The sequence below is a fragment of the Fringilla coelebs genome, assembly GCF_963513975.1.
Source record: "Fringilla coelebs genome assembly, chromosome: 12".
Taxonomy (NCBI): Eukaryota; Metazoa; Chordata; class Aves; order Passeriformes; family Fringillidae; genus Fringilla; species Fringilla coelebs.
The window spans coordinates 3,792,438-3,912,813 of NC_140038.1; the positions used below are offsets into that span (position 1 = coordinate 3,792,438).

General features: G+C 55.8%; 12 protein-coding genes across 14 annotated transcripts; 6 read left to right on the forward strand and 6 right to left on the reverse strand.

The window, feature by feature from the left end:
- Positions 1-641: 641 nt before the first annotated feature.
- Positions 642-13,857, reverse strand: PPCDC (phosphopantothenoylcysteine decarboxylase). 2 transcript variants are annotated; one of them, XM_084213606.1, is made up of 6 exons: positions 13,701-13,857; positions 12,082-12,246; positions 8,065-8,160; positions 5,672-5,800; positions 3,815-3,983; positions 642-1,192 (listed from the first exon to the last, which is right to left on the reverse strand). In XM_084213606.1, the coding sequence occupies exons 2-6, from the start codon at positions 12,232-12,234 to the stop codon at positions 1,107-1,109; spliced, it is 633 nt and encodes a 210-aa protein (XP_084069732.1). In that variant the 5' UTR covers positions 12,235-12,246; positions 13,701-13,857; the 3' UTR covers positions 642-1,106. The 2 variants fall into 2 exon arrangements, with proteins under 2 accessions (XP_084069732.1, XP_084069731.1); XM_084213605.1 differs by having other exon boundaries at positions 13,691-13,857.
- A 2,378-nt stretch (positions 13,858-16,235) lies between these two features.
- Positions 16,236-22,291, reverse strand: SCAMP5 (secretory carrier membrane protein 5). The gene is made up of 7 exons (XM_084213603.1): positions 22,201-22,291; positions 20,595-20,671; positions 20,209-20,337; positions 18,355-18,511; positions 17,602-17,703; positions 17,324-17,441; positions 16,236-17,215 (listed from the first exon to the last, which is right to left on the reverse strand). Exons 2-7 carry the CDS (start codon positions 20,599-20,601, stop codon positions 17,021-17,023), a joined length of 708 nt encoding a protein of 235 aa, XP_084069729.1. The 5' UTR covers positions 20,602-20,671; positions 22,201-22,291; the 3' UTR covers positions 16,236-17,020.
- A 6,457-nt stretch (positions 22,292-28,748) lies between these two features.
- Positions 28,749-29,520, forward strand: RPP25 (ribonuclease P/MRP subunit p25; the record flags this gene model as incomplete). Its single annotated transcript, XM_084213636.1, has 2 exons — positions 28,749-29,312; positions 29,401-29,520. 2 exons carry the CDS (start codon positions 28,749-28,751, stop codon positions 29,518-29,520), a joined length of 684 nt encoding a protein of 227 aa, XP_084069762.1.
- Positions 29,521-31,772: 2,252 nt separating this feature from the next.
- Positions 31,773-37,269, forward strand: COX5A (cytochrome c oxidase subunit 5A). Its single transcript, XM_084213489.1, has 5 exons — positions 31,773-32,051; positions 34,737-34,853; positions 36,042-36,163; positions 36,492-36,614; positions 37,112-37,269. Exons 1-4 carry the CDS (start codon positions 31,967-31,969, stop codon positions 36,603-36,605), a joined length of 438 nt encoding a protein of 145 aa, XP_084069615.1. The 5' UTR covers positions 31,773-31,966; the 3' UTR covers positions 36,606-36,614; positions 37,112-37,269.
- Positions 37,270-38,222: 953 nt separating this feature from the next.
- On the forward strand, positions 38,223-42,321 carry FAM219B (family with sequence similarity 219 member B). Its single transcript, XM_084213542.1, has 6 exons — positions 38,223-38,316; positions 40,220-40,322; positions 40,585-40,669; positions 41,012-41,089; positions 41,360-41,408; positions 41,560-42,321. Exons 1-6 carry the CDS (start codon positions 38,227-38,229, stop codon positions 41,716-41,718), a joined length of 564 nt encoding a protein of 187 aa, XP_084069668.1. The 5' UTR covers positions 38,223-38,226; the 3' UTR covers positions 41,719-42,321.
- Positions 42,322-42,530: 209 nt separating this feature from the next.
- MPI (mannose phosphate isomerase) lies at positions 42,531-45,626 on the reverse strand. The gene is made up of 8 exons (XM_084213987.1): positions 45,588-45,626; positions 45,166-45,293; positions 44,716-44,916; positions 44,493-44,634; positions 43,938-44,120; positions 43,657-43,830; positions 43,308-43,516; positions 42,531-42,993 (listed from the first exon to the last, which is right to left on the reverse strand). The coding sequence occupies exons 1-8, from the start codon at positions 45,601-45,603 to the stop codon at positions 42,775-42,777; spliced, it is 1,272 nt and encodes a 423-aa protein (XP_084070113.1). The 5' UTR covers positions 45,604-45,626; the 3' UTR covers positions 42,531-42,774.
- A 102-nt stretch (positions 45,627-45,728) lies between these two features.
- SCAMP2 (secretory carrier membrane protein 2) lies at positions 45,729-61,422 on the forward strand. Its single transcript, XM_084213565.1, has 9 exons — positions 45,729-45,861; positions 51,780-51,860; positions 52,752-52,838; positions 53,868-53,985; positions 54,603-54,731; positions 55,144-55,303; positions 55,808-55,909; positions 58,900-59,017; positions 60,024-61,422. Exons 1-9 carry the CDS (start codon positions 45,805-45,807, stop codon positions 60,168-60,170), a joined length of 999 nt encoding a protein of 332 aa, XP_084069691.1. The 5' UTR covers positions 45,729-45,804; the 3' UTR covers positions 60,171-61,422.
- A 248-nt stretch (positions 61,423-61,670) lies between these two features.
- On the forward strand, positions 61,671-65,545 carry ULK3 (unc-51 like kinase 3). Of its 2 annotated transcripts, none has more exons than XM_084213505.1 (16): positions 61,671-61,819; positions 62,033-62,173; positions 62,352-62,472; positions 62,575-62,679; positions 62,757-62,900; positions 62,991-63,073; positions 63,148-63,303; positions 63,378-63,483; positions 63,596-63,636; positions 63,725-63,827; positions 63,937-64,001; positions 64,117-64,195; positions 64,279-64,319; positions 64,401-64,448; positions 64,523-64,577; positions 64,744-65,545. In XM_084213505.1, the coding sequence occupies exons 1-16, from the start codon at positions 61,718-61,720 to the stop codon at positions 65,316-65,318; spliced, it is 1,965 nt and encodes a 654-aa protein (XP_084069631.1). In that variant the 5' UTR covers positions 61,671-61,717; the 3' UTR covers positions 65,319-65,545. The 2 variants fall into 2 exon arrangements, with proteins under 2 accessions (XP_084069631.1, XP_084069630.1); XM_084213504.1 differs by having other exon boundaries at positions 64,730-64,881.
- Positions 65,546-71,416: 5,871 nt separating this feature from the next.
- Positions 71,417-73,467, reverse strand: CPLX3 (complexin 3; the record flags this gene model as incomplete). Its single annotated transcript, XM_084213638.1, has 3 exons — positions 71,417-71,641; positions 72,872-72,959; positions 73,307-73,467. The coding sequence occupies 3 exons, from the start codon at positions 73,465-73,467 to the stop codon at positions 71,417-71,419; spliced, it is 474 nt and encodes a 157-aa protein (XP_084069764.1).
- Positions 73,468-81,859: 8,392 nt separating this feature from the next.
- On the reverse strand, positions 81,860-92,507 carry CSK (C-terminal Src kinase). The gene is made up of 13 exons (XM_084214079.1): positions 92,420-92,507; positions 87,989-88,065; positions 87,700-87,813; positions 87,216-87,328; positions 85,649-85,868; positions 85,298-85,391; positions 85,155-85,220; positions 84,925-85,024; positions 84,709-84,799; positions 84,097-84,170; positions 83,803-83,998; positions 82,905-82,991; positions 81,860-82,817 (listed from the first exon to the last, which is right to left on the reverse strand). The coding sequence occupies exons 2-13, from the start codon at positions 88,001-88,003 to the stop codon at positions 82,635-82,637; spliced, it is 1,353 nt and encodes a 450-aa protein (XP_084070205.1). The 5' UTR covers positions 88,004-88,065; positions 92,420-92,507; the 3' UTR covers positions 81,860-82,634.
- Positions 92,508-100,464: 7,957 nt separating this feature from the next.
- Positions 100,465-105,809, reverse strand: LOC311158466 (cytochrome P450 1A5-like). The gene is made up of 7 exons (XM_084213872.1): positions 105,680-105,809; positions 103,957-104,825; positions 103,168-103,294; positions 102,024-102,113; positions 101,816-101,939; positions 101,102-101,188; positions 100,465-100,912 (listed from the first exon to the last, which is right to left on the reverse strand). The coding sequence occupies exons 2-7, from the start codon at positions 104,788-104,790 to the stop codon at positions 100,606-100,608; spliced, it is 1,569 nt and encodes a 522-aa protein (XP_084069998.1). The 5' UTR covers positions 104,791-104,825; positions 105,680-105,809; the 3' UTR covers positions 100,465-100,605.
- A 5,566-nt stretch (positions 105,810-111,375) lies between these two features.
- On the forward strand, positions 111,376-117,352 carry LOC311158188 (cytochrome P450 1A4-like; the record flags this gene model as incomplete). The annotated part of the gene is made up of 6 exons (XM_084213440.1): positions 111,376-112,209; positions 113,181-113,307; positions 113,507-113,596; positions 113,681-113,804; positions 114,217-114,303; positions 117,046-117,352. The coding sequence occupies 6 exons, from the start codon at positions 111,376-111,378 to the stop codon at positions 117,350-117,352; spliced, it is 1,569 nt and encodes a 522-aa protein (XP_084069566.1).
- Between the last annotated feature and the right edge of the window lie 3,024 nt (positions 117,353-120,376).

Consider the following 120,376-nt stretch of genomic DNA (forward strand, 5'->3'; position numbering starts at 1 on the left):
GCTAACCTAGTGACCTCTTCCCTCATACACAGCAGGTGGAGGTTTCCCTCACAGGCAGGATGCACATGCTGTACCCCAGGCCTCAAATTTGTTTGGGTTTAGTCAAAAAGGAACTCTGTAGGTCAGTCAGCAGTGCTCTGCTAGAGCAGTATGTTCCACAGCTCCCAGTCCCCTCAGAAGCAAGATCACGTTCCCAAGGAAAGGCTGGACTGGGGGGAGCCCTGCCTGGTCTGGCCCATAAGGGCACAGGATTTCCCAACTTATTCATGCCAGGCAGTAAATTTTCAAGCTGAAAAGGTCATCAAAGGTGAAGTTTCACTTCATTCCCATGGGAAATATGCAGCCTTGGCTTTCCATGAGGGCCTGGCCTGCTTGTTTCCTGACTGGGGCACCCAGATGGGCAGGAGGCACTTTGGAATGAGGTTGATACCTGCATCCCTCTCCAGACAACAGCTACAAAAGGAGCTCTGCAGTCCTTTTGCCCTTTCAGTCAATTTTTTCTCTGATAAAAAACCCTAAGGAGACACAACTTAGCAAAGATACTGGCCAAAGCAGTTACAAGAGGCAACTCATCAGGAGCAGGATTAAAAACTCTTTTTTTTATTAAGTTCCCAGAGGGAAAATCTTTTTGGACAGTGACTCCTGCTGGGAGGAACATGCAGCCAGCACAGCTATGGACCAAGCTTTGGAGAGCAGGAATGGTCCAGAAGACACTTGCTAGAAGGGGCTGCAATTACCCTGCACCAGAATTTGCAGGGCCTTTTCCTCTCTAGAACCACAGGAACTCAAACACATTCTGCAGCCTGCCCAGAACAGAGCAGGTGTGAAGCACTGGGGGCTGAGCAGCCTTGGGAACAGTTACTCCCAAAATACCACAGGGTTTTCCACACTAAAGCAGCACATTCTTGGCTCTGGTTTTTGAAAGTCTGTGGTGAGGTACCACATTTCAGTTTGGCACCAGCTGGAAGACAACGGTTGGTTCCTTCTGTTGGAGAGCAGCTAAAGGTATGCATGCCATGATACCAGGGCAGCTGAGCCCAGCTTCCTGCTGGCTTTATCTCCAAACCATCAGGGAGGCACAAAACCACCATTTGCATGCCAAAACATCAGCTCTGCCTTGGCACATCCCGTTCTTCAAGGATGCTCTTAACTCTTTCCACGATGGTCCACACTTCTGCCATGGCACCTCGGCCTGCAGGGCAAGAGCAAAACCACATGGTGAAATCCAGGGTGGGGGCAACCTAAAGAAAGTGTGTGGAGCAAAATTCCCTATCTCACCTCCTTTCTTCAAGGTATATTTCAATTCAAAATTATGCGCTTTCAGAATCTTTCTGAAGTGGTCTTTGCCTATACAAAAGACTTGAGAAATCCATACCATTCCCATGACTGCCTGGGAGAAAGGCCCTCCATTAGAGAAAGCTGTTGTGGATTCTCACCAGCCTGAATCCTGGGAGCAGCTCTTGGAGAAGGCTGAGTGCAGGACAGATCAAAATGGAAAGGCTTTTCCTCTGGGCCTGGTTATCTGCCAGATGAACATCTAATCTATGTTGTGCTGCTGCTTTCCTTTGAAGCAGTTTTTAAATTCAGGTTCAGAATTTTAAAGCCTGAGATGATTAAATCACCTTGTCTAACCTTGTGTGCTCAACTCAGCACTGGGAACTGAGGCCATTCACTCTTCTAATTTGCCTGGAGCTGAGGAGATGCTTCTCCCACAGGTATTTGTCTCTTGGAAGACTGAAAAGGAGTCTCTCTTGGTATTTTATCCTGCTGGCTAATTGATCTCATAACTTACTGCTCAGCAGAAATTAGTTCTGGGAAATGTTGTTTTCCTCTTTTTCAGACCTGTAAATCCCAGGAGGTCTGGAGCATCCTGTGGACAAGCTGCAGGCAGATTTGGACCCTTCTGCTCTCCTAAGCTCAGAGCTGTACCTGACAAGAGACACTCCTCTGCATGGTTTGGCAGAGCTACACCCCTCCAGAACACTTCCAAAGCCTGCCTTCTTCCTCCACCATCCACTACTCCAACACCTCTGGCAATTCAGTGCTGGATTTTTAGGTTTAGCAAAGCAAACTCTTAGAGCACAGCTCAGGCCTACAGGTGGAAATCTGCCAGTGTGCCAGGCTCTAGAAATCCAGCCAAGGACGATGAAGACAATGGCAGTATGGAAACCATCCAGTCAAGAAACTCAGTCTGGTATTCTTTTAGCTGGACTTTCTGTCCAAACCCACCCTTTACTAAGGGAGAAAAACTCATCTGATAAAACTTGGGGGCAGTAAGGATCTGGTGCATTTCAGGTGAGACCCAACCACATGGGGTGAGGAAGAGAAACCTCCTAGAGCAAAACAAACCACAACATCAACAGACAAAACTGGTGCAAACTGAGTCTCTCCTGCACCACATGTGTGATAGCTTTGCTAGGTGCTGCTTGTGTGGAAACCAGGGAAACCCCTGTGTGGATGGAAGCCACAAAACCAAAACGAGTGTGGAAGAGACTGTGGGGTGAAAGGCCTGAGAAAAGAGGAAGGGGTGAAAAAAAGTCAGTTGTGGAGACTAGTTTGGTCTTCAGAGAGATGGAATCCATTAGTGTCCTGCCATAATCTCCCTACAACCTGCCAGGAGAAGTGCTGGTGTTTGCCATCAGGAAGATCTTGACTCAAGAGCACAAGTGGAGTCCAGTCAGATGAGGCTGCTCCTGCCACCCCTGCATCCCTCTCCTCCAAGCTCCTTCAGGAGTTTGCTTTCACAGCTGAGACAGCTGAGCTGGATGTGAAGAGATTTGATGTAATCATGTCTAAAATTGCAGTGGAAGGCTAATCATTCAGGATATTTCAACTGATGTCTGAGTTACTTGACTACACTTACCTAACTGTAAATATTTCTTAGTTTTCAGTTCAGGAGTACAAATCCATGGAGTCATTGCACCTACCTAAGGACTCCAAAACCAAGTCAGGCCTAGAATTTAACCATGAGGGACATTTTAACAGTCTGTCTTTGTCACAGACTGTTTATTGGATTGACAGGGCGGTTAAAATCCTGCTGGAGCCAGGGCTGTTACAGAAGTAGGGCACCTACAGAAGTAGGTGCAGGCTGTGGCTGGAACCAAGGCACATTTTACAGAGATTTGCCCAATGAAATTTTAATAAAAAAACAAATCCATTCATCCAAGTGGTTTGTATCAAAACCCTTCCCAAAAGTCAAAATACCTCCATTTAAAGCAAGCTACTAAAACTCAAATGAGATGATTATTTCTTAGCACTGCAAGCTAAATGTATTCAGTCTGCACTTCCTCCACACCCCTCTTTCACTTCACAGAACTCTGGTGTCAAAACCCCAAATCAAAGCTTGTTTGGGAAGCTAGAAAGTAACCCAGGCAACAATAACAACAAATGTTAAATGCGTGTCCAGCTACACCCCCAGCCACATCTGCAAAGGGTTTTCTCACTGTCTGCACTCAGGGACAAGATTTAATCCCAGTGATGGAGCTGAGGAACTGAGGCACAATGAAAACAGCCCTCAGTCCCAGCAGAGGGCAAAGTCAGGACATCCAGATCCCAGGCTGGTGAAGCTTGCCACAGAACCTTCCTTCTCTTTGATCTCCTCTCTTCCTGAATGAGCATTTCTCTTCAGTATCAGGCTCAGCTTAAAGCTCTTAAGGCTATTTAAAAATTAATGACAAGAGAGAGCACAGGGCAAAGCTTCAGCTTGCTTGTACAAACCATGGCAGTTCAACATCTCTGTGGCCACACAGCAAAAGGCAGCACATCCCACCAGGACATGGCAGGGAAAGGGGCAGGAGCCAGGAAAAGGACTGACCTTCATCTCCACACACCAGTTTCTTCACCACACAGGGGATCTCCATGTAGCCAAAGGCCTTCAGCTGCTCCACGTGGCGAGCTGTGATGGGGTGCTCCCACATGGCCGTGTTCATGGCTGGGCAGAAGAGCAGGGGTTTGCTCAGGTCCCACGCGCGGATCACACAGGTCTGCAGGAGAAGCCATGGCAGGGCTGGGATCTCCTCACCCCTTCCCATCCCTTTGCTGCAGCTTGCCAGCCTGGCTGCTGTTTTGTCAGCACAGCTGGACTAACCCATGGGCTGAGACTAATTTGTAGCACATTCCAGCCAAGCTCATCTCTGACAGGCAGAAAAGATGAGGGAGGCTAGGCAGAGGATAAATCCCACCCAGCTTGGAGCAAACCAAGCTGGAAGAGGATGTGTACAGACTGTGTGGGACACAGAGAAGCTGAGAGGTGGCCACAGATCTTACTGGCTACAAAGACACCCCTGGGGCAGCACTTCAGATAACAAAGCTGAACACTGAAAGTTGGCAATGAGTCTTTCTGACATGAAATGCCAGCTGGATCCATAACTCCCTGCAAGAGAAGCAGTGCTGCTTCCAGGATACAACAGAGGAGAACACGAGCACATATGGGCTGCTGCAGGAGATGCTGGCAGGTTACAAGGCATCTGGCAGCTCCTGTGTGCTACAGGCAATCAAATCTGATTCCTCAGCACTTCCAGATAACCCAGGATCACCTCATCCCCTTGGAAAGATAATGCTGGTTGTTCTTAGTGCAATGTCCATCAGATTTCCCAGTCCGGCAGCATTTCAAACAAAGGAGCTTCCAAGGGAGCAGCTCTGCCCATCCTTTTTAACACCCTGTGACTTGAACCTTTCCCAGCACAAGGAAATCTGATGGAATCTGTTCTGAACTGCCAACCAGCACCTCCAGCACTCACTTCCCTTTCCTGGAGCTGACTCTTCCCTTCACAAGGCTTCCAAAGATAGGCAGGAGCCTGTGAAGCCACACATCCCTGACATCCATCTTGAGCTCTTCCCTCAGCACACCCACAAGGGACCCAGAGGGACAAGACACCGCTTGTCCCTCCCATAGCTCTTTCTGGCTTCCCTCAGATCCCCAGTGATCTGGTCTGGGTGGATTTTGTTCATTTATATGCACTTCTTACCCAAAAGGCTGTAGGTCACGCAGATCTGCAGCTTCCTGAGATCTTTCGTGTGGTTAATGCCTAGCCACAAAACATTCAGCCCTGCTGAAGGTCCCCAGCACCCAACAAAGAAGCACAATCCCTTTAAATACACTTTTTGATTAGGCTGAAGAGCCTCAAGAGCCCTTTAAATACCAAAAAACAAGCCTGAACAAGTAAAATCCCCTGTAGTTGAGGCTGGGAGGTAAGTGGGCATGAGCATGTCTGAAAGTCTGTGCTATGTTAGGTGAGGGAGGTGGTGAAGTAGCAGGAAGTAAACAGTTTTATCTGATCTCACAGGTGTCTTTCCAGATTGCATTGAAAAAAATGTAGAGGAACTCAAAAGGGAGTGAATGTGTGTTTGTGTGTACGAGTGACAGAGAGAGAGAGGATGGAGGCAGAAAGAAATACTACCCTCCAGAAAAAGCAGGGAACACAAAGCAGGGCTGGGAAATGAGAAGAGTGACTGAGAGAGCTGAGGAGTGGGAACAGATTTCAGGGGAGGAAAGAGAAGGAGCAGGGGAATCATGCTGGGGAAGAGACAGACAGACAAGCAGATGAAGGGGGAGCAGAACGTGCAAATCTCACTGTTGGTGAATTGCTGCAGAAGGACCAAGGTTCCACGAAGGCAAGCTCAGGCAGTCCTGAGGGGTGGCAGCAGTGGCAGGCAGAGTCTGGGTACTCACCAGCAGGTTGTCACAGATGCCATTGGCCACCTTTGCCAGTGTGTTGGCATCCAGAGGTGCCACCACCATGAGGTCAGCCCAGCGCCGGAGCTCAATGTGCAGGACAGGGTCTGAGCGGCCCTTCCACAGCTGTGGGGGACACAAGGTGGGCAGCACCAAACCCTCACACACCTCATCAATCCCAGCCAGGAATCACAATTCCTGATGGAATTCCTATGGAATTATGCTTATGGAATTTAAGGGATGGCAGCAGATCAGAGGATGGGGAGATCCTTTCCCGACAAGACAATTCACACATCTGACAACCACAGGTTTCAACTCACAGCAAAGAGCTGTCCCCATCCACAGCACCCCTTAGCTTTGTAGCTATTCCTAAGAGCTCCATTCCTCAGCCAGCTGAGCCAGGCAGGCTCAAAATCCAAACCAGGGTACATTTCCTGGGGAACCCATGTGATTTATAGGTTTCACATTGAAGAGAAACTGCCCACTGGTTTCTCGCAAGGTACAGACCCCTAACTGAACATGTCACTTTTAATTAGGATGCACAACCCTCCTCACACTCAAAGCAGCAATGGGAACCCTCCTAAGTACTGCAGGGAGCAGTGTCCTGTTGCCTTCCTCCACGATGGATGTGGTTTATCCAGTTTGGCACTTCTGTCCTCTCTTGGCTCTCTGAATCACTGAATGGTTTGGGCTGGGAGGGACCTAAAAGCTCACCTTGTCCCAAGGGCAGGGACACCTTCCACTTGAGCAGGTTGCTCCAAGGCACATCCCATCCCTGAACACTTCCAGGGATGGGGCAAGCCACAGCTTCTCCTTGACACACTCTTGAGTGATTATTTCTGTTTCCTCTAAAGCCCTGAATTGCTCAAGAGAACCCTGGTCTGAAGAGCTCAGTTAACTGGGAAAGAGTCCTGAGAAGCAGCAAACATCATCAGGTGCTTTTTCCCCAGAGGAGACCCGACCACAGGCCAGCACGGGCTGCGTCAGGGCCACAAACTGCTCCTCCTCTGAGTCACGGGAAGCCACAACAAAAAGGCAGCATCCGAAAAGCCGGGGCTTCCTGAACACCTTTCCCACCTCCTCCACTCACTTCTGTTCTTTCTTGTTGTTTTACTGTCAGAGTGAAGGATCTCACAAAGAGATGCTGAGCAGGCTGTCACAGTGAGCCCAGAGGAGGCCATCAAGCTGAGCAGAGGGATGGAGCACCTCTCCCATGAGGAAAGGCTGAGAGAGCTGGCAGTGCTCAGCCTGGAGAAGAGAAGGCTTTGGGATGACCTAATTGTGTCTTTCCAGTGCCTGAAGAAGCCAGCAAGATGGAGGGAGGCTATTTACAAGGCCCTGGAGCAACAGGACAAGGGGAAATGGCTTGCAGCTGCCAGAGGGCAGGGTTAGATATTGGAAGAAATTGTTCCCTGTGAGGGTGCTGAGGCCCTGCCACAAGTTGCCCAGGGAAACATGGCTGCCCCATCCTTGGAAATGTTCCAGGTCAAGTTGGATGAGGCTTGGAGAAACCTGGGATAGTGGAAGGTGTCCCTGCCCATGGCAGAGGGTGGAACTGGATGAGCTTTGAGGTCCCTTCCGACCCAAACCATTCTGTGATTATTTCCAACCACAAGGGCTCCGTGCCTGCTCTCCAGTGTGCCAGCAGACCTCAAAGCCTGACCTGCAGCTCTTCTATCACCCCACTGAGGGTTCCACAGAAATAGCTGCCTGAGGCTGTAGCACCTTGGGATCCAGTAGGTATCCACCAATCCCCGAGACAAGCCAGAAAGTTTCCCTGCTGTTGCCATTGGCATGTTTCTGTCTACTTAAAAGTGATGCTCATGTGTGAGCAGGAATAGGGGTAAGGAGAGAGCACCTTGTGCTCAGATCAGCACTGCAAAGCAGGGATGAAATGTATGGAAAAACAAATCTTGATGCTTGTACAACCAACTTCTTCATACTCAAGGAGTCTCAAAGTGTGTCAGTAAAACTGCAGTCAGGAGAAAAAGCCGTTTCACAGGGAGCAGAGATGTTCACAGCCCTGACAGCTGAGCTAAGGAGTATGAAGCTGCTGCCTGCGTGACAAGTATGACTCATGACAAGCACCAAACTTGTTCACCATGGCTCTGAAGTGGCTGTCTTGACATTTCCTGACAGTCAGAGCAGCTCAGCCCAGGGTGGAGAGAGACCACTCTCTACCCTCCCTGCCTGCTGCAGGACAAAATCTTGCACTGCATCAGGGCAGCCTCCCTCTTCTTCCTCCTTTACAGCACATTCTTCAAACGCCACATTCCAAACATATATTACTAGACCAAGGAGTGAGTCTTGGCTCAGGTTTAAAAAAGAACCAAGTGTGGTTTCTTGCAAGAAAACTTAGAGGAATGCCTCTATTTGCAAGGACAACTCACCTGCCACTCCTCTTCATCACCATAGAGGGTCACAGGAATCTCCTGGGCATTGTAGAAATGCTTTGCTCTCTCAGTAGTGACCACCTTCACCTCGAGCTAAGCAGAAAGAAAAAGACCACCGGTTAGACAATTTTGAAGGTATTGTGGCTTCTCAGAGAACCTCCCCTATTCATAGCTGAAAGGCCAGGCCACCACAAGCATCCGCAGGAGACAAAAACTCATTTCATGTCTACCTAAAACAGGCAGGTCCTCGCCTGCCAAGCACAAGGGAAAAGCTCTGTGCAGCTGTCTCCAAAGCACAGGGTTTCTGTGCAGCAAACCAGTGGCTTCCACAAAGAGAGACTGGGTGAACACAGGAGGGTTCTCTCTGAAATCTCAGATAAACCTGCAAAGCCACTGGAACCTTCATTTATTGGTGTCTGCTGTGGAAAGCCTATCCCATCCTTCAGGTGTTTATCTGACATGCACTTACAAAAGGTGCTAAGGTGAACCTCTTGTTTCCCCCTGCAGAAATCTTCCCAAGTGGAAAAATGGCCTTTTCCCTGTTTTCTATGTGCCCTCCAGCTCTGATAAATGTTGCCAACAGCTCCTGCCAAAGGCAGTGAAACAGAGGTGGCCTCCACATACCGGGATCAGCCAATGTCAGCTCTGCAGGCCCTGACTGCCCATACGGGACATGGAGCTGAATTTCCAGCTGCAATTCCTCCCAAGGATATTCCTTAAACTGGTCAACATCAAAACACATGGATGGAGCACTCTGAAGAGTGGTAATGAGGAAGATGGACCTCAGGCTGCTGATTACAGTGAAAAATACCCCTTTTCCATGGTATTGGCCACTGCCTGCTCCTTCCAGCAACTCCCAGAATCCACTGCACGGTTCTGTTGATCTGACAGTGAGATGGGAGAAATCAGCCCCACCAGCAGCTCCCTCCTGCTGGAAAGCAGTGCCTTGAGGAAGAAAACTGATGAGGCACTCGGCGTGCGCACTCCTTGCTACAATCAACTGCTGGAAACCTCCAAGCTCCAAGAAGTTCTCCGCAACAGCAGCAGTGATGTGACAGAGCACATGAATCCAGGTCCCAACACCATTTATTCCACTGGGAACAAGGCAGTGTTGGCTCCTTGTATCATATGTGACTAGGAAAACAGCTGGGAGTAGTGGAAAATCCCAGTCTCAGCATTTTGTGCCCGCTGGTAATTTCCCCCTTTTTCTGAAGGAAAAGTGACAGGATGCGCTGCACATTTTTGGCCCACGACACATTTTTGGTACTGTAGGTTTGCTTTTGTGCTTCTTCTAAATGTCTGTTTTTGTTGAGACACCCCTGACTGGGAATGACAGGTGCTCATAGTGTTTTTGAGCATGAAGATCACACTCCCAGGCATTAGCTAACTGTATTATTTCCATGCTAACCTCACCCCACAGGAAGCTGCTCGAGCCAAGCAGCGACACCCACAAAGGTGCTATCGCCGCTCCGCTGCGCCGCAGGCTCCGGGTGAGGTGTTAACCTCAGTCTGCAAAAAATTCATTTAATTATTTATTTATCTGGAGGGGTTTGAGGGCCACTGTGCAGTTTGAAGGAGATGGCTGCTCTCTGAAATGCTGCCATTAAAAAAATATTTATTTCTTCCAAGTATAAGCCCAGGACTAGGGAAGAGCTCTGGCTGTCAAGCACTGCATTCAACCATTCCAGAACGTTCCAGAGGGATGTTGAAGGAATCTGAGTGCTGGTGGCTGAAATCCCACCAGCCCCCAAGAAAGTTGTTCTGTGAGTTAAATATTCTCCCTAATGAAGGTTTTCTGCTGGGGTGGGCTCCTGGTTCCCTCATTCTCAGCAAGTCCTTCAAGTCCCTCCAGCTAGACTGGGAAGAGGCCAGTGTTCTCAGGATTACTTCAGCCTGCATAGTTTATTCTATTTACCTGGCACACCCTCTGTTTGCCTGTGCATATCTTCAGCAGCAAAGGCAGTTTGGCCACACTCAAACTCCCTCACTGGAGACAGTTTAGATTAGTTAAAGGTCTTTGGCTTAAGCCAAATCTCCAAAACAAACTTTACCACAAAGCCCATGTTCAGGCAACACTGCTGGTCTCTGATAGAGGATTCTCCTGGCACAGCCCTTTTTACTCAGGGTAAGGAGGTGCATGTGGTTATTTTTTAATGGCTTTCTCAGTTCTGACAGCAAAATCTTTCCAGACAGGCTGAGCACACGAGCTCCTCTGTTAAATGGCACTTACAAGCTGAGGCAGAGGCTGCCTGGCAGCTGCACAATGAAGTGAAGGGTGTGATTTAAACCTGAAGTCCAGGTGACATCCAGGAGCTTCAAGAGCAAAACATTTTGCCCACCAAAAAGTCTGTCCCTGACTTTCTTTAACCTAGGATCACAGACTGGTTTGGATTGGAAAGGAAGTTAAAGGTGTTCCAGTGCCACCCCCTGCCATGGGCAGGGACACCTTCCACTATCCCAGGGAGCTCCAAGCCCTGTCCAACCTGGCCTTGGACACTTCCAAGACAAGTCAAGGACAATTCAAGCAAAAGGCAGTGAGCTCTCACATCCACTGGCACCCTCGAGGAGGTGTCAAAGTTTAATGAGCAGCAAAATCACTCTGCCAAGTCATTCACCACAGACCATTTCAGGCAAAACATCCATTTATACTAACCACTCTGGTTGCAAGCCTGTGACCACATCTCCTCTGGTATCAAAGCTATATTCTGCTCCTGCCCTGCCTGCTTGGTAAAGTTCTGTTCCAGCAGTAAAGAAATTGATGCAACAGCCTGGTGCAGCATCAATAAATGCCATGGGAAAGCTACACTGACTCAGCAGGCCCTGAAATCACAGCAGAAATGAGTAAATAACTTTGATTAATAAGCTTTTATAAACTCTTGGATGCCTCACTTTTGCTTTTTCTGCCCTAAAACCAGTGGCCACAAAGTCTGCACTGGATGTCACAGACCTCTGAAGCTGCACAGAGAGTTTGAGTCCAGCTGTCTGCAGCTTTTAATTATGAAACAAACACTCAGAGAGAAGCAAAGGGTTTGAGCCACATTCCTACCACGGGTCATATGCATTCTGCCTGTCACCTGCACAGAAGGAGGAAAATGGACAATAGCCAAGTTAATCCAAGAGGGAGAGGATTAGAAGATCTCAATCTCTGGCTCTGGGCTGGCCACTCCATTCCTTGATGTCATTTTTCTTTGTCCTTATTTCAGGCTGGGACCTTTGACCTCACTAATCACATCGGGCCAAGTCATAAATTAACTGAGCCCTCCCTTTGCCACACATGCCTCACCTCCAGCTCCCTTTCCAGCTTGGGTAACAACATCAACCAGATAAACCAGCACTTCCTCTGCCTCTTCTAAATGTACCCACAAGGTACAGCCTCCCAAGGCATCCCAAAGGATATTCATGCAGCAATTTCACCAATAAATCTGCAGATTTCAGCACACCCTCTTGCCCCTGCCACTCTTTTCTTTCACTGCTCCAAAATATTTCCTCCAAAAATAAAAACCTGAAATTTTTCTATGTTTAACTTCATCCTACAGCAAAAATAGCACATTTCCCTCCCTGATCAGGCACCAGTGGCCCCTGCTGGGCACCTCTGTTACTCCAGACAGCAAATATTAAAAAAATACTACACCATCACATATAGCAGCTTGTGTTGTCCATTTCTGGTTTCACAAGGTCTATTTTCCCTTTCTGGATCAAGAAAAGCCATATTCCACCCAAGGAAAACTGAAATACCCTGGAGATTTCAAGTTTCAGAAGCATCACCTCTGTCTGCAACCACATTTGATAACTTGACTGACAAGGACAAACTCCAGGAAAAAAAAAATACCCAAAGCAAAGTATGAAATAGTAAGAAAGAAGAAAGAAAAAAAACTTTAAAAACAGGTGGAATCCTCCTCACAGACATTTTTAAACTCAGGGGAGGAACTTGTCATTTCAGCAGAAGCCACGTGATCACTCCCCAAAACCAGGGCAACTCCAACTTTACAAAGCTCCACCAACAGCTTCACTCACCCCAGGGATTTTCAGCAATTCTGCCACCAGCAGGGGCAGCTTGAGGGCAGCCACGCTTCCAGTCACTCCCAGCAGCACGTGGAATTTTTCCTGTGCCACAGATGAGGTGTTTCCTGCAGGAATGCCTGGATCTGGCAGGGAGATGGGCTCCATGCTGCAATCCAGCTGTGCAGGCACAGGAAAACAAAGACACTGGGCTAACAGAGCCTCCAGGCACAGCTCCAACCCCAACACATTCCCAATAAGAGGGATCCATCCTGGACCCTGCAGGACCCTGAGCCATCCAGAAAGATGGGATGACTTTGGATCATCCCCCAAATGTCACTCATCCCACAGGGATTTCAAGCACCAGCAGAACTTTAAGGGCAGCTCGGTGGATAATTACATTTTTCTCTCATATACTGGGAAACAGACTCCTAAAACTTGAGCAGAGAGGCCACAAAAGTGCCCTGGTAAAGTCCATGCCCCCCAAAATTCAGACTCCCACGTGTTGAACGTGGTCCAGAATTTAGGGCAGATAAATAAATCAATTTGGGATAAAATTTTACACCAAGTTCTCTAAAGGCAAACAAACCCCTGCTGAGATGCTTTCCCTCTGTGATTAATAAATGCACAAAGATGTCTTAATAATTAAAAATGTGGGGCCTCACTGCAAGGACAAACATCTCGTTTCTCACTGTGTCCCTAAACATTAACAGCAACACTAGAAATAATTCCCTAGCAGCTCTAATTCAGGTCTGCTGCATCCTCCTGGCCTCCCTGTGCTGCTGCCACACTGATAAAAACCAGAAATTAATGTTCTGGTGAGGACACTGACACTAGTATCTCAAATAAAATCAATTGATGATTAAGCAGCAAAGAGCAAATTCAGTTCTTGAAAAAAATCACTGCAACCAGTAAGGTTTGTTCCATTTTAGTGACGTCCTTGTTGTTTGGAATCACTTTGGGTGGAAAGAAGATGGACACAGGCTGTGCTGATTTTTGGGAGCAACTTGGAGATTGGAGAGAGGAATTTCACAGGATCACAGCCTGGTTTGGGCTGGAAGGGAAATTAAAGTGACCAAATCCACTAAAAGTCCAACTGCAACTTTGCTGATTAGCAGGGGTAATTAAGAGGCGAGGAAACGTAGCAGGACATTGGCTGTGAGATTTCAATGCTACCACCACGCTTCACATATTTATCTATATCTAATTAAAATCAGATTAGCATTATGATTACTTATAAATAATTAAAATTATTATCGACTTAAAGCACCCTTAGGACGTTTCCAATTAATTCCACTAAAGCATCTACAAATTAAAGCCTGGGTACCAAAACATAAATTTTTAAGTAGGAAACTTTCAAAATGCTTATAAAGTAATGATAAAAAGAATAAAAATTATGAAATTATAAAACAATTATTAAAATGGTAAAATAATGATAAATACGGTAAAACAATGGTAAAAAGGTGAAATTTTTTAATGGTACAAATGTAAAAATAACGGCAAAAAATAGTAAAATAGTGGTAAAAATTATAAAATAATGGCAAAGGATTATAGAAAAATCTGTATGCATAATAATATATGTAATATAACGATAAAAAAGTGCTGGGCCGCGCTTTCCTCTTACCCAAACACACCTGTGGGGAAGCAGCCACTAGAAAACAAGCAATTCACAGGCCCTTAAGGGTTAATTAAATCGACTTTTAATGCGGTAGCCGTGCTGAAAAAGGCTCCAAAAGGCCCCACACCAGCACCGAGAAGCCGCAGGGTCCCCCAGAAGGTGACAAACAGCGCCCGGACACCGCTCCGGGCAGGGCCGTGAGGGGAGCGGCGCCGTGAGGGGAGCGGGGCCATGGAACGGAACTGGGGGGTGCCGGGAACGGGCGCACGCACGGCGCTGATTGGTGCGCGCTGCTCCCGCCCTCAGCGCTGATTGGTGCGCGCTGCTCCCGCCCTCGGCGCTGATTGGTGGGAACAGCGGGCGCAGCCGGTGAGAGGAAGGGGTGTCATGGCGGCCCCTCACGGGTTATGGCGGCAGTGCTGCCACCCAGGAGGGGTCTGTGCCCGTCTCTGCCCCAGTCGTGCCCACGCGAGGGATCTCAGGCTGCTCAGGAGGCAGTCTTAACGGGGATCGTAGCTCGTGGCAAGGTTTTGGAATGTAACAAAAGCCGAAGTAACTCGGCGTAGAAGGCGTGTGGGGAATGGGGTAGAGGAGAGGGTCTGAGGGCCCGTCAAGTGACAGGGGTGATACCTGAGCCTAGGAAAGTGCTAGAGATCAGGAGTGAAACCTTTCCTATGGGATTGAGGGCAGCCACACAGAGCTGGCAGGGGAAAGTGGATTAAAGGACCGAGTATTTATTGTCTGAGGCACAGACAGCATGAGGTGGAATGGCTTCCCATGCCAGAGGGCAGGGTTGGGTGGGATACTGGGAAGGAATTGTGCCCAGAGCAGCTGTGGCTGCCCCTGGATCCCTGGAAGTGTCCAGGGCCAGGCTGGACGGGGCTTGGAGCAGCCTGGGACAGTGGAAGGTGTCCCTGTTGGAGGAGCTGTAAGGTCCCTTCCCACCCAAACCATTCCATGATTATGTGGGCACGACAGTGGTGGCCAGCCCTTTGCAGATCCAGCTCAAAAGCAGCAGTTCTTTGGACACCCCTCTGATATTGGCTATGAACAAGCAGCAAGGACAGCAAGAGGCAGAGAGAGCTGTGCTCTGCCGACTGCAGGACGTGGAAGGCGACAGGGACACCTCAGGATAAGCCCAGCTGTGTTCTATGAGAGGCCCAGCAGCAGGAACAGCCCATCTCTCCCACCCCGTGGGCTTCAGGAGCACCACGCTTTGATCATACCCACAGCCCCACCCTGGAGCAGGGACAGCTTACAAATAACCAAGGTGAGAACGAGGAGTCGAGTTTCCCACCCTGGGGGGGGACCAACGTTTCAGCACTCACACACTCAGGAGACACATCGGAGAGAGGAGGGTTAGGTGCTGAAGCAATGTCTGTTAGTTACAGCTCGTTACAGTTATTATTGATGCATCTTATTGTCAATGCAAGAGGTGAAGTCACTTAATCCATCATTTCTCAGACACGGATGACAGAGCACGTGGTTTGGCAGAGTAAGTTTTAGGCGAGCTAGAAATGGATTGCACAATATTTAAACCTGATTAAGTACATAATAGGCTTAGCAAAGGATTACTTTTCTCCTGACATTTTATACATAAATATATACACACACACACAGACAGGCATTTTATCAGTAGCTGCATTTTAGTCTGGTCAAGAGACAACTGCCTATTGCAGAATGACTGGAGTGACACCCTTAAAAAGGAAACTAGTCTTGGTGTGCTTTGCTGGAGAAGAGAAGGTCCTTTTTGGGGTGATTCTCACTTGTAGGGGTCACATCCAAGCATCACTGGAGGGCTGGAGGGGACAGATACAGGGCTGGGGACTCGCACAGTCCTGGCTGGTGGCACACTGAGCTCCTTCCCTGTCCCAGGCAGGAGATACTGGAGCCAAAGGGCTGGATTGGATTCTGTTTGGGCTGCTTTTCGAGGACTTGGAGAAAAATTTGGCTTATTTAAAGTGCATTTAGAGTTGAAAAGCATCTCAGAGAAGTAGCTTTCCCTACTCCTGCCCTGCAGCATCCATCCCATTTATGCTCCCACTCATAATCTTTTCCAGGGTGTGCCAGTCACCTTCCCCAAGAAGTGTTGGTCTGAGCTCAGCTGCCTCCTGCTAGGGTGCAGGATCATTATTTAATGTCCAACATCCCCAAATTGGGCAGGGATTCGATCCTGACAGGGATTTCTGCACCAGGAAAACACAGGGCCACATCTCACCACCCTTTTCAGGAGCGCAGGTGAGCAGGAGTCCTTCCCTCCAGCCTGGAGGTTTCCTTAAGAGACTTAAATTAGCACAAACCTCCAAAGCTAACGGGGACAAATCTTGGCCTGGCTATTTCCATGAGCAGGGAGACTGCTTGGATGTGCTGGAATTCGGGGTGGCAAGATTTGACCCGCAGCCTTGCCCAAGCATAGGTCCTCTGAGGAACCCTCTGTTGCTTTTACAGCTGCTTTTCAGAACAGAAGCCTTTAAAAAAAAACAGACTCAGGATGCAGAATCTGGAATGGGATGGTTGTACCCCACAGGGAAAACCTGTCCTTGCTCCCCAACACACACACACACGTGCACACACACACTGGTCCTCCACGTCGAAGTGTAAACTACTCACAACACCACACACTGAGAGAAATTGTAGATCCTGAGCCAGGGTGTAGATTAGGAATCTCTTGGCTTCCAGCATATCAACAGCAGGATTGAGGGTTTCTTATATTTTTTCCCCTTTTTTTTTTTTTTTTTTTTTAATCCTAAATCAGCCAGCCACCTGCTAGTTAAAAAGCAAAAGAAAAAAGGAGAATTCCCAGGATTGCTTGCCCTTGCTGAGACAGTGGCAAGTGGCTGGACACTACCAACTGAAAGAGAAAACTCACACACATCAAAAACCCGAGGTTCGGGGCTTATTCCAAGAGGGAAGATGGGTGCTGGTTGCTCTTTTTCCCTTTTTGGGGGCATGGGGGGGGCTTTTGGCTGATGAGGTTCTAACATACATCTATCACCACAGTAATTAAAAAACCACCACCGTACACTATTCCACAGGGAAAAAGAAGACACGTGAACGGACACTGACTACCACGCACAACAAGAGCCCTGCAGGTCAACTCACGGCCTCTTCAGAATGAAAAAGAAAGGAGAAAAGAAGAGCTCAAGACAAAAAAAACAGAAAAAAAAAAAAAAAAGGAAAGAAAAAATCCCAAAGGATCTCGTTACAAAGACGGGAAAAGAACCACCATTATGGTACACTCTGACTTTCTGAGACAGCTGCAGAAACTCGGCTCAGGCTTCCTCCTCCCTTTTTCCCCCCCAGCTCTTCCTCCCGAGGACAGAGTCCCGCTGCTGCTCACATCTCGTTGGAGTAGGTGTAGTTGGGGGTGGCCGAGTACTGCGTCTCGTGCTGCATCATGGCGCCCTGCGCCGCCCCCATGGCCGCGTTCTGGGCCGCCTGCTGCACGTGGGGATTCTTCCAGGCCCCCGTGGTCCACTCCTCCTGCGCTTTGCTGAAGCTCCCGCCGCTGCCCCGGTAAAACTTGTGCACCTGCAGGGAAAATCCAGAGGGGCTGAGCGCCTGCGGCCGGCACGGAGCTCCCGGGGTGGCAGGAGGGCCGCCCCAAGCCATGTGGAACCCCTGTTTTTCCTGCCATACCATGGTGAGGGCAATGAAGGAGAAGACTGCCATGGCTGTGAAGAGCACGGTGGGGATCAGCATCACCACAGCCGAGCCCACGTTGGTCCCAAAGAAGGAAATCGCTGCGATCCAGCCACTGCAAGGAGATGGAAACAACTAGTTCGTTCACCAGCTCTCCCAAACTGCCAGCAGCCCTCCCAGCTCCTCAAACCATCTTCCCCAAGGAGACAACCAGTAAGGACACTAAAACACCACGGTGACCACCCCTGTACCCAACACAGCAGCATTTTCCTTACCAGACCCCCCATCCAGGGATCCCCACTGCCTGGATAATGCTGATCACCAGCTGGGCCATGAAGGTGAAGAAGAAGGCCATGAAGCTGAAGGAACTGTCTGTCCTGCAAGAGAAAGTTCAGTCATTCCTGCACCCCATCCCCACTGCACTCCAAGGGAAAGGAGATGCTCTGATGTATCAGACCTGGCCATGGTTTAGCAAGAGGGTGATGAAAAGCAAAATTAAAGGCAAAGGAGAAACTGCAAGAGGCTGGAGGTGGTGAAGGGGCACCTGAGAAAGCCACGGGGCACCAGACCCTTCCTATGGCTCAGTCAGCTGGGCTTGAGGACATCTGTGTTGGGACACGGCTCTCAGCTCACACCACCCCACATGGGGAATAAATACACCCCTAGTTCTCTAGATCTGGGGACTGACCTCAGCACCATGGGTAATCCGTACAAACACCTCGAGGATTTGTGGAAAAATATAAGAGATGCCTCAGGGATGAGAGGGGAAGTGGCAACCCAGCTGCATCTTCACCACTGTCCCCCACCGCTGCACAGAGGCACAAGGAAAGTGTCCCTACATCGCCTGATGGAGGGTTTGGCCCCCAGGAAATCCCAAGCACTCTGGTTTTGAAGGTTAGACAGTAAAGCTAAAGGGCTGCACAGAAAGGAATTCCCCCAATTAGTCAGGCAATGCCCCAAGCTAAACACTGACCGTTTATGAATGAAAACAAGGCAGAAAGAAGCCAGGCTCAGGTGCGACCACTTACTTGAAAGCTTTGTAAATAGGTCTAAACCAGCAGACATAGGAGCAGGGCGTAAAGAGAATGAGCCAGAGAATTGCCAGTCCAAAATTTACAGCTCCGCCGCCTCCAATGAGCCACGCGAGGCAGCCCACGAGATTCACCGCCAAGGTGATGCTGTTCACTGCAAACACACACACACACACAGAGCAGAGTAGCACGGATGCGAGGGTGGCACTGAGACACCAAGGACCCCGAGCCCAGGGACGTGGCCTCAGAGTCCTGTCCTAGCTGGACTTCCCTTAAATTAAGCTGGGAGCACATTCCTGGGCTGGCTGGGCCGAAAGGGGTCAGGCCTCAGCTGAGTGTAACAGGAGGAAAATCAATGTATCACTCAGAGTTGTAATTCCCTGAGCAGTTCCTGGGCTCTGAAGATTGGCAGGAGTTGCATCCTCCCGCTCCTATCGAGCCAGGACACACTTCCACTAGGAGAAGGAAACTGGAGGAATTGTGGTGAAGTTTTTTGCTTGCTCCAGATACATCTTTGCTGAAGGAGCTTGTGCAGGAGCTCCCCGAGCACCACAGAGAGCCAAAATCCTGAACTCCTGACCCCGCCTTGCCGGTTCAGGGGGTGACACATTTTCCTCGCCCACCCCTGCTTGAGATCAGGCCACACAAGGGCTCCGACTATGAGTCCCAGCTCAGCAGACACAGGACAAAGCAGAGAAGGCTCAGCTGCATTCTGACGCCTCCGAGTTCGGAGAATGATTCATTATTTCGACGAGAGTGAAAGCCCTCCCACCACCGCCTGCCTGAGAGCTGCAGCTGGCAAGGCAAGGAGCTCAGCTGCCCTAAAGGACGTGAAGGGACCTTCCAGCCACTCTCTGCTGGGTGTCTGAGGGGCTGCTGCAGAGAAAACGACCCAGAGAGGAGCTCCAGAGGCAAAACCCAAGGGACAGCAACTGGCTCTAAGAGCTGGTGTTTGTGCTGAGGAGCAAGGACCAAGCTCTGCTGCATTAAGAGGAAGTACATCCTGATTGGGATGGGGAGGGAATTAAACACCCCCAAGAGAGCTTCCCCAGGGAAGCACAGCTTTTTTCCTCCCATGCCTTAAACAAGTAAACCCTCCTGACATGATGAAGCCACCCCAGGGTGACCCTCCTGATGGGACACAGCCCCAGGGATGCCAGCCTGGTGCCGTGGCAAAAGCAGGAACACACAACCTCTGTGGTGTTAGCTCAGCTCTTCCTAACCTGCCCCTAAAGCACAGGGCACTCCCTGGGCACAGGTGCTTCCAAAGTTCAGGGGAAATGCCTGATAAGGGAACTGAGTTCTTCTAGAAGGAAATGAAATGCTGGTGCCAACTTGCCCTGAGCTGTGCACATTTCCACCTATGCTGGGGTGTGACCTGTCCCTCTGGCTCTGTTTCCTGCCCACGTTTGGTGAAGAAGAGAGATCCAGGATAGTTGGAAGGGCTGGAAGCTGGTGACAGCTCTGTTAGCACAGCACGGCACGCAGAGGCATGCAAGAGGAACAGGCAAGCTCCAGGAAGCCTCAAGCTCCACGTTTTGGGGAGCAGGCACACCAGCCCTCCAGTCTGAGCCATCTCCTCCTTACAGCAGGATGTCAACAGCACCACCAGAGACCCTGGGACAACTGAGCCAGCTCCACAGCTCCATCCTGGAGGCTGGAAGGGCTGGGATCCATGGGATGCTGCAGCCAGCCTCTCATTCCTGAGTTTTAACAGGAGACACCACGGCCTGGAGGGGGAGAAGGGCTTCCCCTGACCTTGCCCTGCCCTTTCAGCTGGCAGCTCCCAGAGGAGCAGCCTTTGGAGAGGCAAACAGATCCCACTGGAGCCATTCCCACGCGGCCACTCACGCATCCAGAGGTAGTAAAGCCGCTTGGCCATGGTCCGGTGCTGCGGCGGGATCTCCGCATCGAAGTCCTGGTAGAAACATGGCTTCAGGGGGATGAACTTGGGCAGGGGAGGGAAGTTGTTCACCTTTTCTGCAAGGAAAAGTTTCACTGGTGTCAAGCTGAACAAAAACCAAGAGGCTTCCTAAATAACCCCAAGAACGGTCAAATTTTACACAGGAGTTAAGGATTTCCTATGGAAACTGCCACCAACCCACCCCAAAGGATCAAATTCAGCCCTCCCTGGCCACACAGATCCTGCAGCCCTGGACACCCACCACCCCACTGGTGACTAACAAGGTGACATTATGGCCAGTAGAGCCCACGATGATCTCCAGAGCCCCCTGTACCTGCCATGCTGGCACACGCTCAGCCTCTCTGCTCCTCAGGAAAAATACTTGGTTAAAACGTGGGAGCTTTAGCAAAGCTGGAGGAGAACAAGAGAAAAAAAGGTTGATTGAAGTGGTCAGGGACGTCTGCAAAAGCCTTCACCTTCCCCCCATTCCCAAACAACTCAAGGACAGCAGTTGGCTTCACTTCTGTGACACTCTGGACTATCACACATCCAGGCTGGCACCTGGCTGGCAGTGTGATAAATCCTGACTCCTCTGGCTCAGGCTTATGTGCCAGTTAAGGCAGAAGATTACGAGAGGATCCAGAGATGTGGGGCCTCCCACTCCCAACTGACCTACATCCAGGAGAGAGCCAGGTAGGGCAGCAGGGAAAGGAGGTGGCTGTGGGCAGTTTGAAACCTTAAAGTTCATGACCTGGCCCCAAAATAATTCTTTAAAAAAATGTATTATTGTTGGTTTTTGCTGAATTCCAGCACAGGGGACTACCTGGCTGCCTTGTAGCTGCCATCTCTGCAAGCCCAAGCCAAAAACAAGGCCAAAAAGGGAACAGAAAAATCAGAGCAGAGAAATCAGCTGGAAAAAAAAAAAAAATCAGTGGCGATTGTTACTAGTGAGTCACTTGAGTGCCTGGCTTAACAATTACTCATGTCATTTGGCACCTCATTCCAGAGCATGCAGGTGGGAAAGCGGGGAGGTCGGCATCCCAGGACCATCCCAGACCATTCCATGCTCAGGTCTGTGCCAGATGTGAAAATTACGGCGAATTAAAGCAAAAAATTAGTACCTGAGGTTTTAATCAGAAGCGTGAAGATGGCGTATCCCCACCTGCCTGCAGGCTTTGCCCTTTCCCAGCTATCCGGGCAGCGGCCAACACATTTCCCAGGACACGGGGTCCCGGCAGTTGGTGCCTGGGGCTCCCGGGAGGATTTGGGGGGCTCTCTCTAGGGGTCTTTTCGCACCCCCCAGGGCTCGCCATGCCCGACATCCGCCGGCAGCCCCCGGATGCTTCCATCCCGCCAGTGCTATAAATACGAGCTCCTCGGGCGCGGTGACGTCCGCCCGGCCGCCCCTACCCACGTGTGCCGGGAGCGGGGACACACGGCCCGGCACCCCCCGGCCCCACAGCCGCGCCACCGTGGGGCGAAAGCACCGGGACAACGATACATTCGGGTGGGGTTTTGTGCAAAATTAGGGATATGGTGGAGTGGATGGAAAAAGGACGGGGGATCACATAGGTGATGGCACCGAGAATAAACCCCTGTGGTGCGCGGGGTGTGTTTGGGGAGGGCAGGCAGGGCTCGGCATCGCTGCCCCTGCGTTTCCACGCCTGAAGGGCTGCGTGCCCCACGCATCCCCACCTCAAAGCCGGCGCAGCCTCCCAGCAGCGGCCTGGATCGGGGAGAAGGGCGGCCCAACCCTCGCTCGGTCCCCGGTGCACCCACGCGTGTGCAGGGTCACCGCGGCTGTCCCCACGCCGCGCATCCCCCCCCGCAAGCGGGGTGCAGAGCGGGAGGTCGGTGCAAAGGGCGGTCAGCCCCCTCGGGGGGAGCATCCAGCGCCCTCACGCCGAGGCGTTTCCCCTCTCCACACTCCCGGGACTCACCACGTGGCGTGACCCGTGCCGTCCCCTCCGGTCCCCGGCGGGTGGCGGCGGCCGCCCGCCCGCCCGGTGCTGCTCCTGCCGCAGCGACCGCGCTCTCGCGAGACTGCGGCGCCGCCGCCACCCGGGCCATGGACAGCGCCGGGATCTCGCGAGAGCGCCCGCCGCTGTCCAGGGTCCTGATGCCCCCGGATGGAGGGGCGGGGCCATGGGGAAAGGGCGGGGCTGGTGAAGGGGGCGGGGTCTTTCGGGGGGGGGCTTTATAGGGCTGGGGGCTCCATAGGGCTGGGAGTGTTCTATGGAGCTTTGGGGATTTTATAGGGCTGGGGGCTCCATAGGGCTGGGAGTGTTCTATGGAGCTTTGGGGATTTTATAGGGCTGGGGGCTCCATAGGGCTGGGAGTGCTCTATGGAACTTAGGGGATTTTATAGGGCTGGGGGCTCCGTAGGGCTGGGAGTGCTCTGTGGAGCTTTAGGGGTTTTATAGGGCTGGGGGCTCCGTAGGGCTGGGAGTGCTCTGTGGAGCTTTAGGGGTTTTATAGGGCTGGGGGCTCCATAGGGCTGGGAGTGCTCTGTGGAGCTTTAGGGGTTTTATAGGGCCAGGGGGCTCTATGGGTCTGGGAGTGCTCTGTGGAGCTTTGGGGATTTTATAGGGCTGGGGGCTCCATAGGGCTGGGAGTGCTCTGTGGAGCTTTGGGGATTTTATAGGGCTGGGGGCTCCATAGGGCTGGGAGTGCTCTGTGGAGCTTTAGGGGTTTTATAGGGCTGGGGGCTCCATAGGGCTGGGAGTGCTCTGTGGAGCTTTGGGGGCTCCATAGGGCTGGGAGTGCTCTAAGGGGTTTGTGGGCCTTTATACGGCTGGGGGCTCCATGGGGCTGGGAGTGTTCTATGGGGTTTGGGGGGCTCCATGGGGCTGGGAGTGCTCTGTGGAACTTTGGGGGTCTTATAGAGCTGGAGGCTCTATGGGGCCGGGAGTGCTCAATGGGGTTTGGGGGCTCCATGGGGCTGGAAGTGCTCTGTGGTGCTTAGGGGGTTTTATAGGGTTGGGGACTCCATGGAGCTGGGAGTGTTCTATGGGGTTTGGGGGGCTCCATGGGGCTAGGGGTTCTATAGGGCTGGGAGTGCTCTATGGGGATTGGGAGGCTCTATAGGGCTCAGGGCTTCAGGGGGCTGGGAGTGAACTATGGGTCTTGGGGGGCTCTATAGGGCTGGGGGCTTTATGGGTCTGGGAGTACTCTATGACGCTTGGGGGGCTTTACAGGGATGGGGCTCTGTGGGGCAGGGGTGCAGTGACCCCTACCCAGGGCAGAGCAAGCACTGTGTGAGTGGAAGACCACCCTTGGAAGGGCAGGGGCTCTTGGGGACAGCCCCTGGCAGGGCACACAGGCTCCCTCTATCCAGGAGGCAACGGGAAACCAGCAGGGCCAATTTTAGGGTACTCCATGTCCATAGCCTGATGTGCTTCATTCTGGAAGCAGTAATTAATTAATTAATGGCTTGCATGAAGGGCAGAGGACATGTTGACTGCTTTTGCCAGTGATGCTAAGGTTGGGTTGTGGAGGGCAGGGGAAGGGACTGGACTGATACACACACAGGACAGGGATATAAATCTCAAATCAGCCTGAGAGCTTCGTAGGCTGTGTCCCTTGTTCTCAATGCCAAGTGCACACCACTTGGACCTCCTGCCTTAGTGCTCGTGGGAATATGAGTGAAGTGTTGTGAAAATTACTTTATTTGACAACTAAATCATGCTGCCTTCCCAGGGTCCAGCCTCGAGGGTCACAGTGGGGCAGCAAGGACAACATCCACCATGGGAAGATGAAAACAGCTGGGCAAGGAAGCAGCAAAATCTCTTTACACCAGTGAGCCCTGGTGGCCAAAACCCTTCAGCAGGGAAACAGTGTTGCTGTGGGGATGCAAGGAAGGAAACCTGGCAGAATCAGGGAAAATGCCTGCTTCACAGATGGTGAAATAGAGGGAAGCAGGAAAACCAGTGTGCCACAGATGATCCCATAGCAGGGGGCCCAGCTGTCCACTCTGACCTTTTTCTGGGTCTTGAACCCTGAGCTGATCCCCTCAGAGAGCAGAGACCCCTGCACATCCAGCTCCATGCCCTGCCCAGCAGCAGGGAAGGAAAGGGGGAGCAGGGATGGGATCATGGATCCCAACTCCTGCCAAGCACTGGGGACGCTCAGCGCCTTGGAGAGCTGCTCTGTGGGCACTGAGCACGCTGGAGATTTGGGACTGGATTCTTGTCCCTTATTTCTTTCTCTCCAGCTTTCTCTCACCTAAATTTCCTCCCCACCTGCATCTCTGCTGGTGCCTCAGCACCTTCCCATCCCACTGAGGGTTTGGGAATGGTCACCTACAGAGCTGATCCTTGTCCTTGGCACTACTACATTCCTGTCTGCCTGCAGGTTTTCCAGTCAGGGATATTCAGGAATCAAATGGATGTGTGCTCCCCTCCTTCACAGGGAATGCCTGAAGAGCCAAGGGATAACAGGGGGAAGAGCCTCCCTGCCCATCCCACACTGCCTAAGCAGGGCAGGCTGGGGAGGAAGGGCAGGGCCAAAGAAAAGGCTGGATCAAGCAGCAAATTCCCAGCAAGAAAACAGGTTCAAAAACAAGGAAATCAGTCCACAGGTCCAGTTTAGGGTCAGTTGGTTGGAGTCCAGACCAGCTGCAGCTGACCCAGAGACCTGTCCTGACATAGCTGACACTAGGACTGAGACCCTTGGGTTGAGCTTAAAAAGAGCTCCTGGGCCATGGGTGGGGGGGGAATTGGGGTCCCAGGTGGGGCTGGTGAGGAACATTCAGGTTTATTAATGCCCTCAGGGTCCTTACGACATTCCTCTGCTTATCATGCTGGAGCTCTGCAAAAGGATTTGTCTTATGAGAGGGATTTTTCCCCTTTCTTTTACTGTCGGGCTATTCAAAATGAGGATTATCTCAAGCTCTGTAATTTTCTGCTTACGGTAGGGATAAGACCTCAGCAGAGAGCTGGTGCCACCCCAGGATGCTCCAAGGGTTCCTCTGGCATCTTGGCACAGCCCCTGCACCCTGGGCTGCATCCTCAGGGGGCTGCTCCTGGGAAGCAGCAGCTCCAGGAGCCTGACTGGGATGTGGGCAGGGGATCCCTGCAGCTGTAGCACCCAGGAGGTCCCTCTGCACCCCTTTTGCCAGGGTGACAATCCATGCTGGCATCAGCCCTCTGCCGAGTGCAACGTGATGAGAGGCTGAGACCTGAGCCGCGCCGATGTGACGCAGAGATGGGCGATGGCACCCAGACTTTCCTTGTATCGGATGCTCCCACTTTCCATCCTGTTCCCAAGCAGGGCCACCTTGCATGAAAGAAAATATGGAGAGGGCAGGTGGAGGACAGGGGCTCAGGTTACTGCTCCTCTCCAGCTGTCCTGATCTCTATTAGGAATATGTTTCTGGGGTTTTTTCCTCACTTTTCCAGGTTTGTCTGGGCTCCATTCTGTGTCCAGCAGCCCTCTCCATTCTTGACACCACCAACTCTCCTCTTGGCTGCTCTCCCAAGCTCACACCTCCTGTGGGGTTGGGACCAGGCAAGAGGGTCCCACAGGAGGTGTGGAAATCCTCTGGCATGGGGTTGGGATGGCACTGGAATGCTCAGAGAGAAACTGTAATTGGAAAAGGGAAGCAGAAACCACTCCCTGGATGTGGGTCCCACTGTAACCACAGTGGCTGCTTAAGAGCACAGATGGACAATACTCAGTGTGTAATTCCTTTAGTCTTATTTTTTCATCACTCCTGCCTTTTCCATTTGCTTCTTCTCCATTTTAAAGGACTCCCCATTCTCTTTTCCAGCTTTTGTTTCCCTGACCCCCCACGGCTGGGGCTGTCTGTGCCTTTGTCCCCCATCCTTGCTTTTCCTCTCCCACCCCACTGAGCTCATTTCAGCTATTCCTTGGCTTGGAGTAACCCATTCACTCTGTTGTCCTCCAACAAATAAGCTGACAGGCTAATGAATAGCTTCAGATGGTAATTAGCAACGGAGTTGCTAATAATGAATTTCATTTACATTTTAAGCGCTGCAGAGGGAAAATAAGCCCCTGTCATTAATGCCCTCCCTGCTCCCAGCACAGCCTTGGCTTTGGGGGGAATGCATCCTCTGGAAGCCTTGCTGTGATTGCACCTCTCCCACCTCCATTTTGGAGGCTGTGATAGGCAGAGTTCATTAAGCAGCAATTAGTGATGGACGGGGGGGAGAAGCTGCCGCTGCTTCCATCATCCGATGGTGGGGAAGCGCCATGATGCCATGGAAAATGGGCCACGGGAGGCAGGAGCTGGTTCTGGGCCAGGAAAGAAGGGCTGGATGCTTCAGGCAGCACCAGGGACTCACGTGGCTTGCTCAGAGCCCTGGAGCTGTCAGCCCTCTGTGTCCATGTAACACTCCCAGGCTACCTGGATAATGACCCTGAGGGATTTCTCAGTCACTAAAATCCTTCCCCAGTATTTCCTCAGGGGTTTAGCACATTTTGAAGGCAGAGCTTTCCCTGAAGGATTTAATCCGTCCCTGCCTGCCCAAGGAAGGAGCCAAGTGCCTTCTGCACGGGTTCCATGAATTGTTGTCAAATGGAAAGATGGAGAAATGTCATTATTTTGTCTCATAGCAGGGAGGAATCCATGGTGGGAACACAGGGAATAGGTTTGTTCACTACTGCAGAGCACCAGAAGGGACTTGGGAATGCTCCAAGCCTGGATCTGGTGCTGGGAGTGAGCCTGGGAGCATTGCCTGCCCTGCCTCAGTTTCCCTCTCTGTGCCCAAGGAGCCTTAGGGAGGGTTAGATGGATTGGGAAACAATGCTCTGCATCTACAAGGGTTTTCCAGCAGGCTGCTTGTGGATGGAGGATCCCATCCCATCCCATCCCATCCCATCCCATCCCATCCCATCCCATCCCATCCCATCCCATCCCATCCCATCCCATCCCATCCCATCCCATCCCACAGACCTGCCCAGATCCCACTCCAGTTGTTGGATTGCGGGGTGTCCCATATTCACCCCCATTAAGGCAGTGGAATCCACAGAAAGCTGCTTTGGGGACCACAGGGACGTGACATCCTCCCCAGATAGGAGGTGACAGCCACGTCCCTGCCTTTACCTCCACGGATATGGGATTTATTTATTTATTTATTTATTTATTTATTTATTTATTTATGTGTTTATGTATTTTTTTCAAGCCCTGCTAGGAGTGAAACCAATCCAGGGGCCTCCAGAGGCCGATAAGATTTGACTGCAAGTCAATACTCACATGTCTTTCCACTGTGCAATGATCCCCCGGCCAGCGGGGCGGGAGGGGACAGGCAGGTGACAGGGGCGGGCAGAGGGCCAGCCTGGGGCAGGGACATCGCCTCTGCTCCGGGAAGGGATTGGGGGCAGGAAGGGGACATCTCCTGGCCTGCAACAGGGATTTTCTGGGATTTGTTGCCAGTACATGTAATGGTGAGATCACAGTGGGCAGCTCCACGTTGGGAGGTGAATGAGGGACAGGGACTGGGAGAGCAGCGGGGAGAGGGATGGGGAAGGAGGAGGAGCCAGGGAGAGGGAGAGAAATTGCCCGTGAAAACCAGCTCTGCCACGCATCTGCTCCTCGGAGCTTTGGGAATTGAGAGGTTTCCCTGCTGGCAGAGCCGGGGCTGAGGCTGCGGGGTGCTGGGGGGAGCAGAGCCCTGGCACACTCGATGCACGCTCGCCTGCGATGCCATCTGCCATGCTTTCTCCTGGCTGCGGGTTCCAGGGGCTTCTCTCATGGCTAATAAGGGTCGAGCTCAGACTCCAAGGTACTTCCTGAAGTACCTGCTGCATCTTTGTGCCATCCCTGGACACAGCGTGGCTGGGATTCCGCATCCCTCTGGAAATGCTGCAGGGCAGGCAGGCAGGGTGACATTTGCAGTTAGCAGAGGGTGTCCTTGAGAGGAGCGAGCGCCGAGAGAAGGGACCAGGTTCTCTTTAAGGGGGCAGGACTTTGGGAACATTATGAAGGCAAGAGTGAGCTTCCCCCTCTGCCTTCTACGCTCCTCTCCTTCCCTTCTCTGTTCTGGGACAGAGACCCGGGTTCCCTGCCCTTCCCTCTGCCTGGCAGGGATGAAGGCAGGAGCTGGGTGCTGGGATGGGCGGCTGAGCAGGGGAGGAGGAGGAGGAGGGGAGGAAGGGGAGGGAGAGGGGGAGGATCTGCTAATTACACAGAACAGCTCTGGGGGCTGCTGAAGTCCAGAATGAAGCAAAGAGCAGCAGAAGCGAGTGCTGCAGTGGGAGCGGAGGAGCCCAAGCATCACCGAGAGCTGGAGCCGGCTGTTATCCCTGCTGGGAACAACTGGGAGCACCCAGGGGATCCTGCAGCCCTGTCTCTCACAGGAGACAGCCTCTGGCACTGCCACCGAGCCCACTGCCAGCCCCCAGAGAGCCGAGGAGAAGGGGCTGGTGGTTGCAGCACACAGGGCTGGGCTGGAGGGCAGCGAGGTCAGCCCTGCTATGGTCGCGGGGGGCTAGGAGCCTGTGTGCATCCACCGGGAAGAGGTGAAGGATGGCTGCCGAAGGAGGGAGAGCCAAGCCCGTTGCCCAGTCCAGGATGGAGAACTTCCGAAAGGTGAGGACCTCGGAGGAGGAGATGCCATTACCCTTCCCAGACCTGCCCCCGGACGTGGTGGAGATGAAAGTGAAGGAGGGCAGCAAGATCAGGAACCTGATGAACTTCGCCATGGCCCAGATGGAGCTGAAGGGCAGGCGGCAGATCGTGTTCAGCGGCTGCGGCAGGGCGGTCACCAAGACCATCACCTGCGTGGAGATCATGAAGCGCAAGCTGGGAGGGCTCCACCAGGTCACCAAGGTACGCTACAAAACCGTGCTGGAGGTCTGGGAGAGCCAGGACCCGCTGCCCGACGGCCCCGCACAGAACCTGACTGTCCACAAGAACGTCCCCTCCATCTGCATCCTGCTCTCCCGGGACCCCCTGGATCCCAACCAGACGGGATACCAGCCCCCCGAGCCCCGGCAGGAGGCGGGAGAAGACACATTGGGATCCTCCAGCAAGGGGCTGAAGCGGCCGCTGCCGCCTCCCTGCGAGGAGCTGCTGCCCAAGAAGCTGCAGGTACAGGTGTCTGACAGCCCCAGGGGCACGGGGACCACCGCTGGCCAGCAGGACCACTGACCCCAGTGCCTCCCACCCCACCTGCCAGGTATCGAGGCAGGAATATCCACTCATTCCCGAGGCACTGGTGGGCTGCAGGCTCCCCCTGACCTGTCCCCACTTGCTGCTCTTTGACCCCTGTGGATGGGGGTCCCCAGATTTGGCGTGAGGGTTAAACCCACCATGTGTTGGTTATGGATTGAAGCAGGTGAGGATGTGGGGGGGGAGCTGGTGACCTCTAATTCAGCCACCCAGGGACACTGTGACCACCAGCCACATCCTGCAGCGACTCCCAGGGAGCCAGAGCAGCCGAGGGGTGCCTGGATCACCACCACCGCTCCCCGCTGCAACGCCTCATCCATCAGGAGAGATGGGTTTGCCCCAAGCTTGCTGGAATAAAACCTTCATTATCAAACCCGCTGCTGAGGAGCTGTCGGAGTTATTAATGCCAGGCTCAGCATTCTGTGAGGCCGTGATTCATCCCAAAAAAACCACCCAAACAAGCACAGGGGGTGCTCCCTCCCTGCACCCACAGAGCCAAGCACTGCACCGTGCTGCCTGCCTGTGGGACAGCACAAGGAAATAAAACAACCCACATCGGATACTCCGGTCTGGAGTGGGGGGAAACCACGGTGCGGGGAGCTGGGGGCCATGGAAGTGTTGGGTGGGGGTTATTGGGACTGGATGCAGTGCCCAGCACAGGATGAGGAGGTTTTGGGGTCGTGCCTTGGCTGCAGAGTGCTTCGAAGCAAAATCCCTGCTACTTCCAGAGGGTAAAGAGAAATGAATGGAAAATAAAAGCTCTTGAGAAATAGTTGAGAGATGTCTATGTGAAAATGGGGGGATGATCTTGGCTGCTGGCCATGGCACGGATCAGCACAGTGAAGGCTGCTGCCTGCTCACAACAAGGGGATCCCAGCCAAACTCTGTCCCTTGGAAGAACGGGATTGGGGTCTCCTGTGCCGGCACAGCAGCACCTGGCAAAGCCCCAGTTCCAGTGGGGACAGGGAAGATTTGGGGGATGTGTTATGGGATGCCAAGCCCTGCTCCACCTGGTTCCCTCTGCCCAGCACCTGGCAGCACTGCGGGAGGAATTAATGGGTATTAAGGAGTAAACCCTTCCCAAAATCCACGTGTGAGGGATTCTCTGGCTGCAGCTGCCTTATCTCCCTGCCTCACTGCCGCTCTACAGGGACAGTCAGCTGTTCCCTCTTTGTCAAGGGCTTGCTTGGCTGGGAGCGGGAATGAAAGGAGAGGAGGAGGAAGAGGAGGAAGCAGGGTCTGTTTTGTGAGTGTTTTGTGAGGCAGTGACCTTGTTATCTCCCTCAGCAGGCAGCTGCTCCTCGGGCCAGAGGCTTGTGCTTATCTGTCCTACTGCAGATTGATTCCCTTCACTAGAAGATTAATTTCCAACTGTTTTTTTATGTTAATGATCATTTTTTGGTGGGTTTGGGGATGGTAAAGCTTTGGGCTCTGTCCCATCCATCTTTTCCCAATTCCTTTCTCCAGTGCAGATCCCATTCAGTATCAACCCTTCACCCCACACAGGAACAGCAGGTGCAGGCGCCTACCCCAAATGCATAAAAAACCACTAATAAAATTAATTTTAAAATCTGCAATTAATAAATCCCTCTGTAAACACCCTGATCAGAGCCTGGAGACTGTGAGAGCCACACAGTTAAACACTTATAGCCCTTCACCTCCACTGCTGCCACCTCACGTTTCTCTGAGCAACGAAAACAAGGATAAAAACCACTTATTTCTCCTCATTTTGTTAGTTTGCAAGATCTATTTAATGGATTTCATAGGTAGGTAGTTTCCAATCACAGAGACAGCACTGGGGGATTTTACCCTCCTTGCTTTGCTGGCTGATGGCTTTCTGCATGAGAAAATAATAAAAAATGAATGAAAAAAAAAAAGAAAAAAAAAAAAGAAAAAAAGAAAAAGAAGAAAGAAGTATTTAAAACAGGATGATGATACCGGGGGACATGCTGAGTGGAATAATCACAATGGTTTTGTGGTTTTTTGCGGCACTACTGAAGCACAGCCCCAGGGATGAGTTTTGCGGCGATTTCGTGCCCGGGCCGGTGCGATGGTGGCTGAGGGCAGCAGCCCACGGTGTGAGGACAGGGACACTCCCAGAAAACTGGGGAGCTGCGCCGGTCTGAGCCCATTCCCCTCACACGGACCGACTTCGGCGGGTGTCCATCGACAGGGACAGGGACGCTGCGCGGGCTCGACTAAATGGGGACAGCAGCAGCCCGAACCCCTCCAAACCGAGCCTGAACCCCTCAATAAACGAGCCCAAACACTCCCGAAGAGCGGCTCGCTGACCTGAGGGACCCCCACGGCCGCTCCCCTCACGCACAAAATGGCGGCCGGCCCCGCCCCAAGATGGCGCCGGCCCCGCCCCGCCGCGCCTCCTGTCCGTCCCCGCCGCGCCCCCAGCCCGTCCCCGCGGCCTCCCGCCCTTCCACGCTCCCGGTCCGTCCCCGCCGCGCCGCCGTACCCGCCTCAGCGGCCCCCCCTCCGTCCCTCCCTCCCGGTGCGGTGCGGGAGCCAGCGGCGCGCCCCCCGGTTCCCGGTGCTATCTCCCCCCTTCACAGCCCGCCGCCATGCTGGCCGCCAGCGCCTCTCTCCTCCGCCGCTGCGCCGTCTCCGGCCTCCGCGCCGCCGTCCGCCGGCCCGCCGGCCCAGCAGGTGAGCGGCCGCACTCGTCTCCGTCCCTCCCGCCGCGGTTCGCGCCCGGGCTGCCGGCGCGGCGGGCAGCGAGGCCGCGCGGCCCGGCGTGTCCTTGCCGTGACCCCGCGGCCTAGCGCGGGCCGCTCCCGCCGCCGCCGCCACCGGGACCCCCCGCCGGCACCGCCTCAGCGGGCACCGGGCACCGCCCGGGGGCTGCCCGGGGGGCGGCGGCGCTTTCCCTGCGCCCCCCGCCAAGGTGACATTGGCGGAGGGCGGCGGTGACCGGCGGCCACCCCCGGCTCCGCTGCAGCTCCGCGCCAGGCCTCAGCCTCCTAATTAACACCGCAATTAATTTTATTTATAATATTAGCGCCCCAGTTAATAGGGAGAGTAGGAGGACCAGCCCCAGGCAGCGTGTTGCGATGGTGGCCCGGGTGGCAGGGCTGGAAGACGGAGGCTGCAGAGAATGCCCTGCCTTTGCATCGCAATTAATAGCTAATTAACTTCTGCATCGCAATTAATACCTCATTAACAGACACTAATAATACTCGGAGACTTGTGTGTGCCTCTGCTGCGGCACGTGTGAGTTAAACAACTGCCTTAGGGATCCTGTCGCTGCTGTCTTTTTAAACAATTAGCGCAGGATTTCTTAGCTGCTGCTCAACACCTTTGATCTTTTGTTGTTTTAAATCCACTAAAATCTTTGCTCGCTGTTCTTTTGAGCTGCTGAACCCCGGTTGCTGCTGGGCCTCGTTTGTGGTAGGCTCTGTGTTCTTCTTTTCCAAGGTTTTGTGTTTCAAACACCCCACTTAACACTTCTGCCGTCCCTTTGCAGGGAGGTTCTGTTGCTGCAGAACCTCCCCTGGGCTCCTCGTTCTCAGATTTTCAGTAAATTAACTTATTTCTTCACCTGTGCTCATTACTGGAGAAACCCGCCCAATTCTGGCCCTCACAGAGAAGCTTTAACGTGTTTTTGTGTCATATTAGGTGATTTTAGGCTTCATGCCTGTAGAGTTCACTTTAAAGCAAAGGTGCTTGCCCTTTGGCTCTTCCTTGAGCTGGGAATCTCTGCCTGGATAGGTTGGCTGTCACACACACGTCATGTGTGTGACAGTGACCTTGATGGACCCTGCTGAAACTCAGGCCAGAGGGACTCTCCAGATACAGATATAACCATTAATGTGGAAAAGAAACATAGCAGCAGTGGAGAAACACACCCTGGAAAGGCACAGCTTTAATTCTTAGAGTCTGCATTTGCCTCCTGGATCCAGGGAATGGTTTTGTTGAGGAAAGACTTCAGGTTTTGACTTAAAGATGGCATTTGAATGCTTCAATTTAGGCTTTTCTCCAGCTGAGATTTGCTGTTTCTCTGTAGGATTTTTTGTTTGTTTGTTTTTTGTGTAGGAAAAATAAGGATTCTCCTTTAGCCAGCTGAAACCTGGAGGGTTTTCAGCATTGTCATGGGAGCAGGAGCATTTCCATAGCCCTGCTCTTGCTCTGAGCTGAGCTGTGCAGGTGATTTGTTGCAGGGAGCAGGGTCAAAGGTCTGCTTTGGAGCTGGGGAAAGGAAAGGGAATTTCCCTACAGGAACCAAAAGAGCATTTTAATTCTGTCATGGCCTGTTGTTTACTTTTCCATAGCTAAAATAAATAAAGCTATTTTCATGCTTCCGTTGCATAAACCAGTGTTGCAGCTGAAATGTTGGACCGGGTTAAATTTTGTTAAAAAAACAAATTGCCTGCTAATTAGGCTGCCATTAATGAAACCAAAGGGAAGTATATCAGCAAAAATACAACCAGTTGTGGTGTTGGGTTGTTTTGTTTTGTTTTGTTTTAAATAAAACCCTGTAGTTGATCACTGTGAGTGGTTCATGCTGGGTTAAGAAAGAAAAAGTCAGGAGCTAAATTTGACTTGTGTGAAGCAGAGCTTTGAGCTCCAAGGTCGTATCTGGTGTGTGACCTCTCTGCAAATATTAGTGGAGTGAGATTAGAAGTAGGGAAAGGAAGCACCAGGCTTGTGGGCCTTCAGTTTAGTTCCCTTAGAAAACTGTCCCAACCTTTGTGGGGTAAAAAACGACAGGTTCATCCAAAAAAACCAAATTTGTGACAGTGCTGAGGGAAGAAATTAATTAATGATCCTATCAGGCTAATTTATGTGTTAGCTTTTTGTGATTAGTTATCAAATATTAATGCAATTGCAACCTTGAGATCCAGGAGTTTTCTCTTGGATAGACACAGTGGTCAGTTTTTTTCCTCCTCCAGCCCTTCTGCTAGAAGGAATATCTCTCATCCCTTTGCTTTTGAGAGCCTCTCTAGGAATTGCATGGGATTTTGTTGGTGAAGGGTATGCATGTTAAAGCTTCTCGGTGTCACTTGGCTGTGGGAAGAGGCAGAATTCCTGTGTTTTACAGAAAAAGGAATGCCAGAAAGCCTCTTAAAGACTGGTATCCAGAGCTGGTTTTTGTGTCTTGCCCCTGCTCTGACCAATGCTCTGGGAGCACTTTGGAAGTCTGATATGGAAAAAAGCAGACACTTTGCTACAACATAAACCACAACATTTAATAAGTTACATCCACCCAGGGCTCATCCACCACTGACTGTAACAAGGGAAATCCATATTTTATGGCTCTGGCCTCTTGGTCAGGACTAAAGCAGTGTTATGTTCCTTTTGCTCCCAGTTTGTTCCTTTTTTCCTTTCCTTCAGCTGTGCTTCCTGCCCGCTGCTACTCTCACGGGTCACAAGAGTCAGATGAGGAATTCGATGCTCGCTGGGTGACATATTTCAACAAGCCAGATATCGATGCCTGGGAGCTCAGAAAAGGTAAGTTGGAGACCAGGGAAGCATAACCTAGAGTAAATAAAAGTTTTCTGATCAGAAGTAACAACTTTAGTTGGTGTTTTGTCGATTCCCCGTCCCTGGGAGTGTCCAAGGCCAGGGCTTGGAGTAATCTGGTCCAGTGGAAGGTGTCCCTGCCCATGACAGAATGGTGGACTGGATGATCTCTGAGGTCCTTCCAACCCAAACCACTCCATGATTCCATGATTTTAACACCTGGATGGGAGGGACAGTAGCATTTGCTCCAAGGACAGTGTGTTTGAGCTCTGCTATGCTCAGTTTTCTTTGGACTTTGGCTAATGGCTTGACCATAACTCCCTGCTGACTTTTTGTATGGCCGTCTCCAGTTGTTTGCTGTGGAGTTGCCAAGTTTTATTAAACTTACCCCATTTTTTGGGGGTGGTATAGGGCTGGGAGTGTCTGTAGGGCAGTGTGGGGTGTGTACACACAGGTTATGGGGCTGGGGGTGTCTGTAGGGTAGTGTGGGGTATGTACACAGGTTATGGGACTGGGGGTATCTGTAGGGCAGTATGAGGTGTGTGCACAGAGATTATGGGGCTGGGGGTATTTGTAGGGCAGTGTAGGGTGTCTGCACAGAGGTTATGGGGCTGGGGGTGTCTGTAGGGCAGTATGGGGTGTGTGCACAGGTTATGGGGCTGGGGGTGTCTGTAGGGCAGTATGGGGTGTGTGTACACAGGTTATGGGGCTGGGGGTATCTGTAGGGCAGTATAGGGTGTGTACACAAATTATGGGGCTGGGGGTATTTATAGGGCAGTGTGGGGTGTGTGCACAGGGGTTATGGGGCTGGGGGTATCTGTAGGGCAGTATGGGGTGTGTACACAGGTTATGGGGCTGGGGGTGTCTATAGGGCAGTGTGGGGTGTCTACACAGAGGGGATAGGACTGGGGTATGTCCATGGGGCAGTGTGGGGTGGGTGTGTGGGGCAGTATAGGAGCAATACAGTGGGAGAGTTCATCTTTTAAGGCCAATTAAGCCTTAAAAATGTGATTTCATAAGTAGATAATTGCAGCCAGAGGGATCCTTCCAGCAGCACCTGGCTGACGAGGTGCTGGATTTTCTGTCAGCGAGGAAGGGAGTAGACAGCAAGGGAGCCCTTTTGGGATCATGACAGGCTGGTCCCAAGTTCCCCTTGGTGTTTCCTTGTCTCCACAGGCATCAACACACTGGTGGGCTATGACCTGGTGCCGGAGCCCAAGATCATCGACGCGGCTCTGCGGGCCTGCAGACGGTTAAATGACTTTGCCAGCGCTGTCCGCATCCTAGAGGTTGTAAAGGTGGGTGGAACTGCCCTGCTCCCAGAACTGCCCTCTTCCCAGGGCAGTTTTCCCTGCTCCAAAGGGAACCACCCTCAGTGGCTCCGAGATGAGCACGAAGCTTTCTTGGGGGACTGAGAGAAGTGACTCAGAAAGCTCTCTTGGGGAACACTTGAAACCAGCTCCTAGAAACCTGAGTCCAGCCTGGCCAGGGAGTTCAGAGAAGCCAGGACTTTTATTTCAGCCCTAGAGGCCAGGAGCTCTGCTCTGCCACAGGCAGAAGTGGGAGGTTTTGGAAATGTGTATTTTGAAGTAACTCCGTTCTTTGTTTTTTGGGGTTTTTTTTCAGGACAAGGCAGGACCCCACAAGGATATCTATCCTTACGTTATCCAGGAGCTTAGACCAACTTTGAGTGAACTTGGAATCTCCACTCCAGAGGAACTGGGCCTGGACAAAGCATAAACCTTGTTGGTAAGGTTTGATGTTGCTTCCCAGACTCCTGGTGTGGGAGTCTCGGGCACCAAACCCAGGCAAAGACAGCATAGGAAAGACCTAATGTGCCCTAATCCCAGACTAAAATAAAGCCCTAAATAAAAATCATCATGGGAGTGAAGCCTCTTAACTCAGTTTCCTCAGGAGATGACCAGTGTCATATTCTTTTTTAAAATATTTTGCTTAGAATAGAGATACTATGTGTCAGACTGCTGCAAATAGTGCTTGATTCTGGATATTTTCAGTCCTTTTCCTCCTCCTTGCCCTGGGATACAATGTCTTGGTGCCTGGGGTCCTGAATCAGCTGTGCTGGGAATGCAGTACCTGCATTTTTGAGCTGAGCATAGTTAAACAAGGCTTTGAAGGTAAAAGGGATGGAAATAACTTGTTTGGAACCTCATGGAAACTTGGTGGAGTTTCTAGGCTGCTTCTTTAATGTTTTTTTTTTATTTTTCCCCTGTTATTTTCTATGCCAGGTGGATCACTCAAGCGTTCTGCTGATGTTACCAGATTGTACACTGTCACTTGGAGAGACAAACTTTAAATCTTACCTGACATAACTTCTTCCTTTATTGAGTCACAGTGGAAGTGCTGTGGAGTTGGGCCTAATAAAGGAAAAACTGGTTTGACTCATGTGGTACCAGTGCCTCGTGTGGTCATTTCCTGTTGCTTTTGTAGGGAAAAAGAAGGAACAAACCATAAATGTGCCCTTAGGAGCTTCTGAATTGTTCCTTTTCTGCAAAGCTCGTGCCCAGAGCCTTCCTAAGCCCAGGCAAGGGTTTGGGGAGGAAAATAAACCAACAGAAGTGGGTGGGAGGAGAAGGGAACTATCTTAATTCTGTTGTTATTTTCCTCCTAGAAGAGGGGAATTTCTTTTTCAGTTCCTGTTCCTTTCTCTTTTTTTTAGATGTATAGAAAGGGTGAGATATAGGAATGGGCCCTCTGTTGACAGTGATAAAACTATCCTTTGTCCCCTTAAAAAGGAAATAAGCCCAGAAGTTTCTTTCCTCGATTAGGTGAAAAAGGCATCTCACAGGACCTGGGGGACTTCACCTCAAACCTAAGGATAGCCAACTGGACAGGAGCCAAAAAGTCAGGCTTAGGCAATTCACTAGAAAAAGAAGAGCACAAAGAAACTAATGGCTTTTGTGAGGTGTTTCACCAGGAGCAAGAACCTCTTGCACCTAGAGCGGTTTTTCTCTGTAAAGTTTATTATTTTGCCTTTTATTAAACTTTTTTGTTTCCAACACTGCAACCAAAGCTATCCTGCTGATTTTATGCCTCCAAAGGTAGCTGAGCTGCCTTGTGTGTGAAATAGACCTCTAAGAGCTTATGAGACCTGGCTCGAAAAGACTCCTATTTCAAGACATGGTCCCGTTCCCGCGGTCTGGTCCCGTTCCCGCGGTCTAGTCCCGTTCCCGCGGTCCCGTTCCCGCGGTCTGGTCCGTTCCCGCGGTCCCGTCCCGCTGTCCGGTCCCACCCCGCATGCGCGGCAGAGGGGCGCGCCCTTTCCCCGCCTCCCATTGGCTGAGCCCCGCCGGCGCCGCGCTGCCATTGGCGGGCGGGCTATGGGGCGGGGCCAGGGGCGGCCATGGCGACGGGCGGCGGCGGAGCCGGGCCGGGTCCCGGTGTCGGTCCCGGTGCCGCTGCCAGCGCAGCCGGCGGCCGGCGGGGCCCGGGGGTACGTGCGGTGTACGGGCGTGCTGGGGGTGCGGGGCTGGGAGGCGAGCGTGGGGCTGTGCGGGGTATGCGCGTCGTGGGTATGGGGCTGTGCGGGGTACCTGTATGGGGGTATAGGATATCTGCATGGGGCTATGGGGCTGTGTGGGGGTATAGGATATCTGTCTGGGGCTATGGGGCTGTGTGGGGTACCTGTATAGGGGTATAGGATATGTATAGGGGTATAGGATATCTGTATGGGGCTATGGGACTGTGTGGGGTACCTGTATAGGGGTATAGGATATCTGTATGGGGCTGTGTGGGGTACCTGTATAGGGGTACAGGATATCTGTATGGGGGTATAGGATATCTGCATGGGGCTGTGGGGCTGTGTGGGGTACCTGTATGGGGGTATAGGATATCTGCATGGGGCTATGGGGCTGTGTGGGGTACCTGTATGGGGCTATGGGGCTGTGTGGGGTACCTGTATGGGGGTACAGGATATCTGCATGGGGCTATGGGGCTGTGTGGAGTACCTGTATGGGGCTGTGGGGCTGTGTGGGGTACCTGTATGGGGGTATAGGATATCTGTGTGGAGCTATGGGGCTGTGTGGGGTACCTCTGTGGGTGTATAGGATATCTGTATGGGGCTGTCAGGCTGTATGGGATATGTGCATGGAGCTATGGGGCAGTGTGGGATATCTGCATGGAGGTATGGGGCTGTGTGGGATATCTCCATGGGGGTATAGGATATCTGCATGGGGCTGTGGGGCTGGGTGGGGTACCTGTATGGGGCTATGGGGCTGTGTGAGATATCTGCATGGGGCTGTGGGGGATATCTGGATGGGGCTGTGGGGCTGTGTGGGGTGTCTGCATCGTGGGTAGGGGGCTGAGGAGAGAGTGGGGCAGTGTGGGGTACATGAATAGGGAGGGTATAGGGCTGGGGTATGTCCATGGGGCAGTGTGGGGTAGGTGTGTGGGGCTGGGGGTGTGTCCATGGGGCAGTGTGGGGTGTGTGCACAGGGGTTATGGGGCTGGGGGTATGTCCATGGGGCAGTGTGGAGTGTGTGCACAGGGGTTATGGGGCTGGGGTATGTCCATGGGGCAGTGTGGGACCAGTAGAGTGGGAGAGTTCATCTTTCAGAGTTGCAGACAGGGAGGCACAGTGCTGTATACAGTGTATAACAATATAAATAAATAAACATGATACAGAGGTGTATCAGCACAGCATCAGCTGGCTAGGAAGGGGTATGGCACATCCAGAGGGATCTGGGGGGGCACTGCCTGCCTGCTCATTCCCACTATAAAGCTCTGTCCTGCTAATTCCAGTTTAAGACACTGAGGCTAATCCTGGCTGTGCTCTCCAATCACCATCCCCAGTCCTCTGCCGTGTTCCTTTAATTCCACATCCCTCTTGTGCCAGCCCTCTCTGATTTTCCCTCTATTTTCTTCATTGCCTCTTGCATTTGTGGAGGGGTTTTCCTCCCCCTTGCCCTTAGGAGCGTCGGTTGTCCGTGACAATAACTGGATAAAAGGAGAAGCGTGGAGGGTTCAAACCCCAAATTAAAAATACACAATCCTTACATTTGTGTTTGATTAACCTCTCAGGAAATCTCCTCCACCACCTTTTCCCAAATATAACTGCAGCCAGGTTTGCACAGGAACTGGTGGTGACTACCTGTGCTTTAAATTACCATCACCATTCCCAAATAATCCTCTCATCTGCTATCAGAACTGCTTATTCCTTTTCCTCTCCCTCCTCCTGGGCTGGGGAGGAGGAGCTGTCCCCGGGGACAGATTTCCCTGGGGACAGATCTCCCTGCTGACCTTGAGCTCCCAGGAAGGATTGGATGCTCTCAGATGACTCTGCTTTACTTCATCCCTGTGGAGAGGTGCTAAATGCTTCTTCCACTCTTTTTTTTTAGCTGATTTGGGCTGAAAAGAAGAGGCTGAACAAAGGGACAGATGTGGTGGAGAAAAGAGGTCCATACATCATGAGCAGACCTCCCTCCATTCAGGCCAAGCTGAGTAAGTGATGCTTGGTGCACTCTGCTGGGATTTTGGGTGTCATTTCCACCTCTCTCCCAGAGCTGGGGTTACCAAAAGCCCTTTTACTCCTTGGTGGGATAAAACCTTTATAAAACCCCATTAAAAACCCATAGGGATGCCTTTGGGAAAGCACTGCACCCAGGCTCACCTGCACCACCCTCCTCACCCGTTCCCCAAAAGAGGAACCCCCTTTGGGAGCACTTTGGGGATTTTTCTCTGTGTCCCTGTGCTTGGCTTGCAGAGAGGCAGCGGGAGCTGGCAAAGGCAGCGCTGCGAAGGCAGGGGCTGCTGGGGGCACCCACTGCCCTGAAACCAACTCCTAAAAGGTCTGATCCCCTCCTCCTGTTTTCAAAATGCCCTTTTCACTTTTCTTGGGGAGACTGGGAAACTCAGAGGATTTAAAATAAGAGTTTGGGACCTTATTTTGCTGGCTCTGTTTGGCCAGGAACACCCAGCATAATAAAATATATTGCTTTTCTCTTTATTTTGGGGATGATTTGGTGGTATGGATTTATTTGGGTATCCTGGGGTTTAGCTGGTGGTGGCCCTGGACAGGGCCTGGGTGGGAAGGAGTGGGATTCCTGCCCTGGCTCCTCAGCCTGTCAGCTCCATGGATGTGTTTGCACATAAAACATCTGGGCTGGTCTCCCTCCTGTGTTTCCTGGCAGGTCTGTGAAGTTCAACAAGGGCTACACGGCGCTCAGCCAGACAGCTGATGAAAACCTGGTCTCCCTTGACTCAGACAGGTGAATAGCCCAGGATTTTGGGGTAAATATCCCATGATTTTGAGGGTGGGGGGTGCTCCCAGATGGCTTTTTGGGGGGGTTGATTTTCCTTGTCACTTGCAGAACATCCCTGATGGCACTGGGCACCTCAGGGCAGCGAAATGCTCCTGCTGTCCCAGATTTCAGATACCTCTTGGGGTGGCACTGACAGCTCCTTTTCCCCCCACATTCCCCTTATCTGCACCCTGAAGCCCCCATTTCCTGGCCAGCTCTGTTTCTTTTTCCCCTCAGTGATGGAGAGTCAGGATCCAGGTGTTCCTCAGGATACTCCTCCGCTGAGGCAAGTGCGGGGCTCTGACTCTGACACTGTGGGGTCCCCAGGGGCTCCCCCATCCCCCTGACCCCTCGAGGCTCTGGCTGGGGCTAGAAACATCACCCCCCAGGGCGTGGGTGTGTGTCCATCCTGCAGAGCTCTGCTTTGTCCTCTGCAGCAGGTGACCCAGGACCTGAGCCGGCAGCTGCTGCAGGACGGGTACCACCTGGACGAGGTCCCCGATGATGAAGACCTGGATCTCATCCCCCCAAAACCTGCTGCCTCCTCTTCCTGCCCCTGTTGTTTTGGAGAAAATCTCTCCTGCGTGATCCAGTAGCTGCACAAGAACAGGTCAAAATCCAGCACTTTCTTCGTCCCGTGGGATGGCTGCTGGGTGTCCGGGTCCCACGCCAGGACGGTGACACAAGGACTGAACGATGCTGCTCGTGGCAGAGACCACCTGGCTCCAAAAGACTTCTCCTTACACTCAGCAATATCAGGGGGAGGTGGCACAGTGACATTTTGGTGACCTGCATGGGACCTAGCACTTGGCTGGGGTGGGAAGGGAGGACAGGCAGGGCCTGGCACCTCCACAGGGGTAAAAAGGGAAGGATTTGGGAGGTTCTGGGGTTGGAGCTAATGGCTTATTCCCATTCTCCTCAACGCTGCTTTGATGCAGGTGAGGCACAGCCCAGGCCCCCCATCCCAGCTCTGCACAGGGCTTGGATTTGGGGGGCTGGAGCCTCCCTGCTGCAAACCATAAACGCTGCCTTAAACCATGGTCCTGCTCTATGACATAGAGGACAATCAGCTTCTTATACAGAAACCTTATTTAAATATTTCATGTCAAGAGACGTGAACTGGTTGGGTGGGGGGCATGTTTGTTTGGTTTTGTATTTTACTTGTAAAAGGGAGCACTCAATAAACTGGATCTCATTACTCAGAAGGGGTGCTGGTGATGTGAGGGGGACTCCTGTGTTCTCTCCTCATATTTTACTCTTTTCCTGTGCCTGAGGAGCAAGGGGGGGAATCACAGCCAGCATTGAGGGGATGCTGGAGCTGCTCCCAGCCTCTCTGTCCCCCTCCATCCTCCTGCTCCCTCTACCACACTGCCCTTCACAGGGACAAAGTCACCTCTTTATTCACAGCAGCAGAGGCTCTCCCGCTCCATCATCCCCCAGGCAGCCCCCTTTTACAGCCAGGCTTGGGAAGAGCCCACCAGAAGCAGCAGAAATCCAAGGAGTCGATCTATGGAACTGCTCTCTCTATCCATCAGGGCTGGTTTGGGGGGTTGATAGGTGGAGGGAGACCTTTCAAGCGAGAAGACTTTGCCCTCAGCAGTTTCTATCTACTCAAACATGGAGTGTTGTGGAGAAAGTGTCCCAGGTGCCGCTCAGAGGAGGCAGCAGGCTCGGAAGAGCAGCATCCCATCAGGTGAGGAGAGGTGCAGGGAGATGCTCTCATTAGCAGAGACGAAGAGCACGGAGCCACGGCGCAGGGACATCTCGGAGGCTGCCGCTGTGGAGGTGCCCACGGCTGTCCCTTGGATCACCAGCAAGATGCTGGCAGAGTCCATGGCAGAGATGAGGTACAGCTTGATGGAGGCAGGGATCTGCCAAGGGAAATGGCACTGTGCTGGAGTGTCCCTCTGCAGAGCTGGAAGGGGGTTGTCCCTGTTCCCAGCCCTTTGCTCTGCCTGCAGCAGCCCAAGCCCAGGGACCTCAGCTTGGCTGAGGACATTCTTCCTGGTTCTCCCTCTACCCAGAGCTGCTGGAGAAGGTGAACAATCTCCAGGGAGGGATAAAGAGACCAGCACCCCATTATGCCTGAGCATCCCTCCCTCCTTGCCAGGACACTGATTCCGAGCTCCAGCCAACGCTGGGGTGTCCCACCCGCTGTCCCCAGCACGGAGCTGTCACCTCTCACCTCTATCCTCATGATGGTGAAATCTGGCACGGGTGGGTCGTAGAGGTAGACGTAGGGATCCAGCTGGCTCTGCGCCGCCGGGAGGATCTTGGAGCTGCTGGGTGCTGGTGTGTAGTTGAGCATCTCACACAAGGTGAGCACATCGATGAACTTGGGCGTGAGCCCGGCACGCACTGTGTTGTCCGAGCACGCCATCACCTCCACGCAGTCTGCGGGGACGGGGCAGCGCCGTCAGCCCAGCCCAGCCCAGCCCAGCCCAGCCCAGCCCAGCCCAGCAGTCAGCCCCTCCTCCTGTCCCCAAGGCCAGGCCTTGCAGGATTCCGGGCTAGGAGAGCCCCCCGAGGCTCACCTCCGTGCAGGTAGGCGTGGGGCTCGTTGGCTCCCAGGAACATGGCCTCCCCTGGCTCCAGCCTCACCAGGTTCAGGAAATAAATGGTGAAGCAGCCGATGTCCCCCGGGTACTGGGAGTGCAGCCGCAGCAGCAGCTCCCCGTTGCTCCCTGCCGTGTCCTTCCCTTCCGCCGCTGCGCGGGACAGACCAGCCCAGCGTGGGGAGGGGGCTGGGGCTGCCCCAGCCTCTCCCCAAACACAGCCCCCCGAGCTGGTTTGGGGTGTCACAGCCAGCACCCACCTTCCTGGGAGATCCTCTTCACCAGCATGTTCAGCTGGTCCACGAAGAACTTCTTCTCGCTCTTCATGAGGCGGGTGAAGCAGACGCGGAGGGCGGCCGAGACCCCGCGGGGGTCGTCGCTGCCGCTGCGCTCCAGCTGCTCCGCTGCCACCTCCCCGATCAGTGCCCGCAGCTCGGGGACATCTGCGGGGCCAGCCCCACTCAGAGCCAGTCCCCCGGGCCAGGGGAGAGCAGCATCCCCATCCCAGGAGAGCACAGTCATCATCCCCACAGCGAATCCCATCCCTGGGAGCGCTGCCCGCACCCTGAACTCCATCCCAAGGGGAGCACAGCCTCCATCCACACCCTGAACTCCATCCCAAGGGAGCACCATCCCCACACCAAACCCCATCCAAATGGAGCATGGCCACCATCCCCATACCAAACCCCATCCCAAGGGAGCACAGCCACCATCCCCACCCCGAAGCCCACCCCAAGGGAGCATGGCCACCATCCCCACCCCATGGCCACCGCCCCCACCCCAGGGTCTGGCCATGCCCCCTCCTCCATCCTTACTCTGGAGGAAGGAGACAATCTCCTCCACAGGCCGGAAGCCACACATGCCCTCGAAGGGGGTGAGGGCGATGGCCATTTCGGGCTTGTGGTTGGCATCGGGGTAGTGCTCAGGGAACTGGGCGTGGAGCTTCGCTGCCAGCTCCTGCAGAGAGGGGACAGGAGCTGCCTGAGCTCCCCAGGGACACGGGGCCCGCCTGGGCTGCCCACGCCGCGCTCTCCCTACCTTGTTGGGGTGTGCCTGGACGGACAGGGCGGTGTTGACAGACAGCACCTTGAACAGGAAGGGCAGGTGTCCCTGGAAGGCGTCCTTCACCTTGGCCCCCAGGCAGGCGGGGTTGTCGGCGATCCACTGGCCCAGGGTCTTTTGGGGGATGCGGTTGTCCCGGATGAGGGCATCGCCCCGGGGGTGTGTGCCCATCCACAGCTGCGAGACACCAGCACACACGTGGCACCCCGAGCCGGGCAGCCAGCACCGATGACTTGGGCTTTTCCAGGGAGGCGATCCCGGGCAGATCCCTCGGGGGCTGAGTCATGCCGGGCTTCCCTCCCAGCCAGGCACCCGCCGGGGGAAACGGGGCAGCCGAGGGTCAGCATCGCGTCCCGGTGGGACACACGGGATGGACACACGGATGGGACGGACACACGGACGGGACAGACACAGAGACACACTCACCTCAGCGTAGGGCAGGTCAGGCTGGATCTGGACCAGGGGGTCACCGCTGGCCACCAGCTTGGCCACCTCGCTCTCCAGGCCCACCTTCCCCCAGGAATAGTTCTGCACCACGCAGGAGAGGGGGAACACTGCGGGAGGGAAGTCAGGTGTTAGCGGGGCACCGAAAGAACCCCCGAAAACCCTCCCGGACACCCAGAGAGCCCGCGGGGCAGGGTGACAGCGTGTCGGGGAGGGGGAGCACCACGGCCTTGGGAGGCGACACTGTCTGTGCGGACGACTTTCAACCATCACACGGCGATCTGGGGGCGCTCGGGCTGGGGGCGCGACTCACGGGCGCTCCTCCCCGTGGCCCCGGGGGGGTCCCGGAGCGGGGGTCCCGTGGCCCATCCCCGGCGGGCGGTGGGTGCCCGTGTCCCGCTCACCCCGGATCTCCGCCATGGCTCGGCCGGGCAGGACCTGCCCCCCTCCCCTCCCCACCCGCCCCGCCGTGTGTGACGTCACGCGGCCACGCCCACCGGGTTAACCCCGCGCGAGCTGTGCGCGCCGCCGTGACGTCACGCGGCTCCCGGTCACGCGGGTGCCCCGGAAGCGCCAGGAGCGGCGGCGGCGGCGGGAGCGGAGCAGGAGAGGACCGCGCCCATGTCGGGCTTCGACACCAACCCGTTCGCCGACCCGGTGGACATCAACCCCTTCCAGGTGGGCGCGGGTTGCGGGCGGGCTCTCCCGGCGCGGCCCCGGCCCGGCCGGGCCCCCGTGTCCCGCACGCCGGGACGTGGCACTGAGTGAAGCGCCGCCGGCCAATGGCGGAGCCGCTCCTCTGCGCCTCGGCCAATCAGAGGCAGGGGGCGGGACCGGGGGGGCGTGAGGCGGCCGCGACCCCCGGCCCTGAGGGCGGCCTGGACCCGAGCCCCGGTCCCGCTCCCCGGCCCCGTCTGCCCGCGGATCACGGTCCCATCCCCTCCCCTCTCTGCAGCCCCTTCCCCTGACCCCCGCGCCGCCACAGCCGGGGGTCCCGAACTCCTTCCGCAGCGCTGTGAACCCCCCGGGTCCCTCCCGCTGTGTCCCCGCGCCCGGCTGCTCTCACCTCGAGGGGGGCTCTGCCACACAGCTGGGAATGCCCGCTCTGAGGGTTTATTCAAAATAATCCAGCGCTGGAGCTCTCTGGGCCGTGCTGCGTGGTGGGCTGGTTCTCTGCTGCATCTCTGAGTTTCTTTTTAAGGCGCTTCAGCGGTTAAAAGCCATGGATTTCGTGGCTCAAAGCAGAGGATTGCTGTTAAGGTCACTGAGGACTTGCTGTGTGTTCGCTGGGTTTCTCCTCTCTGGGATTAACCTCTGGAAAGTGGGGTCACTGATGTGATGCAGGGGCTGGCCTGGCACGGGTGCAGTGGTGGGACAGGCAGGGTCCGGAGCTCAGCTCACCTCCGCTGCCTGCCTGGCGTGCCAGCGCAGGAAGGAGCGCTTTCCTGACCTTGGGTTTCAGCGCTGAGCCAAACAGAAGCTGTTTGTTGCTGGAGCTGAGTCTTTTGAGGAATCAGAGTGAAAGAATTCTTTCTCTTCTTCCTCACTTTCATTTTGACGCGGTCTCGTGACTCTCAGGAATGGGAAGAGTTGGGATGATCGGGCTCCTCTCAGGAGTGGAAAATGTTGCTGTTCATGGACATGAGATTTGTTACTTTGGTTTTGAGGTAGTAAACATTCCTAGAATCACAGAGTGGTTTGGGTTAGAAGGGAAAGCAAAGCTCATCCAGTCCCACCCTCTGCCATGAGCAGGGACATTTCCACTGTCCCAGGCTGCTCCAAGCCCCGTCCAACCTGGCCTGGAACACTTCCAGGGATCCAGGGGCAATCCCAGCTTCTCTGTGCCAGGGCCTGCCCAGCTTCACAGGGAAGAATTTTCTAATATCCAATCTAATCTCTGTCAGTTTGAGGCCATTATCTGTTCTCCTGTCACTTCAGGCCCTTATAAAAAGTCTGTCTCCATCTTTCTTGTTGTCTCCCTTCAGCTGCTTTGTGCACATTAAAGCTGTCCTGGTATCTGGCAGAACAGGGCCGTGCTCACTCTTTATTCACTGTTCAAACAAGAGAAGGTTGAAGGTGATTTTCCAGGCAGTAACTCCCCTGTCAGGCTCACTTAACGAGGCTTGACACATGTCCCACTGCAGATTCCCACCCTGGGACAGCTCTTTGCAGCTCATCTGATCCTTGTGGAAGGTTCTGTACCCTCCTCTAGGGACTGCAAGTTTTTGTCTTACCTTTTTTTTTTTTAATCAAGAAAAATTCCCCAGTGCCCAGAGAGGAATTTTTGGCTGCTGCTTCCTGGAGCCTCGTTGGTCAGGTTTGAAATGGAATCCCAGCCTGTGGGACAGCCTGTTCCCTGCCAGGGGCTGGATGCACGTGTTGGCCCTGTGCTGGGGTGACAGTGTCCCACTGACACCCCTGCCATGCTCTGGAAGCAGCAGGAGCCTCCTCATCCTCCCAGCCCGTGGATCTCTCCTGCCACAGCGCCAGGGTTGTCCCTCCTTGCTGGAGCTCCCAGTTCAGTGCTTCATCCTCCTCAAATCCTGATGTGACCAGGGTTTCTGCCTTTTCAGGAGACTTTGTTCATGATGATCTTTAAGCTTTGTGTAAAATAAGCTGCTTTGGTCCTGTTAAAAATATCTCTGGCTGCTCTGTTACTTATTGTAACCAGTTAATGAGAGATGATTAACTTCCTTCCTTTATCTAGTAACCTGCTGGAAGTGGCAGCTGCCTCCAAAACTTTGATTCCAGCTTCAGACAGAGCTGGAAACTTCCATCCTTTCCAGAGATATCAAAAATGAAATCCTCAAGATTTCTCTTGGTGCATCTTCCAGGCAGTGGCAGCACCCTCAGTCTGCAGGACTGGTAATATTTGGGGCAATACTGTGATATTTTGGCAACTGTGTTAAGTTCCAGGTGAAAATCTAGGTTGAGCTCTTTTTCCTTGATCTCATCTAGAGAGGCCTCTCATTTTGTTTCTTTAATCTGTGGGGAGAGAAAGAAAAGAAAAATGCAGAATTCCTTGCACAAACCTGTTGTGCCCAAACCTTTCAGCAGCACGACAGCGACTTTGTATTTGCATTAAAGCTGCATTTGAAAATAGTTTTAATATTCCTGGCAGTGCAGTTTGGTCCTGATGTGGAGTTCTTCTGAGTTGGGGGCATCTGAAGCCGTGAAAAACAACATCCCACATCCCTGGCACTTGAGGAATTGATGGTTGGGAGGGCAGCAGATATGGGATCTGCTCATGGCACCCTGCAGGTCGAGCCAATTGTTGATTTGTGAGCACAAGCTTTGTGGCTGGACACCCTTCTTGTGGCTCCAAGAGGTCCTGAATTAAATCCCTGTCTCCTGATCCTTTCTGAGGCTTTTTTCAAGAGGGTCAGCTGCCTTTTGCTGCCTAGCTGGCAGAAAATAGCTGCAAAACATGAAGTTTGTGGGCAGCTCCTCGCTGATCTCTGCATTCCTGGTGCTCGCTCATCCCACACTGCCTGCTCCAGGCTCACAGAAGCTGCTGCCCGTGCATCACCCTCTGCTTTCCTTCCTGCCCTCCCCAGGCACGTGTCCAAACTTCAGCTTTGTTGCAAATTCCCTGCTCTTTGGGTTCCTATTTTAGACACTCTTGCACAATAGCAGGCACGTTCAGCCCAGCTGCTGGGCCTTGGCCTTGCAGCCTAATTAAATGATTTTTTTTTTTAAAGCTGTGCAGTAAGATGAGAGCTTCTCTACCTTGGGAATCAAACTGTGGTGCAGATGAAGCCGTGGTGCTGCTCTCCCTGCCCTTGGAGAGCCTCCAGCTTTCTTTTGGGTGCAGATGAGCCAAGGGAAGTAAAATGTGTGTTTTATGGTGGTATTGTAGCATTTTTCCTTGTTCCCAGCCTGCCCACCCGGGCTCTCCAGAGGCTTATGCAGCTTTCACTTTCCACTTCCACACCTTGAAGGGAGTTTCTCTTCCTTGTGCAGCTGTTTTCTGCTGGACTTTAGTCCAGCTGGGGCTGGTGTGCTCTGGACTGAAGGGTTTGTGCTGATGGGCAGTGCTGCCGTGCGTGAGAGGAAGTGTAAACTTGTGAAAAATGCATATTATATGGCTCTACACAGATATTTACTATGTGTATCGATTAGTAGTGCTGTATTAACATTTTAATAATATGATAAATGTAGTGGTGTAGTTCAAAAGGTAACTTTTGTAGTTAAAATAGAAACTATGCCATGTAAGATACTTTTTATAAAGAAAGGATTGCAGCGAGATAGCAGCCACAGCACACCTAAATCTTTCAGAGAGAAAGAATTTCTTGCCCTCTTATCAGAGGAAACGAACTTCTTCCCACCTTGAAGGTGCTGTTAGAATTCAGAGGAAGAAGTTCACAATGAGGAGACAAAATCCTCTATTTGAATAGGATTTATGCATCATGGATGAGGTGTATGAATATGCAACAGGCTGTTGTTTTTAAGGATTAATCCTTTGTTAACGTGGGTCCTTTTTTGGGCTTGTGCTGCCCAGAGAAAGGTACCTGGACTGTCTGTAAGTAACTCTTTGTTTCTGTTGTCTCATATTGTCCTAAATCAAACTGTCCAAATTATTATTACTCTAAGTGTATTACTCTTTTTATAACCATTTTATTACTATTAAACTTCTAAAATTTTAAAAACAAGTGATTGGCGCTTTTCACAAACTTGTGCTGACAGCCCTTATCTCTGCACAGCTGAAGCTTGCAGAGGAGTCAGGACTGAAATAAAAGCACTTTTTATCTCCAGCCTGGCAGTCCTGCTGCTTCTCCCCACTTGTTGCAGCCCTTCCTCGCCGGGGAGCTGAACTTCCCCGAGCAGCAGCAGCGTCAGAGAACGCGATGCCTGAGCCCGGGGTGATTCACAAACGAGTGCGACCTGTCGGTGGGGAGTGCCTGCCGTGCAGGAGCCCTGCAGTTACTCATTAACTGCTCCCTGTGCATCCTGCTCAGCAGAAGGCTGCGCTAGAGCCCCGTGTGAAAAACGCCAGCCGCTTGGGTTTGGGATTTTAAGTTTCATAGTAATAAAATGTATATAATTAGAGTTATAAAAATTTGGGCAATTTGGAAAAAGATAATATGAGACAACAGAAACAAAGAGTTAGGGACAGTCTGGGTACCTTTTTCTGGGAAGCACAAGCCCGAATTAACAGAGAATTAACCCTTAAAAACAATAACCTGTTGCATATTCATACACCTCATCCATGATGCATAAATTCCATTCAAACACAGGATTCTGTCTGGGCAGTGTCAGCTTCTTCCTCTGAATCCTGATGGCATCTTCAAGCCTGAGAGAGGCAGGAAGAAGTTAATTTCTTCTGATAAGAGGGCAATAAATTCCTTTCTCTGGAAGACTGAGGTGCCCTGTGGCTGCTATCTCAGTGCAAGTCCTCTCTTTAAAAAAAGTATCCTACATAGCATAGTTTCTATTTTAACATTATGTTATAAACTAGAACTATATTTACCACACTACTTAAGAGAATTAATACAGCATCACTTTTTAACATAACACATATAATATTCATTTGAATATTTGCGAAAAGCCAATCATAAAATGGGCATTTTTCACACCCGGGAATGGCTCCAGAGGGATTTTCCTCCGTGCTCAGCCCCCCACGCCCTGGGGCAGCCTCGGTTCCTTCTCCCCCCCATGGAGCACCGAATTAGAAGGGCTGGTCTGGACACACGAGGTGCTGAGGGAGGGAGGAGAAGCCACTTTTTAATTTTCTGAGCCACGCCCAGCTCTCGAGTTGCCAGGCCAGGAGGATTTCCGAGTTCAAAAAAGGCCTTGTTTCTGAGATAAGTGGGGAGAGGAGTGCTCCAGAGGGCAGCACCTGGCTGCCCAAGAGGAATCTCTGCATGCAGAAGAGTAAGTGGAAAGGAGGAGATAAAAACAGCTGCGTAAAAACCCTGCAGGTGAGGGGGGAGAGTTGTTCTGAGGTGCAGAGAGCCTGTTTTTAAACATCAGAGGATGTTTAAAAGACGAGTGGGAGGTGCTGTGAGTGGAAGTGAGAGCTGTTATGCCAGCAGCATTAAAACCTCCTAAAATAATTGGTGTCACACCTCCAGCTCAATTTTCCTGAGTGTTTCACTTCTCCAGAGCAATCATTGGCATTTTAGCTTGCCAGCATCTCTCAGCCAGGATCAGCTGTATGCAAAACCTCATTTTGTGTGGCTCCATGCTTGCTTTGTGAGTCCCAGCAACATCCTGACCATGAATCCAAATCCCTGGAAATTAGGAATAACTCGCTGTAGGTGAGCAGAAGTAACCTGCACAAAGCCAAAAGCACGTTGTGGTTGTTCAGACATCCCTCTTGGCTGAACAGGAGATTATTTCTGCTGACAAGTCTTGCCTTGCTGGTAAGTCATCTCCTTGGATATTTAAATTCCATGCCAGCCAGGGCCATCTCCCTGTGGCAGGGATGTGTTTCACCCCTCAAATTCCCAGCTAACAAGCAGATGGAAAGCAGGCAGCATGGATAAGATGGACTTGATGTTCTTAAAGGCCTTTTCCAGACGGAACAGTTCAGTGCTATCAGTGGTGATAGCCCATTTCCAGTGCTGATTTCTCCTTGTGCTCTCTCCCTGCAGGACCCCTCGGTGACACAGCTCACAAACACCAGCCAAAGCGGCTTGGATGAATTCAACCCCTTTTCCGAGAGCTCCCAGCGGGTATGTGCCACGTGTCCTTGTGCTCTGTGTGCCTGGGGGTGCTTTTAGTGGTGTGGAAGGTCCCTTGATAAGTGCAGCTTAAAAAAAGAGGAATTCACAGCTGATTTCTGTAGCCCCACATTTCTCTTCGCAGAGAAAAGCAAGGCAAAATTCTTCCCAAGAATATTTCTGGGGTTCACATTCTTTGAACCTCAGAGAAAGAAAACACAATTCTTATCATTTGCTCTGCCTGTGTTTGTGCAAAAGTAGAATACAACAGAGATTTTTTACCCAAAGTAAAGTTTCCTTGGCCTATCAGGGTGTGTGTGTGTGTGTCGAGGTTATCGAGTGACTTTCAGGGCAAGGTAAGCAGTGTGTGCAGAGCTGAGTACTTGGCAGATTCAGTTTTAGATGTATAGAATAATATAGTATAATAAAGGAATTAATTGACCTTCTAATATCAATGGAGTCAGATGCATCATTCTCTCCCCTCATTGGGGCCATCACAGCACAGATTTCCCCGTGGATGTGGCTCATGGTGTGCAGGAGTGGGAAATTGCTCTTGCACTGGAGCAGTAATGAGCTCCCAGCTGGAGCTCTCCAGTGGCATGGAACAGCTCCTCTCCAGCTGGCTGCTGGCTCCCAGGAAAGCCCCATGAAGTGTGGAGGGGAAGATGGTTTGTGGCAGGGCACAGCAGCATTTCTTTTCTCCCTGGCCTGGGGGAGCTGAGCTGGCCTGGCTGTGCCACTGAGGGATGGCTGGGAGAGCCTCACCCTTATTCCCTGGCTGCTGCCATGAGCCAGGTGGGAGAAGGAGGGCAGGAAGGCGAGATTTGTATTTTAAACAATTCACCAAGAGCCCTCTGTGTTTCTCCTGCCCTGTTTTTCCCTGCTGGCCCCTGTCTCTTACAGACGAATGCGGCGCGGACGACGCCGGCTCAGCCCTCGGGCCACTCGCAGCCGGCCGTGCTGCACACATCTGTGGAGCCCACACCACAGGTACAGCCCCTCTCTGCTACCCTCCCTGCCTCCTCCAGCTCCCAGGGCCTCTGGGAGCACAGCATTCCCTGGGGTGGGTGCTGGGAAGCTGCAGGTGGTCTTTTCAACTTGCATTTCCAAGGCAGATCTTTGTGGGGAATACGCACGTACAGTCCTTCTTGCATCTCCTTCCCTGTCCCTCTGGTGGCAGAGCTTGCTTTGCCTTGTGTTCTGTTGGCTCTGGCTTCCCTCTGGAAATTCTGGAATGAATCCTGCTAATGCTTTTAGCTTAGTTCTGGTGTCTGGTCAGACACACTCAGTGCCAAAGAATAAATGCAAGTACCCAGCTGCCAGCACCACCTCATCCAAAGAACTGGGAGAAAGAACCATTTCTCAGAATACAAAACAGGTAGAAGAGATCCTTAAGGTGTGTGGTAGATAGCTGGGAAGGGAATTGTCCTGGTAAGCCCAGGAGCCTTGCTCACCACTCTGTAGTGATGAGCTCAGAGCAGTCAGGTGAACTGTGAGGTAGAAGAAGCTGTGGAAAAGCTCCTCCTGCCAGCCCTAACTTCCTGCAGGATAACTTGATTTTGTCCTCCAGTGGCAGAATCAAGATGTCAGGGGCTGAGCTTTCATGTCACCCTGTGCCAAGATGTCAGGGGCTGAGCTTTCATGTCACCCTGTGCCCAAGATGTCAGGGGCTGAGCTTTCATGTCGCCCTGTGCCAAGATGTCAGGGGCTGAGCTTTCATGTCACCCTGTGCCCAAGATGTCAGGGTCTGAGCTTTCATGTCACCCTGTGCCCAAGATGTCAGGGGCTGAGCTTTCATATCACCCTGTGCCCAAGATGTCAGGGGCTGAGCTTTCATGTCACCCTGTGCCCAAGATGTCAGGGGCTGAGCTTTCATGTCACCCTGTGCCCAAGATGTCAGGGGCTGAGCTTTCATGTCACCCTGTGCTCTGCTTCCTTCCCATCCTGGCACCCAGTGGTGCCACCACAGTCCAGCCCAGGGCAGGGCTGACCTCTCTGATGTCTCTGTCCCCTCCCCAGGCTGTGGCTGCAGCAGCACAGGCAGGGCTGCTCCAGCAGCAGGCAGAGCTAGAGAGGAAGGCAGCTGAGCTGGAGAAGAAGGAAAGGGAACTGCAGAGCCACGCAGCCAGCATCGACCGTGAGTACTGACTCCTGCCCAGGGCAGCCTGGATCCCTTGGTTTGCCAGGATTTCAGGAAAACTCCCTGTGGCAACCCTTCTGGGACAGTGCCTGGCATCCCACAGCTTCCAAGATGGGAGGGTGGGATGCTGGAGGCCAGCTTTGGTGGGTCTTTGCCCTCAAGCAGCTGCATTTCACCACCAAAAGCTCTCAAGCACTGATGTCAGAGTTGGTGAGTGACCCTGCCACGCTGAGGCTTCTCACTGAGAGCAGCAAAACTTTTCTGAGCCTCAATGCTCTCTTAACCACAGGAACCCAATAGTTTTTCCCCTAGTCTTGGTCTGAACTGGCTGAATCTGGGCTTGCAGGGCTGAGTGATGGCCCTTTGGCCAGTGCAGGGGAATTCTGCCTTCCTCCAGGGAAAACCCCTGCACACAGCTGCTGTGCCAGCAGTTTATCCCATTCCTGCTGTGCTGCCTGCTCAGATGTAGGAACTGCCCAACCCCTGGGCTCTGCTAAGGTTTTAATGCATGAATTAAACAATAGCTGAAAAGCTGCTTGGAAATTCTGGGGTGGGAATTAGTCTTTGAATGAGAGAAGAACAAGTGAAGAGCTGCTCCTTCCTCCCTCCCACAGCGAGGCAGAACAACTGGCCTCCTCTCCCCAAGAGGTGTCCCATCAAGCCGTGCTTCTATCAGGATTTCTCTGCAGACATCCCAGCTGACTACCAGCGGATATGCAAGATGCTCTATTACTTGTGGATGTGTAAGTCATGGCCTCACCTGCAGTCTGAATTCTTTTGGAGGAGGTTCTGTGTGAGAAGCTGAGCTCTGTCACGCAGTAAATGCTCTTGGTGTTGTCTGTAAGGCTAAAATCAGGTTTCCCTCCTTTCTTATGAAGGTAAATGTGAAGAACCTCAAGTTTATGCTTTGGGAATAGCTCATTCATGACAGAATTTTGATTGTTTAATGGAGGCTTGAACAACTATTTAAGATTTGGCCGTGGGCAGCGGGATCAGATGAGCTTCTTAGGTCAAGCTCTGTTTCCCTTCCAAGGGAGACAGGGAAATTAGATGGCCCAAAGTCACCCTAATTTCTGTTCAGTGAGACATTGGGGATGCTTTGGAGTTTCCAAGAGCTTGCTGATGTTGTTTTCCTGTCTCTCCCACCTCAAACAGTGCATTCCATCACCCTGCTCCTAAACCTGCTGGCTTGCCTGGCGTGGTTCACAGTGGACAGCAGCAGAGGAGTGGACTTTGGGCTCTCCATTCTGTGGTTAATTTTATTCACCCCTTGTGCCTTTCTCTGTTGGTACCGACCAATTTACAAGGCTTTCAGGCAAGTACTGAGTTGGTTTTTTCTGTAGCAGGGATGTATCTCTTAGTGGGAGGAGCTTTGGTTTATCTGTTCTCATCATGTTTTGCCCTCAGGATTTTTCCAGCTCTTTGCATCATTAGATAAACCCAAACCACTATGTTGCTAAACATATTAGATCTGTCTGATAGAACTTAATTATGGTGATCCTTTTTCATCCTGAAATCCAAGCCCAGGCAGACAGAGGACACTTTGAATTCATTTTTTATTCACTTTATTAATTTCTAAGACACATTGATGTCGAGCACACTGTGTTTGTTGAGGGAGCTGCCTTCACCCCATCCTGCACTGGGCAGAGCACTGCATCTGCAGTGGACACATTTGGGTACCCAGATTCCTCCCCACATCTCCTCCCCTCAGCAGCTCTTCCCTGCAGAAAGGAGTTCACTGAAGCTGTTCCTCTCCTCTCAGAGCAGGGACTCAGTGCAGGGATCACAGGTTTCATTCCTGTTGCCATCTCTCTCGCAGGTCTGACAGCTCCTTCAGCTTCTTCGTCTTCTTTTTCATCTTCTTCTGCCAAATAGCAATCTACATCATCCAGGCTGTTGGAATTCCTGGCTGGGGAGACAGGTAAGCTTGGCTTTGCTGCCTGCCATGTCACACATCCCTTTTCTCACCAGGGCTGTGACTGGCAGGAGCTTTGGGGCCTGCTTCTGACAGCTGCCTGTTCTTTCTGCTGTGGTTTTCCTTTCTCAGCTCATGGCAGGTCCCAGCTGCCTCCCTCCTCTGCTCTTCCCATCCTAATCCCAGTATGTGAAGGAGTATGAGAAGGGGAGTAAGTGAATTTCTGGATATTGAGGAGGAGTCCTTCCCTCACAGGGTGCCCAGAGCAGCTGTGGCTGCCCCTGGATCCCTGGCAGTCCAAGGCTGGGTTGGATGGGGCTTGGAGCACCCTGGGACAGGGGAAGGTGCCCAGGACGGGGGGGTGGAATGTGATGAGTTTTGAGGCCCCTTCCAACCCAAACTGTTCTGTGATTCTGTGAGAGCTCTTTTGTGCCTCTTCTCCCTCCCTCAGTACAGGTCATATTTGCTCCTCTGATGTGAACCAGTGTGTTCAAACTGGAGCCTTCCCTGACAGCAGTGTGGGGCTGAGGAATCTCTGACCTGAAATCTAGGTACTGCTCAGCCTGATACTGCTGCTACCACCCCAACTCTGTCCCCAAACTCTCCCTGAATCCCTCTGGAGCATGTGCTTGGTGGGCTGAGATAAGCAGAGAGGCTTTTAGCCTCGCCCTTTCTCGGTGACATTGTCCAGAAGGGTGAGCCTGGGCTTTTGGAGCAGCTCCAGAGGCCTCGTGTCAGCAGCTGTGCCCTGCAGGGAGAGCACAGCCTTTCCTTTTGCCTTGCAGCCCCTGCTGCAGCTCCATTCTGGAGTCAGGGAGCTCAGGGAAGGTTGGCAGCCTGTTCTGGAGTCAGGGAGCTCAGGGAAGGTTGGCAGCTCCCATTCTGGAGTCAGGGAGCTCAGGGAAGGTCGGCAGCTCCCATTCTGGAATCAGGGAGCTCAGGGAAGGTCAGCAGCTCCCATTCTGGAGTCAGGGAGCTCAGGGAAGGTTGACAGCCTGTTCTGGAGTCAGGGAACTCAGGGAAGGTCAGCAGCCTGTTCTGGAGTCAGGGAGCTCAGGGGAGGTTGGCAGCCTGTTCTGGATTTAGGGAGCTCAGGGAAGGTCAGCAGCTCCCATTCTGGAGTCCGGGAGCTCAGGGAAGGTTAGCAGCTCCCATTCTGGATTTAGGGAGCTCAGGGAAGGTCAGCAGCCTGTTCTGGAGTCAGGGAGCTCAGGGAAGGTCAGCAGCTCCCATTCTGGAGTCAGGGAGCTCAGGGAAGGTTGGCAGCAGCCTGTTCTGGATTTAGGGAGCTCAGGGAAGGTCAGCAGCAGCCTGTTCTGGATTTAGGGAGCTCAGGGAAGGTCAGCAGCAGCCTGTTCTGGATTTAGGGAGCTCAGGGAAGGTCAGCAGCCCATTCTGGATTTAGGGAGCTCAGGGAAGGTCAGCAGCAGCCTGTTCTGGAGTCAGGGAGCTCAGGGAAGGTTGGCAGTCTGTTCTGGAGTCCGGGAGCTCAGGGAAGGTCAGCAGCAGCCTGTTCTGGATTTAGGGAGCTCAGGGAAGGTCAGCAGCCCATTCTGGATTTAGGGAGCTCAGGGAAGGTCAGCAGCAGCCTGTTCTGGAGTCAGGGAGCTCAGGGAAGGTTGGCAGTCTGTTCTGGAGTCCGGGAGCTCAGGGAAGGTCAGGAGCCTGTTCTGGATTTAGGGAGCTCAGGGAAGGTTAGCAGCAGCCTGTTCTGGATTTAGGGAGCTCAGGGAAGGTTGGCAGTCTGTTCTGGAGTCCGGGAGCTCAGGGAAGGTCAGGAGCCTGTTCTGGATTTAGGGAGCTCAGGGAAGGTTGGCAGTCTGTTCTGGAGTCCGGGAGCTCAGGGAAGGTCAGCAGCTCCCATTCTGGAGTCAGGGAGCTCAGGGAAGGTTGGCAGTCTGTTGTGCAGTCAGGGAGCTCAGGGAAGGTTGGCAGCCCGTGGTGCCTGTCCCAGGGCAGCCTCCAGGCAGGAGCTGCTGTCTATTTCTGCCCTGTGCCTGCAGAAGGGCCCGTGGGCAGCGCTGTCCCCGGCCTCCCCCCTGCCCACGTCACGGGGGACGGGGATGGGGTTCAGTCTGGCCTGGAGAGGCTGCCTGGAGCTCTCTGCTCAGTTCCCTGCTGCCAGCCAGCACGGGTATTTTTGGCTGCAGTGTGTGGTGTGCCTTTCTGCTTCCCTGTGCTGCCAGGAGCAGTGTGACACATGGGATGGGACCCATCCCTCCTCCTGCTGCTGGCACACGGCCTCCTGGGAAAGGTTCCTTTCTCCAGCACCCAGGAAGGTGTTCTGAGTGAGGTGTCTTGGTATTTTCAGGCACAGCCTAGTGCTGGTAACTCTGTGAATTCTCCCTGCCCCTTCCCTTCAACAATTCCCAGTGGCTGTGACTTAGAATGGTGGAATCACAGAATGCTTTGGGTTGGAAGGGACCTTAAGGTTCATCTCATCCATGGGCAGGGACACCACTGTCCCAGGTTGCTCCAATCCCCATCCAACCTGGCCTGGGGCACTTCAAGGGATGGAGCAGCCACAGCTGAGCAGCCTGTGCCAGGGTTTCACCACCTCCATCCCTTCCTGCCTCTTCCTCCTGCTCCCGACCCTTTCATCCCTGTCAGGGTGACACTCAGGTCCAGGCTCCAGACCTGCCAGCTGATCTCTTTTAATTCAGCTGTTCCAGCCTATCTTTACCCCACTTGGCTGAAGTTTGAGAAGGTGCCCATGGAAGTCACTGTTGGCGCCGAGGGTATTGATTTTGCTGCCTGAGGGGAGGGCACAGGCCTGGAATGTGGGTGGGATGAGCACAATCCTCCTCTAAAAATGCAAATGGAAACTCTATCCCCAAAACAAAGGCCTGGATGAGCTCCAGGCTCCCGTTTCCACAGCTGCTTGCTTTTGTGCTGCCCCGTAACCTTCCCCTGCAGCACGTGTGTGCTCCCTCCTGTACTCCAGCTGTGCTGGAATGCTCTCCATGCCCAGCCCCTCTCTCTCCCGTCCCTGGCAGCGGCTGGATCGCGGCGCTGTCGGAGGTGCACGGCAACGTGGCCGTGGTGGTGATCATGATGGTGGTGGCAGCCTTCTTCACGCTCTGCGCCGTCCTCTCCCTCTTCCTCCTCAAGCAGGTGAGTGCCTCGGGGGCCAGCAGAGCTCAGGCTGCCCCCAGGGGTCTTGGGTTTGATGCCTCCCTTCACCCACTTGGGAATGATGATGGGATGGGGGCACTGGTGGGTCAGGAGGTTTTAGTTAAAGTATTTTTGTTTGTGCTTCCTGCAGCGATTCCAGATTTTTTGGACAGTCTTGAAGTGAGGAGTAGCCTCCCTTTGGAGTCATAGAAGTGATTTGGGAAGGGATCTTAGAGCTCATCTTACCTCTTGCCAAGGGCAGGGACACTTTCCACTATCCCAGGGTGCTCCAAGCCCTGTCCAACCTGGCCTGGAGCATTCCCAGGGATGGGGCAGCCACAGTTTCTCTGGGAAACCTGTGCCAGCGCCTCCCCAGGCTCGCAGAGAAGGATTTTTTCCTGATATCCCATCTAACGCTGCCCTCTGGCAGTTTAAAGCCATTGCCCCTGGTTATGCTGGCAGAGCAGATGTGGCCATGGCTCAAGGATTATCAGTCACAGCTCCCACAGTGTTGTGAGGCTTTTCAAAGCCTGGTGGGATCCCAGCAAGTGTCTTCCTACTGGTTCTTGAGCCCAGCCCTCCTCCTGCCTGCCAGCTGCAGGGCTGGATTTCTGCAGGAGCAGCAGAAATGGAGCTTGGGGGAAGCCAAGGACACGCTGGACTGATCCTCTTTCTGTTGGTACTTCCTTCTGCTCTCCTGCCTTTATCTTGAAGGAAATACCTGATGCTGTTGGCACCTTCAGGTCCTGCCCTGCAGTAAATACAGGGTTAAGCCTGAGCCATCACAGCGTGGGCAGTTTTGGGTCTGAAACCAGCAATTTTGCTGAGAGCTCCACATTTTTCAGCAAATGGAGCTCTCCTGAAATCTGCCATGGAGGCACTGGCTGCAGCCCATGCTCTGCAGCTGTCCAGGGAGCTGTGTAGCCAAGGACAGGCTGGGTGTGTGCAGCAATCCCACAGCCACGGGCTGATTTCATTCCCTCTTTCCCTCCCCTCTCTCCGCCAGGTGCATTCCCTGTATCGGCGCACAGGAGCCAGCTTCCAGAGGGCCCAGGAGGAGTTTTCCCAAGGCATCCTCACCAACAGGAGCTTCCAGAACGCAGCAGCTGGGGCAGCCTCCTCAGCTGCACAGAGTGCTTTCAGAGGAAATTAACCCTGCCCAGCAAATCCAGCCCTTCTTCCTGGGAAATCCAGCCCTTCTTCCTGGGCTGCCTCCCTCTCGCTTCCTCTGCCCTCATCTCCCCAACCTTCTATTTTTATTTTTTTTTTTCCTGAAAATGCACTTTTTGGGGGGGTACCATGTGAGCTCTGTGATGCAGACACTCCTGATGAGAAGAGGGTTTTTTTTTGGCTTCGGCTGAGCTACGGTTTGGATGATTGGTTTTCCCTGTCTTGTTTTAGGGTGTGGGGAGATGGGGGAAGACGTTCTCTGAGGCCAATATTCCTCTCTCCAAGACTTTCCAGGTGTTTGTCTCTTCCTCCCCTCACTGTGTCTGTAGCAGGAAGATGAGGGGAAGCAGGTTTTTGATTTTGCTCTCTCTTCTCTTGGCCTTTGCTATGAAGAATTTGATCATCTACTGTTTCGGGAGGGTTTTGTAACGTGCATGTAGTCGATGTCGTTAATTTTAAGAACAGAAACTGTACTTTTGGATTATTACACTCACACAATGCTGTATTTTGACCTCATAACTGCTGGGCTGCCTGAGAGCCACCAAGGAAAATCTGGGAGCAGGGGAGAGTGTTGGGGGGGGATGTATTTCCCCTGGTCCCCCCAGGGCACATCCCTTGCTTCCACGAGGATCCTGCAGGTGCCAGCCAGCCCTGGGCACGGAGAGGGGGAGAAGGGATCAGTGGAGGCTGAGTCTTCTCAGTGACTTGAGACCAGGAGAGGGAGAGGAAAAGGGATTTTGGTTTGGCTCCCAGCTCCAGCTTGGGGCAGCTGAGGATGCCGGGTCACACAGTGCCTGTGACGCCCTTCTCCAGCTATCCTTGAATGAGTCTTTCTCCAGGGAAGGCTCCTCCCTGCCTTCCTCCTCACTGAGTTTAATTTTTTTTTAGCTGGGAAGGAGCTGTTCCCATGTGTGTTCAGCTGCATCCCAAGATGGGGTGTCCCTTGGGACGCAGGCGAGGCGCAGGGGCGGATGGGGGCAGGTTCCCACCTCTCCCTCCCTCCCTCAGCCCCGGGGGTGTCGGGGGGTTTTAATGCAGATTTGGCTTTGCGGTGCCCCTTTGCCGGGGTGGGGGTTGTATCAGACCCCCCTCCTGTGCCGGTGAGGGGCGGCGGGGGCGCTGGGATACAGAAATCGGTATTTTTACACCCTTTTCCTCTTGGATTATTGGATTTTTTTTTCCCCTTGGCGTCTGATCTTTTACTGTTTAAAAAATTATTAATAAAAAATTGTTCATGTGGTCCAGACAAGGTGCCCGTGCGGCGGAAGGGGGCGTGGCCACTGCGGGGGTGGAGCTGTGGGCGTGGCATGTGTGATTGGCGGGTCGGGGGCGTGGCCAAGTGGGATGGTGTGGAACCAAGGGCGTGGCTTGCTTCGGGATGACAGATATGTGGGCGTGGCCATGGATACGGGGGCGTGGTCAGGGGTTCTGCGGGGGCGTGCCTGTGGGCGTGGCCTGCGCCGTGGCGCGCCGGGAAGGCGGAAGCGGCTCCCGGGCCCCGAGTGCCGCGACCGGGGCTCCGGAGGGGCCATGGCCGGGGCCGGCTGGGCCCCGCCGCGCCTCGACGAGTTCATCCTCACCGAGCCCCTCGGCTCCGGCACCTACGCCACCGTCTACAAGGCCTACAGGAAGGTAGGGCCGAGCCCGCCGCGGGGGTCGCCTTTTTGCTCCCGAATCTGCCCACGCACTCGCTTGGGACCCCCGTTTTCCAGCCCTCCACATGGGGTACCACCCCCCTAGCCCTCGCCTGGCACCTGCCGCCCTCTTGAAGGGGTCCTTCCCTTCCCTCCCCACCCGCGGTGGCTGTTTGGGTGGGGGGCCCAGCGTTGCCCCCCTCTTCGGCAGAAAGACACGCGTGAGGTGGTGGCCATCAAGTGCGTCAACAAGAGGAGCCTGAACCGGGCATCGGTGGAGAACCTGCTGACAGAGATCGAGATCCTCAAGACCATCCGCCATCCCAACATCGTGGAGCTCAAGGACTTCCAGGTGGGCTGGGGGCTTCCCGGGGGGCCTCTGAGCCGGAGCTACTCCGGCTTGGATCCATCCCCACTTCCCACGGGTGTATCCACGGGGCTTGGTGCCAGCAACTGGGCAAACTGGTCCGGGTGAACCTGTGTGGGTGGGACTGGCTGGGGTGGCACGGCAGGGTCTCATTGCCTCGCAGTGGGACGGTGACCACATCTACCTGATCATGGAGTTCTGTGCCGGGGGGGACCTGTCCCGCTTCATCCGGACGCGCAGGATGCTCCCCGAGAAGGTGGCACGCGTCTTCCTGCAGCAGCTCGGTGAGGACACCCCGCCTCCATCCCACCCTGCCTCTGGTGGGGACCCTTCCCAGGGTTTTGGGGTGCAGGGCTGCGCTATCACGTGCCCATCCACCCGCCCAGCCTGCGCCCTGAAGTTCCTCCACGACCGCAACATCTCCCACCTGGACCTGAAGCCGCAGAACATCCTCCTGAGCGCCCCGGAGAACCCCCAGCTGAAGCTGGCAGGTGAGGGCAGCCCCTGCCAGGGGCTGGGAGGGGTCAATCCCTTCTCCCTGTGTCCCCACGAGCTTTCTGCCTGGCAGATTTCGGCTTTGCCCAGTACATGTCCCCGTGGGACGAGAAGCACGTGCTGCGCGGCTCCCCGCTCTACATGGCCCCCGAGATGGTGTGTCGGCAGCACTACGACGCCCGCGCCGACCTCTGGTCCGTGGGCGTCATCCTTTACGGTGGGTTTGGCTTTTACTGCCCCGGAGGGCTCTGGTCAGGGCTGGTTTCCCCCTCTCCATCTCCCCCCACTGCTGCTTTTCCCCCCACAGAAGCACTTTTTGGGAAGCCGCCCTTCGCTTCCCGCTCCTTCGCCGAGCTGGAGGAGAAGATCCGCAGCGACCGGGCTGTGGAGGTAACGTGGGGTGGGGTGGGATGGGGCTGGGGGGAGTCTCAGCCCTCAGTGGGCTCAGCCCCTTCCCTCCCCAGCTTCCCAGCCGGCCCCAGCTCTCTCTGGAATGCCGGGATCTCTTGGGACAGCTGCTGGAGAGGGACCCTCGGAAGCGCATCTCCTTCGAGTGCTTCTTTGCTCACCCCTTCGTGGACATGGAGCACGTCCCCGGCCCCGAGAGCCTGGGCAAGGCGGTGAGCAGGGCTGGGGGCTGCTGCCTGGCAGTGGGGGCGTTCCAAGCCTGAGACCCCCACTCTGTGTCCCCCAGACTGACCTGGTGGTGGAGGCAGTGAGGAAGGATCAGGAGGGAGACGCCGCTGCCGCCTTCTCCCTCTACCGCAAAGCCCTGGAGTATTTCGTGCCAGCACTGCACTGTGAGTCCTCCCCGGGGGTTTTGTGGGGCCTGGGTGTATTTTGGGGGGGCAGCACCCCGGGGCAGGCCAGCTGTCAGCCCACCCACCCCGTGTTTGGTTGTCACCCCCTTAGATGAGAGCGACGTGCGGCGCAGAGAAGCCATCCGGGCCAAGGTGAGCCAAAACCCCTGGGGAGGTAGGGGCAGCCCCCCATCCTCTGCACCCCGTATTGGGGGTCTCCTCACCCCCAAAATGTGCACAGGTGAGGCAGTACATCTCCCGAGCAGAGGAGCTGAAGGTGTTGGTCACCTCCAGCAACAAGAACCTCCTGGAGAAAGGAAACCCGGCTAGAGAGCTCCTTAAAGGTAGTGAGTGATTTTTGCCCGTCCCCCAGTGTCACAGCTGGCAGGGGGTAGCAGTGGGGTTTTGGGCTGAAGGATGAAGGTTTTGGGCAATCCCTGCGTCCCCTTGCAGAGATGGCCAAGGACAAACCTCGGCTCTGCGCGGCGCTGGAAGTGGCCTCGGCTGCCATCGCCAAGGTGAGGGGTGGCCTTGGGTGTCCCCTCACCCCGAGGGATGGGGAAGGTGCAAACCTGGTGGGGAGGGGGCTGCTGGACCCTGCCAGCCACAGCCAGCCCCCGGGGCCTCTTGCAGGAGGAGGAGGGCAGGGATGACAGTGACGCCCTGGAGCTGTACCAGCAGAGCCTGGGGGAGCTGCTGCTGCTCCTGGCCGGTGAGTTGGGACTGAGGCCGGGCTTTTAGGGCAAGGATGGGTCCTGCTCCCATCCCTGATGCCGTGGCACGTTTCCCCTGCAGCGGAGCCGGCGGGGCGGCGGCGGGAGCTGCTCCACGCGGAGGTGAGTGCCAGCCCTGGGACACTGCTGTCCCCGCTGGCCTGGCCCCAGAGGGACTGTGTCCTCTCTCTGTCTCCCCACCAGATCCAGACCCTGATGGGCAGAGCCGAGTACCTGAAGGATCAGATCAAGGTATGATGGCTGGGGGGGCTCCAGAGCGCGCTGGGGGAGGATGAAGGCTGGAAAAGCCCCCTCTCCCTTGGCAGATACGGGAGGCACAGTCCATGGGCAAGGAGGCGCTGGCAGAGTCCGTCCGGAGCGGTGAGTCGCCCTTTGCCGCGGGGACTGGGGAATGTTCCCCAGCCCGAGGCTGATCCCAGCCCCGCCCGGCACGGGCCCGTCCCCCTCGGGAGCCCTTCCGGGGGTGGCGGCGGCGGGGGCAGCCCGGTGAGTGCCCGTGTGCCCCGGCACAGCCTGTACCTTGCAGTGACCCCCGGAGCTGCCCCGCGGGACGCCGCTCGCTGCCCGGCCAGGAGACACCGGCGCCAAGGCAAGGCTTTGGCTTCCGTCCCCCCCACCGCCAGGGGTGACACTTGGGGGGGCACCCTCGGGCTCCCGGCCCCGGGGGGGTCAGCAGGGCCATCTGCCCCTCTCCCAGGCGCTGGCTCGTTTCCCTGCCGGCCCTGCCTCGGCCGTCTGCTGCTGCAGCCTCCCCTGGCACGGCGGGCGGGTTATTCCACTCTAATTCCCTCCGCTGGCTCCACGGGAAGAGTATTTTTATCCTGGCACTGGGCTCTGGCAGGACATCCCCCCTGCTTTTTCAGCTGGGTGGTTCTTCCACCTCCCACATTCTGGGGGAGCCCACAAATCCGGCCGGGAGCTGAGGGTGGGCAGGGATGCTCCGCTGTGCCTTCCTCGCCCAGCATCTACCTCTGCATCCGCTGCTGCTCGTCCAGCCTCCCTCCAGCAGCCACTGCACTGGCCCAGCCCAGCCATACCTCCCTGCCTCTCGCTGCTGGAGCGCTGGGAATGAGGCTTTTCCTTCCTCAACCTGGAGCCTGACAGGTGCTGGCTGCCTCATCAGCGAGCAGTGCTCAGCGGGGACCCTTCGAGCAGCAGTCAGTCACCTTCAGGGAGACACTCTCAGCATCCTGCCTGCCCTGCTCCACTCCTCAGGGCCCTGGCACCCCCAACATCCAAATCACGCTCCCAGGAATCATTGTTACGGGGTGCTGATGTTGCCTGTCCTGCGAAACAAGGTACTTGTCTCAAAATCTACTGTATCTCAAGGGAATGTAATTTATTGTCTTTAATAAACTTGAATTTTGATTTCTCCACCTTCCTCTGTGCTCAGGTTTGTGATTTAAGCCTAAGAGGGGTCCCCAGGCAAGCCCCAGGACCCAGAGGCAGCCTGGGCTCCTGGAGCCATCGAGGCAGGCTGGGGACCCTGGTCCCTGTTCCCCCAGGAGCAGAGCTGGGGTGTCCCCTCCTCTGCTCCAGCAGTGCCCTCCCTTCCTGTGCTCCCCAGGGACCCGAGGCAGCCAAAGCAAGGTTTGACCTTGTTTTCACTTCCCATCTTTTTTTTTTTTTTTTCGGTGTGTGTGTGGAAAACACGGAGCAGAACAGCACGAGCCGTTACGTAAAATCCTGCTCTCTCCAGTAGGTTTTTGTGGCGGGTGAGGAAGGGCCGGGCTGGGCCACGAGGGAAAGCAGAAGGGCTGAGATGAGCAACAGGGGCATTTTTGGGGTGTCCAACACATTTTCTGAGCCGTGACCTCTTCCCAAGACAGCCTCCCCCCACATCCCACCCCCAGCGCCGCCTGCTCCGCGCTCAAAGCTTCCCGGGCAGATGCGCCAAGGCACCACTTCTGTATCTTTTTTTTACTCTATTTTTATATCTTTTTACTCCTATTATCATTATTATTCAGAGCAGAGATTATGTCCTGAGGCTTTAAAGTGCTTTCCCAGCCCGTGTCCTCCCGTGGTGGCTGCGGCAGCCGGCGCGGATAATCGCATCTGCCTTCACGCTCGGCCGCCCCCCAGCCCAGCCCCAACCCCAGCCCTGGGGGCAGGAGGAGCCTCTGGGTGCTCCCCTGGGGCTGATGCAGTCGGGGTGGGTGTCAGTGTCACCTGCACTGGCGTTTTTGGCTGCCCAGATGTCACCCAGGGAAGGAGAGCGATGTGTCTGAGCGGTGACAGGGTGCGCCGCTTATTTGGCTTGTAGCTGCCTTTACCAGGGTTTTCTCTCTAGAATTCATCGAGGTTACTAAGATATAAACTGTGCTAAAAGGAGAAAGAAGAAAAGAAACTGAATTCCAAGACCACAGGAAAGAGATATCAGAGAGCTGTGAGCCACCTGGATTGTATTCTCACATATTCTGAGAAATGCACGCAAAACGCGTGGACAAGCAAAGACACCAATAAGAAATGCGTGATCAGTAGAGTTAAAATGTCTAATAAATACATAATACAAGCAATAAATGGATTCTACTCCATCATATTGATTAGTTGTCCAGGAGTCCTGGATTTCCCCCAGGAAGGTGGCACGGAGCGAGCGGTGCCCGGCCTCTGTCACTCAGGGAGGAGCTGCTCCCCTCCAGTGCCATCCCTGCCACCACCCAGCCCTTCCCAACCCTCTTGGGGCTGGATTGTCACCCTGAGAGGTGGGGAGTGGCAGCTGGGTTGTCACCCTGGCGGTGCCAGCGCGTGGGGTGACGTGAGGACAGGCACGGGACGGGCTGGGTCAGCGTGTGGAGCCAGCCTTGGGCTTTCCCAGGGCTCTTTAATCTGGATTAATCCTGGTTGTTGGACCAGCAGTGGGTGGATGGATGGGCCATCCCTTCCCACAGCCACTCTCAGGGAAGTTTAATTGCCTGCAAAAAGGAGAAGGGAGATTCCCCAGCCTTCCGTGGCAGCTCATTTGTTTCAGCACTTTAACAATTGCTCATTTAATGCTTTATCCATTGGGGAAACCACTCACTCGTCCCACACTCACCCCTGGGAAGGAGGAAGATCCTGCAGCCAGCTGAGGAATGGGCTGGTGCAGGAGGGCAGGAGTTTTGTCAATAAAATTTATGTTATTTGATCAATAAAAGTTATTTTATTTTATCTACAAACTCCTTACTGCCAGCACGTTCCAGCAACCAGCAAGAGCTTATGTGGACAAACCTATCCCAATCCCAGCCCCATAGGTGAGGAAATGATATAAAACCAATAAAAGAGAGAGAGAAAAACAATATTTTCTGCTCTAATCCACACTTATTCTTTGCTTTAAGATGTTCAGTGTGTGTGTTGATGCCCAGAGCAGTCGTATGGCATGGAGGCTGCAGGGATTGCTGGAAACTGGGATGCATCCCTTGGTGGGCAGGGAAAAGGCAGGAGGGGCTGCCTGGCCCTGCTGCCCCCTCATCCCTCCTTCCCAGCGTCTCAACCCCATCCCAGCCTCTCATCCCTCCATCCCAGCTTCTCATCCTGCAATCCCAGACTCATCCTCCATCCCAGACTCTCCTCCCTCCATCCCAGCCTCATCCCTCCATCTCAGCCTCTCATCCCTCCTTCCCAGCCTCTCCTCCCTCCATCCCAGCCTCATCCCCATCATCCCAGACTCTCACCCCCATCTCAGCCTCTCATCCCCCCATCCCAGCCTCTCCTCCCTCCATCCCAGCCTCATGCCCCCATCCCAGCCTCTCCTCCCTCCATCCCAGCCTCTCCTCTCTCCATTCCACCCTCCTTCCCAGCCTCTCCTCCCTCCTTCCCAGCCTCTCCTCCCTCCATCCCAGCCTCATCCCTCCATCCCAGCCTCTCCTCTCTCCATCCCAGACTCATCCCTCCATCCCAGCCTCTCCTCTCTCCATCCCAGACTCATCCTCCCCATCCCACCCTCTCCTCCCTCCATCCCAGCCTCTCCTCCCTCCATCCCAGCCTCTCCTCCCTCCATCCCAGCCTCATCCCTCCATCCCAGCCGCTCCTCCCTCCATCCCAGCCTCTCCTCCCTCCATCCCAGCCTCATCCCTCCATCCCAGCCGCTCCTCCCTCCATCCCAGCCTCTCCTCCCTCCATCCCACCCTCATCCCCCCATCCCAGCCTCTCCTCCCCACCGCAGGCCGTGCCCAGCGCTGGCAGCAGGGACAGCAGGGACCCAGCCTCGGAGCAGCATCCTCGGCGCTGCCGCCGCTCGGCTTTGCCGGGAACGCTCTGCTGAGGCTTAACACGTCGCGGGAGCCGGGCGGGGGGAGCGGGGGCTGCCTGGCTTTTCACATGCCTGGGGGTCATGGTGCCTCCTAAAATAAACCCGCTCAGCTTCACGCGGCCTTTGCGTGGCTCACGTGGGCCGGGAGAGCGCCGAGCGCAGCCCAGGGGTCGGGCACGGCAGGCAGGGCAAGGGGGAGGGCCAGGGAAAGGTGCGGGAGACGATCCCGGCTGGTTGTGGGGGGATGAACCGCGGGGCTGCATCCCCGGCCCCGGGGTTCCCTGCTCCGGTGGGGATCCTGCTCTCCCGTGGGGTGAGCCTTGGTGCATCCTTGGTGGGCAGGGAAAGGGCAGGAGGGGGAGCCTGCCCCTGCTGCCCCCATCCCAGCCTCTCCTCCGCCGTCCCGACCTCTCACCCCCATCCAGCCTCTCCTCCCTCCATCCCAGCCTCTCCTCCCTCCATCCCAACCTCTCCTTCCTCCATCCCGACCTGTTCTCCCTCCATCCCGACCTGTTCTCCCTCTATCCCAGCCTCTCTTCCCCCCATCCCGACCTCTCACCCCCATCCAGCCTCTCCTTCCTCCACCCCAGCCTCTCCTTCCTCCATCCCAGCCTCTTCTCCCTCCATCCCAACCTGTTCTCCCTCCATCCCAGCCTCTCCTCCCCCATCCTGACCTCTCACCCCCATCCAGCCTCTCCTTCCTCCATCCCGACCTCTCCTCTCTCCATCCCAGCCTCTCCTCCCTCCATCCAGCCTCTCCTTCCTCCATCCCAGCCTCTCCTCTCTCCATCCCAGCCTCTCCTCCCTCCATCCAGCCTCTCCTTCCTCCATCCCAGCCTCTCCTCCCTCCATCCCAACCTGTTCTCTCTCCATCCCAACCTCTCCTCCCCCCATCCCAACCTCTCACCCCCATCCCAACCTCTCACCCCCATCCCAGCCTCTTCTTCCTCCATCCCAACCTGTTCTCCCTCCATCCCAGCCTCTTCTCCCCCCATCCCGACCTGTTCTTCTTCCATCCCAGCCTCTCCTCCCTCCATCCAGCCTCTCCTACCCCCATCCCCACCTCTCACCTCTGTCCCAGCCTCTCCTCCCTCCATCCCAGCCTCTTCTCTCTCTATCCCAGCCTCTCCTCCCTCCATCCCAGCCTCTCCTCCCTCCATCCCAGCCTCTCCTCCCTCCATCCCAGCCTCCTCTCTCTCCATCCCGACCTCTCCCAGCTCCATCCCATCCCCGTGGCTCCCCGCTCCGGTTGGGATCCCACTCTCTCCCGCAGGATGAGCCTTGGGGCTGGGATTTAAGCAGCGAGGGCTGGGCTGGGGCTGTGCCCGCTCCCTGCTATCCCTTTCCTGCTGGGGGATTAGATCAGCTCGGGCTGATCCTCATCAGGTATGATCTCCTTCCAGAGCTGAAGCTGCTCCTGCCAATCTCCCCTCTCGCTGCTCCCCGGCTCCCAGCACTGGGCTGGGTATCTGGGAGCAGAAAGGAATCTCTTGGTGCAGCAGCAGCAGCAGCAGCAGTAATAATAATAATAATAATAATAATAATAATAATAATAATAATAATAATAATAATAATAATAATAATAATAGTAATTTCAGTTTCCCAGCACCCTCTCCTGTGTTTTCCTGGATGACCCATCCCTCCTTGCAAAACCAAACCGCAGCTCATCAGCTCCCCCGGGATCTGGAGCGATAAATTCCCAGCCCATGCCAAGTTTTTCCAGGAAGCCTCGCCACAGGAGCCCCCTGCCTGCCGGGATGCCGCCAGGGCTGGGAGTCACACCTGCACGAACTCGGGCTCATCCCTGCAGCGTGTCCTTGCTTGGAGCAGAGCGCTGGGCATCCTGCAGTGCCCCTGAGACTGAGTGTTCTGAAGGTTTTGTATTAAAATAGCCCAAAAAAAACCTGCAGAAAAACGGGAATTTTGTGTGCTTTAAACCTGACTGCTGCCGACGAGCTGCTCCTAGCATCCCCTTGTTCCCAAATGGGAGTTCAACCAGGAGAGGAGATTTCTTTGGGATTCTGCTGCCAGGAAAGCAGGAAAAATTTTTCCCCCAAAAGCAAGAAAATAGGAAAATTTGCCCAGGAAAACAAAGCTCGGGGAGAAAAGTAAATGCATAGACATCTCCTGGTATTTATTCCACCGGTATAACAGTACCATGGCACGGGGACAGCACAGGAGGTGAGGGACACTCAACCGAGCACGGCACGACTACAGCACGACGAGCGGGAGGACGGGGAAGACATTCCCTCATGGCTTTGTTCTCCTCCTGGAAGGAGCAAGGACAGGATCCCATCCCAGCAGAGGGACGCCGCTGCTCCGGGGAAGGGCTGCTGCGGGCTCAGCTCAGCACCGGGGAGGGCTTTTGTTCCTCTCCGGTGTCAATTCAGGCTTCAGCACCCCCCTTCCCACAGGGATCGTATGGCAGGTCCTTCCCGGCCGGCTCCCTCAAGGGCACGGGGGTTGGTGTTCCTGGCGGGGATGGGATGGGGTTTCTCGGGTGATGGGGAGGGGACGCGGGGAGGGGGGTGCTCCACACCCTGCCTCGTCCTTGCGAGGCAAATCGGAGCCTCCCGCTCGCTGCTGGGAGGCTGAGAGGGAGCGTGGAGGCAGAGCCGCAGCGTGGGGCCACCGCTGCAAGGTCAGTGACACTGCAAGGACGGTGACACTGCAAGGACAGCCACACTGCAAGGACAGTCACTCTCCAAGGTCCCTTCCCTGCCACCTCCCCGGCTCTGGCTGCGGACACCCCTGCCCGGGCACGGGGGGAAGCCTTGGGGTACGGGGGGGACATGCTGGCTCCTGGCTCTAACCTCAGCCCGGAGAACGAAACGAAAGCCACACACCAGGGACATCTGGGTCAGGAGGAGCCGAGTGACACACGGCAAGGGTGACAACGTGGCTGGGGTCCCCGCTGCAGGCAGCAGCCCCCGCCAGAGCCTGCGCCGCGTCCCCTCCCTGCTCAGCCCCGTCACATCACGGAGCACTTCTCCGCCGATTGCTTCAGGTCCTCTAGCGTGGCCGAGGCTTTGTCCTTCAAGGAATCAAGGTCCAGGTTCTGGATGTTGCTGAGCTGGCCGATCACCGAGTTCTTCTCCTCCTCCTCCTCGTTGTCCTGCTCGATCATCTTGGCCAGCTCCTTGGGCAGCTCCACGTCACCTCCCACCAGCTGGATCTGGTTGTCATCCGTCTCGTTCTGGAAGGGGCCGGGAGAGAGTCAGGAGGGGGCTGGCACAGCGGGAAGGGGGCTTCTGGAAGCATCGCAGGAGGGGCTTTGGGCTGTCTTCCCGCTTCAAGGACCATGTGGGGAGGTCCCTGGGGGCGGGGGTGGGATGCTGATGCAGCCTGAGGAGAGCCTGGGCACCCACAGCGATGGAAACCCACGCAGCGCAGCACCAGTACAGACTGGTTTCCAGCTCGCACTGCGGGGGGTTAGGCACCTAATTAAGCTGGGCTTATGCTTAACGACTGCTCCCAGCGGCGGTCGGGATCAGCTCGGAGCCCGGAGCCACGGGGAGACTCGGGATGAGGCAGCCCGGCTGCCAAGTGGGATCAGTAATGAGCAGAAGAAACTTGTCAAAGGATGAGAAGGGGCATCTCAAGCACGAGAAGTGAAAGGATGGTGGGGCCAGATCCAAACAAATCCCAGTTTCCCCTGGAGAATTAAAAGAAAAAAAAAATCTCCATCTCTTCTTTTTCTGCCTTTTCTGGCTTTTGGCAGGGGGTAAAAGAAATTCTCCGGCTGTTTATTTCCTGGATATAAAAGGGGGTGGGAAGCAGGGGGGGTGAATCCAGGCCGGCTGAACAACGCCAAACAATCAGAGCAATCTCACTTGGCTTAGCTGACCCTTCGGAACTAATATTAGCCCGGCTCCAATTTGGGGTATTCACCACGGAGCAACTCTTCCTGAATAAAGGGTGGGTTTGGAGGCAGAAGAGCTTGTGGCAATTCCAAGAGAGGCTGAATTATCCCTTGATTAAATTGTTTTCAGTGAATGGTTCATCGTGCGGAAATTCCAAAATCGGAGTTTAGGTGGGAGACGTTCGCCAAATAATCCGGGGAGAGGAGCTGAGCTGGCTAATCCAGCCAGGAAGGTGCAGCCCTGGCTGCACTCCCGGCCCCAGGGAGTCTGGGGGGAAGGTGGTTTTCCCTCACCCAGCTGGATTTAGGGGGTAAAAACCAGGGAGAGGGGGATCCAGCAAAGCTGTGAGTCCCACTGTCTCGGGCTGGTGGGCTGTGGTGCTCGGGGGGGAAGGCAAGGGGCCAAAGTTTGGGGAGAAGGATGGTTTTGAGGGGAATTTATTTGTGTCTGGGCTTTGAGGCTCAAACCCCAGCCAACCAAGGGGGTCTGTGTCCCTTCCCCTCACTGCAGAGCTCCATCTGGAGCTGGGCTCCCCCCGTGGCCCCGTCCCAGTGCGGCCGTACCTTGGGCAGCCTGTACTTGTCTCGGAAGTGCGACCTGACCGTGGCTCTCTCCGCCTTGCGCTGAGCAAACTGGGCATCCCTCTCCATCCTGCGAAACACACGGGGCACTCACCAACAGCCCGCGCCCCCCATCCCGGGGTTTGCTCTCCCCCCCCAACATCAGCACCCCCCATTTTCTCTGAAAAGTCCCGTTTCTCCACAATTTCCTCCCCCCAGCCCGGCCTGGAAGGAGAAAACAATCCCATCTCCCGGGCGAGGAAGCGGATTAAGGGATTAGGGGGCTCATCAAACCCCCTCACGGTCCTGCTGTCCCCAGCGCCGGCTCCCCCCATCTCCCATGCACGGGATGTGGGGCTGCAGCCGGAGCACTCCCTTCCCGCAGGGACCCCGGGCTCAGCCCAGGCCGGTGCCGGTGCCGGTGCCGCCCGCACTCACTTCTCCTCCACCAGCTGCCGCTGGTACTCCTCGTACTCCTCGCGGGTCATGCCCTGCGCCTCGGCCGGAGACTTCTCGCCCTCGCTCTTCTCCTCGCCGCCCAGGCCGCCCGTGAGGTTCTTCAGCTGTCCCCCCACCATGCTCTTCACCATGAACGCCATGGCCGCACCTTCGGGGGGCCCGGGGGCCGGGGGGCAGCGCGGTTCTGCAGCCGGGACAGCCGGGGTCACCGGGGGGCTCCGGGCAGGGTGGGGGGTGGGATATGGGGACCGCCGGAGGAACGGGGCTAAGGATGAGCCGAGAAATGGTCGGTGCTGGGGTGCCGGGACAGGGAATCAGCGGGATGCTGTGGATGGGAGCTCCTGGAGAGGCGGAGAGCCTGGTTAGGGAGCAGCTGGGGACACCGGGATGAGCTCCGGGGCAGCTGGAGCGCTGAGGGCCCGGGGAGTTGGGACACCGGGATGAGCTCCGGGGCAGCTGGAGCGCTGAGAGCCCGGGGAGTTGGGACACAGGGCGGTGGAAGAGCCGGGGTGAGAGGAGCTGAGCTCCTGGGAAGCGGGGGCACCGGGTTAGGAGGAGGTGAGGTCAGGGGAGATGAGCTCCCGGGGAGGAGCCGCGGTCAGCGGAGCCGAGTTCGCGGCGAGCGGGGAGACGGGGTTATGGAGGATGCGGGATCAGCAGAGCCAAGCTCACACAGTACCGAATTCCTGAGGAGCCGGGATCAGCAGAGCTGAATTTCCCCTGGGGGAGGCGAAATACCGAGTGATGGAAGCCGGGGTCAGCAGAGCTGAGTCCCCGGGGTCACGGGGGAGAGGGGCTCAGCGCGGATGAATTCCCGGGATGACGGAGAGCGGAATGCCCGGGGTGGTGGAGGAGCCAGGGACGGGGAGATGGGTTCCCGGGGAGCTGGGGCACGGGGTTATGGAGGAGATGGGGTCAGCGGAGATGAATTCCCGGGATGACAGAGTACCGAATTCCCGAGGAGCCGGGACCAGCGGTCAGAGCAGCGGAGTTCCCGGCGCCGTGGAGCACGGAGTTCCCGGGATGCCGGAGCGCTGAGAGATGGAGGAACCGGGCTCAACGGAGTAAGGTGAGTTCCCGGGACGGCGGAGTCCGGAGCACCAGGTGAGTCGGGGTCAGCAGAGCGGAGTTGCCGGGATGCCGGAGCGCCGAACTGCCGGGATGCCTGGAGTACCGGGATGCCGGGAGTACCGGGATGCCGGGATGCCGGGGTGCCGGAGTACCGGGTTGCCGGGGTGCCGGAGTCCGGGATGCCGGGATGTCGGAGTGTGCGGGGTCAGCGGGGCCGCGCCGCCCGGCCGCCCATGGCGGAGCGGTCCCGGCCGGCAGCGGAGCGGAGCGGGCGCTGCAGCACCGGGGCTCGCACAGCTCCGGTGTGTGTGTCCCCGCACGGCGGCGGCGGCACCGCCTCCCACCCGGCCCCGCCGCCTCCCCCCGGCCCCGCCGCCCTCCGCCGGGCGGAGCCGCCGCCGTCCCGACCCGCCCCGGGGCACCGCGAGTGACGCCACCCCCGCGGGAAGAAGAAGGAGCCCCAGAGCTCCCCGGGGACACCGGGGTGGATGGAGGCACGGTGGGGCTGCGGGGAGCCCCCCGAACACGCTTCCCTCCGTGATTGCCGGCTGCTCCATCCCACCGAGGAGCAAACCCAGCTCAGCGCCCTTTCTCCCGCTCTGTTTCCCATCCTTGGGGTCTGGCAGGAGCAAAAGCTGGGCTTGACACTCGGAACAAGCCGTATGTACCAGCACCAGCCACAACTGCTGTTTGCTCATCCATCCAAGGGCTGGTGCCTAAAAGTTCCCTCCCCTTTATCCTAGGATGATATCCTGGATATATTCTCATCTCTGGAAGTGTCTAAGGCCAGGCTGGGCAGGGCTTGGAGCAACCTGGGGCAGTGGAAGGTGTCCCTGCCCGTGGCAGGGGTTGGAGCTTGGAAGAGCTTTATGGTGCCTTCAGACTCTAGCCATTCTGGGATCGTGTGATCCCATGATTTTATGATATTAATGAATACTGAAGCTGCTCTCAGCCCCCAGAACACAGGCACGAGGGCGTTCATTGATCACCTGAATGAGGAGGACGGAGCAGGCATTGATTGTGTTGCATCATTCCCTGGCTCTCTCCAGCCCCACTCCCACTCCTGCTCTTCCCTTTGACTGCAGCCTCCTTCCAGGCCTTGGGGAGTGAGCAATTAATGGCATCAGCAACGCACCTCCCTTCCAGATGGCCAGCCTGGCTTTAACAGACATTTCTCTCTTTTTTCTTCTCTGCTCCTGAAAAATGAGCGCGGATCCAAACCCCAATCCCGGCTTGTGGGAAATCATTTCATTCCCGAAATATAAGGACAATCTCTGCAGATTAAAATGATGGAACAGCTGTGAAGCGACAGAACAAAGTGACAGAGGGAGGGGGAATCAGCCCATCTCCTCCCATCCCCCCACCCAAGGTAAAATTATGTCTTAAGTTGAAAACAGACTAAAAAATAACGCATTTTTCTAGGATAATAATCCGGCCGGCTGCTTGGCAGTGTGCTGCTCTTAGGGATTGGGACATGCTCTTGGAGGTGACAACAGGGGATTTGTCCTGGTGAGGGCTCTCCTGGCAGAGCAGAGCCCCCCTGATTGATGCCAGCAGTTCCCTGGAGTCCACCCAAATGTGCAGACTGATGCTGGGACGAGGGAGCTCCCTCCCTTTGGCACAACTCCAGCGTCCCCCGCAGCATCCCCCACCACGCAGGTGCCCCTGCTCCCGCTGCTCACCCCGAGCTGGCAGCTCAGGAGCCTTAACAGCTTTTTGAAATGATGATTTTTGCTTTTCACACCGATCTGCAGGCCCTCCTCAGCGCTTTCCCATGAAGAACCCATGGAAAATTAATTTTAACCCACAATGAGCTGGCACAGCCTGCTGAGAAATCGGCTGGGAGCCCCGGGCACCCCGCAGATGTCGCATTGCCAGCGGCGTGGTCACGTCCTGGCTGTCAGTCTGGCTGGAAAGAGGGGCAGGGAGAAGGACCAGCACCTCTGGTCGTGTCCCTGGGTGCTGGCCCGAGCCTGGCGTGGGCTCAGAGCAGATTTCAGACGTGGCTGCTCCTGGGAGCTCCGCTCACTCCGGATTTCGCTGCGAGCATCCATTAACAATAAGAGACTGGAAGTCAGGACCGATTTTTTCCAGCTGGGTTGGATGGGTCAGCTCCCACGGAGCCTCCCTGTCTGAGGAACTAAGAGCAAACAGCTCCTGACGAGCAGAACCGCCGGGCCAAGGCAAGTAGGTGAAAACAAGCCGGGCAGCGCCTCGGATCCCGCCCCTCGTGGCGGGGATGCTCGCTCAGCTCGGGCTCTGCAGCCTCTTGCAGCCCGGGGATGGAGGTTTTACAGGGATGGAGCAAAAGGCAAAGACCCCCAGAGAGGTTTTGCAGCTCTCCCATCCCCTCAGCTTTTCCTGGAGAGGCCGGTGTCCCACCTGGAGGCAGAGCCGGGGGGACGATCAGAGGGTGCAGCGAGCTGGGAAATGATGCTCCGAGGTGCTTGATTTCCCCATTTGCCTTTCCTCGGGCGGCTGAACCGTTCCTCATCCCTGAAATATATTCAAGTGAGGATGAGTCATCCTTCCTGCCAGGACTCTAACCTGCCGTAATGAGATGTAAATCCTTGCATGACCTATTATATTAGCTTATGCTATATCACACATCTCGGCGGATTAGACGGCAGGGAGATGAGACGTCCCCCCGCCGCAGCCTCAGACAAGACGGTGGAAGTTAAGAGGATCCTCTCTCAGCGTTGACACCTGATTTAAATTGGAAGCAAGTGGCTCCCTCTGCCATGCTGAGAGGGATCATTCCAGCTCTTCTTTCCAGGTAACTGGCTCCAAAGGCACAGTTACCACAGCCCGGGCTCCGGAGGATGCTCCAGAGGATGCTCCAGAGGTCCCTGAATGGTCCCGTGGATGGTTGAGGGGAGGGGAAGGCTCGGTGACCTCGAGCTGCAGGGCCATGGCAATAAGGCCATCAGAAAGCCCGATCCTTGTCAGCCTGAAATCCAGGGAGCGTTTTTAACCTTTGGAGACCCCACAGGAGTAGGGAGGGAATCCTGGAAAGCCGCTCGTGTGCGCTCCGGAGCCGCCACGGGAGGGAAGTGAGAAGGCGTTTCCAAAGCGAGCAGGCAGCCCACTGCTGCTGCTGCTGCTGCCGCTGCCGGGGAAGTCACGCCGGCACTTGGCAGCTGATTGTCACTTGTGCTGATGGGGACAGGCACCGCCACCTCAGGAACCGCCGCGCTCGGCTCTGACCCCGGGCGCAGGGCAGAGTCACCTTGGCTCTCGCCACCTGGGATGGGGACAGGGACACCCTGCTGTGCCCCTCGGGCACGGGGACATCAATCCGGAGAGTCCCGCTGCTCTTAGGGACCACCAGCTGGCAGGAAATATCCTGAAGGTCTTGAGAAAAGCATTCCTTCAGCGGGATCCCATCCTTCAGAGGGATCGAAGTGCTGCCCTGTCACTGACAGACGGAATAAAGAAACTTTAGGATTAGGGTGTGGTAAAATTAGCAAATGAAATGATTTCTGGCATTTACTCGAACTCCACAAAGCTGGAATTTGCCTTGGCTGAGGAAGAGGGACTGCAGCTCAGCTTGTCATGGAAGCAGCTGAGTGCTGCTGGGAAGGGAAGCCAGGAGTGGGGATGCTGCTGGGGTGTCCTCACAATTCCCTCAGGAATTCCCTGTTCTCATCTTTGTGTCACTGAGAACAGGGCTGCCCAGAGTCACCATGGTGGGGTTTGGGGTGGGAATGGTCCTGTCATCCAGAACAGCCATCCCAAGGGATGGGGATTGGGGTGGGAATGGTCCTCTCATCCAGAACATCTGTCCCCAGGGATTGGGATGTGGGGTGGGAATGGTCCTATCATCATCCCAAAAGATGGGAATTTGGGGTAGGAATGGTCATAGATAAAGAGCCATCATCCCAAGGGAAGGGGGGATTTGGGGTGGGATTGGTCACACAGGACAGAGCCCTGGTCCTAGGGGATGGGGGTTTGGGGTGGGAATGATCCTGTCATCCAGAACAGCCATCCCAAGGGATGGGGATTGGGGTGGGAATGGTCCTGCTCATCCAGAATATCCATTCCAAGGGATGGGGGGATTTGGGGTGGGAATGGTCACACAGGACACAGAGCCCTGGTTCCAGGGGATGTCTGGTGGGGATTTGAGGTGGGAATGGTCATAGCAGACAAAGAGCCACCATCCTAAGGGGTGAGGATTTGGGGTGGGAATGATCCTGTGATCCAGAACATCTGTCCCCAGGGATGGGGATTGGGGTGGGAATGGTCACACAGGACAGAGCCCTGGTCCCAAGGGATGGGGCTTTGGGCTGGGAACTGTCCTGTCCCACGGGACACACAGCCCCTCCCCAAGGGACAGAGAAGTTTTGGGGTGCCCTGAGTGCTTGGGCAGAGGAGGAGGAGAAGCAGCTCCCAGCAGCAGAGAGCCGGGCTGCTGCCATTCCCGCCGGGAGGAGGGGGAGCTGTGCGAGGTGAGGAAGAGGAGGGAGGTGCTGGGGGCGGCGGCGGTGTCTGCACCCGAGCCGTGACACAAATGCGGCCGGACAGACATACAGAGCATGTAAACAGGCACATGGGGCGAGCATGTGCCGCTCCGTGCCGCTGGTGGAGAGCGAGCCCCGAGCAAAGGCGCTCGCCAGCCCCGGCGCACACACGCAGCATTCCCACGGGGGATCTTCCCAGCCTTCCCTCCATTCCTGGAGTGCCCGGAAGAAAAAAAAAAAATTAAAAAAAACACAAAAAAAGAGAGCTGAGAGAGAGAGAGAGAGAGAGGGAGAGAGGTGAACGGCACGGCGCGATGATGGGAATGGCTTTGTACATCGCGCTAAAAATAGTCCTGGTGATAAAGTCGATCGCGGAGGGGGAGGAGGCGCCGGCAGCGCGCAGATGCCGGCGAGGGATGCCAGGGGTCGAGAAGCCCGGGGATGGAGGGGAAGGGCCGTAATTAGAGCTGGTAATTAGCCCCAGGCAGCGCTGAGAGAACTGAGGGGTTTGTGGGGGGCTCACGGAACCCCCTCTGCTCGGGATGGAAGCTTTGCCACCCGGGGGAATGGGGAGGCAGCGGATGCTGCAGCTGGAATTGGGGTCCTGTGAGGGGATTTTGGGGTGTTTAGGGTGAGGAAAACTCTCAGAAGGTGGAATCGGGGTCCTTCGAGGGGATTTTGGGTGTTTAGGGTGAGGAAAGCTCTCTGCAGCTGGAATTGGGGTCCTTCGAGGGGATTTTGGGGTGTTTAGGGCAAGGAAGGCTCTCTGCAGCTGGAATTTGGGTCCTTCCAGGGGTTTTTGGGGTATTTAGGGAAAGGAAGGATCTCTGCAGCTGGAATTGGGGTCCTTCGAGGGGATTTTTGGGTGTTTAGGGCAAGGAAAGCTCTCTGCAGCTGGAATTGGGGTCGTCAAGAGGATCTTTGGGTGTTTAGGGTGAGGAAAGCTCTCTGCAGCTGGAATTGGGGTCCTTTGAAGGGGATTTTGGGGTGTTTAGGATGAGGAAAGCTCTCTGCAGCTGGAATTGGGGTCCTTCGAGGGGATTTTGGGGTATTTAGGGTGAGGAAGGCTCTCTGCAGCTGGAATTGGGGTCCTTCCAGGGGATTTTTGGGTGTTTAGGGCAAGGAAATCTCTCTGCAGCTGGAATTGGGGTCCTTCCAGGGGTTTTTGGGGTATTTAGGGCGAGGAAAGCTCTCTGCAGCTGGAATTGGGGTCCTCAAGAGGATTTTTGGGTGTTTAGGGCGAGGAAAGCTCTCTGCAGCTCTGTGGGTTACGGGGAGAAGGCAGGCAGGGTGTGGGGACGGGGGGAAGGGCCAAAGCTCGTGGAAGGAGCCCTAATGCACATACAAAAAAGTATATATTCCTTAATGGAGAAGAGAGAGGATCTGCAGGGAGAGGGGGCAGCCAGGGCCAGGTCTGGAGAGGATTTTTGGGCTCAGGAGTCCGTGTGGGGCGCAGGTGATGGGTAGGGATGGAAGAGCAAAGGATGTGCGACTTTGGAGATGGCCCAAACCAAACCCAGCTCTCCCCAGCCCTGTCCTGACCCCGAGCAGGGATCCTGCTGAGCGGTGTGGAGAGGAGATTTTCCAGCTGGGTTTTCCAGAGCTTTCCTGCACGCCGTGTTCCCGTTCCCTGCGCCGTGTTCCCTTGATGATTCACACCGGGAATTTGAGGCGGGATGGGAGCTGACACGGCCGGGCCCAGTGCCCGACTCATTGCCCGAGGGAGGAGGAGGAGGAGGAGGAGCAGGAGGAAGGGGACATGACGTGAGCCAGCGCTCAGAGCCCCGGGGTGTCGCTCGGTCCGTCCCCTCTGCCCACGCTGCTGCTGACGGACAGAGCTCCAAAATCCCTTGGGATAAATCGCTGGAGGGATTCAGGATGAGCAGCTGCAGGTCCAGAGTGAAAGAGACTCCGTGTGGGGAAACTGAGGCACGGTGGGGACAGGAGCCTGGCAAATCAGGGTTAAATTGCCTGGTTTGTGGTGAAAAACACGATTTCTTCCAGCAGATCTCTCAGTACCCTTCGGCTACACCCCAGAGGATGCTGAGGCACCAAACACCACCCCTGAGACCAGGCACAGCCTCAGAAACGGGAAGTGTTGTGCCATTTGGAGGAAAATCAAAAATCGAAATATTCTAAGGTCTCACTAATTTTTGGGTGAGTTTTCTCCCCTTTTTTGGACAGCTGGCAGTCACCCAGGGCACGGGGACAGGAGGGGACACCGTGGGGGCCAGGGGCAGAGCCCTCCCGGCTGTCTCCCATCACGTGAAGGTTCTGGGTATTTCTCGCCATTCCCAAAGCCGTTTCTTGCAGGCTTTGCCTGTAAATGACTTTAATCTTCATAAGCCCAAAAAGTAAAGCTGCTTATCCGGCTGGAGCACTGGCAGGAACGGGAAGGGGGGGACGTGGACGAGAGGAGGGGGGTCAGTCCCGGCGAGAGGAAACCCCGCATCCCTCATCCCCATCCGGATATCCCAACACCCCGAGGTCTCAGGGAAGGGGTCGGCACACACATCCCCGAGCTGTGCCCGTGTCCCACCGCTCCCTTTTTCCCCCTTTAACCCCGCTCCAAGAGGAATCTCGCTCTCCATCCCGGCCCGGGGCTGGCCCAGCCGGCAGAGCCGCCGCTCCGCTCGGCGTTTAACGCTGAATAATTCCCTGCGGAGGAGCGGAGCTATTCCAAACCTGCCAGACGCCACCTCCACCCGGCTCCCTCCAGCGATTCCAACTTCGGGACGTCGGGGTCTCACTGCACGGCTGGGACACGCGGGGAAGGCGGCGAGGTTCAGGAATCAGCCCCCAAAAAAGTGAAAAGTAAAGCCCGGTCTAAAGGGGAGCTTTGGCATCGCTTCATCCCCGTCACAGCCCTGCCAGATCTCACAGGCAGGATGCAGCCTGCTCATCCCCACCGATTTGGGGAGGAGATGGGGGGGTCCAACCCCACTTTTTCCAACCCCCAGCCCCGATGGGAACAGAGTGGGGCCGAGGCGGGGTGTGCCGCGTCCGTATGGAATGGTTTTTTTATTACAGTTTTTAATCTCACAGTCGGTAGCATTACATGAGAATAAAGCACTGGACAGGACTGGAAAAAAAGGCCTCTGGAGACAGCATGCAAACATTGCAACGAGTTTAAAGCAAAACAACCCGAAAATAAAATTAAAAAAAAAGCGTCTGGCGGGGACGCGGCCGCGCTCTCCCGACCGGGCGGCGAGTCCAGCGTCTCCCCCTCAACCATCACTTCTGTCGCTGGGGGTTTCCTTTTCCTTGTGTGTCCTTTTCATTGGTTTATTTATTATTATTCTCCTTTTAACAACCTTCTTCTCTTCTCTTCTATTTTTTCCTTTTTTTTTTTTTTTTTTTCTTCTTTTAATTACATTAAAAAATAAGATTCGTACTTTAGTAAAACGCCCAACGCTCAGCTGGGCCCTTGCTTGAAATAATAAAAAAACAACGACAAAACAAAAAAAAAAAAACAAAACAAAATAAACCCAAAACAATAAACGCTCCCCCCCCAAAACTGAGAAAATAACAAAAATACCCCACAAAAATAAAAAAAAAAAGAGCGTGGGAGACAAAAACGAAACCAAAAAAACCCCAAACCTGGAAAATAAAAAAAAAACCAAAACTGACAGATTTGGAAGTTTGGAAGCAACCGGGGGAATTGGAGGGGGGGCACCACACCCCCGGGGCTCCCTCCTGGTGCCGTGGTGGGGCGGGGGGGCTGAGCACACCCCCCAGCCTGGGTCCCCTCGGCTGTGGGGTGGCAGAGCCCCCCCTCACAGGTAGAGCTCCTTCTCTTTGATATGCACTAGCTGTTCACGGAGCTGGTGGAAGGACGGCCGGTGGCCGGGGTCCAGCGTCCAGCACTTCTTCATCACCTCGTAGACGACGGCCGGACACCCGTCCGGAGCGTCCATCTTGTAGCCCTTCTCCACGCGGGGCACCACGTCCTTCAGGGGCTGGGGGAAGTTCCAGGTGTCAGGGAGGGGGTCTCCCCAAAAATCTGGGCTGGGCTCCCCACCCCCAGAATCCAGCCCGCCACTCACAATTCTCGGGTAAGGCACTCGCCCGAAGGAGTAGATTTCCCAGAGGAGGATCCCGAAGCTCCACACGTCCGACTTGGTGGAGAATTTCTGCAGGGAGAGAAGTAGGCTCAGGCAGAGGTGAGGGATCTACAGTTCCACAAAATTGTGCATTTTGGGTGTGGGAATCAACAGTGTTGGAGAATTTTTTTGGTGGATAATAGTTTAGGAAAAACATGGAGCTCAGTCTAAAGTTATGCTTCTGCCCTTTTAGCCACGCAGATTTGCCAACCTAAAACAAATGTTTGGGTGACTTGAGCTAATGCTTCAGGTTTAGAAACCATCTGTTTGTCCAACACGGCCCCCAGGAAACCATTTTCCACCTGTTTGGTTGGTGTGCCAGTAGATGCTTGGCCAATCCCAAAAGATACTCAATAAGCTGTATCAGGCACATTTATGGGATCATCCCCAAATAATCTTTGGATGCATGGGAATAGTGGGCTCCTCCTCATCTTCCCAAGGCATCTTCTGAACCTCAAGAATTAGAGATCCTTGGCTCTATGTACATGACCTATTGTGTCAAATTTAATTTTACAAAACAAGATGGATCTTTAGCTAAAGATGTGAGTCCGTTTCACAGCATATTTCAAAATCAGACCTCACGGTGCAACTATACTTCTTTAATTCATTCTGCATTTACCATTTCCTTCCAATTACCTCATGGAATGTTTTTCATTTATGGAGCTGGGGTTTGCCCTGCTATCCCAGCACACACCACAGGACCAAAGGTGCCAAGGGATCTTCCCCACCCTCAGGACAGCTGCTTTGGGGGTCCATGCACCATCTCGGGGACAGCCTGGAACGTTCCCCCTTCCCACAGCCTCCACCACACCCCACGCCCCGCTCTGCTCTGCTCACCCACCTTTTCTCTAAGTGCTTCTGGTGCTGTCCACTTGACAGGCAGCTTGCCTGTGTCCTGTGTGCAGGAGGCTTCCTTGGTGAGCCCGAAGTCGCTGACCTTGGCGATGTTGTCCTCCGAGACCAGCACGTTCCTCGCCGCCAGGTCCCGGTGCACGAAGTTGTTGGCTTCCAGGTACTCCATGGCTTCACAGACGTCTCTGGCAGGGGTGGGTGGCACAAGGGGGGTTGGCAGGGCACCCCCCAAGAGCGGGTGGGGCGGGTCAGGGGTGTGGGCACGGCCTTGCCCAGTACTTACAAGGAGAACTTGAGCAGACAGTCTGCCCCGAGCACCGACCGCCCGCGCGACCGCAGGTAATCTACTAGGCTGCCCTGGAGGCAGGGATGGACAGAGAGAGGGGTCAGCAGGACCAGCAGCCCGCCTGCTGCCCCCTCCCTTGTGGGGCAGGACAAGGGCAGATGTCCCTTTAAGATAGGGCAGGACCCAGGGAGGATGTCCCTTTAGGATGGGGCAGAACCCAGGGATGATGTCCCTTTAGGATGGGGCAGGACCCGGGGATGATGTCCCTTTAGGATGGGGCAGAACCCAGGGATGATGTCCCTCCCTCATGGGGCAGGATCAGCACAGATGTCCCTCCCTCATGGGACAGGAGCCAGGGAAAATGTCCCTTCAAATGAGGGACAGGACACAAGGATGATGTCCCTCCCTCAAGGGGCAGATCTGGGGATGCCAACCCCCCCATGGCACATGTGACACGCCCGCCACCTGCAGCCACCACCGTGTCCCCAGCGAGATGCAGCCCAAGCTGGCACGACCCAGCCGTGCCAGGGTGAAGCCCCAGGAGCATGGGGGGGGACAAGGGCACAGAGGGGAGGGCAGGTGGCCAGGGTGGGAGGGGAGGGGTCTCACCTTGGCCATGTACTCGGTGACGATGTAAAGGCCACTCTTCTCCTCCACAATCACCCCCAGCAGCTGCACCAGGTTGCTGTGTCGGAGCTGCCTGCACGGCACAGGAGGGCTCAGGGTTTTGGGGACAACAAGGGTACCAGGGGCCACCCACCGCTGCTGGCAGGGACAGAGGTGCCCCCTCCCTCACGCTGTCCCCCCGGTGAGGGTGACACTCACGTCATGACTGACGCCTCTGCCAGGAAGGCCTGCGCTGTGGCGTCGTTTTTAATGCACTTCACGGCGACTTTGTTCCCCCGGTAATCCCCCAGCATCACGTCTGCAGGCCGGGAGAGATGGGCACGCTGGGAAGCATCCCCGCCTCCTGGGGCCCCACAGCGCCCTGGGGGGGCTACAGAGGAGCCCCCCCACCATTCAGGGCCACCACGGGCTGGGGACAGCGGGCTCACCTCCGAACTCCCCTTTGCCAATGATCTGTAGCAACTTGAGGTCCTTCATGTTGAGGGCCCAGCCGCCTGCACGGGGGAGAGGGGGAGTGAGGGGGTGCTGGGGGGTGCCCAGGGGCAGGGGAGGGGACACCACGGCCACTCACTGCGGGAGAACTCGTCCTGTGCTGCCACCGTGCCCTCCATCAGCTTGGGTTTGATGAGGCGGGTGCAGAGCCCGTCCGCGTCCGTGGTGTAATGCTGGGGGGGGACACAGCGGTGACACTCGGGCACGGGCTGGGTGACACCCAGCGCTGCCGGGCTCTGAGGTCCCACCAGGTGGCAGCACGAGGCCACGGACAGGCCTGGCGGCGGCCGAGCCTTTGTCCCTCCTCCTCCTCCTCCTCCTCCTCCTCCCTCTGTCCCCAGAAGAGAAGGAGGAGCACCCACCACCCTGCAACCCCACAAGCTCTGATGTCCCCGCGTGTCCCCACAGGGGACGCCGGCGGTGGCCTCACCTCCACCAGCTGCATGAGGTTCTCAAAGTAGACCTCCTCGTCGATGCTGAGCTTGCTGGAGGAGTAGATGATGCGGTAGTGCTCCACCTTGCCCTCGCAGCTGACGCACAGCGTGTAGTCCCCGGGGTAGTTGGTGCTCTCCCGCACCAGGAACAGCCCCGTCTCGGGGGGGTACAGCAGCCGCTCCGCCTGCTCCCGCGTGATCTTCCCGTGGAACCACCTGCAGGGCCAGCCAGGGTGGGCTGGGGGCTGCCTGCACCCCTGGGGGGCTGTGGTTGGGGGTGCAGCAGCTTTTGGCTCTGCCTGCGTGGGGACGGTGTTCCTCGCTGTCCCGGGGCTGCTCCTCGCTGTGCCCACCCACCCTGTGACACGGCTCATACCACAGCATCCTGCTCCCCTCATCCTGCTCCCCTCATTCTGCTCCCCTCATCCTGCTCCCCTCCTCCTCCTCTCCTCATCCTGCTCCCCTCCTCCTGCTCCCCTCCTCCTGCTCCCCTCCTCCTGCTCCCCTCATCCTGCTCCCCTCATCCTGCTCCTCTCCTCCTGCTCCCCTCCTCCTGCTCCCCTCCTCCTGCTCCCCTCAACCTGCTCCCCTCCTCCTGCTCCCCTCCTCCTGCTCCCCTCATCCTGCTCCCCTCATCCTGCTCCCCTCATCCTGCTCCCCTCATCCTGCTCCTCTCCTCCTGCTCCCCTCATCCTGCTCCCCTCATCCTGCTCCCCTCATCCTGCCCCCCTCATCCTGCCCCCCTCATCCTGCTCCTCTCCTCCTGCTCCCCTCCTCCTGCTCCCCTCCTCCTGCTCCCCTCCTGCTCCTCTCATCCTGCTCCCCTCATCCTGCTCCACTCATCCTGCTCCTCTCCTCCTGCTCCTCTCCTCCTGCTCCCCTCATCCTGCTCCTGTCCTCCTGCTCCCCTCATCCTGCTCCTGTCCTCCTGCTCCTCTCCTCCTGCTTTCCTCATCCTGCTCCCCTCATCCTGCTCCTGTTCTCCTGCTCCCCTCATCCTGCTCCCTCATCCTGCTCCTCTCATCCTGCTCCTGTCCTCCTGCTCCTGTCCTCCTGCTCCTGTCCTCCTGCTCCCCTCATCCTGCTCCTCTCATCCTGCTCCTCTCATCCTGCTCCTCTCCTCCTGCTCCCCTCATCCTGCTCCTCTCCTCCTGCTCCTCTCCTCCTGGCCCCAGCTGGGATTTTGTCCCTCTGCATGCTACCAGGAGATTCCTCCTCCAGCCTGGAGTCACTGGCAGCTCTGGGATGCAGCAGGAACCTCAAACCCATCCCTCCTGTAGAGACCCCATTTTAACCTTTCCTCTTCCTCCCAGCAGCCTCTACCTAACCCTAGGTGAGCCTAACCCTAACCCCAGCCTTGGGTAAAAAACCAAACAATTTTAAGCACAACCCAACCATCGAATCACCTTCCCAGCCATGCAGGCAGCTCCCAAAGCCCTCAGAGCTCTCCCCAGCAGCAAACCCCAATCCCAAATCCGAGCTGCTGCCCCTTGTGCAGGAATGCCCCTCTGCTGGGACACAGCTGTGGCCACAGGGATGCTCCAGCCCTGGCTGGGTACTCACGGCATGAGGCTGAGCTTGATGCCAGCTTTGACCCCTTCCCGCTTCTGGACGTAGTTGGCAGGGATGATGCCCTCCCTGCCCACCTTGTTCTTCGCCTTGTACCAGTTGGGATCCTGTGGGGACAGCAGGATGTCACAGCGAGCCCGTGGCCCCTGCCTCCCACCTGGAAGGATGGGGTGAGCAGGGCACTGGGGTGAGCAGGACCACCAAACCCCAGTGCTGGTGGCTCACTGTGATCCCCCTCCCGACCTGCCAGGCATCCCAGAGCCCCCCAAAGCCAGAGCCCCTCTTTTCCTTCCCCAGAGAGCACCGCTGCCTCTCCCATCCCTCCTCCACCTCCCGGGAGGCGCTGCCTTCCGGAGGAACCTTAACTAACGAGGCCATGAATTAATTAACCGAGCTCCTGGCCACATTCCTGCCCAGTGGGACTGGCAGGACTGGGGGCTGCCACTGGCAGGCGTCAGGGGGTGCGGGGACAGCTCACCTTGGTGACAGCCACGATGGTGAGGACGTCTCCTTTGCTGAAGGGCAGGTCCTGCTCGGCGGTACCGTGGAAGTTGTACTTGGCGATACATTCTGTACCGGACGGCCACACGGCCTGGCAGGGGCAGGGAGTGCCATCAGAGCCCTGCCTGAGCGTGCCACCCACCCCTGGCACCCCCTTCCTTCCCCCTCCCAGCCCCAAATGGGGCTGTTTAAACCAAGTGTCCCTCCCGAGCGCTGGGGACACCTCTGGACGGCTCCACGCCCTCCTCTCCTCGCCCAGAGCTTACCTGCATCCCTGACATCTTCTCAGGAGGTTGGGGGAGTGACTCTCACAGGGGGGACACGTCACTTGGTACCATGAGACCTGCATGGGGGGAAAGGAGGGCTGAGAACCACGGGGCACAGCGGGAATGAGGCACAGCTGAGAGCAGGAACGAGGGGAGAGGAGGATGCAGCACCCCTCAAAGGATGCTCTCAGGCCAGGTGAGCATCTCTTCTCCCTCCAAGAACAGGTCCTGCCTCCAAAATATCCCCAAAGTGAGGTGAAGTGGGAGCTCCAGGCCTGCTCAGCCCCTGCAGTCGGGGTGGGAGCAGCTGCTCACCCGGATTAGGAGGCATTTGCACGGATCCAGCTTCTTAAGAACTGAGTTTTTGAGCGTAGCATCCGCACCAAGGAAAAGTCCAGCGCAACGTGGAGATGCCCAGAGCAAGGAAGGGAACGGACATGATCTCCAGGAGGTCCATCCCACTCCTCTCCCAGGCTACACAGCCAGAGCCCTGCACTCCCTGGTGACCCACCCATGGAAACATCCAGCCCTGAGAGCTTCCCAGGCCTGGGATCCAAAAGAAATAAACCAAAACTGCTCCCTGCAGCACGGAAACCGCTGGGACTCTGGAACATGCAGCTCCTGAAGCCCAGGGGGATGTGCTGCCCGGGGGTGCTGCGCTCTGGGATGGGTGTGTGGGAGGGAGGGGAACAAACCCAGCTTTATTCCCTCCGCTCCAGCCCCCGGCACGGGATGAAGTCACCGGCCCCACAATCAAACCAGGCTTTCTTGGGCTGGGGCACCGGGGTCGTGCCAGGCTGGGGGGGCACAAGGGGGGACACAAAGCAACCCCAAAAACCCAAATATTGCTGGATTCATCCCCTCCCCTGGGGTGACCGCCAGCGGCGTCACTCGGGGCTGGGAGTATTTTGGGAAGGAGGAAGTGAAACGAGGGGCAGGGAGGAGGAAGGAGATAAGGGGCAGAGCTGCGGGAGGAAGAGCGCGGTGAGAACGTGGCCCTGTTTCCACCACGTGCCCGCAGCCTTCCGGAAAAGGCGTCACGCTGCCCCCCAGCACCCCTGTCACCTTCCCCGGCGTGGGGACGCGGCACACGGCGCTCTGCTCCAGGTGTTCACCCCAGAAACAGAGTTTGGGGACATCAGGGGGTTCCATCACCACAGTGTTGGGGGGGTTTCTTTGCCAGCCAGCCTAGGGAAAGCTGGAGATGGCACCAGCCTGGTGGCACCGTGGGGACACTGCCAGGAGTGCCAGGATGCAGGGGAGGGCAGAGCCCGGCAATTCCCAACACCAGCTGGGATCCACAGTGCTTCCACAGCTGGGAACACAGCCCCACAGCTGGGAACACGGCCCCCCAGCTCCAACCCCCTGCCCTTCCAAGCTGATTTTTGCTTACATTTTGGATTTACACCTGGCACGGAACAAAAATTTCAGCCGGGCTCTGGATCCCACCGGTCTGAAGCACAGCAGCAGAAAATCAGGGAATAAACTCAGCTGCCTGGGCCGTGGAGGGATTTAGCTGAAGCCTGGAAGGAGGTTTAAGGAGGGGATTTCCCATGGCTGGGGCTTTCAGGCCTGTTCCCCATGCACTGTCCCGTGGGACAGCGAGCACAGGCTGTTGCTCAAGGAGAGCTCCAGCCTAAAGCCCTGAGTCAGCGCTTCCCACCGGCCAGGCCTTATTTCCAAACAGCCCAAAACCAGCAGGATGGAGGCTTCACCCGAGCTGTCACCAGCTGGAAAACCCTGGAGAGCCAGAGCAAGGGGTGCCCAAAGGTTCACCCCACGTTTCCCACCCCGTGCAGGAGCTGAATCCTCCCAGTCCCAAAGGCCCGCTTGTTTGGGCTTTCAGCTCACGGATGTCACCGGCATTTATATTTGATAAATGCAGCGGGGATACAAAATTCATAGCCTGCCTTCATAAAGAGAATTTTTTCCCCCTGCTAAAGAGGAAACTGCCTGAGCAAACCCCACCAAGAACACGCTGCAGCCAGCCCAGGCTTTTTTATCTTCCCGGGCTCGTGGATATTCCCGGCACAGGACCGTGGCATTGTTGTAATCACACACAATAAATCTGCCTTTCGGTTTTAAAGAGAGAGGTGGTTCCAACACCAGGGGCTGCCCCTCAGCCCTCCACCGAGCCTCATTTTCTTTTTAATCGCCGCCTAATTTCTGCCTCAAAGCCGAGACTTTCCGAGGAAGAGGAGGAGGAAACCACACGGGGCAGCTGCCAGAGCAGCCCCCCGAAGGCCTCATGTGACAGCCAGCGGTTCCTGCCCGCGTCACCCGGGCCGGCCCCGGCCCCGCGCCCGCATCCGCCCGCCCCGCGCATCCCTCGGGATGCCGGGCTGGGAGAAGGACGTGGAGATGCTGCCCGAGGGGGATCCACGGCTTAAAAGCAGCATCCTGCGCCTGCCGGGAAAACACGGGCATCGCCCCTGCTCTCCTCCAGGAGGATGTGCAGCAGCACATGAAAGAAATTAATAATAATTTAAAAAATTAGCCAGGGAGCAGCCGGGCAGATTGGGCAGAGCCCAGGGTTTGTTCCTTCTGCAAGCTCCCCACTCGCCAGCTGGGGCTCAGGATGTGCTCAGGTGAACCAAAAGGCAGCTCCCTCGTTCACCCTCCGTGCAGGATGGATCTGATCCCCCAGGTCCATCCCCCACGGCCCTGCTCCCGCATTTCCCCGTGGGAAGGCCGGCCTGGCAGCCAGGAGCCGGGCAGGGCACAGCCAACACCTCTGAGAATCCAAAGGGCACCGGGAAATGAGCTGGGGACAGCGTTCCTCTCATGAATCCAATAAAATCCAGCGGTGCCAGACCCACGGGCAGCTTGGGAGAGGAGTTGGGGACCTCCCCATCACCACGGGGCGGGTGAGAGATGCTGCATCTCAATTTCAAACCCAAGCAGGGGAGGGGGCAGCACCTGCCCAGCACCAGGATGACTCTGTTGAAATGGAGTTTGGGTGCTGCTGGCACAGAAGCCTCATTCCCAACGGGAACAGGTGTGTGGGCACCACCCACACCCACCCCTTCCCGTACATCCACCTCCCAACAAAGTCCTTAAAACTTCAAAAAACAACCCAAAAAAACAAAAAAAGAAAAAAAATCCCAAACCCACCCCAAACCAGACAACATCCTCCCTGCCTCTGAAAGATGTTATCTGCTGTTATTACAACGAACACCTACGATTACTCTAATCGAAAGAAAAATGTTCCTCCTTCACCTCGCCCGCCAGCTCGCAGCGTTCCGGAGCTGCTCCCCCAAACCAGCCCCTGCTGCACAAAATGAGCTTCTTTTTCAGGGGTTTTGAAATTCTTTTAGAAGAAAAAGAGAGGATGCTGCTGGTCAGGGAGCTGGAGGCACCCGGGGGACAGGTGGAGGCCTGGAGAGAAGCTGCTCCAGGCCCCACATTGCAAAGAGGATTTCCTGGTCCTCCTTTAGCCTACAAAAACCCCACCAGGGTGACTTTCCACCACAAATCACCCCAGTGTGCCCTTCCCAGGTGCTGTCACCCGTGGATGGGGACAGGACCTGGAGTGGGGCACGGAAGGGTCTTTTTGGTGAACCCCCGCTCAAAACCGAAAAGCTGGGGGCAGGCAGCGGGCAGAGAGGCACCCCAAAACTCCCCAAAACTGCGTGGCTTTGCAGGGGTTACCCCACGGCTCCACCGCTCCCACGAGGCGGGATGGGGATGCTCCCAAAACCTCCCGCATCCCGCCGGGACCGCTCCGGACACTCCCTGCCTCGCCAGGACGGGGCTGTGCTCCTCCGTGGGGCCGGTGGGAACAAACCCCTGTCCGGGGAGGAAGGCTGCCATCCTCCCCTCCTCCTCCTCCCTCTCCCCAACCTTCACACCTCCCATTTGCCTATTTTTTATTTTTTTTTTTTGGGACTCTTTGATTTTTTGGGGGGACTTTTTTTTTTTTCCGCCCCATGGCACAACCCCTTTCGCTCTCGCTAAACCAACAGCCGCGGCTATAAATAACCCGCCGCCGCCTTATTGCCCAAAAAAAAAAAAAAGAAAAAAAAAAAGAAAGAAAACCCAACAAAAAACACCAACAAAATAAAAAAACAAAAAAAGCCCCAAATTTTAAAACATTCAACCCAACAACGCGCCGCCAACCCCTCCGAGCAGCCGGGATGTCCCCGCAGCTCCCGTTCCCGCGGGCCTTTGTACGGGATGGGGATGCAGCGGCAGGGGGAGGTGGTACCCCCGGCGGGGCTCGGGCGCGGCGGGACGCCCGCAGCATCCCTCGCAGCGCCGGGGGCCGCTCTCCATCCCCCCCGCAGGACGGGAAGGGGGCGCGGGGTCCCCGGGGACTGCGGCGGGGCGGGAGCGGCCGTGCCGGGGTCACCGGGGGTCAGGCGGGGCCGGACCCGCGCCCCCCCCGCCCCATTGTCCGCGCCCCGCCGGCTCCCCGCCGCCGTCACTCACCTCCCTCCGGGCAGGGGCTCAGCCCGCCGCCGGCTGCTCCATGCGGCGCCGCCGGGGCCTCCGGGCTCGGCTGGGCCGGCGGGGGGGCGCGGGGGGGCGGAAGGGGCGGGGGAAGCCGGAGCCGCCGCCGCCGCCGGAGCGCGGCGGGGCCCAGCGCGGCGCGGGGGGCGCGGGGCGGGCGGGGGGTGCCGGGGCGGCGGGGGGTGCCGGAGGGACGGACCGAGGGAGGGAGGGAAGGAAGGAGGGACGGAGGGAGCGGCGCCCGGAACCGGAGCGCCCCGAGCGCAGCGCGCATGCGCCGCGAGCACCGCGCCGGCGGCGGGGCGGGGGCAGCGGGAGGCGCGCGGCGCCACCTGGCGGCCACCGCCGGTAGCGCCACAAACCGGGGACAGCGGGGACGGAGGGACCGACGGCGGGGACAGAGGGACGGACAGCGGGGACAGAGAGACCGACAGCGGGGACAGAGAGACCGACAGCGGGGACAGAGGAATGGACAGCGGAACGGCGGGGACAGAGGGACCGACAGCGGGGACAGAGGAATGGACAGCGGAACGGCGGGGACAGAGGGACCGACAGCGGGGACAGAGGAATGGACAGCGGAACGGCGGGGACAGAGGGACCGACAGCAGGGACAGAGGAATGGACAGCGGAACGGCGGGGACAGAGGGACCGACAGCAGGGACAGAGGGACCGACAGCAGGGACAGAGGGACCGACAGCGGGGACAGGGGGACGGACAGCGGGGACAGAGGGACCGACAGCGGAACGGCGGAGACAGAGGGACCGACAGCGGGGACAGAGAGACCGACAGCGGGGACAGAGGGACGGACAACGGAACGGCGATACAGAGAGACCGACAGCAGAACGGCGGGGGCAGTGGGGACAGAGAGACCGACAGCGGGGACAGCGAGGAAAGCGGGGAGAGCGGGACCCGCACCGGGAACGGGACCCGCACCGGGAACGGCAGCGGCAGCAGCAGCAGCACTGGGACCAGCACCGGTAGTGGCATCCCCACAGGCACCGGGATCGGCATCGGGTAGTGGGCAATGGGAACGGCTCCCGCACCGGGAAGGGGAACGGGAGCGGGACGCGCACCGGGAACAGAGACGGGAGCGGCAGCGGGAGCCGGACCCGCACCGCGACCGGGAATGGAACAGGTGGCGGCAACGGGAGCGCACCGGCAATGGGAGCGGGAGCTGCACCGGGAGCGGGACCCGCACCGGCAGCGGGACTGCCACCGGCGCCCACATGGGGACCGGTAAAGGGACCCGCACCTGCACCGGAACGACACCGGCACTAGGATCCGCGCTGGGAACGGGACCAGGAGCAGTAGGGGGACCGGGACCTAACCCCCGGTTCCTGCCCGGTGTGTGCTCACATGGGTGCAAAGCAGTACTGAAATGATGCTGAAATGCCAATAAAATAATAAAAAGCGTTACAAAGCCTACAATAAATTACGATAAAATGGTCAAATGACAATGAAAAATATAAGGATATGATATAATATATGATATATGAAATTATGATATGATATGATATGATATGATATGATATGATATGATATATAATATAATATAATATAATATAATATAATATAATATAATATAATATAATATAATATAATATAATATAATATAATATAATATAATATAATATAATATAATATAATATAATATAATATAATATAATATAATATAATATAATATAATATAATATAATATAATATAATATAATATAATATAATATAATATAATATAGATCCAGGTGCGCGTTACTGGGGTCAGCCCCGAGTTTCCCCCGGCGTCTGGAATGTTCCTCTGGCCTCGGGGAGGTGTGGAAGGCGCTCCATCCTCTCCCAGGCTCCTTCTGGGAGGAACTGAAAGCAGCTGAATGTGCACCAGAAATGCACCCGCGGTCACCGAGCCATGCACCGCGCACCCGGTTCTGCCGTGCCCTGCACCCACCCGGTTCTGCCGTGCTCTGTACCCACCCGGTTCTGCCGTGCCCTGCACCCACACAGCTCTGCCCTGCACGGTCTCGGCCCGTTCGGGATGGCTGGGAACCAGAATTCCACAAAAATCCTCAGCACGGCACTGCTGGAGCACGGAGCCCCCTCCCCGGTGGGGAAAAACCGGGCTCAAACCCAGCTCGGTGGGGAGCGGCGCCCAGCCCCGAGTGTTCCCGGTCCACCCGACCGAGGAACAGGGAAAACTCTGCCGTGGGGGTTTCTTCTTGCCCCGCAAGCCCCAAGAGCCTCGGCATTCCCAGGGCTGGTGCGGGGATCGGGCTGAGGCGGGTCCGTGCGGGGAGACACGGAGGGTTCTGGTCCCGCCTGACTCCTCCACACAGGAGATGCCACCACCGTGGTGGCCCCAGGGATGCCAGCTGGGCGCTGGTCCCACCTGACTCCTCCAGAGAGGAGCTGCCACCACCGTGGTGGCCCCAGGGATCCCAGCTGGGTGCTGGTCCCACCGGGCTCCTCCCCAGCCCAGATTCCGGGTGCAGAGAGTGGATGGAGAGGAAAAAGCTCCTCTTCTTCCCCGGGGCTGGGGCCACCTCAGACGGGCTCAGTCCCCTCCGGAGCCCTTCGGGATTCCAGTCCCGGCTGGAATTTGTCCCTTGGTTTGAGGGCGGGTGATGCCCTGGCTGGAAGGGAAGGATGGATTCGCGGGCGGCGAGGGATGGACATCTCCATCTCCAGGAGAGGGGGCCCTTCAGCCGGCTGGGATCGGCAGCGAAACAGAAAATAAAGAAAAGGGGGGAAACAATGCAGCAGAGGAGGAGCGGAGGGTGAAATCCCGGCGGAGTGAAGGATGGAAACGGCCCGCCCCTCGCTCTGCATCCCTGGCTGGTTGGATGGGCTCAGCTCGGAGCGTCCGAGGGATTCCGGCAGCGCGGGCGGGATGAGCGGGGCGGGCAGGGAAAGGGAAGCGATCCTGCCGGGGATGTACGAGACAGCGCAGGCGGTGGCTGCGAACAGCCGAGCAAAGCCAGCGTGACAGCTCCCGGCTCATTCCATCCTGCAGAATTCACCTTCCAGCCGGAAAAGCCCCGAAGGGAGCCGGGTTTGGCCGGTTCTGCGGCTCCCAGCGCTCCGGGGGGATGCGGGATGCGGGATGCTCTGCGGGGAGGGTCCGTCTCCGACAGATCCCCCTCCCCAAATATCCCACCCCGTAAAAAGTGTCCCGTGAGTGAAGCCCGGCGCTGCTCGGTGCCGCTGGCGGAGCTGTGTCACAGGTGCCACCGGAGGGCGTTCAGGGACAGCAGAGCTTCAGTGAGCCGCGATCCTGCTCCCTCCATCCCACTCCTGCCTCTGGGGGTGCCTCTTCCCCCCTGCCGACCCCAAACCCCCCTCGGGTGTGGAGGACAGCCTCATTTCAGGGCTGTCCCTCGTTCCCCTGGTTCCGGAATGTTTTTAATTGAAGGGGAGCGGGCTGGGGACGCTGGCTCTCAGCAGGTGACCTTCCATCTCCGGGGTGGGACACCCCCACTCTGCCTGTGTCCCCCACCCTGACAGCCCCAGCCCTGCTCTACCCACCCTGCTGGGGTTCAGGGAGATGATTTTAGGGGTGAGAGTGGGGCAGACAACTGGAACCTCTTGTTCTGGGGGGGAACATGAGAGCCTGTCCCTCTGTGTGACCCCACCTCCCAATGCTACTCTGCCACCAGGGCCAGCCTTGGGGACACCCAGGGGACAGCCAGCCCCGAGGGCATCCCTGCTCTCCAGCCCTGCAGAGTTTGGGGAGCATCCACCATCCCAGAGGCTTTTGGGATCTGTGGCCAGTGCTTGTGGGATCTGGTGGCCCCTGGTGCTTCCATTTCTCAGCCCATGGAAAATCCTGCCAGGCTGGGTGTGCAGCCAGGTTTGAGAGAATTCCTGGGATCCCAGAGCTTTTCCTGAGCAGGGCTTTGCGTGCAGGGAGGTGCTATCTCTGCATCTCTGTTGTTCCCTTCTCAGCCTGGGGACAAACTCCATGCTTGCCCTCTTTCCTGCCCTCTGATTCACAGGTGAATCACCCTTGCGAATGCCACGGGGAGATCGATCAGCCCAAACTCTGCCTCCTTCCCACCGGGAGGAGGGAGGGCAGGCTGGCAGGAGGGAAAAGGATTCTGGCTGATTTGGGAGCTCTGCTGGAGCAGAGCCACGTGCCCAGTTTAATGTGCCCTGCTCCTTTGGACACAGCTCTGCTGCACCCACAGGTCCGACCTGGGTGGGTTGGAGAACCAGCAGCTTCCTCACCCACCAGCTCCAGCAGACCTGAAGCTGCTCATGGAGGCTGAGCAGAGATTTTTATTCCCCCCCAAAAGGCAGAAAGCAGTGTGGAGTTCTCTGCCTGTGGAGATGCAAAGAGAAAGTTAGTGTTGGGGGGGTTTTCCTCTAGTGCAGGGGACAAACGGCAAAAGTGAGACACAGAATTATCAATTCCCACAGGGCTTCTGATAACAGATCCCAAACAGCCAAAGGACAGAAATTAGAGGTGCAGGGTTCACTTTTAATCAGAAGAGCTATTGGGGGTTAGAGCAACTTCTCTCTTCTCCCCAGGAGAGTCACAAGGGGTTGTTCTGGCCCATTTTGGGGCTAGGGACTGACTTCCCCAGGGAGGAGGTGCCACCAGTCCGAGTGCTGGCATCAGGCAGATGTCTCAGCCAGAGGGAGAAGCCTGTGTCTGCCCAGAGCTTTTCCTGCAGGACTGAGGGTGCTGGGAGCATTTGGAAGTGGAGCTGGAGCCCTGCTGCTGTGGCTGGACTCATGACTCACTTTAAAACCGACCATAAAAGCAATTTTCCATGCAGTGATCAAAGCTTCCCTGGCTTATCACCACCCCGGTTCCAGACTGCCCGGGCAGTAATTGGAGGGCTTAATTGAGGAAGGTCATTAGGGGCAGACAGAGATAGGGCAACTGGAGCCTCTCACCTACTGTGAGTTGCTGAGGCTTTCACAGCAGCCATGGTGAAAAGGGGAGGTTCAGCTGGATACCAGGAAAGGGCTCCTCACCCAGAGGGTGGTGGGGCACTGAACAGAAAATGGACACAATCAGCCCAGGACATTTGGACAGCACTCTGAGGCACAGGGTGGGATTGTTGGGGTGTCTGTGCAGGGGCTGGACTGATGATCCTTGGGGTCCCTTCCAGCTCAGGAGATTCCATGCTGTGATTTTATGGAGCCCAGCAGGAAAACTGGGGCCTGTCCTGGGGTCTGGCCTGTCGGATGGGATGTCCAAGGAGGGGTGAGCATGCAGGGGTTTCAGACCCAGGTCTCAGGGGTCCCTCCTGCCTTTGCAGAGTGCCTGGAAAGGTCTTTCACAGCTCCATGGGATGGTTCCATCAGCATCAAGAGAGGGAGAGGTGCTAAATGAAGGTAGGGAGTTATAAAGGGGCTGCTTTGCCTCACACCCCATGAAGAGAAGGCAAGGATAATTTTCCCGCCCATTCCTCTCCCCTCCAGCCTCTTCACTTCCCCTGCTCCATCCTGACACAGAGGTGACTTCTTCAGCCCTCCAGGAATGGATCTTGGGGAGCCCTCCCACCAGCAAGAGGCTGTTCCACACCACTGTTGTTAATATTAAGCTGCTTATCTGCCCCAGGGCTATAAAACTCTCGCCTGCAAAGGGGGAAAACAAATTTCCCTCTGTTCTTTCTATCTGCTCCTGCTTATTGCAGCCTTATCAGCACACCCAGGCAACCTTTGGGGCAAGGGAGTCACGCAATGGCTGCAGCAAACGAGGCCTGTGGTCCCACAGCGGGGCCAGCATTGCCTGTCCCCACGGGGCCAAGTCCACCCCACGGGGACAGCGTGGCACTGAGGAGTCCCCAGCAATCTCCCTGCTCTTCTGAGTCACCAGGTTAGGCACTGAGGTGCCACTCCAGTGGATGATAACACCTTGCCTGCAGCAGGGGAAGGCTGGCTTTGGGATGTTCCCTGTGGGAAGTGGGTTTGGGACTGTGTGCCTTCACCTGTGGGATGTCCCTTGTGGGAGTGGGTTTGGGTTTTGATGCACTGACCTGTGGGATGTCCCTTGTGGGAAGTGGATTTGGGTTTTGGTGCATTGACCTGTGGCAAGTGGGTTTGGGTTTAGGTCCATTGACCTGTGGGATGTCCTCTGTGGGAAGTGGGTTTGGTTTTTGGTGCACTGACCTGTGGGATGTCCTCTGTGGGAAGTGGGTTTGGTTTTTGGTGCATTGACCTGTGGGATGTCCCCTGTGGGAAGTGGGTTTGGTTTTTGGTGCATTAACCTGTGGGATGTCCCTTGTGGGAAGTGGGTTTGGGTTTAGGTGCATTGACCTGTGGGATGTCCCCTGTGGGAAGTGGGTTTGGTTTTTGGTGCATTGACCTGTGGCAAGTGGGTTTGGGTTTAGGTGCATTGACCTGTGGGATGTCCTCTGTGGGAAGTGGGTTTGGTTTTTGGTGCATTGACCTGTGGGATGTCCTCTGTGGGAAGTGGGTTTGGTTTTTCATGCATTGACCTGTGGGACGTCCTCTGTGGGAAGTGGATTTGGGTTTAGGTGCATTGACCTGTAGGATGTCCCTTGTGGGAAGTGGGTTTTGGCTTTTGGTGCATTGACCTGTGGGAAGTGGGTTTGGTACTGTGTGCCTTCACCTGTGGGATGTCCCTTGTGGAGAGTGGGTTTGGGTTTTTGGTGCATTGACCTGTGGGATGTCCCCTGTGGGAAGTGGGTTTGGGTTTTTGGTACATTGACCTGGCTCCTTGTCATAGTTGGTAGAGCTGTTATTTGGCTGGGGAACCTCATGGGTTGTCCTAAAGCATCTTTTCCCTATTTTTCCCAATGCCTCTGGTAGCCCACAGCAGGTTCGGACCTTCCCCTCCAGCGCTTTTCCTACGATATTGGGATTGTGACGTTAAGTGAGGAAGACAAAGCTGGTGTGATGCCAACAGCTGCTTGTGCTGGCTCAGAGAATTCGGGTGGCTCCGAGGCTGTGTCACCTCGGTGTTCCACCACAAACTGGTGACCAAGCAGGGCCTGGACACACAGAGTCGCTGCTTTTCCCCCAGGCTGGCTCAACGGGTCTGGACAAGCCAGGATCTCCCCGAAGCCTTGAGCAATCGGCTTCCCCGTTCTCTTCCCCATCACCCTTTCATCTCTGCCTCTTCTGGGAAGCTTTTGTGCAATGCCTGATGAGTGATTGGCATTTGGACACGGCAGGAGCTCTGGCTGGAGCCCCACTGCTCAGGGTCTGGGGCTGTGGGGGCAGAGCCCTCCCCTGGGATGGGTGCAGGACAGGGTGGTGCTTGTCCCCATGCCATCGCTGCCAGCTGCTGGGCTTGGCTGGGGTGGCTTTGCGTGCAAAGCTGGGGAAAAGGAGGCATCTGGCTCTGCTGGCATGGGCTGACTGGCAGCCAATGTAAACTCTTGGGTTTGAGCTGGAGCAATTCCTGGGTGTCATTATTTTCCTGCCGTGAAAACACCTTTGTTCCAGCCCGGAACAGCAGCAGTTTGGCTTTCCCAGCAGCCAGGGCTGAAGGTGTCCTTCCTTGTGTCCTCCCTTGTGTCCTTCCCCATGTTCTTCCTTGTGTCATCCCCCATGTTCTTCCTTGTGTCATCCCCCATGTTCTTCCTTGTGTCCTCCCTTGTGTCCTTTTTGTCTCTTCCCTTGTGTCCTCCCTTGAATCCTTTCTTGTGTCTTCCCTTGTGTCCTCCCTTGTGTCCTCCAGGGCCACCACCAACCATGGTGGAGGAGGTGGATGAAGGCTCAAGTTGCCCCTGGGGAGGTTTAGATATTGGGAAAGTTTCTTCACCATGAGGTTGGTCACTGGGGGAGCCACCGTCCCTGGGGGTGTCAAAACATGTGGCAAGTGGGGACAGGGGTTAGTGGTGGCCTTGGCACCGCTGGGCTTGGTGATATTAAAGTCTTTTCCAACCTAAACAATTCCATAATTCTGTAATTCTGATGGGGGCTGTGGGGTTATGGCATGGGTTGCCTGTCCTGCATCCATCAGAGAGCGACTCCCAAAGGATACAGTCCAAGACTGAGCGTGCTAGAGTAGCCAACATTTATTGGAATATCCAACCCCAGAAACACCAGGAAACAAAGCAGGCAACAATTGCTACAAAACAAAGAGGATAAAGCAGAAGTCCCGACGGTTTCAGTTTATCCCATCACCCCACAAAGCTGTTCCAGACCCATCCCCGCTGGCAGGACACCCTGGAGATGTCTGCTCCCACTGCTCAGCTCCTGCCCTTGGTGGGGAAGCGCTGCCTGACCTGGAAGTGCTCACACCTCTTGTGCTTGAGGGACAGTCCGTAGAGGGGGGTCATGTCCACCCTGGCGCCCTCACAGACGCTGAACTCCAGCTGCTGCAGCAGCGTGGCCAGGAAGAGGAACACCTGCCACCGGGCAATGTTCTCCCCAATGCACCTCCTCTTCCCCAGGCCAAACAGCAGCACCTTCTCCCCCTCCTCTTTGTTCACTTTGGTCCCGTCAGCGCTGAGGAAACGCTCGGGGTTGAAGGTTTCTGGATCCTTCCAAAGCTTCCTGGAAGGGAGAAGATTGGATGTTGAGATGGTTCCTCCTGCTCATGGGTGTCGGGGGGACACTGGAAGGTGGGAGCTGTCAGGAAGAACATCCCTGATGGTTTGCCACCACGGGAGGGGTCCTGTTTGTCACTGCAGGAGGGGACCTGTTTGCCAGCCCGGGGGGGTTTGTGCCTCACACGGTACTCACTCGTCATGGTTCACCTGCCACTGGTTGACGAACACGCAGCGATCCTTTGGGATGAAGTAGCCGTTCAACACCGTGTCCTTGGTGGTGCTGGGGAGAGAAAAGATGGAGAGCTGGGCAAGCCCAAAGGTTCTTCTGCATCCTCAGGGAACTGTCAGGCTGCTCCTGAAGGGTGTGACCCAAAGGGGTGGTTTTGTGGGGACAGTTGTGTCCTCCATGAGCCGTAACACGGTGCCTCAAGGGCCACCTTGTCCTGGAGCAGCTCTGCCAGCCCACCACCATTCAGCACAGCCACTTCTGTTGTGCTGGAGGGAACAGAGGAGTTAGATGAGACCCACAGCTCCTGACAAGCCAAAGCCCAGTGAATCCTGCACAGGTTTCATCTTCAAAGCCCAATTTGTGCCCTTAGGACTGGCTAGGAAATACCCCAGATTGTATTCAGGAGGTTGAAGAGTCTTGCTTTCACTTTCCTCCAGCAGAAAAATTCCAGTTTCACTTCACAGCTCATTCCAGATGAGTTGTGATGTGGTTCCTCCCAAGGCAGGAAGAAAAATAGAAACCCAGGGGTGTTCTACCAGCAAAGGTTTGTGGGGTGAAACCACCCTCAAAGCAAAGGATTCAACCCCAGAAGGGCGACAAGCTGGAATATTTCCCCCTCACGGGGATCAACCCCCTGCCAAAAACCCCAGAGAAGGTGTCAGACACTGCAGCCCGTACCTGTGTGGGATGGTGAAGGGCAGGAAGGAGGAATGCCTGAACATCTCCAGGATGAAGGCTTCCGTGTAGGGCAGCGTGCCCCGGTCTGACAGCCGCGGCCGCCTCTCCTGCCCGATGGTCCGGTCTGGGGAGGGGGGTGAGGACAGGGTCAGCTCCAGGGCTGAGCACAGAGGGCTTGGCCCCACAGGGATGGGGGTCAGGGACTCACCCAGCTCTTCGTGGATCCTTTTCTGGATGCCGGGGTTCGTCACAAGGTACATGAGGCTCCAGGACAGGGCTGTGGTTGTGGTGTCGAAGCCTGGGTAAAGAGGATGGGGTGTGGGTGAGCTCAGCACAGCACCTGAGGAGACCCAGGACATTTCTCTGGCTGCCCTGGGTGATTTGAGACCCTGGCAGGGGGCTCACAAACCTTGGCAGGCTGTCAAAACCACTGTGCCTTCGATTTTAACCCATAGAAACTATTATCAACTTTGTGTGAAGATTTACAAGCCACAAGAGTTTGAGTAGAATGACAGTGAATTTGTCACAGGATGGAAAAGTAGAATTTTGGGGTTTCAGAATGGGGGTTCTAGAGGCAAGATGGAAGAATCTGGGCATGTCCTGTCCTTCTTCTCCTTCTTCTTGTCCTCCATCTTCTGCTACGATGGTGACACTTTTGGATTGGGTCAGAGTAGAGACAGACTGTCCAACACAGGTGATAGGTATTGGGAAATTATTGCAAATAAAGCACAGTAGATTTTAGTATGAAAAGCCAACACCACCCCAAGGGCTGTGCCACAACCTGACCTGCTGGACAGACCTCCACAGGTCAGAGAAAGAATGGAATAAATAAGAGGAATCCCGACTTCTTCTCTGAGAGCATGGGGCTGGGAAAAAAAGACTTTTAATCCCTCGGGAACCATTCCAGCAATGTGAAACCTGAGCAGCACCCACCCTGGCCTGAGGGCTGACCATCACACAGGGCAGTCGGGGCTTGGGGCTTTATTCTGCCACAACAAACTTTGATAAAATATCCTGCTCTCTCTGCCTGTCCCACTCCTGGGTTGTGTCAGGTTTGTACAGCTTCTCCAGAATTGGGGGGAATTTCCACAGAAAGGTGAATCAGCCCACAGGCATCTCCCTCAGCCAGGAAAAAACACTCTAGATTGTGAGGTTCAGCTGAGCCATATAACCCATGCCCTTCACTTTTCCAGAGCTGATATCCTAGACTGGTCTCTAGAGGTACCCCTGGAAGGTCCAGTGAGCAGGAGAGTGAGTGCTGAGACCCAAACCAGGACAAGGAAGGGTCAGACAGGAGGAGGTGGAGAAGACCTGAGAGCATCTGCCAGAGCTGAGGAAAGGTGGCAGGATACCTGCTCCAAAGAGGTCATTCACCAGGTTGACAATCTTCTCCTTGGGGATCTGCGTGGCCGTGTTGGTTCCCAGTTTTTTGTCCAGGCACAGCTCAATGAGGGAGTCTGTGATGTCCCGGATGTTGTTCTGAGAGGAAGAGGAGGCAAGGTCATGGAGCAGGACTGGCAGAGGGGTGGATGCTCCTGGGGAGTGCTGGGGGAGCTCTGGGGAGAATCATCCCTCAGCTCCCGTGGTCCCTGTGGAAACAAGGAGAGGGTTCCCCGAGGAACCCGAGCACAGAGCAGATGTTCAACCACCAGACTGGCCACATCACACAGGGAATGGAGGAGATGCTGAGAGGCTCATCAAGCTGAGTCCGGGGAGGTTCGGGTGGGACATCAGGAAAAGGTACAAGGACACCAGGAAGCAAAACAGGCAATGACTGATACAAAATGAAGCAGATGAAACGAAAGTCCTGACAGTTTCTATTTATCCCATCACCCCACCAGAGGGTGGTGGGGCTCTGCCCAGGCTCCCCAGGGAATGGGCACGGCCCCGAGGCTGCCAGAGCTCCAGGAGAGTTCGGACAACACTCTCCTGGGTTGGACTCTTGGGGTGTGCGTGCCAGGCCAGGAGCTGGATTGGATGACCCACGTGTGAGCCAGCTCGGGATATTCCATGATTCTACAACATTCTATGATTCCGTGAGAAGGAGGACTGGGGAGAGACAATGGCCATTGCTGCTTGGCTGCCAGCACACAAACACCTCGCTGAAGGAGAGGGGAGGAGAGGATCCTGCCAGCTCTTACCTCATCGTAGGTCTTGTGGTGCTCCTTGACCCTCTTCTGCAGGAAGCTGAGGAAGTACCTGTTGAAATCGATGAACAGCTTCATGCTGCGGCTGGGCAGGTAGCGGAGCACGGGGATGAAGTCGGCGGGGTTGCCAGCAGCAGTGGCGTCAGTGAACTCCTCCGTGGAATTCACCAGCCTGAGCAGCTCCTGGTCCTCGTGCTCGTAGCGCTTCCCAAAGCACATGGCGCAGATGACGTTGGCCACCGACACCACCAGGTACCGGTAGGGCTCAAACCTCTTCTCCTTCTCCATGACCTGCAGGAATTTGGTGACCAGGTACTCGGCCTCCTTGGAGACGTGCTCCTCCAGCAGGCAGCTGCAGGACGAGGTGGGGCTGGGGGCGATGGAGAAGCTCTTCAGGGCGCTCTGGGCCAGCTTCCTGCGCGCTTTCCACACCTCCCCGGAGTCGGGGCTGAACGTCAGGCTCTGCCCGTCCGTGACAAAGCGAAAGCTGTAGAGGTCGGGGCGGCCCATGAAGTCCTCTCCTTGCTTGACCAGGGCTTGGCGGATGGTGTCCAGCCCGCTGAGCACCAGCACGGGCCGTGTCCCGATGCGCACCTCCATCACGTCCCCGTAGCGCCGGCTCAGCCGCGTCAGCGCCAGGTGCGTGTCCCGGCGCAGCTCCAGCACGTTCCCCAGCACGGGATAGCCCCGCGGGCCCGGCGGCCGCCGCAGCCCTGCGGGCACGGCCGGGCCCCGCCGCTGCAGCAGCGCCAACACCAGGCACAACGCCGCGGCCACCAGCAGCACCTCGCTGGCCGACACCGCGCCGGGAATGCCCACGGGCCACATGGCAGCCTTCGCTGTCACCGCCGGCACCGGCACACCTAAGGGACAGAGCGGGGTGAGGCGGACAGCCGCCAGCAGCGAGCGGCTGAGCGCTGGAGGGGGCCACAGGGACAGACACGAGGAGTCACAGCCCCGGAGCAGCTCAGGCGATGGAGCTGCCCCTCAGCACCGCGGGCTTCCAGCGGCACACGCTGGAGATCTGTCAAGGCTCCAAAGGCACCCACCCATCCCTTAAGGGGGACCTCAGAGACTTTGCAGCACCCCTTTCCCTGCAGCAGACCCTTAGACTGGCGTGCAGAACCCTCAGGAATAAAGCAGAGAGGGGTTAGGAGCTGGGGCTGGTCTCTGGGCTGAGACACCTGCAGGTGCTCCTGACGGCGACAGGGACAGGGACAGCCCCAAAGCAGCTCAGGGGATGGAGCTGCCCCGCCAGCACCGCGGGATTCCAACGGCACAAGGCACACGCTGGAGACCTGTGAAGGCTCCAAACACACCCATCCGTCCCTTAAGGGGCTCCTCAACCCGTCAGAGACTTTGTGGCACCCCTTTCCACACAGAAAACCCAACCCCCCACTGGCACAGCCACGGCTCCTGCCCAGGGAAGCCACTCCTGTAAAACAAGGCACGGAAAACTGCAGCTCGGCAAATCGCAGGGAAGCAGGAGCAGAGGAGCAGCAGCTCCTCCCCGAATGTGGCTCCAGGACCACCAAACCCATCAGGAGTCACAGGCAGGAGGGTGGACCTGCTGGCCACGATATGGGGGGACTGGGGATGCCACAGAGCTGCTCTGTGAGAACACACAGCTCACTGGGTGAGCAGGGGCACCAAACGTGACCTTCCTGCTCCTATATCCACGTTCATCCCCTCCCAAAACACACAAGCTGTCTCCTACCTGGTTGGTTTTAGGGTCTCAGCAGGGATTGGCACCAGGAGCAGGGGGGAATTCTCTCTGTCTCCTCAACCTTCTTCTCCTGTCCCCTTGTTCTACTCTGCCTGGTCCTTCTTCTCCTGCCACCCCAGAGTCCACAGCTCTCTGATCTCCCCCCTCACTGCAGCACTGGCTATTTATCTTCTCCTCCCACTGCAATAGCCCTTGGCATTAGCTACCCATTACCAAAAGGGGCTGACCCTGCCTGGAACCTGCCCAAGAAGCCAGGGAAGAGCCTTTCTCCCCTCCAACAGGCTCTGGGGCATGAAAGGTGACTTCTCCTCCTGGCCAGGGCCCCAGAGCCTGCTGTGGGGAGGCAGAAGGGGGTCCCCAGGACAAGGGAGGGAGAAGGGGGTCCCTAAACCCTGCCTTGTGGAGGATGTAGGACATGTTGTCAGTGTCTTTTGCCCGTGGAATGTGGGCACCAGCATTTCCCCAAAAAAACTTTTCTGGGTTGGCCAGGCTGTTGCCAGCAGCCAGGGAGGGCTGTCACCTCCATGGCCACTCTGGAGGTGCTGGGAGCTGCAGGCTGTGAGTGTGGGGACACGTTTGTGACAAGGCACCCACAGCCCTCCCCGTCCATCCCTGGGGAAGCATCCCGCAGGTCCCCTGTCCCGGCAGCGGTGGCGGCAGGATCCTCCGGGCCAGGGACAGAGCCAGGCTCAGGTTAACGATTGGCCAGGTTTGCGTGAGAAGGCGGCTGGCTCGCTTCCCCCGGCTCCTCCGGGGCAAACAGGCAGCGAGGAGGAGGAGGAGTGGCGGGGCAGAGGGGAGGAGGTGAGCCCAGCAGATAGGAGAGGTGAAGGGGCAGAACGGGGCGAGGCTGGGGCAGTTCATCCTCCCAAAGCAGCGGGTGACACCCGACAGGGAAATGCTCGGGCCAGCGGGGCTGCTTCTCCAGGCGGGGCAAAATTCAGGGGAGTTTGGGAAGTGCAGCTGGGATGAGCAGGAATGAGCCAGAATTTGGGAGTTTGGCCCGAAGTTTCCTTCAATCTTCGAAAATTCCAAGGGGAATTTGGCCCAAGTAAAAGCTGAGCTAATATTTAATAAAGGCTTTCAACATCTGGTCTAATCAGGCTCGTTAATAGCAATGACGCCGTTCATTAATGTTTGGCGAGAACAATTACAAAACTCCGGCTGCGAATATTCCTGCTGATAATTCCCGGGAATGCCGCAGCCCTCCCGGCCCCGGCAGGACCCTTGGGAATGCTTTTCGGGAGGCAGGCTGCAGGAGCAGGGCTTGTCCGGCGGGCTGGATCTTCCCGTCCCTATGGATCTACCCGGACCCATTGCATGGGGTGTGGTTGGGGCTGGGGGGGCTGAGTGATCCCCCCCGCCCTCCCCAGCAGCATTTCAGACCTTGTGCTGATGCTGAACTCACCCCCTCCTCATCCATCACATCCCAAAGCTCTGGAGGAGCTGGGGAGGGTCCCAGAGAGGTTCCCCAGGATTTTTCCATCCCGTCCCAGCCCTCCCCGGTGGCTGCCAAGCCCTGCGAGGGCAGGGTGCCTCCCGATGAGAACAGCGTTAAGAGCTGCTGCCTTGCGTGCCAGGCAGCCTCACACCCCAAAACCACCCCAAAACACCCTCAGCCTCGGCCGCCGCCCCTCGCGGAGCCCGCGGATCCCCGGAGCTGCCAGCCCCCTGTCCCTGCTGGGTGTCGCCGTCCCCTCCGTGGGTCACCGCCCCGCGGGACCAGGCTGTGCGTGCGGGGACAGGCGGGAGCGGCAGGGTGACGGTGCCCGCAGGCACGTGTGGCACGGCGTGCGTGGCACCAGCACGTGCCCACGCCCGAGGGACACGGAGGGGTTCTCTGCCCCGAGCCCGTCCCCGCACAGGGATGAGTGCAGGGCGCAGGGGACACACCTGCGCAGGTGTGCGGGGACACGGCCTGGGCGCTCGCACACGTCCCCTGGAGGGACGCGGGGACACTCGGACAGGCACAGCGAGCGTTGTGCCCGGTGTTGTACGAGGTGCCAGAGCCATCCCCGGCCGGGCTTTACGGACGCCCTGACGAGTGTCCCCAGCCGTGGGGCACCTTTGTGACATTTGTGGCCAGCAGCCCCGCAGCGGGGGCACCGCTCGGTGTCGCCTGGCGCTAAGAGGGGACATTTCAGGTGGCACTCCCCTCTCTCCTCGTGGCTGGAAAGGGCTGGCATGACCGTGTCCTCTCGAGGGGACACGAATGACAGGGGAAGTGCTGTCCCCTCGCAGGTGATGCAGCCTCCTGCGGCAGAGGGTACCCCTGTTGACACCGACGATTGTCCCCAGTGCTTGGGACCCCCCACAAGCTCCCCAGCCCGCAGCCAGTCGTGGGGGGAGCTGATCCTGAGCTGCTCCGGCGCCGCCCTGACCCCGGGCCAGGCTCCTGGACGGGAGGCCACCGCCCTGGTCCTTTAAAAACCATTTCCCCCCCCACCCACCCATAGCGTGACTGCGAGTGACCAGGACGGCCCTCCCGGGTCTGGCCGGAGCCCCTTCGCACGCGATGTCCCTAATGCCACCTCCGGGACCCCCCGGCGGGGCGGGACCCCCTGGCCTATCCCCCACCTCTCGGCGGCTGGGCTGGGAACAAGGATTGTGGGCGGAGGGGACGGATTTTGGGAGCGGGCTGGTCCCCCTTGTCCTCGCTGCAGGGCAGGACCTGGCCTGTCACCCCGCGGGGAGCGGGGCTGGGGGCTGCCAACTTCGTCCGAGCCCCCCTTCGGACCCCCAGCATCCGCCCCGGCGTGCCCGCCTCCCTCCGGCTGCACCCTGTGCCCCATGCCAGCCCCACCTCGCCCCTCGGGTTGCCCTGTCCCCAGGGGACAGAGGTGACACAGGGCACGGCGGCTTCTCACGCGAACCTGGACAATCTTTAACCGGGCCGGGGCAGCCAGGGCCGTGACCCCCGGGGCTGCCCCGCCGCCCAGGTCCCCGCGGGGTCCCTGCGGAGCTGGGGGGTGGTCCCGCAGCGCGAGGTGGGGGGACACGCACGGAGCCGGTGGCCGCCGCTCTGCTCTACCGGGCACGGCGGCGGCGGGACGGGCACGGCCCCCGCCGAGGTGCGCGACGGCTGAAGCCCCGCGGCGAGCGGTCCGCGCTCATCCCCGCGTGTTCGCGGAGCCCCGCGAGGGCCGAATCCGCCAGTCCCCCCCTCCCGGCCCGCACGGCGCTGCCCGGGGCGGTTTTCCCACGCTCCCGCTGTCCCCGCGGCTCCGGACACCGCGGATGTGCCGGGGCTGCGGGCGCCGGGGCGGGGGGCTCGGCCGTGGCTGTACGGAACCCTCTGGGTCTGGGGGCGAGCGGGGCGGCCGGGCCGGCCCCCGGGGGGGTCCCGGGGAGCAGCGGGGCGCGGGACCGGCGCCTTTAAGATCCTGCCGGTAGCGTGACTGGAGTGACCGGGGCGGTGCGGGTTTGCCCAAACATCCCGCCCTCTTCGCACGCGATGCCCGCCCCGGGCTGGAACCCACGGGCGGCACCGACACCCCCCCCACTCCCGCACCCCACGCCACGACTTATCGGGACCCCCCCCTCCCTTCCCTAACCCTCCCCCGGCCCGCCTCGCAGCCTCGCCCCCGGGGATGCGCGGGGAGAGGGGGTCCCGCACCCCACGCGTGGGGGGAGCCCCGGGGAAGGGAGGGGGCCGGGGATGGGGGGGCGTGGGGGGGGTCCGGGGAATTCTTGGGGAGTTGGGGGGTCACGTGACGGGAGGCGGCCTGGCCAATCAGCGCGCGGGGAGACGCATATAAAGCAGGAGCCGCGGGCAGCGGGCACCAGCCGCGGGCAGCGGGCACCTGCCGCGGGATCGGGCCCCTCCCGCCGCTCCGCACCGCTCCCGCTGAGGTGAGTACCGGAGAGCCCGGACCACCGTGGACAGGGCTGGGGGGCTCTTCCAGCACCCCTGGGTGATGGACAGCCCTGCCGTGGGCTGTTCCTACCTTTCCGACCTCAGCAGCATCCTCCCCCTCACCTGCTGGAAGGTGGTTTGGGGCGTCCCGGGGGCAATGCTCCCCTCGCGGGTCTCGCCGCTGCTGAGGGTCGGGAAGGGGCGTCCCGGCTGGGCTGCACCCGCTGCCGTGCAAGGCCCCCAGAGCCCCCCCGGAATGTCCCCCGCAGGTGTCCCGTGGGCGGCTGTGGCACCCTGCCAAACCCAAGGGAAGGGGGAATTTAACAGCCCGCCTCCTCCTAGCCCTGCTGGGGGTTTTCGGGTGGATTTCTTCCCGTGAGGGGCTGGGAATTGGGCTCGGCCATCCTTAGGAGTCCCTTCCGACTGGAGGGACTGTGATTCTGCCAGAGGGATGGTTTCTGACAGAGCTAGGAGCGGGGTGCACCCATCCCGCTGGCCCTGCGGCAGGCAGGGTTATTTTTCATACCGTGGATCGATCAGGGACCATCCCTAGCACTGCTGTGTTCTACGGGCTGGTGAGTGCTGGCTGGGTGACTCAAATCAGGATCAGCTCTCCTCTAGCCAAGTGCTCTGGGAAAAACTTTGATGAGGAGAGAAAGATCCTGTGGTTCAGAGAGCACCTTTGCTTCCCTGGCGCGTAGACAAAAAGTTGGAGGACCTATTCTTTCCACTCCTGGCTAGTAAAAACCCTGCTTTTCAGTGTGAGGGCTTCCCTAAAGTGTGACAACTGTGGGTCACAAGTGAAGCCTGGCTCTGCTCCTGTCCTGAACTGTCACAGCTCCAGGTGTGTCAGCCCAGAGACCAGCCCCAGCTCATAATGCATTTTTGGTTTATTCCTGAGGGTCTGCTGCTGGGACAGGGAGGCAACAAAGTCTCTGACGGGTTGAGGTCTGCTTGTGTGTTTTGGGAGGGGATGAACGTGGATATAGGAGCAGGAAGGTCACGTTTGGGTGCCCCTGCTCACCCAGTGAGCTGTGTGTTCTCACAGAGCAGCTCTGTGGCATCCCCAGTCCCCCCATATCGTGGCCAGCAGGTCCATCCTCCTGCCTGTGACTCCTGATGGGTTTGGTGGTCCTGGAGCCACATTCGGGGAGGAGCTGCTGCTCCTCTGCTCCTGCTTCCCTGCGATTTGCTGAGCTGCAGTTTTCCATGCCTTGTTTTACAGGAGTGGCTTCCCTGGGCAGGAGCCGTGGCTGTGCCAGTGGGGGTTTGGGTTTTCTGTGTGGAAAGGGGTGCCACAAAGTCTCTGACGGGTTGAGGAGCCCCTTAAGGGGTGGGTGGGTGTGTTTGAGCCTTCACAGGTCTCCAGCGTGTGCCTTGTGCCGCTGGAATCCCGCGGTGCTGGCGGGGCAGCTCCATCCCCTGAGCTGCTTTGGGGCTGTCCCTGTCCCTGTCGCCGTCAGGAGCACCTGCAGGTGTCTCAGCCCAGGGACCAGCCCCAGCTCCTAACCCCTCTCTGCTTTATTCCGGAGGGTTCTGCACGCCAGTCTAAGGGTCTGCTGCAGGGAAAGGGGTGCTGCAAAGTCTCCGGGAACCCCCTTAAGGGATGGGTGGGTGCCTTTGGAGCCTTGACAGATCTCCAGCGTGTGCTGCTGGAAGCCCGCGGTGCTGAGGGGCAGCTCCATCGCCTGAGCTGCTCCGGGGCTGTGACTCCTCGTGTCTGTCCCTGTGGCCCCCTCCAGCGCTCAGCCGCTCGCTGCTGGCGGCTCTCCGCCTCACCCCGCTCTGTCCCTTAGGTGTGCCGGTGCCGGCGGTGACAGCGAAGGCTGCCATGTGGCCCGTGGGCATTCCCGGCGCGGTGTCGGCCAGCGAGGTGCTGCTGGTGGCCGCGGCGTTTTGCCTGGTGCTGGCGCTGCTGCAGCGGCGGGGCCCGGCCGTGCCCGCGGGGCTGCGGCGGCCGCCGGGCCCGCGGGGCTATCCCGTGCTGGGGAACGTGCTGGAGCTGCGCCGGGACACGCACCTGGCGCTGACGCGGCTGAGCCGGCGCTACGGGGACGTGATGGAGGTGCGCATCGGGACACGGCCCGTGCTGGTGCTCAGCGGGCTGGACACCATCCGCCAAGCCCTGGTCAAGCAAGGAGAGGACTTCATGGGCCGCCCCGACCTGCCCAGCTTCCACTACATCTCCAACGGGCAGAGCCTGGCGTTCAGCCCCGACTCCGGGGAGGTGTGGAAAGCACGCAGGAAGCTGGCACAGAGCGCCCTGAAGAGCTTCTCCATCGCCCCCAGCCCCACCTCGTCCTGCAGCTGCCTGCTGGAGGAGCACGTCTCCAAGGAGGCCGAGTACCTGGTCACCAAATTCCTGCAGGTCATGGAGAAGGAGAAGAGCTTTGACCTGAACCAGTACCTGGTGGTGTCGGTGGCCAACGTCATCTGCGCCATGTGCTTTGGGAAGCGCTACGAGCACGAGGACCAGGAGCTGCTCAGCCTGGTGAACCTGGGCAACGAGTTTGGGGAGGTGACCGGGAGCGGCCACCCCGCCGACTTCATCCCCGCGCTCCGCTACCTGCCCAACCGCACCCTGGAGGTCTTCAAGGACGTCAACCGGCGCTTCTGCGCCTTCGTGCAGAAAATGGTGCAGGAGCATTACAGCACCTTTGATAAGGTAAGGGCTGGGATGCTCCTGGATGTGGGTGAGGATGCCTGCAGGTGTCCCCTGCTGCTGGTTTTTGGCTTCCTTTTTCTGCCTCTCTCGAGGTTGGGATTGAAGGCACTCGAGATGACCTTCAGACTCAGATCTTTATTATTTATTATCTGTGTTACGGTCTCACAGCAGTGCGTTCTGCAGTCTTTCATTAACGAGGCACAAACTTATTAACTATCTCTTGTTACAAGGTCCTTTAAGGCTAAACTATCCAATTAAGAGATGACAGCTAATTACAAAATTCCCAATTACAAAATACCACCCAAACCCATGAAGAAAAAGGAAGAAGAAGGTGAAGAATAACTGCCAGCCTCCACTCTAAAACTTCTACTTTGCTCTTTATCTATTACTATATTCTAAAACCCCAAACTCTGTTTTCCACCCTGTGACACTGCACGCTTCTAATCAACTACACACTCATAATCCCAGTGCTATCAATCCATTTTGAAAGCCTTCCCCACAGCTCCAGGTCAAATGTGGTGCTCTCCTGGGAGTCAGAGTCTGTCAGCATAGAAAGCCTAAAAATATTCAGCATCGAGAACTCCCTGCCTCACCCAGTAAAGCCCCTTGGAGGCCTCTGAGCTGCAGTGATTCCCATTTGAGGCGGGTTTCCCCATCCCTGTGTGTCTGTGGTGTCCCTGAGCCACTTCTCCAGGCAGCACTGACAGAACCACAGCACACAGCCTCCAGCTGCACCAAGGGAAATTTAGGTTGGATATCAGGAAAGAGATTTTTACAGAGAGGGTGATAAAGTTCTGGAATGTTCTGCCCAGGGAGGTGGTGGAGTCCCCATCCCTGGGTGTGTTTAACACAGCCTGGATGTGGCACTGGGTGTCAGGGTTTGGGTGAGGTGTTGGGGCTGGGTTGGATTGATGATCTTTAAGATCCCTTCCAAGCCAGTCATTCTGATAATTCTGTGGATTCCTCCCCAGGAGCACATGCGGGACATCACGGACTCACTGATCGGGCACTGCCAGGAGAACAGCCCCGGGGAGGACGCCCGTGTGCAGCTCTCCAACGAGAAGATCATCCACATCGTCAACGACCTCTTTGGGGCAGGTGGGAACGTTTCTGAGGGCACCGCTGGGATGAGGCTGGGTGGGGACATGTTGGCCACCTTTGGGTATGTGGAGCTGCTGTTGGGTGCCCTCCCGAGCACTTTTTGGGGGAACAAACATCTGGAGTGGTGGAATCTGGAACACCCACTCACTCACCTGTCCCCTTGTGGTCACTGAATGCCTCCTCCACGCCCACCCAGGCTTTGACACTGTGGCGACTGCCCTGTCCTGGAGCCTCATGTACGTTGCCTTGTACCCTGACGTCCAGAAAAAGATCCACGAGGAGCTGGGTGAGTCCCTGACCCCCATCCCTGTGGGGCCAAGCCCTCTGTGCTCAGCCCTGGAGCTGACCCTGTCCTGACCCCCCTCCCCAGACCGGACCATCGGGCAGGAGAGGCGGCCGCGGCTGTCGGACCGGGGCACGCTGCCCTACACGGAAGCCTTCATCCTGGAGATGTTCAGGCATTCCTCCTTCCTGCCCTTCACCATCCCACACAGGTACGGGCTGCAGTGTCTGACACCTTCTCTGGGGTTTTTGGCAGGGGGTTGATCCCCGTGAGGGGGAAATATTCCAGCTTGTTGCCCTTCTGGGGTTGAATCCTTTGCTTTGAGGGTGGTTTCACCCCACAAACCTTTGCTGGCAGAACACCCCTGGGTTTCTATTTTTCTTCCTGCCTTGGGAGGAACCACATCACAACTCATCTGGAATGAGCTGTGAAGTGAAACTGGAATTTTTCTGCTGGAGGAAAGTGAAAGCAAGACTCTTCAACCTCCTGAATACAATGTGGGGTATTTCCTAGCCAGTCCTAAGGGCACAAATTGGGCTTTGAAGATGAAACCTGTGCAGGACTCTCTGGGCTTTGGCTTGTCAGGAGCTGTGGGTCTCATCTCACTCCTCTGTTCCCTCCAGCACAACGAAAGCAACAGTTTTGAATGGCTACTACATCCCCAAGGACACCTGCGTGTTCATCAACCAGTGGCAAGTGAACCACGATGAGTGAGTATCCCAAACCCTTCCTGCTCATCCAGGCTGCTCTGGGCATTCAGATCCTGCCTATCCTCATGCCAAAAAAACCCCTGGATCGTGTATGAAAGGGCAGATTGCACCAAAACTGGTGTGGGTTTGATGCTGAGCCCAGCCTTGGCTGTGCTGGGTGTGGAGCTGGCCCAGCTTGCCTTGGTCCCTGATTCAGCAGCTCCCCAGCACCAGGGATTACCTAATTTGTGTGCTGCTCAGGCTGCTGGAGAGGCAGGAATCAGGAAATCCTGCTGCCAAGCAGATCCTGTGATCCAAGCTCTGGATGTGCTCAATGGGAATTGCTTGCTCCTCTTTTTAAGGGAGATAAATGTGGTGCTGTGACCCCGTTAAACTCAATGGGTTTGTGCTGTGGGTGCTGATAATGAACTTTGGGAATGATGGGGGGACTGGGAAGCAGAGCCCCATCCTGCCCCTCCACTGCTTCCCAGCAGAGACACTCCAGCAGGGAGTCAGCTAAGGCTTGATACAGAAGGGGGTTCCCAGATGGGGTGTTTTGGACCTAAAATCAAGATGTTTGCATCCAAACACCCCACCCCAGAGGCCAGAAACCTTCTGATATCCCTCAGAGCGTGGGATGGGAGTGCTGTCCTCAGGGCAGAGAGGATTCCAGGTGTCCCAGCAGAAATTCCCAGCTTGAGACCCTGTTAAATCCCACCTGGCACCTCCAAGCAGCTGCACTGGGACAGCTTGGGAAGTTCTGCTGAGAGGATTCAACCCCCCTGGTCCCAGTTTTCCCTGTCTGAAGGGCAGCTGGCTGATCCCAGTGCTGAAGCTGCAGCTTCTCTGGCTGCTGGGATTAAATGCACGGAATTAAATCCATCTCTGGCCTCTGCAAACACAGCCCCAGCCTGGAACAGGGGTTTCAGCGGGCTGAGCTGATGGAATCTGACACGAGTTGGGGATGCAGATCAGGCCCAGAGGGTGTCTTTGGGTGGTGGGTGAGGCAGTGCTGCAAGGCTCCTCTCTGCAGGAGGGGTTTTGGGCACTGACCCCATGGCAGGGGGTCAGAACCATCACAGAGCCCACGGGCTGGGACCCTCTGCTCTGCAGCTGGGATCTGGGACAGCTCTGGCAGGGCCTGGAGGGGCTCCAGGAGAGCTGGAGAGGGACTGGGGACAAGGGATGGAGGGACAGGACACAGGGAATGGCTCCCAGTGCCAGGGGGCAGGGATGGATGGGATAGTGGGAATTAGGAATTGGGAATTAGGGTGGGCAGGCCCTGGCACAGCTGTGGCTGCCCCTGGATCCCTGGCAGTGCCCAAGGCCAGGCTGGATGATAAATGATCTCTTCAAGCCAGGTCTCATAATTTATTTTATATTTTAGACTTAATTTATTTTGTGTTTTAGTCGTAATTTATTTTCTATTTTAGACATAATTTATAATATATTTTAGGCATAATATGTTATATTTTAGGCATAGTTTATTTTATCTTTTCAACATAATCTATTTTATATTTTTGGCATAATGTATTATATTTTAGACACAATATATTATATTTTAGGCATTATTTATTTTATATTTTAGGCATAATGTATTATACTTTAGATGTAATTTATTTTATATTTTCGACATCATTTATTTTATATTTTTGACATAATGTATTATATTTTAGGCATGATTTATTTTATCTTTTAGACGTAATCTATATCATATTTTAGGCATAATATATTATATTTTAGACAGAATATATTACATTTTAGGCATAATTTATTTTATCTTTTTGACATAATGTATTATCTTTTCGACATAATTTATTTTATATTTTAGGCATAGTGTATTATATTTTATGCATAGTGTAGTATATTTTAGACATGATGTAGTATATTTTAGATATAATGTAGTATATGTTAGGCACAATTCATTTTATATTTTAGGCATAATTTATTTCATATTTTAGCATAATTTATTTTATATTTTAGGCATTATGTGTTATATTTTAGGCATAATTTATTTTATATTTTAGGCATAATTTATTTTATAATTTAGCATAATTTATTTTATAATTTAACATAATTTATTTTATATTTTAGGCATTATGTGTTATATTTTAGGCATAATTTATTTTATATTTTAGGCATAATTTATTTTATATTTTAGGCATAATTTATTTTATATTTTAACATAATTTATTTTATATTTTAGGCATAATGTGTTATATTTTAGGCATAATTTATTTTATATTTTAGGCATAATTAATTTTATATTTTAGCATAATTCATTTTATATTTTAGCATAATTTATTTTATATTTTAGGCATTATGTGTTATATTTTAGGCATAATTTATTTTATATTTTAGCATAATTCATTTTATATTTTAGGCATTATGAGTTATATTTTACGCATAATTTATTTTATATTTTAGGCATAATTTATTTTATATTTTGGGCATTATGTGTTATATTTTAGGCATAATTTATTTTATAATTTAGCATAATTTATTTTATAATTTAACATAATTTATTTTATAATTTAACATAATTTATTTTATATTTTAGGCATAATTTATTTTATATTTTAGCATAATTTATTCTATTTTAGTCATAAGACGTATTGCATTTTAGGCATAATATATTGCATTTTGGGCATAATATATCGCATTTTAGGCCGAATTTCTTTAGACATTTCCTATATCTCCCACATTATAGACACAGATATTCTATATATGATAACGTCTGTCCTTCTGTCCCACGCACGGCAGGGCGCTGTGGAAGGAGCCCTCCGCCTTCCGTCCCGAGCGCTTCCTGAACGCGGCGGGGACGGAGCTGAGCCGCGCCGAGAGCGAGAAGGTTCTGTCCTTCGGCCTGGGCCGCCGCCGCTGCCTGGGTGAGACCATCGGCCGCTGGGAGATCTTCCTCTTCCTCACCACGCTGCTGCAGCAGCTGCACTTCAGCCTCAGGCCCGGCCAGCCGGTGGACATCACCCCGCGCTACGGGCTGACCATGAAGTACGACAAGTGCGACGCCTTCCAGATCCGGCAGAGATTCCCCGGCAGGAGCTCTGCGTGAGCTGTGCTGCTCCTCTTGAAGATGGTTCCTCTCCTGGATCATCCCAGAGGTGTCTTCCAGATCCGGCAGGAGCTCTCTGTGAGCTGTGCTGCTCCTCTTGAAGATGGTTCCTCTCCTGGATGATCCCAGAGGTGCCTTCCAGATCCGGCAGGAGCTCTGCGTGAGCTGTGCTGCTCCTCTGGAGGGTGATTCCTCTCCTGGATGATCCCAGAGGTGCCTTCCAGATCCAGCAGAGATTCCCCAACAGGAGCTCTCCGTGAGCTGGCAGGCTCAGCCCCTGGCTGTGCTGCTCCTCTGGAGGATGGTTCCTCTCCTGGATGATCCCAGAGATGCCTTCCAGATCCGGCAGGAGCTCTCCATGAGCTGTGCTGCTCCTCTGGAGGATGGTTCCTCTCCTGGATGATCCCAGAGGTGTCTTCCAGATCCAGCAGAGATTCCCCAACAGGAGCTCTCCGTGAGCTGGCAGGCTCAGCCCCTGGCTGTGCTGCTCCTCTGGAGGATGGTTCCTCTCCTGGATGATCCCAGAGGTGCCTTCCAGATCTGGCAGGAGCTCTCTGTGAGCTGTGCTGCTCCTCTGGAGGGTGGTTCCTCTCCTGGATGATCCCAGAGGTGCCTTCCAGATCCGGCAGGAGCTCTCCATGAGCTGTGCTGCTCCTCTGGAGGATGGTTCCTCTCCTGGATGATCCCAGAGGTGTCTTCCAGATCCGGCAGGAGCTCTGTGTGAGCTGTGCTGCTCCTCTGGAGGGTGATTCCTCTCCTGGATGATCCCAGAGGTGTCTTCCAGATCCAGCAGGGATTCCCCAACAGGAGCTCTCCATGAGCTTGCAGGCTCAGCCCCTCGTTGTGCTGCTCCTCTGGAGGGTGGTTCCTCTCCTGGATCATCCCAGAGGTGCCTTCCAGATCTGGCAGGAGCTCTCTGTGAGCTGTGCTGCTCCTCTGGAGGGTGGTTCCTCTCCTGGATCATCCCAGAGGTGTCTTCCAGATCCAGCAGAGATTCCCCAACAGGAGCTCTCTGTGAGCTATGCTGCTCCTCTGGAGGATGGTTCCTCTCCTGGATCATGCCAGAGGTGCCTTCTTGGAGAGGTCCAGCCTGCGGTGGGGAGGAGGATGCTCGATGTCCCCCACCCGCCACCAGCATCTCCCTCCATCCAAACAGAGATGAACCTGCGGGTTCCTCTCTGGGGATCCCACCCAGATGTGTCCCACGGGGTGAAATCCTCTTTTCCAGCTCATTATCCCGCTGGGAACAGATCCTTTCAGAGCCTTCAGCAGAGCTCACCTCGAGGGGAACCATCCTGGGTGCGCCCACACACCCGAATTCCTTGAATGTAAACTCATGGAGTGAAGTCCTGAGTAGGAATTAACTGATTAAAAAAATTAAAATCCACCAGCAGAGGTTTTAAATCAAAACCAGCAGAGGTTTTAAATCAAAACCAGCAGAGGTTTTAAATCAAAACCAGCAGAGGTTTTAAATCAACCCCTACCATGAAGCCTCCTGGAAAATCCCAAAGGACTGGGGAAAAGGGAACTGCAGGACACTCCTGGGATTTCAGGCTAACTCTGCACTTGCTGCCTTTTTTAATATCAAGGGTTTTTTAAAAATTCTTTATCAAGCAATAGATTTCTATATGCAGATTAAGGAGCTTTCAGGGCTGCAGGAGGTGCCTTTTGCTGCATTCAGCTTTGGCCAGTGGGAAGGTGAAGCCTCGTGGCAAATGGAGCAGCAGCTCCTGCCTGTTTGTGCCTGTTTGGGATGCAGCTGTGCGCTGGGATGGAAGCCACACCATCCTTCTAACCCAATAAATACTTCTGTGAACATCTCCTAAGTTTCTCTCTGATCTTATTCCACTAGGAAATTTTTTTTTTGGGGGGGGAGAAGCACCCTACGCCCCTCTATCATCCCTAAAAATGTGAGTTGGTGTGTTGGATTGGGGTTTTTCCCGTGGGAAATGGGTTGGGCTGTGACTCCAGTGGCACTGGGGGAAGTTTTAAATCCCAAAGGGAGGTGATTCTGGCCTTTCTCCTGTGTAAAGGCAGAATGCCAAGGAGTAGCTTTCTATCCCTGAAAAAATGGGATCAACAGGTCAAACCCAGCCTTTCAGGGAGCCAGCTGTGGGGAAATGTTTCATCCCCATCTCAGAGCACCGTGAAATCCAAAGCTTTGCACAACTTCCCTTAAAAAACAAATGAAAAAAGGCAATAAATCTGAATTTCCCGTGGGAATTAGAAGGGGCTCTGTGGAAAGTTGGGGTCTGTTCATCCCCAAGGGGGGGGTCCCTGCAGGGATCAGCCCTCCAGGGCTCCCAGCCCCAGCAGAGCACGGAGCTGTTGGGAATTCGGGTGTGGTGGTGTGGAAAGGAGAGCGGGCCTGGGAGGGAATGGAGGGAATGGGAGGGATGAAAAGGTGGCAGAGGTGTGATGGAGATGGGATGGTGTAGTGGAAATTATGGAAGGGAGGGAGAGGATGGAGAGGATGATGTCATGAAGGGATGTAGGGATGGAGATGATTGAGGGGATGGAGGGATGGAGATGATGGAAGGGGTGGTGTGATGGAGATGATAGAGGGGATCAAGGGGATGGTGTGATGGAGATGATGGAGAGGATGATCTCATGAAGGGATAGTGTGATGGAGATGATAGGGAGATTGAGGGGATGGTGTCATGGAGATGATGGAGGGATAGAAATGATGAAGGGATGGTGTGATGGAGGGCTGGAAGGGATGGTATGATGGAGATGATGGAGAGGATGGTGTGATGGAGGGATGGAGATGATGGAAGGGATGGAGAGGATGGTGTGATGGAGGGATGGAGATGATGGAAGGGATGGAGAGGATGGAAGGGATGGAGAGGATGGTGTGATGGAGGGATGGAGATGATGGAAGGGATGGAGAGGATGGTGTGATGGAGATGATGGAAGGGATGGAGATGATGGAGAGGATGGTGTGATGGAGCGATGGAGATGATGGAAGGGATGGAGAGGATGGTGTGAAGGAGATGATTGAAGGGATGGAGATGATGGAGAGGA

Bases quoted from the DNA above. Each gene is read 5' to 3' on its own strand.
- PPCDC (XM_084213606.1), bottom strand. From the start codon at position 12,234: ATGGAGCCCATCTCCCTGCCAGATCCAGGCATTCCTGCAGGAAACACC. The intron at 8,161-12,081 runs GTGAGTGAAGCT...CTTTCTGCTTAG, and splicing joins AATTGCTGAAAATCCCTGGG to CTCGAGGTGAAGGTGGTCAC. The intron at 3,984-5,671 runs GTGAGTACCCAG...CTTCTCCTGCAG, and splicing joins GCATCTGTGACAACCTGCTG to ACCTGTGTGATCCGCGCGTG.
- SCAMP5 (XM_084213603.1), bottom strand. The intron at 18,512-20,208 runs GTGAGTGGCCGC...GTGTGTTTGCAG, and splicing joins GCTTTACTACCTCTGGATGC to TGAACAGCATCACCTTGGCG. The intron at 17,216-17,323 runs GTATGGCAGGAA...TTTTCCCTGCAG, and splicing joins CCTTCATTGCCCTCACCATG to GTGCACAAGTTTTACCGGGG.
- COX5A (XM_084213489.1), top strand. From the start codon at position 31,967: ATGCTGGCCGCCAGCGCCTCTCTCCTCCGCCGCTGCGCCGTCTCCGGC. The intron at 34,854-36,041 runs GTAAGTTGGAGA...TTGTCTCCACAG, and splicing joins TGCCTGGGAGCTCAGAAAAG to GCATCAACACACTGGTGGGC. The intron at 36,164-36,491 runs GTGGGTGGAACT...GTTTTTTTTCAG, and splicing joins GCATCCTAGAGGTTGTAAAG to GACAAGGCAGGACCCCACAA.
- FAM219B (XM_084213542.1), top strand. From the start codon at position 38,227: ATGGCGACGGGCGGCGGCGGAGCCGGGCCGGGTCCCGGTGTCGGTCCC. The intron at 40,670-41,011 runs GTCTGATCCCCT...GTTTCCTGGCAG, and splicing joins CTGAAACCAACTCCTAAAAG to GTCTGTGAAGTTCAACAAGG. The intron at 41,090-41,359 runs GTGAATAGCCCA...TTTTCCCCTCAG, and splicing joins GTCTCCCTTGACTCAGACAG to TGATGGAGAGTCAGGATCCA.
- MPI (XM_084213987.1), bottom strand. The intron at 44,635-44,715 runs GTAGGGAGAGCG...CCCTCTCTGCAG, and splicing joins TCCAGGCACACCCCAACAAG to GAGCTGGCAGCGAAGCTCCA. The intron at 44,121-44,492 runs GTAAGGATGGAG...CTGGCCCCGCAG, and splicing joins GATTGTCTCCTTCCTCCAGA to ATGTCCCCGAGCTGCGGGCA.
- SCAMP2 (XM_084213565.1), top strand. From the start codon at position 45,805: ATGTCGGGCTTCGACACCAACCCGTTCGCCGACCCGGTGGACATCAAC. The intron at 55,304-55,807 runs GCAAGTACTGAG...TCTCTCTCGCAG, and splicing joins CCAATTTACAAGGCTTTCAG to GTCTGACAGCTCCTTCAGCT. The intron at 55,910-58,899 runs GTAAGCTTGGCT...CGTCCCTGGCAG, and splicing joins ATTCCTGGCTGGGGAGACAG to CGGCTGGATCGCGGCGCTGT.
- ULK3 (XM_084213505.1), top strand. From the start codon at position 61,718: ATGGCCGGGGCCGGCTGGGCCCCGCCGCGCCTCGACGAGTTCATCCTC. The intron at 61,820-62,032 runs GTAGGGCCGAGC...CCTCTTCGGCAG, and splicing joins TCTACAAGGCCTACAGGAAG to AAAGACACGCGTGAGGTGGT. The intron at 62,174-62,351 runs GTGGGCTGGGGG...ATTGCCTCGCAG, and splicing joins TGGAGCTCAAGGACTTCCAG to TGGGACGGTGACCACATCTA.
- CSK (XM_084214079.1), bottom strand. The intron at 87,329-87,699 runs GTGAGCTGTCCC...CTGTCCCCACAG, and splicing joins CCATCGTGGCTGTCACCAAG to GATCCCAACTGGTACAAGGC. The intron at 85,392-85,648 runs GTGAGGCCACCG...GTCCCCCCCCAG, and splicing joins ACCTCATGCAGCTGGTGGAG to CATTACACCACGGACGCGGA.
- LOC311158466 (XM_084213872.1), bottom strand. From the start codon at position 104,790: ATGTGGCCCGTGGGCATTCCCGGCGCGGTGTCGGCCAGCGAGGTGCTG. The intron at 103,295-103,956 runs GTAAGAGCTGGC...TCTTCCTCTCAG, and splicing joins ACCACAAGACCTACGATGAG to AACAACATCCGGGACATCAC. The intron at 101,940-102,023 runs GTGAGTCCCTGA...CCCCCTCCCCAG, and splicing joins AAGGATCCACGAAGAGCTGG to ACCGGACCATCGGGCAGGAG.